Source organism: Ictalurus furcatus, chromosome 11 (assembly GCF_023375685.1).
Source record: "Ictalurus furcatus strain D&B chromosome 11, Billie_1.0, whole genome shotgun sequence".
NCBI lineage: Eukaryota > Metazoa > Chordata > Actinopteri > Siluriformes > Ictaluridae > Ictalurus > Ictalurus furcatus.
Genome location: NC_071265.1, coordinates 500,426 through 644,604, shown reverse-complemented (window position 1 = coordinate 644,604; position 144,179 = coordinate 500,426). Strand labels below are relative to the sequence as shown.

The following is a 144,179-nucleotide window of genomic DNA, read 5'->3' as shown; positions in this document are numbered from 1 at the left end:
GCTGGACCAGGGACTGGTAGATTCTTTGAAGATTCCATCCCACAACATCCGGTTGACTTCCTCCTCAATAGGTTGAGGATGAGCCTCTGGGACACCGTAGGGCTGCTGTCTGACCACCAGTGCATATTCTGCTGCCCCACCTCACAGCCATGTTTGCTCTTGCTGTCCAAAACAACCAAGGTGCTGGAATGGTGCTGTCCCTTTAGCCCCGCCGTCATATATTATTATTATTATTATTGTTATTATTATTATTATTATTATTATTATTATTATTATTATTATTATAATCAGGAAATGACTGTGACAGGAGTGAAATATCTCCAATATCTTTTTGACAGGATCATCACTAATAGTATTTAAGACATTTCCTTTTCTACCCTGGTGTTTACTGTGTGAGTACTCATGACCTGAAATCCCAGCAGATAATTACATAACATGTGTGTAGACTGGAAATGCGGTAACTGGTGCACACTAATGATGCGGTAATACAAAAGTTAAAAATTAAATGACTTTGCAGTGAGAGAACAGGTCTGAAAAAAATAGTTCCAGTAAACAAATAAATGTGATGGAATTGCTGATGGGTAATCAGGAAGTGGGTGAAATATTTTTGAGAATTGGTATCAGCAGAACTACACAAACCTGTCTGACTCCATTCAGTGCAACTCATCCAGATGAGGTCAGCATGTCAGTAATTTGGTCTGTAATGGGTTGGGCATGATGACTTAGTGGTTAGGTTGTTTGCCTCACACCTTGGGTTGGGGGTTCAAATCCTGCTTCTGCCCTGTGTGCACAGAGTATGCATGCTCTCCCCATGCTTCAGGGGTTTCCTCTGGGTACTCCGGTTTTCTCCCCCAGTCCAACGACATGTGCTGCAGGCTGACTGGCATTTCCAAATCGTCCGTAGTGTGTGATTGTGCCGTGAAATGGGTTTGCACTTAGTCCAGGGTACCCCGAGTTCCCTGCATTAGGTGCCAGGCTCCCCCGCGTGTAGGATAAGCAGTATGAAAAAATGGATGGATGGTCTATAATTCTGATAATACCAATATTGACTGTTGAGAGGCATATTTAAATAAAACATTAATTTTAATGCTTTTAAAAAAACTTTTTTTTGCCTGGACCGTAAAAAAAAAATCTCAAGCCAAAAAAGTCTGTAGCATAAGCTTTATCATGAATGCAGACTTGCTGGATGCAAGTTTATTAAAGTTTGTGAATGAAGAACTACACAAACTCTACAATTTTATATGCCAAGAGCCAAAACTGTTTATCATGAACTGCCATCAGTAACACACAGCTAACATCTACCACTAGGTGTCAGGATTCCCCTGCCCGAACACTTGATTGATGTAGAGACTGAATAACAAAACATGTTCAAAATGTATTGCTTGTAAGCAGTAGGAGCCTGCGAACCTCCACCTTAAAAATTGAACAGTTAATAAATAAAAATATAAAATCTTTGCATACTGCTGGTTTACAATAAAAGTAAAATCACAATTTGCTATTCTGAGTTCATGTTTACAGTTAAGCCACTGATCTCGTCAGCAAGATGAAATTTAAAGTAAGTCTCAATGCAAAATAATTCCTAAATTACTGAGAAATATGTAAGATATGTAAGATTGCTTTCTGGACCGGTCTGATCCATCCTGATGTTCTAATTCTGGTTGGAGTTCTCATCAGTTGGAAGTCACATGCTGCTGCTGAGGATGTCCCACATGGTGCAGCTTAAAGATCACTGAGATTACTGAGGATGCTTCCACTTAAACACCATAAAGATGCTTTGGACCTCAATTCATATGAACAGTTATGCTATAATAGCTTTAGGACTACAATTACCACAAACAGTTTTACACTCAAGTCTCCATCAGTGAACAGTGGAGAAGTTCAACAAAACAGACTTCCTGTAGAAACTGTAATGAATTTCCTGCTTACACAACTGCACTATTTCAGCATGTAGTCTTAGAACATTTATAGAAGGGGTGTATTTATTTATAATTGCACTATCCGGTGTCACCCAGATGAGGACGGGTTTCCTTTTGAGTCTGGTTCCTCTCAAGGTTTCTTCCTCATATCGTCTGAGGGAGTTTTTCCTCACCATCGTCACCTCTTGCTGCTCATTAAAGCTGCTTTGGGACAATGTCCACTGTTAAAAGCTCTATACAAATAAAACTGAATTAAGACATGATTTTTTCTGGTGCTGCTGAAATCAGACAGACTTTTAAAGGTTAAAGAAGCAGGTACAGTTGACAAGGCAATAAAGGTGAATGCACAGTTAATGGTTTATATAGAAGTGATTATTTGTTTGCAGGAGAGTGTGATCAGTCAAACTTGATCATGGATAGATGGATTGCGAGTCATGTTAGAAATGTTATTTGTTTGCTCTGTTGTTTCAGCAGTGGAGGACAACTATTGTGGTGAGAAGTCCATGCACTGAAATTTGTCAATTTGACCACTGCAAACAGTCTGCACAGTCCCCCAACACACACACACACACACACACACACACACACACTTCCTCTTGATAAACATTTGATTTTGCATCTAGAGATCCAAGAAATATTGTTATATGAAGGATATTATGGTCAGAACCACAGCAGTTACACAGACAGATAAACATGGCATAAATACACAGTTTGTCAAAAATTATTTACATTTTATTATTATTATTATTATTATTAGTAGTAGTAGTAGTAGTAGTAGTAGTTGTTGTTGTATTATAATAAACCTAAAATGTCCATGAAATGGAAATTCCAAGGAAATTATTTCTGATCACAACTATAAATATTAACCACTTATTTCCTTTTCTACCCTGGTGTTTACATTATGAGCGTGCATGACCTGAATTCCAGAAGATAATTACATAGCATGTACAGTGAGGGAAAAAAGTATTTGATCCCCTGCTGATTTTGTACGTTTGCCCACTGACAAAGAAATGATCAGTCTATAATTTTAATGGTAGTTGTATTTGAACAGTGAGAGACAGAATAACAACAAAAAAATCCAGAAAAACGCATGTCAAAAATTTTATAAATTAATTTGCATTTTAATGAGGGAAAAAAGTATTTGACCCCCTCTCAATCAGAAAGATTTCTGGCTCCCAGGTGTCTTTTATACAGGTAACGAGCTGAGATTAGGAGCACACTCTTAAAGGGGGTGCTCCTAATATCAGTTTGTTACCTGTATAAAAGACACCTGTCCACAGAAGCAATCAATCAGTCATATTCCAAACTCTCCACCATGGCCAAGACCAAAGAGCTCTCCAAGGATGTCAGGGACAAGACTGTAGACCTACACAAGTCTGGAATGGGCTACAAGACCATTGCCAAGCAGCTTGGTGAGAAGGGGACAACAGTTGGTGCGATTATTCGCAAATGGAAGAAGCACAAAAGAACTGTCAATCTCCCTCGGCCTGGGGCTCCATGCAAGATCTCACCTCGTGGAGTTGCATTGATCATGAGAACAGTGAGGAATCAGCCCAGAACTACACGGGAGGATCTTGTCAATGATCTCAAGGCAGCTGGGACCATAGTCACCAAGAAAACAATTGGTAACACACTACGCCGTGAAGGACTGAAATCCTGCAGCGCGCGCAAGGTCCGCTGCTCAAGAAAACACATATACATGCCCGTCTGAAGTTTGCCAATGAACATCTGAATGATTCTGAGGACAACTGGGTGAAAGCGTTGAGGTCAGATGAGACCAAAATGGAGCTCTTTGGCATCAACTCAACTCGCCGTGTTTGGAGGAGGAGGAATGCTGCCTATGACCCCTGGAACACCATCCCCACCGCCAAACATGGAGGTGGAAACATTATGCTTTGGGGTTTTTTTCTGCTAAGGGGACAGGACAACTTCACCGCATCAAAGGGACGATGGACGGGGCCATGTACCGTCAAATCTTGGGTGAAAACCTCCTTCCCTCAGACAGGGCATTGAAAATGGGTCGTGGATGGGTATTCCAGCATGACAATGACCCAAAACACACGGCCAAGGCAACAAAGGAGTGGCTCAAGAAGAAGCACATTAAGGTCCTGGAGTGGCCTAGCCAGTCTCCAGACCTTAATCCCATAGAAAATCTGTGGAGGGAGCTGAAGGTTCGAGTTGCCAAACGTCAGCCTCGAAACCTTAATGACTTGGAGAAGATCTGCAAAGAGGAGTGGGACAAAATCCCTCCTGAGATGTGTGCAAACCTGGTGGCCAACTACAAGAAACGTCTGACCTCTGTGATTGCCAACAAGGGTTTTTAAACCAAGTACTAAGTCATGTTTTGCAGAGGGGTCAAATACTTATTTCCCTCATTAAAATGCAAATCAATTTATAACATTTTTGATGTGCGTTTTTCTGGATTTTTTTGTTGTTATTCTGTCTCTCACTGTTCAAATAAATCTACCATTAAAGTTATAGACTGATCATTTCTTTGTCAGTGGGTAAACATACAAAATCAGCAGGGGATCAAATACTTTTTTCCCTCACTGTAATTAGACTGGAAATGCAGTAACTGGTGCAGTGCAGTAACGGGTGCAGTAAGTGATGCGGTAATACAAAAGTTATTTTCTAAAATAGTGAATAAAAATGTCCTCCCCAGGCCAAAGACATGCGTTGTAGACTGATTGGCATCTATAATTGTCCGTAGTGTGTGCGATTGTGCCCTGTGATGGGTTGGCACCCCGTCCAGAGTCCCCTGGGATAGGCTTCCCGTGACCAGAGGTCAGAGTTTGGGGCTCTCATGATTCAACTGAGGGGTGTAGGAGAAAAAAAGCAATTGCAAAATGAAAAGGCCATGCACAAGCTCTGCTGAGCAAGTGTGGAAGAGTGTTGATCTTCTGTACTCTAAACAGTCTACTGGGGAAATTGCTGAGTGATGGAAGGAGCATGTTGAGGAACTCCTTTACTCAGTAGACCAGAAATCTCTGGTGTACTACTTTTGTAGAACATCTTTGTGGTTGATGCCTTCATAGTGGCAAGGCTGTAAGGGTGGATAAGATTTGGACAGGGGTGGAATACAATGCACTGGACCTCTGCTGCCTGATGTGATGCTGAAGTCTGATCCTGACACTCTTATACTGCTCTGGGTCTTCTTGAATTCTGGACCTGCCTGATTTATCCTGATGCTCTACTTCCACTTGGAGCTTCTGCACTTAACTTTTCCTGCTCTGGATAGTCCCATATGAGTACTAAAGATTTGCAAAAAAGTTTATGTCCTAAAGTTCCCCTTGCTTCAGTGGAAATACCTCCACAGATACTGTACCAAAAACTGCTCCTGTAATCAGAAAGACTGTCTTCTGCTCTTCCCATGACTCATCATTCATCATTTACTCTTCTACACATGTATACTGTCATGTTATTCTGTGTCACCCAAAAGAGGACGTGTTCCCTTTTAAGGTCCTCTTAAGGTTCCTCTCAAAATTTCTTCCTTATGTTGTCTTATGGATGTTTTCTTCACTTCTGTCACCTCTGGCTTATTCATTATAGATCAAAATCTACATCTGGATTTCTGTAAAACTACTGTGTGACAATATCTGTTGTTAAAAACATTATACAAATAAAAATAGCTGTTACATTTTGCCCTCATTAAAGTTCAGGAAGTGCTTTTTTAACCTCATTACATAAATGTTCTGCTTGTTTGTTTTGTCAAGGACATGAAATTCTTGTGATGAAGATAATTGCATGCTATGTGCCTAAACTAGAAATATGATAGTAGGCTATTTACATACTTAAGGAGGACATTCCAGTGATGTAATAGATCTGACAAATAGCACCATGGGAAAACTGGGTAGATATAACAGTGTGCCAAGAGAGAACCAGAACACTTGCTGACTTGCACAGAGACAGAGACAGAGGGCTGAATGCAAATATGCTGAGATATCAGTGTGTAGTCATGGCCCTGGTCCTATATTTAAAAGGTAAAGTATTTGCTATTATCACTCTTAGCTGATAAATGTTTCAATATTTATTTTTCTTTGTTTGCTTGAATAAAGGAGATCAGAATATAAAAAAGATTTTGACTGCAAAATGTAATTCAACTGAATTTTAAACCGATTCAAAACATTTGTGTCCTACTAATAAGAATAGGCTTTGTGATCAACAGCTTACTAAATATTTGATGGATTTTATAGTGATATTGTATGTAAACATTGTATTTTACATTTCATAATGCGTATTCTATGTGATCTTTTCACACTACAGGCTCCCTTTCCCAACTCAGTGGTAGGTACTCATCTCAATATTAAGTCACGTTTATTTTGTCCTGTTCTGCTCAATCAGTGAAAAGAGAGAAATAAATAAACGTGTAATAGAGTTTCTCCTTTTCTCAGTATGTGGTCGTGCACATTTTAACAGCCGTATTATGGGTGGAGAGGATGCTTCAGAAGGGGCGTGGCCATGGCAGGTTAGTTTACAGAGCCATGGTAAACAGGGCAGCCATTTCTGTGGAGGATCCCTTGTCAACAAAGACTGGGTTCTAACAGCAGCCAGCTGTTTCTCCAGGTTAACATCACACACATTAATGCACATAACACTGTACTGACACTACTCAGAGAGGTAAATGAACAAATGACTGAACATCTTTCTTTCTTTCTTTCAGGGAAAGAAAGTCTGCTGTGACTGTGTATTTGGGGAAACAGACTTTCAACGGCTTCAATCCCAATCAGATGATCAGATATGTTAAGGAGGTGATCCTTCACCCCAACTACAACAGCACAACCAAAAACAATGACATTGCACTTCTGCGTCTGCACAGTTCTGTCACCTTCTCAGACTACGTCAGACCAGTGTGCCTGGCTGGACAAGGCAGCCTTTTCCCTGATGATGCCATGAGCTGGATCACAGGCTGGGGAAACATGAACTCTACAGGTAAAATGCTGACACAAATCCATGGCTCCATGCACAAGAAGTTCATTGACTGTGTTCTCTTTAGAGAAACGCTAAAACTCAAAGGCAACTGACCATGAGTGGTGTCTGAGAGGAAACATCCTGGATTTCTCCTGTTCGAGTGTTTGAATTAGGATGTGTTTAGAGAATACTCAGACAGCCTCCAGACCCTAACGAGCTGACCATTAAATCTTAATTTGAGCATGGCTGGGGCTGGAACAACTGTATATCAGAACATATTGCCAGGCATTTCTCTATCTGGCAAGTCGCCAGCTGAATATTAGTCCAGCTAAGCTATAACGTTGTTCAGTGTACTCATATGCAGATTAAGTTTTAACTGGGGGGCACAGTAATAGAAAAAGTAGCATTGCTGCCTCACAGCTCCGAGGTCCCTGTTTCAATCCTGAGCTCTGGTTGTTGTCCATGCAGAGTTCCTCATGTTCTTTCAGGGTTCATGTGGGTTTCTTCTGGGTCCTCCAGTGTCCTCCCAATCCAAAATCATGTAGTTAGGTGGCCTGGCTACTCTAAATTGCCCCTAGTCAGTAAATGACTGTGTGAATGTGTGTGCATGGTGTCCTGTGATGGACTGGTGTCCCATCTTGAGTGAATTCTCCAACCATGCACCCAGGATATAGATTAGATGGCCTTGACCAGAATAAAGCATTACTGAAGATGAACGAATTAATGAATTAACGAAAAAAGATGGACATTAGCACCTTCCTGTGTCTTGACATATCTCAATTGTGGATGCATGACAATGTTTCCTCTTTATGTGAGATTGTGTTAAAGTTTCAAAAACATTGAACGCATTGTCCTCTTTGATAACTTTATATACTACTGGTTGTGAAGTACCTTAAGTGTCTGGGGAGCAACCAGAGTTTAAACTAACTCCTCTCAAGGCATGGTTTAAGACCGACTTTAGTCCCAGACTTACAATCAAACAAATTCATACACACAAAGATATGAATATAAGCTGCTACCTTTTTAATAAATAGTGATGTTTATTTGTTATTGTTTGTGTGTAGTGCCTTTGCCTGGTGTGCTGCAGGAGGCAATGGTGCCCATTACTAATGCTTATCTTTGCGATTATCTACTGAATCCTGGATCCATTACCACAAACATGATCTGTGCTGGTTATATAAATGGAGGTCCAGGGATCTGCCAGGTACACTCAGCAAAATATCTGAACCTAGATCAACCTTCTAGTGTGAACGGATAATAGAACTGTTTGGCCCTTTACATCATGTCTACAAAACAGTGAGATTACAACAAAAGTTATTTTCTCTTCTGAAAGGGGGACTTTGGTGGTCCGTTGGTGACGAAGCTCGGTGCAGCCTGGATTCAGGCGGGTATCATGAGCTGGAGTAAGGGCTGTGCGCAGCACAACTCACCTGGTGTGTATACTCTGGTGTCCCAGTACCAGATCTGGATATCCAGCATCATCAAATCAGACCTTCCTGGATTTGTCAGGTATAACATTATTTGGTCATGAATTTACCTAACAAACTCAGGTCATGATTCAATGACTGGCTTTAAGTTTTGGCTAAAATGTGTTCTTGTGTCTTTCCAGGTACCAATACAGTGGGACGACCGGTGGCAGTACTGATGGATAACAATATTTATTGGTTTACATGAGATTGTTTTACTACACATGTCTATATTTATTTATTTTTTTTACTGGAGATGAAGAGAATAGTTTTGATATATAGCTTTTATAGTAAAGCAGTGCTGTAATTATGATATAATCCGTTTATTTTGCATAATTAAATTGTAGACACATGAATGAATGTCTCAGTTGCCAAGTCTTTATTTCAGTTGTGGACTATTTGTGAACAATTTGGGATAAATTACATTTTACCTCAAGCAGGTACATTAATAAAGCTTTTTACTGAAATAAACGGTTTTTTGAATTCCTTTGTGTATTGAGACCTTGTCATTGTGAAAGGGCATGTGTACCACAGAGCTATGTCACCAGGAGCCTAATGCTCCTAGTAGGGCCACCCTTGAACAGTGAACATATCTGGGGTGAGACATCAGACAAAGAGCAAATGGTGACATGGAGTTGGGGGTCAGGTGCAAAGTCAGGCAGCAGGCACGCGATTGTCAGTCTTAGGAAGAATAAAATATCTGCATACAGTAGGCTGGTGTGTGTGTATATATATATATATATATATATATATATATATATATATATATATGTAGGTATATATATATACCTATATATATATATATATATATATATATATGTAGGTATATATATTTGTAGGTACCAGATAGGGATGCCCACTCTCCATTTTAAATGAACTTAACTACAATTATTTGCTTATATATATATATATATATATATATATATATATATATATATATAAGCAAATAATTGTAGTTAAGTTCATTTAAAATGGAGAGTGGGCATCCCTATCTGGTACCTACAAATATGTATAATGAGTTAGTATTAATGCCATAGTCTATAGGTGAAGTAAAGAACCCTAATCTCTTGAATAAATGATTCTCCAAAGCCAAATATTCTAAATGACTTCGTCATATGTTTTCTCTGCACAAATTTGACTGTTGCTGGTTTTACTTTTGTCATGGAACAGCTTGAAAGCAGGGACATAGATTAGCTTTATAGTTATAATGCCTGATGAGGTTGGAGAATACATGGTGAGGGATCTGAGAACGTTCCTCCATTCAGAACCTCTCCAGATCCTTCACATTTCGAGGTCCACGCTGGTGGACTCTCCTCTTCAGTTCACCCCACAGGTTTTCTATGGGGTTCAGGTCAGGGGACTGGGATGGTCATGGCAGGACCTTGATTTTGTGGTCAGTAAACCATTTTTGTGTTGATTTTGATGTATGTTTTGGATCATTGTCCTGCTGGAAGATCCAACCACGGCCCATTTGAAGCTTTCTGGCAGAGGCTGTCAGGTTTTATTTAATATCTGTTGATGTTTGATAGACTCCAGGTATCCCAGACATGTTCATAAATCCCTGAGGTCCCAGTCAAGTCTCAATCTTTGTTCTATTTTTAGCAAAAGTTATTTCAGCTAGTTATTATAATTAACAGTGTATGAGGCTAAATTAATTTTGAAATAATAAAACTGATTACTTCTACACAAAGTCATGTTCATTTATTCAAAATTGTCTAATAAAGAACACAAGGTTTTACTTAAATCATTAATTTAATTTTTATACACAATCAAAAAACTATTACTTTAAAACTATTAATAATGGTCACTCGGAACTCAATTTTTAAGTGATTTTTATTGGAAATTCACTTTGAAGCAATCTTACAGCAAGACTAACTTGATTACTCTCCCTTCAAAGTGCCCTTCAAAGGGGGATTTATACCATTTGGAACAAAGAGACTGTCACCACAAAGGAAAAAAAACTGTGCTGTGTATTTTGAACTATTTCAGTTGCCATAGTTTGCTGTAGTTCTCAAGCAATGATGAGTAAGGTTGTCTTCTAGTAACCATCAGCGATAACAAAACAGCAAGGATGTATAGATGCAATTTAACTTGGTAAACTTGGATATTATATGCATATGTGCATGTCCATAATCATAAGGAATATGCTTTATAATTTCTTTATAGTATGTTCATGTACTTTATAGTTATTTGTTTCTTCATGCCTACTGCACTGAATCCATGGTGACTAAACAAATTACAGGCTGGATTCAGGGTGATATCCCTAACTGGGGTAGGGGCTGTGCAAATCCCAACACACCTGGTGTGTATTCTCTGGTATCCCAATAAAGAATCTGGATATCCGAAATAATCATTATTTGGTATTATCAAACATTATTTGGTCATAAATAGGCAGAATACAGTCCCCTCTGAAAGTACTGAAATGGCAAGGCCAGTTATTTAGTTTTGCTATACACTGAAGACATTTGGGTTTGAGATCAAAAGATGAATATGAGACAATAGAATTCAGAATTTCAGGCATTCATTTCTTGATGTTTATGTCTAGATGTGTTAAACAACATAAAACATGGCACCTTTGGTGGCAGATAACCCAATTTTTAGGCCAGCAAATCTATAGGAACAGATAGTCTTAAAGTAAATTAAAGTAAATACCACTTAATATTTCTGGATGGATGGATGAACCATAATCAAAAAAATCATAGATATCCAGAAAATGAGTCTTGAACATGAACGTGTAAGCAATGTTTCTGAAATTAAGGCTGCTGCATTTTCAACTAACTGGGGCTTGTTTATGAACCTATGGGAAATTCCAGACAGCAGGGCACTATATTTGTACACCTTCAAGGTGGCAAAAGCAAGAATTAATTTTGTATGCATCACTTTTTAGCAAGCCTGTGTCAACAATGAAAATCTCCCTGAGACGGAATGAGGAAGAAACCTTGTAAGGAACAAGCGTAAAAGAGAACCCATCCTATTTTGAGTGATGATAGTGAGATTTTGTTCATTACTTTAAATGATTGTCAGATCTATTTACTCTAATACTCTGTCAGATTAGTATTGGAGGCCTAGTCTACATCCTGATGTTCAGAAATGCATCAGGTCTTGTTCTGTTTGTGATCATGCCAAGACTCCCAAACAACTACATGATGGCAATCTAGAACTCTTACCAGCACCCCAAAGGCCTTAGAAACACCTTTCAGTGGACTTCCTTGAATCAGAAGGTAACAGTACCATACTGGATCTGGTGAATCATTTCTCTAAAGCTTGTCTGATACCTCTTCCAGGTCTGCCCTGAATGCGTTCCTCTGCGTTCATCTGATTCAGTTTGCTGGAATGCATTGGTTCCCATTGCAGGCTTACATTCACATTGTGAGTCTGGACTCTCCCCCACCCACTGATGGAAAGGTTAGGTGTCATCAACAGCCACACCTTGGACCAACAAACATAGTTCTTATATGTTTATTTAAAGACGTGTTGTGTCATGAGTTTGAGTACAACAACATACTGTAAGTTCTATCTACTTGGGTGAGAGGTCCTTACACTAAAGTGCCAGGCTGATCACCACTGCAGGAAGGGTCCAGAAAACAGGACAAGAGAGTGAGTGTGGTCCATAAAAGGCCTGCACCTGAGACTCCTGTACACGTTGTGTCAGACTTTTAAGATTCACCGATGCACGAATAGGGAGATAAATAGAATCCAGCTGCATCAACTATGCTATAGATCACCCTCAATCCATGTCCCTCTCCTTAACCCTGTAGTTCCAGGAGCCCTGCAGGATGCTGCAGAAATATCACTGTTTGGTCTCATGAAGAATAAAATATTAAAAGTGATAAGATAATAAAATATGAAAAGTTTGAAAGTACTTACCAAAAGCACAGTCAATAAGCCAAGCATGTTGGATTACACCCTGGATACCAGTTCATAGTTATAGCTAAGGAAGTACTAGTTGTTCTTGTTTGTTTTCTTCTGTCACATACTTAGAGTTCTTGTCACAAAGATAATTGCATGCTATTAGTGTAGACTGGAAATTCTGTAATTTATACAAATGTTATTTCCCTAGTAAAGGAGGACAGTACAGTGATGTCAGACCATTAACATTGTTAGTTGTGAGAAGACTGGGTATATATAAGATGTTGAGTGAGAACAAGGACAACTGCTGACAGAGACAGAGAGCCAAATACAAAGATGCTGAGATATCAGTGTGTGGTGCTGGCCCTGGTCTTGTATTTAAATGGTAAGGCTTTTGCAGTTATTACTGATGAATGTTTCTATATTTACTTTTAATATCATTTTTATACTATATAAATGTTTATATTTTACGAAGGGAAATTAAACACCAAACTGTTCAAGAGAAAAACAATGCTGCATGAATAGTTAGAGTTGAACTTGATTATATTATGCACTGACCATTGATTGTACACACAATTTAATGAAGCCAAAAGATACTAAATCAAAATCATGAAATCATAACATGTGTGCTGGTTGTAGGCTATATTATCACCCTTTTAATTTGTATTTTGAGACATCGAATTAATAAAATAATGCAATAAGATTATGCAATTAAATAATTTGATGCACACTTCTCTAAAAAAAAATGTGCACATAAATTTAAAGATGCACTGACTGATCGTTCCTCTGTTATAGTCCTTGAGATAATATGTCTGATTAAGATGTGTCTCTAATGTCCTCCATGTTAATAATAAAAAAAGCTTTTCATGAACATTAAAGGATGATAATTAAATTTTATAGCCAAAAACCTCAATTTCAGTAAAGAGATATTGTGGTTACATAAAACTGTCAGTGGCACTGGGTTCTGGTTCCTCTCATAGTTTCTTCCCATGTCATGTCCTTGTCTCTGTTGACTCAGGCTTGCTCATTAGGGATAAATCTAAATCAATAATCTTTATTCAGATTTCTGTAAAGCGACTTTCTGACAATGTCCATTGTTTAAAGTGCTATTTAAATCAAATGGAATGGAATTGAATTGATTGAATGCTGCTCCTCACTGAAGCTCGTACTCAGCAAGAAAACTGGATTTAAATTCCAAGTCAGAATGGTGTGCAGCTCTGGTGTAACTTCTGAAGTGCAATTTCGGTATAACATCCATACTATGTGTGCTTAACTCAACTCTTTCTCCATTTCAGGTTCCCTTTCCCAGCTCAATGGTAGGTAATCTTAATGACTTCCACTGTTTTCTGGAGGCATTAAATGTCCTCTGTTCTGCTCAGTCAGATTCTGATGACATTTGATTAAGCAGTGGGGTTGTATCTGATGTAAATCTCTTTTCAGAATGTGGTAGTGCACCTTTTAACACGCGTATTGTGGGTGGACAGAATGCCTCAGATGGGGTGTGGCCATGGCAGGTTAGTTTACAGAGCCCTGTTTACGGGGGCCATTTCTGCGGAGGATCGCTCATCAACAAAGACTGGGTTCTGACAGCAGCCCACTGTTTCTCCAGGTTAAATTCACACACATTTCTGCACATAACACTGTGCTGACACTACTCAGAAAGGTAACTGAAGAAACTAATAAACACTTGTATTTCTTTTTTTATCCCTTCAGCAAAAAAATCCTTTCTGGCCTGACTGTGTATTTGGGGAAACATACTCTAAATGGCTCTAATCCCAATCAAATTGCAAGAGGTGTTACACAGCTGATCCTTCACCCCAATTACAACACTGCAACCCAAAACAATGACATCGCCCTTCTACGTCTGAACTCCTCTGTTACCTTCACAAACTACATCAGACCAGTGTGCCTGGCAGGTCAAGGCAGTCGTTTTCCAGATCGCACCAATTGCTGGATCTCAGGCTGGGGAAGCATTGCCTCTGGAGGTAAATTATATATACACAGGCACGAACAAACTTAGGTTTCTTTGCAAATGTAAGCATACTAATTGTGCTTATTAAGTAAATTTCAACTGAAGAGGTTTTTTAATTTGCGATTCTGAAAATGCTTGGGGTGGCTACAACTACTCTAGAACAAGCTGCCCGAAATTCCTCTATCGGGCTGAGATTAAGGGTTGTGAACAGTTGTTGATAAACCTGAAACCTGGTGTTGGTCTAAAAAAAGCAGAGCAAATGGGTGCATAGGTGGGTTCTGGCAGACAATCTGGGCTATCATTTATTGCTTTTTAAAGATATGTTTGTATTTGTTTGTGTTTGTTTGTAGTGCAACTGCCATCTCCTGGTGTGCTGCAGGAGGCAATGGTGCCCACTGTTAATACAAAAGTTTGCGATTTTCTACTGGGATTTGGATCCATTACCACAAACATGATGTGTGCTGGTTATATCCAAGGAGGCACCGACACTTGTCAGGTACATAGATATACAATATGAACAAATATCTGAATTATACAACCTAGCTCAATCTTCTACTATCACATACTAACACATTATGAATTGTGTATGGCCCTTAACAATCAAAAACAACAAAAGTTATTTCTCTTTTAAAAGGGGGATTCTGGAGGTCCTCTTGTGACTAAGCAGGGTGCAGTCTGGATTCAGGCTGGTATCACTAGCTGGGGTAAGGGCTGTGCTCAGCGCTTCTCACCTGGTGTGTATACTCTGGTGTCCCAGTACCAGACCTGGATATCCAGCGTCGTCAACCAAAACTTGCCTGGCTTTGTCACGTAAGACATCATCTGCTCATAAGTATATTTAACAAACTCAGGCAAGGAGTCTTTAACTGGCTTTAGCAGCTATTCAGTAAATCTTGGTCATAATATGTACTTGTGTCTTGTCAGGTACTAATACAGAGGGAGGACTGGTGGCAGTACTGATGGACTAGGCAAAATGAAAACATTTTTTATTAAATGTATTATTTTACGTGAGATATCTACATATTTTACTATACATGTCTGTATTTATGTCTATATTTATTTGTGTATAAGTTTTATATACATGACCATTATACTTGAGTTTTTTGTAATTATGATGTTTGTGTTACATGTGCACAAGATAATTAACTACTTCTAAAATTAAATAATTTCCTGCATGAGCCTCTTGGTTGCTGAGTTTCCTTTCATCTGCCTAATTGTGAACAATTCATGCACAGGTATATTTTGCTTGAGCAGAAACATTTATAGAGCTTGACACATTGAAACAATCCTAGAAAGATTTGCTTTCAAACCAACTATAACCATAACCTGAAAGATACGGATCAGCAGCATCCCTGCTCAGACTGAGTGGTAGTCTAGGAAAGGGGCAATAAAGATGATAAGAAACGATGGATATGAATGTTGTTGTGAATCTTTTAATGCATTAGGTAATGCACTCGATGTTTTAGTATGCAAATGAAACACAATACATTTAGTAAACACTTTATTTCCATGTCAAAAACAAACTCAAATACTAACTATGAAATTAGCACAGAGAGCCGGACATTTTCTTACCTCAGCATCCAGTTCCAACAAATATTTTTCTCTGTCAGTTAATGCCACAATTATGAGTTTGCCATGAGTCCCATCTGTGAGTCTCAACTGCTGTACATGCAGCTGCCAATCATTGCTATACATAATTATATATCATTTAGGTAGACACTGCTATATGCACTAGGAAGGCAAAGGATTCTGTATATGAGATGTTGGTATGTGGCTGGGGTAAGAGTGACAATTTGCTATTACCATAATGAAATGGGTTTTTTTTTTTGTGGGATGCTGGGGATCTGCCTAGGGTTCCCATAGTTAAATCCTGTGCCAGGTAAAAGTGGCACAAGCAGTTTGTCAGTGTGAGGCAGTGAGCACACCTCAAATTTTGAGACCACATTCACTTTTCTAAAGTTCACACAGAACCAGACTGCCTTGTCTGCTGTGGGCACAAGGATCACAAAGCAGGACCAATCACATATCAAGCATGGCTCCTTCTGGAATACTTGCTTAGTAAGTTTGGGCAAATGATAGAAAAGGTTATGCACAACTATTTCTGGTCTCTATGAGCTTATTGTGACCAAGGGAATGTGGAAAAACATCGGAAAATTTTGCTTGTAACTTGACAAACAATAGCCTCTGGGATGTGGCGAGGTGCTCTCAACAGGGGACCAGGGTAATGCCACTTATTCCAGTTTCTAACTCTGTTGTATAAAAACTTAGAAATCATTGTGGTTTCAGGCCCACCCACTGGCATCAGTAGAAAATATCAGAGCTTTGCCAACATACCATGGAAGGGTGATTGGAAGGGTGGCGTCAAAATTCGGAAGGGTGGTCATGAGTGCACACACAGAAAATACCAGGGTAGGAAGGAAGTTAAGTGTTATGTACAGTAAGTAAATAATGATCCTGGAAAGATTTTGAGCCTGTCCTGATTGGTTTACAAAACAAACTGCTCCTTGATTTTTGTAAATAGGTTAAATCTTTTAGTACTTTTATATTTTATGGGGATCCTTCAATCATGAGAGCAAGTGGTGGCATTTCTGAAGGGTCCTGGAAAAACTGGCTTGAGGAAAGAGACATGGAAAAAATGGGTGAGACATGGTACTGTAGGCAACTTGATTATACACACCACCATGACATGATATGGAATCATGAAAGGCCAGAGAAGCGTGTGAGAGTTTCTTGAATGGGCACACTGCTTAAAAAACCATCACTTTGAATTTGAATTCGGAGTTAGATTGGAGTAGGATGCGAAGTTGGAGGCTCTGCTGATTTCGATTAAAATTGTAATTAATTAGCGCTTTTCGGTCATACAATAGATTTTGACTTATTCTGCTCCGTTTCCTTGTTTGCACTTTTAACTTTGTGGTACGTTGAAATGTCTGGAAAGAACATGAAAACCCGTGGTAGCATTCAGACTCGACTGAGGCCAAGTGTGCGCGCCACGAGCGAGTCTCCTTCTTCCCCTGAATCCACATCGCCGAGTGGTGACCCTGACTTCGCCACACTCAGGCTTGAGCTGTTGGCTTTACTGAGGAAGGACATCGCCGATATTTTTGAAAAGGAGCTCCAGGAGACTTTCAGGGTTGCGCTGTCTGCAGTTCAGTTTGACCTGCAGGCCGTGAAAACACAGCTGGCTAGTGATAAAGTTGCTACCGAGGCTAACATGTCAACACTGAAAGGTACTGTCGTGGAAATGGAGCATGCTCTCTCCGGTTGCACCGATGAGATTGCTCAAATGAAGATTACTATCGAGTCTCTCACTGCGACCATTACTCAATTAGAGAATAAATGTGAGGATTTGGAGTCGAGGTCACGGCGCAATAACGTTGGGATAGTCGGAGTTCCAGAGGGCGCTGACATATGTACAACTGCTGCTGTAGTGGCCTTGTTAAAAGAGGCGTTTAGTCTGGAGAAGGAGCCGGTTTTGGACCGGTCCCACCGGACCCTTCAGCCGAAGCCCAAACCTGGTGAACGACAACGAGCTATTGTGTGCAGATTCCACTATCACAGTGACTGTGTTGACATTTTATGCCATGCGAGAGAGCTCCAGCGGATTAAAGTGAGGGGTTTGACCATTTCCGTTTCCCCTGACTACACAGCCAAGATAGCCCGGGCCCGAGCCGCATTTAACGAGGTTCGGCGTCAACTTCGTTGTATTGAGGGCGCTCGCTATGGAATACTTCACCCAGCTCGGCTTCGCATTACATATAACGTGTTCAGAAGGACTATATTTCAGCGGAGGAAGCAGGAGACTATGTTAAATGCTTGATATCAGGGTGAACTGCATCACCTACACAGCTTCGTCTTTTCCGCTCTTCTTTTATTTTTATTTTTTGCACTTTGCCTTCCAGCTCTACAGAATTCGGATTTTTATTGAAGATATAGTCGTTGCATTACTTCACCTAGATTTTGTGGACTCACTCCTCTTAAATCTACTTCGGTATTAATGTGGTTCTCTGTTTTGAGCCTCTGACTGGGTTAGAGTTTCTGTTTATTTAATTGTATCAGTGTTTTTTCCTTGGCTTTACGTCCTACACTGTTATATTATTTGTTACAAGTCTTTAAAAGTTAAGGACATCATATTTGTTATTGTGCGCAGACTGTTTATCAGACTTGAAGTCAGTAGGGGTTTTTTCTCTTACCGGAACTTTTTGTCTTGGTAATTTTGTTGGTGAGTTCAGCTTACTCTCCGAGTTGTTTTCACATTGTGGACAACTTTTGGTTATTGTGGGAAACACTGCTGTCTCATTTTTTTTATGGAGACTTTGGGTGTGTGTGTGTTTGGGGGATTGTGAGAGTAAACAAAACATGCCAATGCTTTGAAGGATGTGAACTGGAATGGAGTAATGTTAGCCGATTGCGAATCTGTTTTTAGAGGATTTAAACCTAACATGGTGAACAAATTATATTACAGAATTCAGGCAATTTTATTGGGGTTATCTCATACAGTGTGGCAAGTAATAATCTGGAAAGACCTTTGTAATATCACAGTCTAAAACTGGATTTAAAGAGAAGCAAATCAGTAAATGAATCACATGAAAATGAATCACATGTAAATGAATCACATGAAAATGAATCGTATGAAAATGAATAAATGAATTAAAATAAAAAATAAAAAACCATCACTTAACCCTGTTGCGGTTGACAACTACAGACCTGTTTCCCTCCTCCCTTTTCTTTCCAAAACTCTTGAAAGACCCTTTTTTAATCAACTCTCCAATTTTCAAAAACAGAACAACCTCCTAGACACCAAGCAGTCTGGCTTCAAGAGCAATCACTCCTCAGAGACTGCTCTGCTTTCCATCACTGAAGCTTTACGACTAGCAAGAGCGACCTCTAGATCATCTGTCCTCATCCTACTCGACCTCTCTGCTGCGTTCGACACTGTGAACCATCAGACCCTCCTGTCAACTTTCTCCAGCATGGGCGTCACCGGAACGGTTCTGCACTGGGTGGAATTCTATCTCTCAGACAGATCCTTCAAGGTATCGTGGAGGGGAGGTATTTCTGAAACTCAGCAACTCACAACTGGCATTCTACAGGGGTCAGTTCTGGGTCCACTGCTCTTTTCTATCTACACTACATCTCTGGGGCAGGTGATTGAGTCTCATGGCTTCTCATAGCACTACTATGCTGACAACACCCAGCTCTATTTGTCCTTCCAGCCTGAAGATCCATCTGTCTCTGCACGTATCTCTGCTTGCCTGTCAGACATCTCGGTCTGGATGAGGGAACACCATCTTAAGCTCAACCTGGTAAAATCTGAGCTTCTTGTCATCCCAGTCTGTCCCGCAATCAATCACAACCTCACTGTACAGCTCGGCTCAACCACACTCAAGCCAACCAGGATGGCCAGGAACCTTGGGGTGATTCTCAATGACAGCTTGACCTTTACAGACCACATCTCAACAACTGCACGGTCCTGTAGGTTCATCCTGTATAACATCAAGAAAATCAGACCCTACCTCACCGTACAGGCTATACAGATACTAGTCCAGGCTCTTGTTATTTCAAAACTGGACTACTGCAACTCACTACTCTCGGGCCTCCATCAAACCCATTCAAATGATTCAGAATGCAAAATGCTCATCTTCAACCAGCTGAAGAGAACCCATGTCACATCCCTCTTCATCTCCCTCCACTGGCTTCCTGTAGCCGCCCACATCAAATTCAAGGCCTTGATGCTCACCTACAAGACCTTGTCTGGAACACCACCCTCCTACCTCAACTCTCCCCTGAAGGCTTACGTTCCCTCATGCAATCTGCCATCAATCAATGACCGACACTTAGTAGTACCTACTCAGTGTGGCTCAAGGTCCCTTTCAAGAACCTTCGAACTAACTGTTCCTCATTGGTGGAATGAACTTCCAGCCTAAATCCGGACAGCAGAATCTGTCACTATCTTCAAAAAACAACTAAAGGAGAAACCTGTTCCGTCAACACCTAACCAACCCATAAAAAAAAAATTACTCTTGCACTTTGCTTCTTCTGGAACTCAATTAATGGATCTTGTATGGTAGCACTAATTGTATTGTTCTCTGCTTGATATATCACTTTGCTTGTATTTTCTCAATTGTAAGACGCTTTGGATAAAAGCATCTGCTAAATGAATAAATGTAAAGTAAATGAGTTATAGATGCATGCAGGAGTTCCAGATGCAGGAATTTAATACACAGGCACACTCACTGTCCTGGGCTGTATCCTGGGGCCAGTGCAGTGGCACTCACCAAAGTACAAGTACTGCACATTAACAAATTTGACTTGCTGCTTCCTGCCACTGTAGTCCACGGTTCTGCTAAAAAAAAGGGGTTGATTTTCTCGCTAAAAGGTAAGGTCTGAGTGAGTTAATTTCACATTTTCTAATGTGTTTTGAATTTGAATTATATTTTCAATAGAGAATGGCAATATTCATTTCAGAGCAATTTGGTCAAAGACATGAATTGCACAGGTAGATTACACTTATATAGCACCTTTTAGCTTTAGTGGTTCTACAAAGCACTTTACACTGTTTCTGAAAGGCTGGTGAATCTGCTCCTGATGCTCCAACTAGACGATTCTGAAAAAGAAGAGGAAAATAGATTTAGAACAAACAAAACTGATTAGAGAAATAACAGAGAGATTTTGAGATAAAAGTGTGGATTGAACGTCATCAATCAGTGATAGCGGGTGAATGTTAGCATGAATGCTAAGGAGGAGAAAAAGTTTTAGCCAACATACTGTTTTCCCTTATAAAATACTTCTTCTTCTTCTGAGACCCAAAATTGAAATTGTATCTCCTCCTAGGGCTTTCAAACTACATGCACCAAGGTCAGCACCGACTTTCAGCCTGTTCTGACTCAAGTTGCTGTATCTTTTCAAAGTGATCGGAATTATGGAATTCACGGTACAGATGGCCAAAATGGCCAAAAATTCCCATTGACCTCCATAAAAAATTTCTCAATGTTATAACTCGAGCTTTCAAGCTCCTTCCACCAAACTCAGCACAGTCTCTCTGCCAAACTCATCACAGTCCTTCCACCAAACTCATCACAGTCCTTCCACCAAACTCAGCACAGTCCTTCCACCAAACTCAGCACAATCCCTCCACCAAACTCAGCACAGTCTCTCTGCCAAACTCATCACAGTCCTTCCACCAAACTCATCACAGTCCTTCCACCAAACTCAGCACAGTCCTTCCACCAAACTCAGCACAATCCCTCCACCAAACTCAGCACAGTCCCTCTGTCGAACTCATCACAGTTCCTTCCACCAAACTCAGCACAGTCTCTCTGCCAAACTCATCACAGTCCTTCCACCAAACTCATCACAGTCCTTCCACCAAACTCAGCACAGTCCTTCCACCAAACTCAGCACAATCCCTCCACCAAACTCAGCACAGTCCCTCTGTCGAACTCATCACAGTTCCTTCCACCAAACTCAGCACAGTCTTTCCACCAAACTCATCACAGTCCTTCCACCAAACTCAGCACAGTCCCTCCGCCAAACTCATCACAGTCCCTCCGCCAAACTCATCACAGTCCCTCCTCCAAACTCAGCACAGTCCATCCACCAAACTCAATACAGTCCCTCCGCCAAACTCATCACAGTCCTTCCACCAAACTCATCACAGTCCTTCCACCAAACTCAGCACAGTCCCTCCGCCAAACTCAGCACACTCCCTCTGTCAAACTCATCACAGTTTCTTCCACCAAACTCAGCACAGTCCATCCACCAAACTCAATATAGTCCCTCCGCCAAACTCATCACAGTCCTTCCACCAAACTCATCACAGTCCTTCCACCAAACTCAGCACAGTCCCTCCGCCAAACTCAGCACACTCCCTCTGTCAAACTCATCACAGTTTCTTCCACCAAACTCAGCACAGTCCATATACCAAACTCAATACAGTCCCTCCGCCAAACTCATCACAGTCCCTACACCAAACTCAACACAGTCCCTACACCAAACTCAGCACAGTCCCTCCACCAAACTCATCACAGTCCCTACACCAAACTCAACACAGTCCTTACACCAAACTCAGCACAGTCCCTCTGCCAAACTCATCACAGTCCCTCCACCAAACTCAGCACAGTCCCTTCGCCATACTCAGCACAGTCCTTCCACCAAACTCATCACAGTCCCTCCGCCAAACTCATCACAGTCCCTCCGCCAGACTCAGCACAGTCCCTCCGCCATCCTCAGCACAGTCCTTCCACCATCTTCACACTACTCCACATGCCTTGGGCAATATATGGCAGGCCAGCGCCTTGCATGGCGGCTCTGCTGTCATTGGGGCGTGTGAATGAGAAACAGTGTAAAGCTAAAGTTAAAAGGTGCTGTATAAGTGCAGACCATTTACCATTTACACCACATGCTGCATCTGCAAAGCCACCAGCATTGTGGATGACCCCACACACCCCTCACACACCCATCACACACCCCTCACACATCCCTCACACAACCCTCACACATCCCACACACACCATACACATCCCTCACACACCCCTCACACACCCCTCACACATCCCTCACACACCCCTCACACACCCCTCACACACACCATACACACCATACACAAATCCCTCACACACCCCTCACACATCCCTCACACACCCCTCACACACACCATACACACCCCTCACACATCCCTCACACACACCATACACACCCCTCACACATCCCTCACACACACCATACACACCATACACACATCCCTCACACACACCATACACACCCCTCACACATCCCTCACACACACCATACACACCCCTCACACATCCCTCACACACACCATACACACCATACACACATCCCTCACACACACCATACACACCCCTCACGCATCCCTCACACACCATACACACCCCTCACACATCCCTCACGCACACCATACACACCCCTCACACATCCCTCACACACACTATACACACCATACACACATCCCTCACACACCCCCACACATCCCTCACACACCCCTCACACACACCATACACACCCCTCACACATCCCTCACACACACCATACACACCCCTCACACATCCCTCACACACACCATACACACCATACACACATCCCTCACACACCCCTCACACATCCCTCACACACCCCTCACACACACCATACACACCCCTCACACATCCCTCACACACACCATACACACCATACACACATCCCTCACACACACACCATACACATCCTTCACACACCCCTCACACATCCCTCACACACACCATACACACCCCTCACACACCCTTCACACAAACTCTTCACCCTCCTGCTGTCTGAAAAGAAGCATTCGTGCCCTAACGGTCAGACTTGTGGCTTCCTCCAAGAGATCAGACTCTTCAATACTCAGAGACTGGACTGACAAGCACACACACACACACACACACACACACACACAAACACACACGCGCACACACACACACACACACTCTCTGAACTGAACACCATCCCACTGCCATTGCAATATTTGCACATTCTACTATATTCCATGTTTTTGCTGTCATAGCATGCTATGTTTACAATCCCAGCATTTTTTAAATTATATTGTTACTCTTTTGTATTACTTATTATATCGGACACTTCCACACTAGAACTGTGTACTGGTTGTCGCTACACTGTCACTTATTGTGCCTATTGTCCTGTTTTAGTAGTTACTATACTGTCTTGTGTTGAACTTGACTTGTACCCAGTCATACCCCAAATCTCATGCTGGTCCGTAGCTGGAAAGTCTATAATTGTAACTTCCAGTCTACAGAAATGGTATGTGATAATCTGCTAGACAGAAATTTAGGTCAAGTGCACACAGAGTAAATAAAGTAAAGGAACAAAGTTAAGTATTATATATAGTAAGCAAAGTATTGCTCTTGGAAAGATTTCAACCCTGTCATCATTTACTTTTTGAAGTAAAGTTACTGCATTTTTTTTTAATCTTCAGTCCTGAGAGCAAGTGGCGGCATTACTGAATGGACAGGGGTCCTACAGTATAACAACAGATATTGAATGTTGAAAGGCCAGACATGTGTATGTGAAAGTGTCTCAGCTGGAAGTTCCAGATGCAGAACTTTAGAGGACAGCTACACTCTCGCTCTCTCTCTCTCTCTCTCTCTCTCTCTCTCTCTATCCTTCTCGCTCTCTCGCTCTCTCTCTCTCTCCCCCTCTCTCTCTCTCTGTCTCTCTCGTGCGCTCTCTCTCTCCCCCTCCCTCTCTCTCTCTCTCCCTCCCTCTCTTGGCCGGTATCCTGGAGCCATTCTGCAGTGGTGATCCGACTGGATCTTCAGAGCAAAAACCTTCCACCACAATAGTTACAGCTTATAATGCACTATTCCGTTTCACAGCAGGGATGACAGCAGGGACTGCTGCAGTGTTTGAAGGGTCAGAGAATTTATTATGCACTGGATCTATTATTCCTAATGACAACTCTTGACCTTCCCAGTTGAGTCAATTGGCTTGAGTTCTGAGACTTTAAGTCCTGCGAGCTCTGTGTCCAAACTTGCACATGCCACAATTAGTATTGTTTTCTATTTTTTAAGTTAATCAAATATAAGAATCTATGCATTAACAGTACCTTCTTTTCACTTGAAAATATATAAGCAACAAAATATGTCATTTGGAAAGGTGTGCCTAAACTTTTGCATACACCTGTATGGTTCATACCAACATTCAAAACCCATGAGACCAGCCATCTGCAAGGTGCCTAAAGCAGAGGGATATTCACACAATTAGTGGTATAATACTCAGTGTCACTGGAATGTCCTACCTTACTTTTAGAAATCCCCCTTGCCTTACGGAAATGATTATAGCATTTACAGTCTACGTACTTGATATGAAATTAAAGTCATAACTCCACTTAGATGACAAAAGCAGGGATTTTAAATCTATTACTTCCTGAACTATAACAGGAAAAGTTCTACACCTAATGTTGTTGAATTAAGTACAATGTAATGCTATAGCACCGCTGGTTTTTAGAAAATTATATATATATATACTATAATTGAAACATACCTCAAAACAGATAAAATGGTAATCGATTTGTGGCAGGTGGGGGTGTGGTTTCGCAGGAGTCTGCTTCAGGAGTGCTGAGGAATAACCAAATGAATGTGGCATGTCTGTTTCTTCAGACATTCAAGTTCCTCTTACTGACTAGATTATTACACCAATATGTGACCCTTCCTTCCATATTTCTTGGTGCTGTGGACACCAACTCCCAGTTCACACGCTCAGGTTCACCTTATTACTGGTACCATTCACCTGGACTCAATCACCAAAACACTACATAAGCATGCTCATATCACAGACTCTTTGTGAAGTATTCATTCAGCTCTGTTTCTCATCTGACATTCCAAGCGTTTGTTTCATGATTGGTGTTTCTGTTATGTTTATTTTTTTTCATATTTACTATCTTTTCTATTTCCTCGATTCTTTTCATGTTTCGCGATTATTATCTTATCCTATGAATACCTGTTTGTACATTGCCCGACCCACTGCCTGACTTTGGATTCTGTGATTAAGATTGTGTTTTGGATTTGTTTGGATTTGTTTATTTTAAAGAAAAGCATTGACCGCAGCTCTGCCAGCTGACATAGTCTTGCTGGAAAAATCTTACACACTGATTTCATATTCTTTATATCATCAAACAAAACTTCCTAGTAGCTTAAACTGCAAAAAAGTATCTTTTTCTCTCGAACAGGTCTGTGCTCTATTTCCTATTATAATGTGGGGTGGCTGGGGCTCAGGTAGTAGAGCGGGTTGTCCACTAATTGTATTGTTGGAGGTTCGATTCCCGGCCCACGTGACTTCACATGCCGAAGTGTCCTTGGGCAAGACACTGAACCCCAAGTTGCTCCCGATGGCAAGTTAGCGCCTTGCATGGCAGCTCTGCTACCATTGGTGTGTGAGTGTGTGTGTGAATGGGTGAATGAAACACAGTGTAAAGCGCATTGTAGAACCACTAAGGTTAAAAAAAAACCAAGCGCTATATAAGTGCAGACCATTTATAGTCATTATTATTAAAACTGGTATTTATAAAGACATTCATCAGCTAAGACTGATAACTGCAAATGGTTTACCTTTTAAATATAAGATCAGGGCCATGACCACACCTTGAAATCTCCATATATTAGCACTCACCAGGTGCTCTTGTCCTCTCTGGACATTCATTTATGTCTAAACTTTTATATTTTCTAATATAACAATATATCAGTGGATTGTCTTCCTTTTACATTTTTACCAATTTTTTTGCGTTAGTCAAACTATATATAGTCTACATACTTGATGTGCAATTATCATGACGAGCGGGAAATCAAGATTAAGATGTTAAAAATACACTTCCTGAACGATGACAGGTTTCAATGTGGCCCCACCTTCATAGAGATCCTGGCAAAGGACTATGCCCTGTTGGTGGTAATAAGGATTTAGTAAGGTATGGTATGTATTGACCTGCTGCCAAGTGTCACTCTCCACTCTCAGATTTATGGAATTCAAACTATTTATTTGAACTGGATGTGTAATTGGTTAATTGATGGAACAGGTTTAACCAGTAACACTGTTAGTCGTGGCAATACTGGGTAGATATAAGAGAGTGCTGAGAGAGGACAAGGGTACTTGCTGACTTACAGAGACAGAGACAGAGCGCTGAATGCAAATATGCTGAGATATCAGTGTGTGGTCGTGGCCCTGGTCCTGTACTTAAAAGGTAAGGCATTTGCAATTATCACTCTTAGCTGATAAATGTTTTTATAATTATTTTTACATTTCCTGTGATGGAAATTGAACACAAAACTGTTCAAAAGAAAAACATTGCTGCATGAATAGTCATAGTTGTAATTATCACATTAATCACTGCAAATGTGGCCACTGTTTTAGGCTAATTCGATCCTGCATACACAGTTCTGATGTAACTTCTTAATAGGACTTTTGGCATAAATATGTAAATAATTGAACTCTGAATACAAACCATATATTCTATTACAACAGAGTCAACACCACATTTTGTGACACATATTCTTTTTCTCATTTCAGGTTCCCTTTCCCAGCTCAATGGTAGGTATTTTTCTTAATCTTAATCACTTCCACTGTTTGCATTTAGTTTCCTCTGTTCATGACAATGGATTGTATCTGATGTAAATCTCTTTTTCAGAATGTGGTAGTGCACCTTTTAACACGCGTATTGTGGGTGGACAGAATGCCTCAGATGGGGTGTGGCCATGGCAGGTTAGTTTACAGAGCCCTGTTTACGGGGGCCATTTCTGCGGAGGATCGCTCATCAACAAAGACTGGGTTCTGACAGCAGCCCACTGTTTCTCCAGGTTAAATTCACACACATTTCTACACTCACACTGTACTGACACTGGAGGTAACTGAACAAATGACTTAACACTTTTATTAATTTCTTTACCCCTTCAGCAATATGACTTCTGGCCTGACTGTGTATTTGGGGAAACATACTCTAAATGGCTCTAATCCCAATCAAATTGCAAGAGGTGTTACACAGGTGATCCTTCACCCCAGCTACAACACTGCAACCCAAAACAATGACATCGCTCTTCTACGTCTGAACTCCTCTGTTATCTTCACAAACTACATCAGACCAGTGTGCCTGGCAGGTCAAGGCAGCCGTTTTCCAGATGGCACCAATTGCTGGATCTCAGGCTGGGGAAGCATTGCCTCTGGAGGTAAATTATATATACACAGGCACGAACAAACTTAGGTTTCTTTGCAAATGTAAGCAAACTAATATTGTGCTTATTAAGTAAATTTCAACTGAAGAGGTTTTTTCATTTGCATCATCACGCAAGTGTTTCAGTAGTAGTAGAGGTGTTCAGGGTTTGGTTGCTGATCAGTGACACGAACGACAGGAAATTGTGTAAGGATTCTGAAAGTGCCTGGGGTGGCTACAACTACTCTAGAACAAGCTGCCCGAAATTCCTCTATCTGGCAACTCTGTACCTTACTGAGGCTGATTTTAAGGATTGTGAATAGTTGTTGATGAACCTGAAACCCGAAAGCAGAGCAAATGGGTGCATAGGTGGGTTCTGGCAGACAATCTGGGCTATCATTTATTGCTTTTTTAATATATGTTTGTATTTGTTTGTGTTTGTTTGTAGTGCGACTGCCATCTCCTGGTGTGCTGCAGGAGGCAATGGTGCCAACTTTCAGTACAAATCTTTGTAATTTTCTACTGGGATATGGATCCATTACCACAAACATGATGTGTGCTGGTTATATCCATGGAGGCACCGACACTTGTCAGGTACATAGATATATACGATATGAACAAATATCTGAATTATACAGGCGCACGGTGGCCTAGTGGTTAGCGCATTTGCTTCACACCTCCAGGGTTGAGGGTTAGATTCCCACCGTGGCCCTGTGTGTGTGGAGTTTGCATGTTCTCCCCGTGCTTTGGGGGTTTCCTCCGGGTACTCCGGTTTCCTCCCCCAGTCGAAAGATTAGCATTGCAGGCTAATTGGCATGTCCAAAAGTGTCTGTAGTGTGTGAATGTGTGTGTGATTGTGTCCTGCAGTGGATTAGCACCTATTCCAGGGTGTCCCCCACCTTGTGCCCCATGCCCCCAGGGATAGGCTCCAACCCAGTAAGGATAAGCAGTACAGAAAATGGGTGGATGGATCTTAATAATACAACCTAGCTCATCCTTGTAGTGTGAACACATAATAGAATTGTGTATGGTACTTAACAATAAAAAACAACAAAAGTTATTTCTCTTTTAAAAGGGGGATTCTGGAGGTCCTCTTGTGACTAAGCAGGGTGCCGTCTGGATTCAGGCTGGTATCACTAGCTGGGGTAATGGCTGTGCTCAGCCCTACTCACCTGGTGTGTATACTCTGGTGTCCCAGTACCAGACCTGGATATCCAGCGTTGTCAACCAAAACTTGCCTGGCTTTGTCACGTAAGACATTTTTTTATGAACATATACAGTGCCCTCCACTAATATTGGCACCCTTGGTAAATATGAGCAAAGAAGGCTGTGAAAAATTATCTTTATTGTTTAACCTATTGATTTTTTGTTACAAAAATTCACAAAAATACTCTGCTCTCATGGATAACAATTGCAAACAAAACACAGGTTTATCAAAAGAATCTTTGTTAAATATAGGTGTGCAACAGTTATTGGCCCCCTTTTAGTCAATACTTTGTGCTACCTCCCTTTGCCAAGATAACAGCTCTGAGTCTTCTCCTATAACGCCTGATGAGGTTGGAGAATACATGGCGAGGGATCTAAGACCGTTCCTCCATACAGAACCTCTCCAGATCCTTCACATTTCGAGGTCCACGCTGGTGGACTCTCCTCTTCAGTTCACCCCATAGGTTTGGCACCACCATATGAGAGGTACTTTTCCATATGGCTACCTCTCTGTGTGCACCAAAACCACCTCTGGTGTTTATTACCAAAAAGCTGTATTTTGGTTTCATCTGACCAAAGAACCCGATCCCATTTGAAGTTCCAGTAGTGTCTGGCAAACTGAAGACGCTCGAGTTTGTTTTTGGATGAGAGAAGAGGGATTTTTTTTCTTGAAACCCTTCCAAACAACTTGTGGTGATGTAGGTGACTTCGGATTGTAGTTTTGGAGACTTTCTGACCCCAAGACGCAACTAACATCTGCAATTCTCCAGCTGTGATCCTTGGAGATTTTTTATCCACTCGAACCGTCCTCTTCACAGTGTGTTGAGACGATATAGACACACGTCCAATTCCAGGTTCATTCACTGTATTTTCTCATTTGTAAGTCGCTTTGGATAAAAGCGTCTGCTAAATGAATAAATGTAAATGTAATAACATTTCCAGTTGACTGGAACTTCTTAATTATTGCCCTGATGGTGGAAATGGGCATTTTCAATGCTTGTGCTATTTTCTTATAGACACATCCCATTGTGTGAAGCTCAACAACCTTTTGCCGCACATCACAGCTACATTCCTCACTCTTACCCATTGTTATGAATGACTAAGGGAATTTGGCCTGTGTGTTACCTCATATTTATACCCCTGTGAAACAGGAAGTCATGGTTGAACAATCTCCTGTTCCTAGTGACCCAAGTGTACTCAAGAAAATGTAAAATGTCAATGGGAATATACTTCAAATATATTTTTGATAGAGGTGCCAGTAACTGTTGCACACCTACATTTAATGAAGATTTTTTTTATAAACCTGTATTTTGTTTGCAATTGTTTGAGATCCATGACAGCAAAGCATTTTTGTGATTTTTTTTTAACAAAAGCTCAAAGGTTAAACAACAAGGACAATTCTTCATAGCCTTCTTTGTTCATATTTATCAAGTGTGCCAATATTAGTGGAGGGCACAGCAAATATACACACACACACACACATATATATATATATATATATATATATATATATATATATATATATATATATATATATATATATATATATATAAACAATCTCAGGCCACGAGTCATTGACTTGGTCATAATGTGTTCTTGTGTCTTCCCAGGTACTAACACAGTGGGACGATCGGTGGCGGTACTGATGGATCCGGCAGAATTAACGCATTTTAATTTAACAGCAGCATTTATTATTTTACACAGGATGTCTATATGTTTTTCAATACAGGTCTATATTTATATATTTTTTTTTACTGAGATTATTCTAATAAATCCTCTATATATACAACCATTGTATTTAAGCTTTGTTGTAATAATGATGAATGTTGTGATAATCATCTTGTATGATACTACATGTACAGCTGATAGTTTATAATGTAATCACTTTAATTAACTACATAATTAAATACTAATTACCTACATAAACCTCTTGGCTGGTGAGTTATTATTTCATGTTGATTAAATATAGAAAACTTTCTATACAACATAAACATTCGAATATTCATACAGCTACTGCACATAATCAGCAATAATAAAGCTACAGCACGTCATTTGACCCCACAGTCAGATCAGGGTCTGTGACTCTTTGCATGTGTTGCTTGACCTTAGTGCAGCATTTTAAATCATTGATCATACTGTCCTCCTTGATAGACTAGGAAATCTTTCTGGAGTTAAGAAAACAGCCCTCTCCTGGCTCAAGTCTTATTTGACTAATCGTTATCATTTTGTAGATGTACAGTGGTGCTTGAAAGTTTGTGAACCCTTTAGAATTTTCTATATTTCTGCATAAATGTAACCCAAAACATCATCAGATTTAGAGATATCAGAGATATCTCTAAATCAGAGATATTTTAGCCTGTTCCTCAGTACAGAACAGCTTCACCTCTGGGATGTTGGTGGGTTTCCTCACATGAACTGCTTGCTTCAGGTTCTTCCACAACATTTCTATTGCATTAAGGTCAGGACTTTGACTTGGACGTTCCAAAACATTAACTTTATTCTTCTTTAACCGTTCTTTCGTAGAACGACTCGTGTGTTTAGACTCGTTGTCTTGCTGCATGAACCACTTTCTCTTCAGATTCAGTTCATGGACAGATGTCCTGACATTTTCCTTTAGAAATTGCTGGTATACTTCACAATTCATTGTTTCATCATTGATGGCAATCTGTCTGACTGTGGATTGGTGGAGTCAAAAGCTAATCCTGCTAATCCTAGAGGTTCACATACTTTTGCCGCTCACAGATATGTCATATTGGATCATTTTCCTCAATAAATAAATAACCAAGTATAATATTTTTGTCTCATTTGTTTAATTGGGTTCTCTTTATCTACTTTTTAAGGTTTGGTGTTCCACAAGGCCCTGTTTTAGGCCCACTGCTTTTTTCTTTATATATGCTACTTTAACTGGTTGTAGTCTGCGTTGTGTGTTTTATTTGATCCAGAAAAAAACGTAGGCGGACGGCAACTGGGTCGACTCTGTTTATTCTCTCTTCTCTCTCTCCCATTCAACCATAACACAAAAGGGCACATGTTGAAACAAAATACAAAAAAATCACTCAAAAAAGGGTAAAACAACAAAAATAATCACACAGATAAATAAAATAACACTATACACACAAACTAAAATGGGTATACAAGTATATAAATGATGATTTAAATAAAGATGAAACAAGATTACTGAAAACTCAAAATTAAACCTACCTCTCCCATTCAACCATAACACGAAAGGGAAGAGGAGAAGCCAAAACAGGAAATTACACAAACCAATGACATCATGACAATTAAAAGGAAAAATACTCAGACAAACAGACAGTCACACCAGGTACACATGCTTTTTGTGTAATTCTACACATTAAATTTATGGAGTATTTTCCATACCCGTTACACTACCTCTGGGTAGAATTATTCATAAACATGGAATTAGCTTCCACTGTTATGCTGATGATACACAGCTGTATGTTTCAACAAAGCCAGACGACAGACAGCAGCTTAGTAAAGTTGAGGAATGTGTAAAGGACATTAGACGTTGGATGCTTATTAACTTCCTCTTACTTAATTCTGATAAGACAGAAGAACTTGTATTAGGACCACGTGTAGCTAGAAGTAATCTTTCTGATCTCACAGTAACTCTGGATGTTCTTTCTGTTTCATCATGTGCAGCAGTAAAAGACCTTGGAGTGATTATTGACTCCAGTCTATCATTTGATGCTCATATAGATAATATTACTAGGATAGTCTTCTTTCATCTCTGAAATGTTGCTCAGATAAGAAATATATTGTCACTACATGATGCAGAAATATTAGTTCATGCACTGCAAAATCACCAGTGTTGATTTAACACCCACAGTGTTGAATTCATACCCTACAGTGTTTATATAAGTCCACTGGACTCAAATAAACACTCTGGGTGTTAATTCAACACTAGGGATTTTACTGTGTGCTTTTGTCACCTCTAGGTTGGATTACTGTAATGCCTTACTGTCTGGATGTTCCAGTAGAAACATAAACAAACTCCAGTTAGTCCAGAATGCAGCTGCTAGAGTCCTAACTAGAACCAGGAGATACGACCACATCACCCCGATCTTATGCACACTGCATTGGCTCCAAATCAAATTTAAGATTGACCTATAAAGCACTAAATGGTCTAGAACCTGGGGCCTGTACAATGAAGCTGGTTTAGGTGTCTAGCCAGGTATGTTTCAGTTTAGTTTGTGCCAACCCTGGGTATTATGTACCATGAAAGTGGCTCGGCTTTTGCCGGTGTTCATCGCCATAGTAACTTACGCTCCATGGCTAACCTGCTCCAGGGCGGGTTATGTTATGGGTAAGAGAACTCAAACCCAATCAGCTGTGAGCAAAGGGATATATAAGTGACGCATCTAATTCAACTCCCCAATGCAAACTGTCAGAAGAGCACTTTGGAGAGGAACATTTAATTAAAACAATTTACATTTATATTAAATGAAATTACATGAAAGATGTTGGGGTTATAAGTTTCAATCCATTTATTCTCATTGTAAGCCTTTAAAAGTAAACTTACGCATGTACACAATCAGCAACGTTCCTGAGCTTTGGCAGCCTCATCGGTGTTGCTGTCTGCGGTTAGTGTAGGTTTAAATTCCAAAATAATTACTTGCTTTTCAACCTGATGTATGCACACCTGTTTTTTTCCCCATGTTGAACTTGCTCGTGGACTAATCATAGCTTAAGGATCAAAACCTGAGTTGGCAGAGAAAGTTGATAACCAGCGTCATGGTACCAATAAAGCCCGATTGGATTGGTTTGGTTTGGTCAACTCGAAACTAATCCCGTAACCCTGAGTTTGTTCAACTGCCTTCATGGTACAGGCTCCTGGAGAGAAGTTGTTGTTCCCAGGTCTTCAGTGGGTTAATACATTTAATATTTAGCCATTGTATTTAAGTTTTGTTGAAATTATGATGAATATTTGAAATCTTGTATGTTACTACATGTACACCAGCCTACATACTGTAATCGACTTACTTTAATTACTTATAATGAGCCTCTTGATTGCTGAGTCATCTCATGTATTATCTAATCGTCAAAAGCAGATTCTTTTTCTAGAGCTTGAAATGTTGACATATATATATATATATATATATATATATATATATATATATATATATATATATATATATATAGTTTTGTTTTTTTACTGACTTATTGATAGGTATATGTATGATTATAACCATAAAACCAGAGCTATGGATCAGCCATATCTTTGCTGAGACAAATCATTCAAAAAAGTTGTGTTCAGAGAGGAAAGTTCACAAAACCAAATATAAACCAGTATACTGTATATTTGTTTATTCTTTGCATCAGAAACCTTTGGAACATTGGAGACTTTTGGAACCACTTCCAAACCCCATCTGCCAGAGTTGGGGGTTCGATTCCCGCCTGTGCCCTGTGTGTGCAGAGTTCGCATATTCTCCCCGTACTTTGGGGGTTTCCTCTGGGTACTCCAATTTCCTCCCCCGTCCAAAGACATGCATTATAGTATGTGAATGTGTGTGTGTGTGTGTGTGTGTGTGTGTGTCACTGTGTCAATATTTCAAGCTCTAGACAAGAATCTGCTGTTGACGATTAGGTCATACATGAGATGACTCAGCAAACAAGAGGTTCATTATAAGTAATTAAAGTAAGATGATTACAGTATGTAGGCTGGATTACATGTAGTAACATACAAGATTTCAAACATTCATCATAATTACAACAAAACTTAAATACATTGTGTGTGATTGTGCCCTGCAATGGGTTGGCACCTCATCCAGGGTGTTCCCCACCTCATGCCCCGACACCCTGGAAAAGGCTCCAGGATTCCTGTGACCCTGTGTAGAACAAGCGACATACAGAAAATGGATAAATGGATGCCTAGCCAATTACATTGGCTATTGGAATCAATACTAGTCTAATCTGGCATTAGCAAAGGAATCTGGCTGAGGCTTAAGTTAAATTTATCTTAGCAAATTAGAGAATCTTAACTCAACATGCCTTTTCAACTTGGAGTTCATTACTCCAATTTTAAGTTTAATTACTCCAGCTTATTGAAACACTTTGCTGAGGTAGGGCCGAGGGCGCTCATCCTCAACTTCCACACTGCAGTCTGGCTGGAGGATTATTCATATATGCTGTAGTACTAACCACACTGTGTAGCATGAGACGGTCTCAACAGATGACAAATAGACACAATTGTTGTTGTTTTTTTTACATTGACGAACACCACTGAATGCTTTAAACTGAAATGTAAATAAAATGCAACTGACGTATAGCATACAGTGATTAGCTGGATCAGAGAAGAAGAGACCTTTTTGTAATGAGTACTTTGAAGGTTTAAATAAAAACATAATGAATAAAAAGCGTTATTTTTTTCTTCTTAGAAATGCAAGAGTACTCAATAAGAGTAAGAGGTCCCCACCTGGATTAACACCTTCATATATAACTGCTCCCACTTATAACACCTTTCTACTAAAACCAATCACACACCCTGTGCTCCATGTGTGATGTATTCCATGTACATCCTGAACCCCTCTCCCATCGAGGGCTTTCACTGAAAGTTCACTGAGTATTTCTATTTAATACACTGTGCATGAACTGTATATGTATATATCACTTTGGTAACCATAAATATCTACATTGACCATAAATATGCTTCATGTACTGACAGGGTAAGCGTTTCTCTGCGTGTTTTCTTAAGGCATGTTTAAAAGACTGTGAAGAGAAAATGATTGCACCAGGACCATTTGTCAAAGACCATAGTACTATTAAAACACACACACACACACACACTTGTGTATTTGAAAATATAACAGACTAGCACAGGTACTAAAAATGAAAACAGGTACTAGTGGGAAATGTATTATAAATTTCATAAACCAAAATGCAAGCAAGTGCTGTTTTTCTTGCATGATTTTTGTGAGCTGTGTTATTAAGTTTTTTTCCGCTATGCCTTTATGTAAGATGTGATTATGCAATGCTGTTTTTCGTGTAGTGACTTCTCGAAATGATGTGTTGTTGTTTATTCTGTAGCATTTTACTGTAAGAGGTTTTACCCTTTCTATTCCTGTAATAATTAACTCTAAACATAGGAATGTCATGCCACTGGTTAAATGTCATTCCTGTAGGTATTGAGACATGCTATTATATCACTTGGATGGTGGCTTGCTGTAATACATCTGTGCCAACTAATTATGTCATTATAAACCTTGAGTCAGATTTGTTGACACACAAATATAAAATATACACTATTTGGTTTCCCACTGGAAATTAAGAAAAAAGCTACCAGGTCTGTCATGGTTCTGTGTGACAAATGTGTTTGTTGAATTCCAGATTTATTCCACCTGTTATAATAAGCTCCACCCTTCTGGGAAAGCTTTCCACTAAGTTTTGGGGTGTGGCTGTGGGGATTTGTGTTCATTCAGCTAGAAGAGCATTAATGCTCTAAGCCAAGGGTAACTCTGAAGGCGTTGTTGGAGAGATCCACAGCTCAGATGGGTGAAACTGATCACAGGACAACTCATAACCTTGACACTCCAAAAAGCTCGGCTTTATGGAGAAGTGGTGAGGAGAGAAAAATAAGTCATAAACTGTAGGCTTGCCAAACGCCATTTTGGATACATGTGGGAAAGGTTTCTCTGGTGTGAGGAGGGCAAAATTAAAAATTTTGTCCTTGGCACAAAGTTCTAGGTTTAGCAGAAACCATAACTTTGAGAACACCATCCCTGCCTTGAAGCATGGTTGTGGTAGCATCATGTTGTTGCATATGTTTCATCAGGAAGACCTGGGAAATTGGTCAGCATTAAGGACACGATAGATGAAGCAAAGTACAGGGCAACCCTAGAGGATAACCTGTTCCAGTCTGCAGGTGACTTGAGAATGGTCTGGAGCTTCACATTCCAACAGGATACTGACCCTAAGCACACGGCCAAAGCAACACTGGAGTGCTTCAATGTGTGAGAATTGCCCAGTCAGAGTCCAGACCTCAGTGTGATTGAGAATCTGTGACAAGCCAAAGATGTTTCTACCCCCTATGTGCGTGAATACCTGTGCAACCAAGAAATGTCTGCTTTTTTTTGTTTAATTAACCTTTGTGTCACAATAAAAAAAAAATGTTGCACTTCCAAATGTTAGTGTGAAAACTGTCTGTCAAATGAGGCATTCTACATAAATTATATAATTATATAATGAAGTAAGAATATGTTAATTGACTTCCTCTTGCCATAGACCAGTCTGGAGATTCCAATACAGTCCAGTGCTGTTTTATGACGATGATATTACTAGGGTAGATATTTTTTTCTGCTCCTGTCTCACTCACATTTCTTGTGTAAGAAGACACTCGTGTGGCGTAGTGGATACATGCATCAGAGTTGTAAGAGGAAGTCAGACAATATAAAGGGCAGACTTGAAATTTTAGGTGACCATGCACTGTGGTCAATAGATTTGGTTTGTTGTATTATCAGCAGGCAAGGGACAAGGCACAGATTTTCATTATATATATACAAAATTCTTCATGGAAGCCTGTCACATGCAACTTTTTACCAAAACAAACCTTGTGCGACCAGAAGTGACATCATTACACAAAGCATTTTATCACAAATTGCATAGATGTCAATAAGTACAGTTTAGCTGTAGCATTTAAGGATTTTGAATCCTACCACATCAGTCAGAACAAACACATTTACTCGTCAAAGTCTATATGATCCAACACAAAAAAGTCAGTTAACAGTAAATGTCTTTTGTAACTATCAGTTGTAGATTATTTATTATCATGAGCGAAACAAAAACGCCTAAATGTAGGCTTAGTATTAAGAGCTCCGGCTTTATGAATATGGAACCGCCCTAAAAGACAAAATAAAACTACCACATTATCAAGTTTGAAACATTTGTCTTTGTGTGTAAGACAAATATCATACAATCTGAAATCTGCAACATTTGTTTAAAACATAAACATATTCGATTGGTAAAATAAATGATTAAAAAGTATCATCCTGTTTACAAATTTTCAGAAAATGTTGTATTTTAAAAATCTGTTGAAAATGTGTTACATGGAGAGTAATTATGAAGAATCTTATTATAAACTTATATTATTTTAGAAGTACTTTGCGAGAAGCGATCCACATTTCACTTATCTTTGCACATATGACATATGACGTTTTCCATTTAGAGCATATACTAGACACAAGCCTGTTCACAGACATTAAAGATTTACCATTATTTATTATTATTATTATTATTATTAAAATGTACAGTATCACTACCACTGATTGAGAGTAATGGAATGCTATTGGCCGAGGACCTATAACAAAGGTGTGTCCTATAATAGAGCTCTAAAATGATCTGAAATGCTTTTTGTAATGTTGATGAAATCTTCCACAGAAACATTCATCTCTTTTTAATACCAAGAAGTTATCAAGAACTCAAGAAAGTCCCCATGTTCATTCATTTATTAAATATTCAGTTCACTATCTGATATTAAGTGTTGATTATTCCATATAAATAAATGTGTGCTGTGCAAAATTAAAGCTTAAAAGAAATTTCACAAGAACCATGCTTTATGAAAAATCACATGCTAGGTCTCAAAAGCTGGATTTTGTGCACTGACGCAGTCAGTCAACGTTTCTGACGCGCCTCTATGACGCGTGACGCTTTCATCCGGGTTCTGTGTGACGTGCACACTTTCCAACATGGCGGCGTCAGGTGAGCTGAATGTGCACTGCGGTCTGTGTGAATTTTGAAGGAAACTCGAAAAGCAATGTCTTCGACTGGAGCTTTGCTTTAGGGAGATGGATACTTACTGTCTATTCATGATAACCAGTGAGGCGTTTGGGGGGGAAAATTACCGAAAAAGAGTGTTGTACAAGCAAGCGGCGGGTTAGCCAGTCAGTTCGCTAGCTAGCTAGCAAGTCATGTGGTCTGTCTTGCTCGCGCGCTGTCGGTTGTTTTATTTAGTCTCGTCGTTGACTCGTATGCAAACGTGTGCCGTTCTTGAGTAGTTTTCTTATAAGAATCGGCGCTGAATTGTGCGGTTTTGTGCGCAGCGAAGTGGCGTGCTAATGACGAAGTGCGTTTTCTGCGCATGCGCACAACGCTTTCAGAGGAGGGCTTTTCCACGTGTAGTGCGCAGCAGTGTCGTCGCACACGGGTTGTCACCCGCAGACGTTTTTTTTATTATTTTTTTTTATTACGATTTGTACGCATCCTGTACAAAAAAAACACAACATCCCGGTGACGTTTTAATAAACTCTAAGTATTGAATTGATATAATGTTTACTTGGACAGTTATTAACCAGCAGAGGGGTCGAGGCTGTGTCCAAGATGGCTTACAGTGTATAGACTGAACACACGCACCACTGAATACTGCACTGTTCCTCATGGCAGTAGTGTCCAGGATGTGAGAATTAACGTGTCCGCGTGTACTGACCAGTTATGTGAACTCCACACGTCTTATCAGATCATTTGTGCACCCAGTTTTTCCATCATGATTAAAATGTCACGTAAACAAACTCACCAATAGATTAAGGGAATTAAAATGTCCATTAATCCTTTTCGAGAGTTATAGCCGTCTGATATCTGATTACTTTTCACTATCGGAGATTAAAACTGACCTGTACGTTTAATCCGTGTGTAAAAATGATGATTGTTAGTATTGACCTGCGTGCAAATTGCCCAATCATGAGCGCAGATTACAGAACGAGCTGTTTATACACTCCGTATATATAATCTCTGTGTACATGCTCACTACGCGTAATCCGATCCAACGTTATGCAAGCGTCTTGTAAAATAAGAACTATACATTAATCCCGTCTGAATAGGGCTTTATTTTGAGACTGTCTTCTTGTTAAAATGAACAACTAGTCAAACAGATCAATAATGCCTTTTACTCATTTACTAATACTACCGGTAATAAGCATAATTGTTCCAGGGATAACCTCACAATAAATAAAGTGTTTGTCATGTTGTTTTTTTGTGTACGTCCTCTAAATGTTATAGTTAATGTTATTTCCATGCCTGTCCACCCGCTCCCAGTTATTTTAGATTGATTAATATCTCTAACATGCACTGCTTTGTTCTTCCCGTGTTTTTGTTGCACTAGGAGCGAACGGAGACTCAAACACACGTGCGTAGACATTGAACTTTTATTTTATTTAACAGATTATTAAAATGATCAAATCAGTTTATTCAGTTTAAGGTGTTTGTTTTATATTCTGCCTGAGCTCTGGGTTATTAATGGATTATTAGGGTGTGTTAGGGGCGGGGTGATATGGCAAAAAAAACATCATGATAGTTGAAGACATTTTTGTGATGCACAAAACGTGTCACAATGTGTGGATTTACTATCAAACTGCTTGGCTAAACTGTAGTGTTGCATTTACAGTGAATGTTCTACATAAATATGATTGAAAACATCGTCAGAGTTTCACACAAGTCCTAAAAGTAGATAAAGAGAACCCAATTAAACAAATGATACTAAAATATTATACTTGGTCATTTATTTAGTGAGGAAAATATTACATATCTGTGAGAGGTAAAAGTATGTGCACCTTTGCATTCAGTATGTGCTGTGACCCCCTTGTGCAGTAATCACTGCAGATAAATTTTTGGGGTAACTGTTGATCAGTCCTGCACATCGGCTTGGAGGAGTTTTATCCTGTTCCTCAGTACAGAACAGCTTCAACTCTGGGATGTTGGTGGGTTTCCTCACATGAACAGCTTACTTCAGGTTCTTCCACAACATTTCTACTGGATTAAGGTCAGGACTTTGACTTGGACGTTCCAAAACATGAACTTTATTCTTCTTTAAGCGTTCTTTGGTAGAACGTCTCGTGTGTTTAGGATCGTTGTCTTGCTGCATGACCCACTTTCTCTTCAGATTCAGTTCATGGACAGATGTCCTGATATTTTCCTTTAGAATTCGCCGGTATAATGCACAATTCATTGTTCCATCAGTGATGGCGAGTCGTCCTGGTCCAGATGCAGCAAAACAGGTCCAAACCCTGACACTACTACCACCACCATGTTTCACAGATGGGATAAGGTTCTTCTGCTGGAATGCAGTGCTTTCCTTTCTCCAAACATAACACTTCTTATTTAAACCAAAAAGTTCTATTTTGGTCTATTCATACATCCACAAAACATTTTCCATTAGTCTTCTGACTCGTCCACGTGATCTTTATCAAACTGCAGAAGAGCAGCTATGTTCTTTATGGAGAGCAGAGGCTTTCTCCTTGTAACCCTGCCATGCACACCGTTGTTGTTCAGTGTTCTCCTGATGGTGGACTCATGAACATTAGCATTAGCCAATGTGAGAGAGGACTTCAGTTGGTTAGAAGTTCCCCTGGGTTCCTCTGTGTCCTCGTGGACTATTACACGTCTTGCTCTTGGAGTGATCTTTGTTGGTCTCCACTCCTGGGCAGGGGAACCATGGTGTTGAATTTCCTCCATTTGTACATAATCTGCCTGACTGTGGATTGGTGGAGTCCAAACATTTTGATGAGACATACTTCTTGTTGTCACGGTAACATTGAAACTAAACCTTGCTCCAGTCCAACACACAACTTTGGATCGGATTACATGCAGCCTATATATGTATGTGTATATATATATAATATAAGATGATATATTATTATTTGCTAGAATAAGAAGGAAGAAAGTGTGAGTATTTAGCCTTTGCTAACAGTCAGTTGAGTAGTACTTTAGCTAAGCGACAGTTTGCTCAGTTTAGTTAAACTTGAGTTAGGATATTGGTGAGCTTGTTTAACTGAGGAAGTTTAAAGAAATTGTGATCGTTACTACAGTTAATGGTGCAGCCTTGAATTTACCCGACCTTGTTTACTATCTTCCTAACGTCAGACATTTTCCCTTACGCTGTTAATTAGGTGTGAGACAGAACTCCGTGTTCTTGAATATCGCGATACAGAATAGCGGAGAGAGGAATTTGCTGCTCGTATCGTGATATTTCTGTGTAATATTCGTTAGGAGTGAGTTCGACGTCCTCGTGCACACTACGTGGTGGCGGCGGCGGTGTTTGAGGTAAGATACAGAGCAGGAAGTTTGCGAGTGGGAACCGAACAGCCTCGATGCGTGCTACTTAACAGGTAGCTCCTGAAGGAATTTACCGTAAACCTGCGAGTATTCGTGCAGCCGGGTTTCTATCACGGCCGGCCTGACCGCGCTCTGAAACACGAGTTAAAATCAGAGCTGTGCTCGATGTGAGGCGCGCTCACGTCTAAAACCATTCAGAAGCACATTGCGTGCTGTGACGTGACCAGAAACTCGTTTCAGAGCGATGAGGAAATGTACGAAATCCTACGGCGAGTGTTTTCCTGATCTGTACGGTGAAACAGGTCAGTGTGACGCGCTCCAGCGTTCAGGTGGAGGTCAGACAGCAGGAGGAGCAGGAGCTGATGTGAGGACAATAATTTGTTATTCATTTAGTCGTTTCAAGTCAAATCTATCACCAAACAAACAACCTTTCCATATTAATCGGGCTGCCACGGAGCAGATTACAATAACGTTAACAAAAGGGTGAAATTACACCTTAAATTATAAACCCTGATCCACTTGTCTTACGGTACAGTGCGCCGATATTGCAGCGGTTTGATTTGTTATCATTACAGAACACACGGATTCGAATTTAAAGGTTTATTTGTGTCAACGTCTGGTGAAGCCTGTACGTGGATTCGTCTTGTATCTCGGCTCCAGCGTATCGTCTCGGTCCTGATCTTATTGTATTTATTGAGAGAAATAAAGAACGTAAACTGTCCTTTCTTAAAAGTAAAGCCAAAAACACACAAAAATCAACGAGTTCTTGTCCATGTGCCATGGCTAGTATAAGGCATTTATTTATTTATTTATTTATTTATTTATTTGGGTGTCGCCCTCTAAAAAAAAAAAAAAAAAAGGCTGAAGTAAAATATCAGTCTGTTGTTTAGGCGTATTGGAGATATCGCGCTGCTTATCTCTATTCACCCCGGTGACTTGTGTTTATCTTCAAGTCCACCTGGTTTAGCGCGAGTATCGCTTTCAACGTCTAAACCCACTGACACTTACACACAGAAGAAACCACTCTGTGTCCTGCTGCTAATATAAAAGAATGAGCGATAAGCAGACTTCCTGATGTTAATAATTTCCCTACAGCAGCACGTCCTGAAGTGTTTTATTCCTCTCATACCACAGCCAGCAATTACATTAATATAATAGAGCATTAATATAAACCTGTGATTTGCAGCTGCGCTACTGTCAGAGAAGATTAATCAGCACCTTCTGATCAATCATGATCCAGAACTCGACAGCACTGTGATATATATAATAATAGGGCTTTGTTTCTGTTGAAATGGTGGTTTAAATCTTTAGAGATTGACTGTTTTGATAACTGATAATCCATCGCTGGAACTATCCGGGTTACTATCGCTGACAAATTTTGTCATTTTATTTGAAGGGGTTTTTTTTTTTTTATTCATTTTCTCTATTTTTATTTGTTATTCGGAGCGTTATTTTTTGGTTCAGTTAGGATGTATGTCTTTTATTTACTTTAACATTTATTAATGTTTAATATGTATATTGAGTGTTTGTTTTCATTCAGTATCGGTTTTAAAATCAGGTGATCAAGCGGTTATCGTAAAATCCTCTATCGCTAGACCTCTAGTGATCGATCGTGGTGTTTCTTTTTTCTTTCTGCAGCGAAGAAGACTAAGAAGAAGGGGAAGACTTTAACTCTGACGGACTTCCTGGCAGAGGACAGCAGTGGATCTGGAACGACTGTGTATCCCCCCGCGAAGGCCACCAGCTGGGCAGATGAGACTGAAGACCTAGAAGGAGAAGGTGAGTTAAAACAGGGGCTAAATGTTTTTAAAACTTCTGCAGAGGTGCTAGCACGGAGGGTTTAGCTGTAGCGTGTACGATTTGAGACCCATCGCTATGGCGATATCACTGAAAACTAAACGGTTGTTACGTGAATAAAACCTTCCTGCTGTCAAATCCAAGTCGCTGTAAGAAAAGGAAAGGATGCGGGATGTGGAAGCCGCTCTTGCACACGGTTTGAACCTTTTTACTTCATAGATTTGATCTATGTGAACTTTGAACTGTGAGTTCGTGAACTTCGTGGTCTAGTGAGCTGAAAACAGTGTCAGAAAACCTCTAACACACACCTCTCTGTCTCTCCGCAGTGTCCACTTCCTGGCACAACCCTGAAGATTCGTATCGTGCCCCGCCCATCGACCGCTCCATCCTGCCCACGGCTCCTCGTGCGGCCCGGGAGCCCAATGTCGACCGGTCACGTCTGCCCCGCAGCCCACCCTACACCGCCTTCCTGGGAAATCTGCCCTATGATGTCACTGAAGAGTCCATCAAACAGTTCTTCAGGGGCCTCGCGGTGAGACGGGTGTAGTCCGGTGTTGAGAATTAATATGCTTTCAGATGAATATTCATGAGCTTATAATGTCTCGTAAACCACACACACACAGTGAAAACTGACACTCGGTCTTTTCTCTTCAGCAACCAGGGATTCGCGTTTTTACCTTCGTCCTCCAGGACACAGCCGGGCCGATATTCTGAAGCGCTCTAAATAAATAATGGCACCCTACATAATGCCCAATAAACATTCCAGTCCAAAAACATGTTCTGTAGGCTGATTGTCTGATAGTTTTAACTTTCCTGTTACACCTTGACGTTACGTTTTCAGGTTTCACGTTACAGTCTGATGTTGCACCTTGAGGAAGCGAGTCAAACACAACATAAAAAAGGACGCACCTCACGTCATTTTAGGGAACGTTTGTGTCTGTTTTATGTTGTGTTGCAACACGCATGTAAGAGAGTAAGTGTGTAAATTTGTGGGGTGTGTGTGTTCTCAGATCAGTGCTGTGCGTTTGCCACGTGAACCCAGTAACCCTGAGAGACTGAAGGGCTTCGGTTACGCCGAGTTTGATGACGTCGACTCGATGCTCCGTGCGCTCACTCTCAATGAGGAGGTAGAGTTACACACCGCACACGTGACTGTTATATACGTCATCGTTCAGTGCTTTACATTCAGTGTTTACTGTGTGTGTGTGTGTGTGTGTGTGTGTGTGTGTGTGTGTGTGTAGAACCTGGGGAACAGACGCATTCGAGTAGATATCGCAGATCAGTCCAATGACAAAGGTAAGTGAATGTGGTGGAGATAAACTCTGAGAGATTCCTGTAGACTGGTGTGTGTGTGTGTGTGTGTATATATGTGTGTGTATATATATGTATATAGTATATACGGTATAGATGGTCGTCATGTTTATATATTTTCCTTAGAGAAATATCTTTAGATCTAATTTATATTGCCTTTAAAGGTGATAATAGTATACATCTACTTTATTATCTGAAAATGCAGTTGGAGAAGAAACCAAACCCCACGTCTTTATTCATGTGTTTTACAGATAAACGTGTTCTGCTATCGATTTGATCGTATTTGTAAATGTAAGAGAATATTAAACCCGTTGCTAGACTTTTTTAAAATTTTTTTAATTAATTATAGGATTATAGGACATCATCTTGAGCTAGTTTGTTATTCCACTAGCAGACAATTTGCCCCCAAAAAGGAATTAAAATGATCTGCCAATGCAGCACGACTTTCATTTATATAAGCAATAAAATATAAGGTAAATGATAAAAAATAAGTAAATAGTCTAAAGTTGTAAAAAGAAAGATTGAATAAAGAAGGAAATAATAATAATAATAATAATGTACATATTATTGTGTGATAATAAATATCGGTACATGCTTGTCATGAGTGCTTTTGTGTTCGTGTTTTCTTTCCTCCGCAGAGCGAGATGGAGGTTCGATGTCGGGGCGTGATCGTGGGCGTGGTGGTGGCGGTGGCGGCGATGGCGGTCCTGATAAGACGGATTCCGATTGGAGGGCTCGTCCCAGTGCGGAGCAGGATGACGGACCGCGTCGAGACAACGGTTTCGGAGAGAGTGTGTGATATATCACATGACCACAGTTTTATTCCACGTGTTTACATCTTTATCGTTTACAGACCTCTTTTCTTTCTCAGGGTCACGTGACCGGTACGAGCCCGATCGATTCAGGGATGGGCCGCGGCGCGACGATCGCTTCAGCGGCCGCGATCGCTATGACGACCGGGAGCGCTACGATGACCGAGGGGGCAGGGACTACGACCGTGGAGGTTAGTGGCTCAGCGGAAAATATTTATCATGTTTATTTGTCTCGGTGTGAGCTTTTGGTCAGCACGTGGTCATGTGATTCGCAGGTTACGACTCCCGTGGCGGAGGAAGGCGGGCGTTCGGCAGTGGCTACAGGCGCGATTTCGACGACAAGCGAGATGGAGATCGCTTCGGAGAGGACCGCTATGAAAGACGGGACGCCGGGCGTGAAGAGAGAGGTACAGGACTGTGTGTGTGTATATATGTGTGTGTGTGTGTGTGTATATGTATATATATATATATATATATATATATATATATATATATATATATATACACAAATTTTATATTCTTTTTATTTATAATATAGAAAATTTGATGATTTTGTGATAAATTGACACTTCGGAGAGATCATGGGTATCGTGATGGCTTTTTTGTAAACATTTATTTATTTATTTATTTATTTATTTATTTATTAATAATTATAGACTGAATGGAAGCTGATAATTTGATCAGTTTTTAAAATGTAATCTTTAAAATTAATTAAAATTTGTAAATCTGTACAATTGGGGGATTTTTCTTAATAGATATTTTTTCCCTCCTCATCAAACCGTAATATAGCGTTATAAAGATATTGTAAAGATGTAAACAAGGTTCCTACTGTAGCGTAAAATGTATTTAATTGACTTGTTAATGTAAATGGAGTCGTTTCAGATCTTTTATGCTTTTTTTTTCAAGAATCCAGTTAATGTGATTCCACTTATCCACTTATACGATCTTTTTTTAATCGACCCTCTCCCCCCCCCAGCTCCTCTTCAGAGACCCAAACTGAACCTGAAACCCCGCAGCGTTCCGAAAGAGGAGGAGCAGAGCGGAGGCTCGTCTCCTCAGGCCAACCCGAGCCGCTCTGCTTCCATATTCGGGGGTGCGAAACCCGTGGACACGGCGGCCAAGGAGCGGGAAGTGGAGGAGCGTCTGAAGAAGGAGCAGGAGCGACTGCAGAGACAGCTGGAGGAGGACAAGCCCAGACCTTCAGAGAGACGACCTCGAGACCGGTGAGGACGAGGAGGATGGAGTTAGCCATAAAGCCTCAGCATAAAGACGGAGAGAATCTAGATTGAGGGGAAAATGGGGGGAAAATACGGCACAGTGAATGTTTTATCGTATGTCCTATACTATAGTTCGTGACAGTTGTTTGGATTTGTCGCTTTACCGCGTCAGTGTTGTGCTCGGTGAGGTAACGTTAGCTAGCGTTTCCGTTCTGCTGTGTGCAGGGACCCGAGCTGGCGGAGCGAGGCGACGCCCGGTGAACACGAGCGCACAGCGAGTGAGTCCACACCCTATAGAGGTAAAGTAACACGTTAACACACGCATTTGTCCGACAGTGACACGCCTGACGGGTTTAAGTTCTTTTCGCAGTAGCCAAAAAATGGCATTTTTGCCTGTTTTGGGGGTACCTGTGTTCAGCATTGATTTGTTTTGTGATATCATACACCACAGTAGTGGTTAATGGCTCATATGTAAGTGGACACTTAAGACTTTAAGAATTAGCAGTTATTTCAAGTATTTCTTCTTTTACCTAGCCTACCTGGGGCAATATATTCAGAATAAAATGTAAAAAAAAAAAAAAAAAAAATTACAAATTGTTGTTTACTTTTAACACACGTTATATCTTCACAGCAAATGTTGATATCAACTCTATTTCTGGTCTCAAAGATGCCCCAAGTACTTGACCATGAACACCCAAAATATAAGGACGTTATCTCTAACCACTAAAATTGTGTGTAATGTTATCCAAACACAGGTAAAAACCTCTCCAAAATGGCACAAAACCTCTCCAAATTGTACCAAACGTCTCCAAATGACATAAAACCTCTCTAAATGGCACAAAGCTTATAAAAATGGCACAAAACCTTTATAAATTGCAGACTTCTAGAAATAGCAAACATTAAAAAAAAAAAAATGCATAAAATAACCTCTCTAAATGGCACAATATAAAAACAAATAGCAATAGCATGAAGTCTGTTACACAATGTGTAATTTCACACACACACAAAAAAGTCTGAAACATACTCATAAAATATAATGTTTATTAAAAATAGCACCAGAGCCCCATTAGCCAGCACTGTCACATAATATTCTAGTCACGTATAGGCATGCAGAAGGTGCTGTTTCCACCTCCGATGACATGGACGTGGGGTTGGATGTTAGGAGGCAAAAAAAACCATTTAAAAAAAGCAGAAAAATGTAAAAATTGGAACTAGAAGTTGAGAACATGAATAGGAGTACAAAACGTTTGAACAAGTAAAAAAAGACTGTTTGAAAATTGCTCTGAACGGTTGAGCTCACAGAGCTTGGCTGTCCTTGAGATCATGCCACTCAGTGAAACAAAGACGGTCCGGTATAATGCAGAGAGGGACATCACAAGACTGGCACTTATAAATTGTTTTGCTGTACTTCTTCCTTTGAAGGCAGAGTACACAGTGTCTCCTCCCAGCTGAGGCTTTGTCTTTCTTAGCAGAGGCAAAGACGTCCATGATGGTTACTGGGTAGCATGGCCTGCTCTCTGCAACCTGCAACACTTCGCCAACAGCTGCAGCTTCCACTGGCTCGGGGGCTCCATCTGAACTTGTGGCTTCAGCACTCCCAAAATCCACAAGCTGCTAGCACAGGACCTCTCTGAATTTCTTCTGCGTGAGAGGTTTCTGCTGTCTATCTTGCGTTTGCTCTTTATGAATAATATAAATAGTTTACCACAGCTATATCAATAAAATGCAGAAAGAGCTTCCTGTACCACTTCATTGTCTTTTTTGACACAGTCAAGTATTTAATGAGCGCATCGGAGAGGTCAACTCCCCCCATGTACTCATTGTACGCCTTCACTGCTTCAGGAACAGGGATGGCTTGTGAAGACCAAGTGCCATCTGGTTTCTTGACCCGACGCTGAACTGTGTCTCCACTATATACCTTGTGGACTGTTGAACAGACCGTGACCTCGTGTGCGTCCATGCACTTGACATACAGGAGTGGACCTTTTCTGTTCCATCTAATGTTCCCCCTGGTGGCTTTCTTAGGAAGAACATTGATTTTTGTCTTTGGAAAACGAATTCTGTTTTCCTGGATGGTACCACAAGCCCCATACCATTTCCTGTGAAGATCCTGAAAGAGAGTGGTACTAGTGTAAAATTTGTCTACATATATATGGTACCCTGTGCCAAGTGAGGAGGATGTCAACAGGTCCAGAACAGCATCATGGCTCAGGCCCTTTCCAGAATGGGACTGACCTCTTCCCTGGTCCATCCATCCATCCATCTTCTATACCGCTTTATCCTTTTCAGGGTCACGGGGAAGCCTGGAGCCTATCCCAGGGAGCATCGGGCACAAGGCGGGGTACACCGTGGACAGGGTGCCAATCCATCGCAGGGCACACGAACACATACACGTTCACACACCCCTACGGACACTTTGGACATGCCAATCAGCCTACCATGCATGTCTTTGGACTGGGGTAGGAAACCGGAGTACCTGGAGGAAACCCCCCGCAGCACGGGGAGAACATGCAAACTCCAACTCTTCCGTGGTAGATGCTGAAATTCGAGGTGTAGCCATTCCTCGAATGGGCCAGGACAAACAATTTGAAACCCCACTTTGTGGGTTTTTCCTTCATGTATTGTTTCAGGCCAATATGAGACTTTGTGGCTACCATCCTTTCATCAATGGCCAGGTTCTGGTGAGGCTGGTAATATGCCCTGCATGCCACTAAGAGCTGCTCCATAAGGGGCTTCACACGAAAGAGACGATCGTGGCCAGTGGAGCCTTTCAGCCGGTCATTATGCTCGTTGTCTTTAACATTGCTCATATGCAGGTTCCAGAATATTGCTTCAAATCTGCAGCCTGACATGACCAAGGTGGGGAATGGGAAATTGTGGAGCTGATCCTTTCTCCATAAATCTCCAGCTCTTGTTGGCCTGATTAGACCACCATAAATAACTAGGCCCAGGAATTTGTGCATTTCCAGGCTAGTTGTTGGACGCCATGGTGTCTTCATGCCCTTCTGCTGCTTGTACTCTGCATACAGGTTTGTGTTGTTGCAGAGACTCATAATTGCAGCTTTATCAAAAAATAACTGGAACAGCTCAAGAGGGGTATGTGGCTGATGCCCGTCAAGCTGTACCCCAGGAGTGCGGGAAGGAGAAAAGGGATGTTGTATGGGAGACACATCATCTTCGTCAATACTGGGCCACCTGTCCTGTTCCGGTTGTGTTGCAAGTGCAGGAGCACTAGCTCTCCTAATGGTAGAAATGGGTGACATATGAGTGCTGCCTCTTCTGTCTTCTGACAGGTCTGGCTGGGGGAGGGGGGGGTTGTTGCTATGGAAAGCTCTAGGTGAGTGCTGGGGGAGTAGGACTCAGAAGAAGTGATTGGAGGATCAGGAGCATTTTCTTCTTCCCTGCAATAATAATTAATCACGAAAAATACCCAACATAATTATTACATAATATTTAGTATAAAAGACAACATTTATTGTATAATTTTTGCACAAGTTGCTTATTACTACATGAAGTGCAAGACAAAACATTTTTATGCTACATGCCAAAAACCACCCCGCAGTCATGTGCCATGCCAAAAAAACCTGCCGTCGTGCGCCATGCAAAAAATCAGTGCCATTCTACACGTAAACGGGAATTTTGACAATGCAAGAAAAAAACATAGCAAAATAGCTTACATGTCAAGAAGCGGGTCCAATCCTTGCTGGAATGCTTGCTCCTCATCTGTATCCACGCTATCTTCCTCCGAAAAACCCTCGAATTCTTCGCTAGTGTCACTCCTAAATATTCCTCCAAAACCTCTGGCAAAGCCAGGCTTTTTTTGGGAATGCGCCATCATTATAAACCGCGCGCTGAGTGAAAAGCAAAGGAAACTGCTGAGAAAACTATCTGAGACCGCAAATGTAACAAAGACCAAAACACACCAAAACTCACTATCAGCTTTTGGGGGAAGTCAACTAGGTGTAAATAGCCATCAAGGGTGGTTGCATAACAAACCCGTCTGGCCCTACAAGCTGATTCGCCTGTCCGCGCTGACTGCCAGCATATAGACAGCTCTAGACCAATAAGTGGCACGTAAACTGGCAAGTGCCGACGTTTACGCATTGCTATAACTCTGTCTCTGAATGGTCAATTTTAGCAATTGAGGTGTCGTTTGAAAGCTCGAAGTGTCTACAATTGGTCCAGGTTTTGATTAGGTTTTTTAGAATGTATCTCAGTTCAGTTTATGGCTAATTACTAAATTCCAGAGGAGTGGGATACCAAGACACTTAATGCATTTTGAAGAGGACATTTTTGACTAAATATGGAACTTTGCATTTGTTTTCTTCAATAAAGCTGTTGGACTATATACCAATGGAAATGTGCATGATTTATAAAACCGCGAGCGAACTGGATTTTCATTACTATGTAGGTAATGTAAGGTAGTAAACGTTTATACAAGTCCGATCTTGGGTTTAAATGTTAATTTCTTGGGATTAAATGTTAATTTTATTGTGGCAGTTGTATACGGTGTTTTACTATCAAAAAAGCTTTAGTCGTGCTCTCCGATTTATCTCTGTCCCAGTGTTTTTGTGGAGAGGTGTGAATTGCTTGCCCAGCAGGGGGCTCAAACTCCGCCCCCTTTCCCATCCCCCCGCTCACCAGCAGTTAAGCACACAGTCATGAAACTGCACACACAGAAAGCCAACAGTGTCCTGACTAATCTTATACCAGAACTGCTGTGATAAAATAATTCATTTGCTTATACTAATTGAAAATGTCCGATAAGTAATTGGAATGGAACACCATGTGTCAAGGTTTATGGGTTTAAACAGTGACGCACCTGACGGGTTTAAACAGTGGCGTGCCTCACGGGTGTGCTAAAGGATGGAAATCAGCAGATTTGGGTCGGATGTCCTAGAATAAGAGTGCATAACGTTGGGGGGGGGGGGGGGGTAGCGAAAGGTTATTTTACTGTAAAATACATTTATTTATTTGCTTAATGTAGATGTTTTAAAGCTGCAGTTTTTAACATTTATGTGATTATTACAAGCCTAAAAATTTTCAGATATATTGCCAGAAATTATCTCCGCCCCATAATCACTGCTCAATTCTGCTACTTTTATTTAAACTGATATTTATGTATTTTTTATTGATTTAGTAATTAGGCTGTTTGTTTGCTTGTGTATTTACTTATGTTTATTATTTAGTTATTTATTTATTTATTTGCTTGTATGCATGTTTGGATATTTACTTCTCTTTTTTTCTGGGTTTCTTTGATTTCTTGCTTTTTTATTAAATTATTTACTTATTTAGTCAGTTTTGGGGCTTTTTGCTTATTTACCTGTTTGATTGCATGTTTAGTTAATTAGTTTATTTATTTGCTTGTTTATTTTTTTTATTTTATTGATTTGGTTATTTACTTCAAAAGAAACGTTATAAGTTGTTTATATTTTGTTGCAGATCATCTCGCGGACAGTAGGAGGCGCTAAACATTACCTTACGCACTGCGTTATTCATTAGTGCTTATAATTAATGAGACGTTTAATGCCATCCAACATTTATTTTGTAGTAAAATCTGCAGGGTTTATTGTTGGTCTGTTTTCACTTTTGTTAACAGTTTAATACATTACCCATAATGCTGTTCAAGTAGCTGCAAATAGTGACGCTTCATCAGCTTTGACATTTCAACAAATAACATCAACCAACAAATTAACAACAGCGGACATTTTTAGGGGGCCATGCACCAAGTGCTATCATTACATTTGGACCATTTAGCTCCGCCCACTCACATTTACAGTATAATCATTTGCATAATATACTAAATTAATTTAGAGTCCTAGGACCAATCCTTGGGATTTTTTTCCCCAAATATTGTGACAAACTTGGTTGTAAAATGACCTGTCTGTATCGGAATCATTTTCAGAAACGTGTGTGTAAACAACATGGCCGCCAGGTGCCGCAGCTATCAATGCTCGGAGAGCTTTATTTACTCAAGGAGCTGTAACTCATGGTTGGTCGTGTGGATTTGCAAAAAGTCGAAAAGCACGTTCAGGAGAAGATTCTGATGACGTGTGGGGCTTGGTCATTTAAAGGAGGCGGGGTTAAATTTCAATCGATGCTTGAGAACCGTAAGCCATTTTGAGCTGAAATTTGGTGTACGTCATATTTGTGGTAATCTTTTTTTTTTTTTTTTTGCAAATCTAATAGTCGGCATTATTTATATTAAAAAAAAAATTACATAGCCGCTATCACCCAATCAGATTTCAGCAGGCTTTTCACATGGTTAGCATTGACTGACTGTCATGAGACTTGAACAGTATGTTTATCTGTGGCCTCTTTAGTGTTTTATCTAACTTGGAATGAACTGGCCACTGGGGGCACTGTTTGTGAAAGGTGCTTGGACCCCACTGATCATTGCTTTCTGCTATATTTTAATTCAATTCAGTTTTATTTGTGTAGCGCTTTTAACAAAGGACACTGTCCCAAAGCAGCTTTACAGAAATGTATGAATATTTTAGGGTTTGTTTTGGACATCGCTGATTAAATCTGATGTGTGTGTGTGTGTAGGTTCTAAGCATCATGAAAGTGAGCATTCAGAAAATGAAGTGGAGGAACCCACCTCTCCTGGGTCCCGCCCACCAGCCTCCCCCAGTCAAGGAGCTCTGCAACTGAAGGTGATGCCGGCTCCTCCGCCAAAGGAGAATGCCTGGGCAAAACGGGGCACAGGGGGCGGGCCTAACACTGCACCTTCATCCGCGCGTGGAAGCGCGGCTCCGAAGTCAAGCAGGTGAGAAATTGCAGTGACTGTATTTTCGCACCATTTGCTTGTTGCGTTTAACCTTTTGTTCTTTTTCTCTTTGCAGCTCCTCAAATTCAGATGAACCTATATCTGAAAAAGGTTCGAGTGCCACACCCACTTAGTGCACATAAACAGAAATGCAGCTTAAATAGCAAATGCATGCATCATTATTATATTTATGTGTGTGTGTGTGTTTAGATGAGAATCAGTTGGATGGTGTACGACCGGAGAAAGGCGTGTCTCAGGGAAGAGGGGGCGGGGCAGTGAAAGGAGGAGGAGGATGGGGTCGAGGAGTTGATCGAGCAGGAGATGGGCCTGACCAAGACAGACAACGAGAACCAACAGACAAGTGAGAACATTCACAAATCTAATGTTTGGAAAATTGCATAGTGTGTCATAAATTCCTAATGTTTTAGTTTGGGGTGTTTTTTTTTCTCCGCATATACATTTGTTTAGTTGCTTACATGCTTGCATATTTACTTTGTTTATTTATTTAATTAGGTATTTGCTTGTGTATTTACTTTTTTGTTCTTTATTTGCTTGCATTTATTTGTTGTTGTTTTTCAGTTTGAATATGTAAATATTAGGAAATTCCACATAAATTTATGTATTTCTGATCATTAGGAAAGAGAGCAGGCGAGAGCCCAGACCCGCACCAGAGCCAAAGCCGTTCGAGGAGACTGCCGTTCCGGTGAGTCCTTTACATCCACCACCGTCTGTCCTCTAAATCCACCACATCCGCCACCGTCTGTCCTCTATATCCACCACATCCGACACAGTCTGTCCTCTACATCTGCCACCGTCTGTCCTGTACGTCCACCACCGTCTGTCCTGCACATCCGCCACCGTCTGTCCCGCACATCCACCACATCCGCCACCGTCTGTCCCGCACATCCACCTCATCCGCCACCGTCTGTCCTGCACATCCACCACATCCGCCACATCCGCCACCGTCTGTCCTGCACGTCCGCCACCGTCTGTCCTGCACGTCCGCCACCGTCTGTCCTGCACGTCCGCCACCGTCTGTCCTGCACGTCCGCCACCGTCTGTCCTGCACGTCCGCCACCGTCTGTCCTGCACGTCCGCCACCGTCTGTCCTGCACGTCCGCCACCGTCTGTCCTGCGCATCCACCGCGTCCGCCACCGTCTGTCCTGCGCATCCACCGCGTCCGCCACCGTCTGTCCTGCGCATCCACCGCGTCCGCCACCGTCTGTCCTGCGCATCCACCGCGTCCGCCACCGTCTGTCCTGCGCATCCACCGCGTCCGCCACCGTCTGTCCTGCGCATCCACCGCGTCCGCCACCGTCTGTCCTGCGCATCCACCGCGTCCGCCACCGTCTGTCCTGCGCATCCACCGCGTCCGCCACCGTCTGTCCTGCGCATCCACCGCGTCCGCCACCGTCTGTCCTGCGCATCCACCGCGTCCGCCACCGTCTGTCCTGCGCATCCACCGCGTCCGCCACCGTCTGTCCTGCGCATCCACCGCGTCCGCCACCGTCTGTCCTGCGCATCCACCGCGTCCGCCACCGTCTGTCCTGCGCATCCACCGCGTCCGCCACCGTCTGTCCTGCGCATCCACCGCGTCCGCCACCGTCTGTCCTGCGCATCCACCGCGTCCGCCACCGTCTGTCCTGCGCATCCACCGCGTCCGCCACCGTCTGTCCTGCGCATCCACCGCGTCCGCCACCGTCTGTCCTGCGCATCCACCGCGTCCGCCACCGTCTGTCCTGCGCATCCACCACATCCGCCACCCTCTGTCCTGCGTATCCACCACATCCGCCACCGTCTGTCCTGCGCATCCACCACATCCGCCACCGTCTGTTCTGCGCATCCACCACATCTGCCACAGTCTGTCCTGCACATCCACCACATCTGCCTCCGTCTGTCCTGTAGAGCCACCACGTCCGCCACTGTCTGTCCTCTACATCCGCCACCGTCTGTCCTGCGCATCCGCCACCGTCTGTCCTGCGCATCTGCCACCGTCTGTCCTGCGCATCCGCCACCGTCTGTCCTGCGCATCCGCCGCATCCGTCACCGTCTGTCCTGCGCATCCGCCACCGTCTGTCCTGCACATCCACCGCATCCGCCACCGTCTGTCCTGCGCATCCACCGCATCCGCCACCGTCTGTCCTGCACATCCACCACATCCGCCACCGTCTGTCCTCTACATCCACCACATCCGCCACCGTCTACATTTAAAAAATGGATTTAAGAAATTATTCCTGTTGTATATTATATACTCATTAGTTCTTGTTTTTTCTTAGTTGCTTGAATGTGTTTTCTTTTTTTTTTTTAAATAATTTTCCCCTCAGAAATTCAGCTCAGCCAGTAAATATGCTGCGCTGCTGATGGATGGTGAGCAGGTAGAGGACGAAGGTGCTGAGGATTAAACAAGAAGAAAGAAAAGAAGAGTAAACACACAAATGTGGATAATACTGAATAATAAAAAAAAATCAAATACTTGCTGAGACTTTGGATCTACCGGTTTCTGCAGTGAAGGTGGTGATAGACTGAGGAGAACCGTCGCATGGGTTCTCAGAGCTGTTCTTTAATGTTTAATGAAATTTTCTAAAAGGTAATCCAAAATTTGACTAGTTTTAATTAGTAACAGTAAAGAACAGCGTATAAACGTATATAAGCTCGTACATGCATTTAGGGATTTAAAAATGAGTAATTTGCAAGTTGTTGTTGTTATAAATAAATTCGAAAAGTATGTATAAAAAAAAAAAAAGAGGAGTCGTTTGTGCATTTATTCATTGTTCTGTGTTGTGTTCTGGACTTGCGTCGTTCATTTCATACGTTTTGTGTCCAGTTGCATTCACGCTTGAGATCGGTTAGCATTAGATCCAGGTGATCGGATCGTAAGTACAGATCTGCCCTAAGTACAGATCTGAACCGGATCCAATGTGTGATCCAATCAATCAAAACACCTTCGGACGTGGTCTGGGACCAGATAACCTTTGTACTGTCAAAGCAAACGAGTCCTGGTGCATCCAGGACGGCAACAAAGTAACAACTAATCGACTGCAGAAGGGAAGAAGCGTAGTGGTTGCCAGACCGTTTGTAAACATGGTGTCGTCATTCGTCGTCTCATCTCTCGTTCATTTAAAAGTTTTGTTAGCAGACAAAGGAAATCAGGACCGTCTTCTCGTCCCTGACGTCTAATCAACATGTCGTCTCGCAGCATGAACTATATATTAGCTTTAGATCAATCAACATACAGACGTATTGTCCTGATAAATTTATAATGCTGACTAACACTGTTTGTTCTCTGTTTTAAGTAGGAAAATATGCATATATTCCAGTTAAGCCACGCCCACTGGGTTTTAAAATTGTAAACAGCTTGCTCAGAGACTCAACAGTGGCAGCCTGCTTATATCGTGATTCAAACCATCAACCTTCCCATCCGCAGGCCAGAGCTCTACCCACTGAGCCTCCAGTCTCCACGTAGCAGTGTTCTACATACTACTATGAAGGTTTTGCTCAGAGAGAGCTGAAGAGCACTCGAGAGAGAGTGTAGCATGGACAGAGTGCTAGTCCGGTGTAGTTGTTCCTCTGAGTGTTTTTGGTGTTCTGATGGACCAGAAGAAAACCCTTTCTGCCTTCCTGCAGCTCCTGGACAGTGTTCTTCTCACTGTGTGTTTAGATGGCGCGACGGTGGAATGTAAATCCGGCTATAAAGAGATCCTCGGTTAAAAATAATTAAACAAACACCTCGAGCCGGTTCTTCACTATGTCCTGCGCTGGCGGCTCTCTCAGACGTTCCACCCTCGTGTTTATAATAACGGCTTCTGCTTTTACAAACACAGCCTGCGGTCTAATCCAAACTAGGTCATGTGACCAACCCAGTGGCTTATGGAGATTATTTCTGATGCAAAAAATTTTTTACTGAGGTGGAAAAAAAGTTTTTTTCTCTTTAATTTGTGCAGTAGTTGTATAAAAGGAATTTTTGTTGAAGCTTTGAAAAACGTACCCAGAACGTTTAATATTAATACTAAACCATTCAAAATAGTCAGTGTAAAATCCAGAGCATCTCAAGTGTACACACATTTAATTACAGGTGCATCTCAAAAAATTTGAATATCGTGGAAAAGTTTGGGGGTTTTCTCTGTAGTTTTATTCAAAAAGTGAAACTTTCATATATTCTAGAATCATTACACATAAAGTGAAATATTTCGAGCTGGGTGGCTGTAACTCAGGTGGTAGAGCGGGTTGTCCACTAATCGTAGGGCTGGCTGTTCGATTCCTGGCCCGCGTGACTCCACATCCCGAAGTGTCCTTGGGCAAGACACTGAACCCCAAGTTGCTCCCGATGGCAAGTTAGCGCCTTGCATGGCAGCTCTGCTACCACTGGTGTGTGAGTGTGAATGGTTGAATGAGACACAGTGTAAAGCACTTTGGATAAAAGCGCTATATAAGTGCGCCGTTTACCATTTACTAATCTGGATGATTACGGCTTACAGCCCACGGAAATCAAAAATCCAGAATCTCAAAATATTAGAATGAAAGATTTATTCAGGTTCAGTACACACACACAATCACGGGGAAGATGAAAGTTAACGTTGCATTTCATTCGGAAATCAAGGTTCCAGAGTCTGGAGGAAGAGTGGAGAGGAACAGAATCCAAGCTGCGTGAAGTCCAGTGTGAAGTTTCCACAGTCAGTGATGATTTGAGGAGTCATGTCATCTGCTGGTGTTGGTCCACTGTGTTTCCTCAAGTCGAGAGTCGATGCAGCGTCTACCAGGAGATTTTAGAGAACGCCATGTTTCCATCTGCTGACGAGCTTTATAGAGACCCTGATTTCCTTTTCCAGCAGGACTCTGCACCTGCCCACAGTGCCAAAACTTCTAGTAACTGGTTTGTGACCGTGGTATTTCTGTGCTTGATTGTCCAGCCAACTCGCCTGACCCGAACCCCATAGAGAATCTACGAGAGACACCAGACCCGACAATACAGACGAGCTGAAGGCCGCTATCAAAGCAACCTGGACTTCCAGAACACCTCAGCAGTGCCACAGGCTGATCGCCTCCATGCCACGCCGCACTGATGCAGTCATTCCTGCAAAAGGGTTAAAGCCCCGACCGAGTATCGAGTTAATAAATAAACATACTGTTCAGAAGGTCCACATTTCTGTATTATAAATTCTTTATTCTAATAATTTGAGATACTGGATTTTTGATTTCCATGAGCTGTAATCATCAAGATTAAAATAAAACAAGGCTCAAAATATTTCACTTTACGTGTAAGGAATCTATAATGTATGAATGTTCCACTTTTTGTGTTACATTATGAGGAAAATGAAATTTTCCACGATATTCAAATTTTTTGAGATGCACCTGTAGATGAAACCTTGTTTCCATAAATAAATGTGCATTTTTTTAAAAAGTTCCACTGCAGAAATTCCTGTATCAATATCAACAATTCATTGTTAAATACAGTATATTGTTTTAATAATAATTATTATCTTAATTTAAGTGTAAAATTCTAAGGGAAAAAAGAAAACTGATTGTATTTTAAAAGTTAGTAACACTAACACTTGAATTTTTTATTTTTTTGTCCTTTGTCCAATTTGCACAAATTGTGGTTTCTTTTTGATTAAAGGACACATGCAAATGCACATAATATTTCTCTCTCATTTCGATTTTGAAAAGATTTAGATTTTTTTATATAATTTTTTTCCCGTTTCTTTTCTTTCCTTCACTTTGTCCTCTCCCTCTCTTCGGAATGGCTTTAAAAGTCAGTTTTAAAATAAACCATTAGCTTCATATATTGCTAACAAAGTCCATTTCTTGTAGTTCCATAGAGTGGGGTGGTGAGAAAGAAAGAAAGAGAGAAAGAAATGAACATGTAGTTATATAATGTGTGTATTTACTCTGAAACCTTTAGGAAATCGGCCGTGTCGAGATGCTGATCTCGAGTTTTAGGGCTAATGATATTTTCTGGTTCTATCTCCGGCTGCGTTCTGAGTGAAGGTGACAGAAACGAGTGTTTTGTGTTTTCAGGCTCGTGACAGATGTATACGGTGTGTTTTACACTTCTCTCCTGCTGTGCTCGCCGCACAGAGCTGCAGTTGGTGTTCAGTGGAGGTTCGAGGGACCTCACACAACTTTTCAGAAATATCCCAGAGATTTGAACCTGTAAATAATTTCTAAATCCATTTTATAATCAACTCTTCTTTATTACAGCGTTGTGTTAGACAGTTTAAATCACCTGAAATGGACTTAAGGAATGATTTACATGATAAATAACACATCAAGTCGTATTGTTTTGCTCGATCGTAGAGTGTGACAATCACAGACATGAATCTCTATAGTGTTTATAAACGTTTCAGATTTTCAGAATAAATTGCATCTACGTGGTGTTTTATTTTACACTAATAATAAAATGATCGTTTCACAGTGTTTGGACACAGATGACCAACACATGATCTGAAACTTTCAGCTTTAAGGCTTTAAGCTCCGCCCACTTCATGGTTGTGTGTCATTATGACGTGTCAATCACGGTGTTGGATATTTTTACACTGTATGTTTATTAAGTGGTAAAATACTTCATTTCACTTTATTAATGATTAATACTGTATATTTTAATCATATTTACACAAAACTCCAAATGACACCTGCTCAAAATATCTGAATATTTTCACTCGTAACCCTGTTGAAAAATGAGGAAAATCTCTAATGGTTTAGATCACACAGTGGGAATTTGCATATTGGTTTCCATTAGAGAATTTCTGATCACCATTAAATACCACCAGAACCTAATCGAGCCATCAGAATAAACTCAGATAAATTATCGAAAACCTTTAAGAACATTACATTCCTTTAAACTACCATTACAAACGTGTGTGTGTGTGTGTGTGTGTTACAATAAAATACTGAGAGACGGTGTGGTGTGATGAAGCAGACTTCCAGTTCCCACCCTGAAGTTGATTATTTTCCTCTAACAGCACGTCCCTGAGTGTTTTATTCCTCCTACACCACAGCGACCTGCCAACTAGTACAATATTTCATTAATTACAGAACCACTTGATGACTTTTTAATTCATTTATAGTTGCGTTCATAGCGCATTAATACAAACCTGCGCTACTCTCAGAGCTGCTGTTACAGAAAATTAATTAACAATCAATTAATCTTCTGACCAATCACAATCCAGAACTTTTTAATGGTTTCTAATTTACTGACGCACTGAACGTGAGAAATAAACAACAGTAGCATACATCATGTTGTATCTGTAGGTTAAATGAAGGACATTCTTACAAACCAGCGTTCTAGAAAACCAAGAGAAAGAGAGCGGAAAGTCAAATCTGGAGAATTTATCATCTAACAGTGCAAACAGGTGAATAATCTCTAATTCCAGATAAGATCCAGACGATACTTTCTCTTTTAAGAGCAGATATTATTGATGTAATAATCTATAGAATGTTAACTTTTAATCTGATGATACTACTGAATAAAAAATATCTCAAATAAATCAACAAAATTAGGTGTAGAGAATAAAGCACGTGGTGAATTTTTTTTTCACTTTAAATGTGCACGAAATGAAAGCAGAGACGTAAACAGAACAGGAAGCGCAAATGATTTAGTTGTATAGTCTTCAGCACTTCGAGCACATGGTCCACGAGAGACTTTTAAAATAGGAGACAAAAAACCCCATCAGAGACAGCTGAGACACATTACTGTGTCTCATTCAGGACGGCGCATAATCTCCTTTTTACTTTAAAAACACAGTGAAGGTAACTCAGTTTAGTGAGATTAGTTTATTCGCTTACATTCAGATGAAAACTGACGAGTAAATAAACTCGTAAAAACAACAAAATCAAAAGAAATGAGTTATAAACACAGTGCTGTTAAATACTGCACTCTGATTGGTCAGAATTGTTGATTCATTCTCTATAACAGCAGCTCAGGTTTATATTAACACGCTCGTTCTGATACGTTATTGTTTCTATAGTAACCACTCGTTCACAGGGGCGTGGCCGATGACCGCTCCGCGTAAGTTTCCTGTAAGGAGAAATGTGTTTATGTAACATTTATGGAAGGAGTCTCCAGTGTCAGAGCTTCGTAAGTAGTAAGTTTACACTTCTTTGCAGTTTTTAAAAAAATTATTATTAAACTAAAAAGTGAATTATTATTGAAATAACCTTGTTTTGTTGGAAGACATTTTTTTTCTCATTTTAAGCATTTATTTCTAGACTGAAGCAAAGTTATCTGTCAATAGGAGAAGTAAAGATGAAGCCTGAAATGTGTTAAAGCATCTAAAGAACAAAATATATTTTCACTTGTTTACAGTGGATGTAAAATGTTTACACACCCCTGCTAAAATGGCAGGTTTTTGTGATAAGATTCATTTTAGGTGACAAAATTAAAAATGTACAATAACCTGGTTGTATAAGTTTGCACACCCCTAAACTAATATGGAGTTGAAGCAGCGTTCAGTCTTTTTGGATGAGAGTGGGTCAGTGTGGAGCGTCTTGTCTGGACTTGGCGATATTTTGCCGTTGTTCCTTGTAAAAGCGTTCTAACTCCGTCGGGCGGAGGCGTCTCCTGCACACTGCCCTCTTCAGGTCAGCACACAGATCTCTGATTGGATTTAGGTCTGGACTCTGGCTGGGACGTTCCACATGCTTGAGCTGGTTTTGGTGAAGCTGTTCCTCTGTTGATCTGGAGGTTTTCTTCGGGTCGTCGTCGTGCTGAAGGTGAAATTCCTCTTCATCTGAAGTGTTGAAGGTTTTGCGCCAGAATTGACGGGTATTTGGAGTTATTCATTATTCCCTCCACCCTGATGAAAGCCCCAGTTCCAGCTGGAGAAAAACAGACCCAAACTCTGATGCTGCCCCCACCGTGCTTCCCCGTGGAGACCGAGTTCTTCTGGTGATGTGCTGTGGGTTTGTGCCGAACATATCTTTTGGTATTTTGGCCAAAAAGTTCAACTTTGCTCTCCTCGGACCAGAACACTTTATTCCACATGGTTTTGGGAGATCGGATGTGTTGTTTGTTTATTTTTTTGGTTAAAAAGGCTTCCGTCTTGCCCCCCTACCCCATCACCCAGAGATATGAAGAATTCAGGAGATTGTCCTCACATGTCGGGAGCAACCAGTACTGGCCAGTAATTGCTGCAGATCTTTTCATGTTTCTGTAGGCCTCTCTGCAGCCTCCCTGACCAGTTCCTCCTGATCTTCTCATCAGTTTTAGAGGGACGTCCTGCTCTTAGTGTCACCGTCGTGTCATATTTTCTCCACGTGTTGATGATCGTCTTTACAGTGTTCCATGGTATATCCGATGCCTCGGAAATATTCTTGTATCCCTCTCCTGAGTGATATTTTCCAACAATGAGATCCCGGACCTGCTCTGTAAGATCTTTGCGTATCAAGAAGATGTCAGGAGAATCCTATAGGAACAGCTGGACTTTATTTGGGGTTAATCAGTCACTTTAATTGATGGCAGGTGTACACTAATTATATTTAAATGAGCTTTCATGTGATTGGTTGATTCTGAACACTGCCACATTCCCAAATATAAAAGGGTGTGCAGACTTACGCAAACTGGAGACTGGAAGTTCTTTTGTTTTTATTATATTTTCCTCCTAAAAATGAATTTTATTGTTTTTCACTTTAATTAACAGGTTAAAATTTCACAATAAACCTAGAAAAGGTTCTGACATGATTTATCTTGGTTTCTTTCTTTTTTCTTTTTTTTCTTTTTTTTTACACCATTTTAACAGGGGTGTGTACACTTTTTCGATCCACTTTATATATATATATATATATATATATATATATATATATATATATATATATATATATATATATATATATAATATTTCTTTTTGCAGTCTGGATATTTTGGAAAATCTTGAGGCAATGGCTACTTAGATATTTTTATTATTACACACTATTACAATATGCAGGGCAGAGATGAGGCTGAAAAACACCAGAGTTGTTCTTTAAGACCAGTTTTGGACGTAGAGCAGAAATGGGAAATGGGCAAGAAGGCGAGAACAGAAAGAGTCTTTGTGCTCCGACTGAGAGTGATGTGTGATCTGATAAATAAAAAAAAGAAAAGTCTGAAACATGGACATAAGGATTCTTGTTGTACACTTGGAGATTTTGGCCTGAGGATAGAAAGTGTGTGTGTGTCCAAGAGAGAGGGGAAGATTGTGACGTAAGGCTTCCAAAAACAGCTGAGGGAGTGAGAGGTGAGGGTCTGATGGAGGGGGGGAAGGGGGGAAGAGGGGGTGGAGATTCGGACAGAGAGAGAGATGGTAAGAATGCATGTGGGAGACGGCAGGAGACGAGCAGAAGGGAAACACCTCGAGCAGGGGAGAGAGAGAGAGAGAGAGAGAGAGAGAGAATGTGTGTGAGCAGCAGTACACAGTGTTTACAGTGAAGGAAAGAAAGGACTAACGCAGGAGTTAGAAAAGAAAGTTGGATGAGAGTGTGAGAGGAAGAGAAGAGAAGAGAGGAAGAGAGATCATGGGCTGCTTCTTCAGCAAACGGAGTAAAGTCGAGGAACGAGTTCTCCATTTCACTGACGGGCCTCAAACACGGGACTGTGCTGAGGATGCGGAGATCCTCAGCCTCACTGAGGTGTGTGTGTGTGTGTGTGTGTACATGTTTATAGATCAGTGCAGGTGGTTCACATCTGTGTATAGATTAACGGATAATTTTAATTTATCTTTTATTTTATTATTTATTATTATTATTTTTTAATCATTTTATTTTTGTTTTTTTCAAGTAATGTATTAGATTTTTGTACATTTATTTTCAATTTTATTAATTGTATTTTTCTTAAAATATACTTTTATTTATATTTTATTTTACTATACCTTTGCTTCTTTTCATTTTACTTCACTTCACTTCACTTCACTTGCAGAAGGCCACACAGGAGCACTGAAACCACACAGACTCACAGACTCAAGTGTTTATGAAAAATATCTACATTATTAATAAAAACTACTACTACTACTAATAATAATAATAAAAACTTTTTAATGGAATGGAGCATCTAAAACAATCCATAGATTCTTTGGCTAAATGTGATAAGAAACTGGGGTGTGTGTGTGTGTGTGTGTGTGTGTGTGTGTGTGTGTGTGTGTGAGTGAATGAAGTGTAGATCTGACCAACAAGGTTTGAAGAATCTCCCATGCTCTGTATCCTAATGGATCAAAACATTTCCTATCTATATTTGGCAGTTATTCCGATATTTGAGCCCACACACACAGTCACACACACACACACACACACACACACACACACACACACATGTGTTAGCCCGGGTCACACGGGCAGGATAAAAATACACAGTGGAATTCTGGGACGGTGGAAGCAGACCAACCTGGAGTCATGGCATGCGTTTCCCACCTGCTGCCGTCTACTGCTGCTTTGAATATTTACTTACCGTGTGTGTGTGTGTGTGTGTGTGTGCGCACGCATCTGTTACTGTGAGTGGTCTGAGAGTTCCAATTTCAAGGACCTTTGTGGCTGCACACATCGGAATGTTAGCGGTCTACATTCATTTCAATAAAATCTGAAAAACTGCAACATAAAATCTGATTTTATTGATTTACATTCAGTAATCTCCAGGGATTTTACTCCCTAATCTGATTTCTTTCTGACAAATGCATTGAAATTTATTTAACATTTTTTATTTGACTTTAGGGCTGTTTCTAATTAGAAGTAGTGTTTTTATATTCATAATATATATACAGCTGCAATCAAAATGATTCAACCCCCAGTGCAAATCAGGTTTGTTCAAATTTTCAGACTTTTGTCTGTTTACGATGAACAAATCAAACAAACACAACGAATGCTTCAAGTGGTTTCCCCAAATTCAACTGAAAATGCAACTTATAATGACTTCTCCAGTCTCTAAATTATTCACCCCCCTGAATAGAATCCCTCACAACAGCACACATATGCAGAACAGGTGTTGTCTCAAGCACACCTGATGCTAAACTAATCAAGGGCTTCACTGATTGATGAAATACCTGAACTGGCTAGGGGTAGAAAATATATGAAATACCTGGACGGGGCAGAAAAAGGAGACTATCGACGGCTGCAAGCAGATTTGTGAGACGGCAGGTTGTGAAAAACCCTCGAGTGACAGTAAAAGACCTGCAGTAAGACTTGATGTAACAGGCGCTGAGGTTTCATTGAGCACAGTAAGGAGCGTACTAAATGCAGAAGGTCTCCATGCCAGAACTCCAAGACGTTCAGCCACAGAAGTTTTGGGATTCTGTTCTGTGGAGTGATGAAACTAAACTGGAACTTTTCAGCACGATGGATCAGCGGTATGTCTGGAGGAAGAAGAATGAAGAAGGAACACTCTGTCCACAGTCGAGCATGGTGGGGGCTCGGTGATGCTCCGGGGCTGCTTTACATCCTCTGGCACTGGAAACCTGCAGCGTGTGGAAGGCGAGATGGATTCATTGAAGTATCAGGAAATCCTAGGAGAAAACCTCATGCTGTCTGTGAGGAAGCTGAAGCTTGGGCGTCATTGGACTTTCCAACAGGACAATGATCCCAAATACCTCAAATTCCACCGAGGCTTGGTTGCAGAAAAAGTTCTGGAAGATTCTACAGGGCCATCACAGTCACCTGACTTGAACCCCATAGAAAATCTCTGGTGGGATTTGAAGAAGGCAGTTGCAGCACGCAAACCCAAGAATATTACTGAAATGGAGGACATTGCTCATGTGGAATGGGAGAAGATTCCTCAGGAACGCTGCAGAAGCTCTGCATCTCGTTTGCAGCAGGTCATAACAGCAAAAGGTGCTCTCCTAAGTACTAAAGATGCTCACCATGAAGGGGGTGAATAATTTTGAGACTGGAGAAATCATTATAATTTGCAACCTGATTTGCGGGGGGGGGGGGGGGGTTGATAATTGATCATTTTGATAGCAACTGTAAGTTGGATGTTGTTTGGGTTTCTCTGTGTGGTGTTCCTGGGATTATACACACAGCACTTCTTTCTCCAAACATGATGAACTGAGTTCTGTTTTTATTTAGGGTTAGGGTTAGGGTTAAATACGTTTACTCAGTGGAGTTTAGTGTGAGGTGTAAGAACGGAGGTGACTGTGGTGCAGTTCATTGCTTTTTGTTCTCTGTGTAACTACTGCTGCTGCTGCTTTCAGGTCGTCCTGCAACTCTGTTCAGGTGACTGTGGGCTTTCCTCATACCTTACCTATCATTCATCCGAGTGTGTAGTGTGAGATCTATGTACCTGTCCAGTGATGATTAGTTGTGATTGTAGTTCCAAGAACTTTCCACCTGCGTATTACCAAACCAGCTGCACTGACAGGGATGTTTAAGGTCTTTGCTACAGCTCTGCTGCTTTTTCCATTTGAGTATTGTCCCTGAGAACTCTAGGAAGCTCCTTCACCTTGATTTATACTTGTGTGATCTCTTTCCAACCAATACAACATCTTTTATAATGACAATGACACGTGCAATTTGCATGAGAACTTTTTTGTAGCATATATATCAAGAAATTGATTTATTATTGTAATTATGTTTAATATTAATTAATATATATATTTATATATGCAGTTATCTAATCATCCAATCATGTGGTAGCAGCACAATGCATAAAATCATGTAGATACAGGTCAAGTGCTTCAGTTCTCATCAAATATAAGAATGAAGAACGTGTGATCTCTGTGACTTTAACCGTGCCGTGGTTGTTGGTACCAGATCAGCTGGTCTGAGTATTTAAGAAACTGCTGATCTTCTGTGATTTCCACACACACACCAGTCTGTAGAGTTTACACAGAATGGTGCAAAAAACAAAAAACAAAAGTGTCACAATACTTATTTTTCCTTTATCTATCCATCTGTCTGCATCTAAGCTTCTTTCTCTAATAGTCTATCTGTCTATCTATCTATCTATGTGTGGTTCGGAAGAAATGAGCTTCTTTCTCTGTTGGATTAAAAAGGAAAATGAAAGATATCAGATTAAAAGTGCCCATGAACATTGAAGAGAATAAGATTACAGGGATAAAATGTAGCTTTGCCAAACTTTGCTGAAATTTAATAATAGGATTAATCTGATGATACTTAGATTAAGATAATATGCTGTCTACATCGTTACACTTTTGTGAGAATAATCTGGGAGTTTAAACGGGGGTGAGAGAAAGAGTGAGAGAGAGGGAGAAAGAGAGAGAGTGTGAGAGAGAGAGAGAGAAAGAGAGAGAGAATGAGAGAGAGAATGAGAGAGAGAATGAGAGCGAGTGAGAGAGAGAGTGTGAGAGCAAGAGAGAAAGAGAGAGAGAGAGAGTGAAAGAGAGAATGTGAGAGAGAAAGAGAGAGAGAATGAGAGAGGGAGAGAGAGAGAGCGCGCACTGCCCCGTGTGTATTGGAGGGAAATACTTTAGTCATGAGCGGGGATTTGGCTGAAGACAGAGAAGAGGGTGGAGGCGAGGATTAAACCGAGGAAACATTTCTATCCTAAATTTCTCTCCTCCGTTAATTTCCCCTGAATTCAGTAAAGTTTTCTCAGCGCACTCAAACGTGTGTCTTGGCGTGTTACAGTGTGAATTGTGTTACAGTGTGAACTGTGTTACAGTGTGTGTTACAATGTGTGTTACAGTGTGAATTGTGTTACAGTGTGTGTTACAGTGTGAATTGTGTTACAGTGTGAACTGTGTTACAGTGTGTGTTACAATGTGTGTTACAGTGTGAATTGTGTTACAGTGTGAATTGTGTTACAGTGTGTTACAGTGTGAATTGTGTTACAGTGTGAATTGTGTTACAGTGTGAACTGTGTTACAGTGTGTGTTACAATGTGTGTTACAGTGTGAATTGTGTTACAGTGTGAATTGTGTTACAGTGTGTTACAGTGTGAATTGTGTTACAGTGTGAATTGTGTTACAGCGTGTTACAGTGTGAATTGTGTTACAGTGTGAACTGTGTTACAGTGTGTGTTACAATGTGTGTTACAGTGTGAATTGTGTTACAGTGTGTTACAGTGTGAATTGTGTTACAGTGTGTTACAGTGTGAATTGTGTTACAGTGTGAATTGTGTTACAGTGTGAACTGTGTTACAGTGTGTGTTACAATGTGTGTTACAGTGTGAATTGTGTTACAGTGTGAGTTACAATGTGTGTTACAGTGTGAATTGTGTTACAGTGTGAACTGTGTTACAGCGTGTTACAGTGTGAATTGTGTTACAGTGTGAATTGTGTTACAGTGTGTTAGTGTGAATTGTGTTACAGTGTGAATTGTGTTACAGTGTGTGTTACAATGTGTGTTACAGTGTGAATTGTGTTACAGTGTGAACTGTGTTACAGCGTGTTACAGTGTGAATTGTGTTACAGTGTGAATTGTGTTACAGTGTGTTACAGTGTGAATTGTGTTACAGTGTGAATTGTGTTACAGTGTGAACTGTGTTACAGTGTGTGTTACAATGTGTGTTACAGTGTGAATTGTGTTACAGTGTGAATTGTGTTACAGCGTGTTACAGTGTGAATTGTGTTACAGTGTGAACTGTGTTACAGTGTGTTACAGTGTGAATTGTGTTACAGTGTGAACTGTGTTACAGTGTGTGTTACAATGTGTGTTACAGTGTGAATTGTGTTACAGTGTGAACTGTGTTACAGTGTGTTACAGTGTGAATTGTGTTACAGTGTGAATTGTGTTACAGTGTGTTACAGTGTGAATTGTGTTACAGTGTGAATTGTGTTACAGTGTGTTACAGTGTGAATTGTGTTACAGTGTGAATTGTGTTACAGTGTGTTACAGTGTGAATTGTGTTACAGTGTGAACTGTGTTACAGTGTGTTACAGTGTGAATTGTGTTACAGTGTGAACTGTGTTACAGTGTGTGTTACAATGTGTGTTACAGTGTGAATTGTGTTACAGTGTGAACTGTGTTACAGTGTGTTACAGTGTGAATTGTGTTACAGTGTGAATTGTGTTACAGTGTGTTACAGTGTGAATTGTGTTACAGTGTGAATTGTGTTACAGTGTGAACTGTGTTACAGCGTGTTACAGTGTGAATTGTGTTACAGTGTGAACTGTGTTACAGCGTGTGTTACAATGTGTGTTACAGTGTGAATTGTGTTACAGTGTGTGTTACAGTGTGAATTGTGTTACAGTGTGAATTGTGTTACAGTGTCAGAATCAGAAAACGCACCCGAGCAGCGTGTTCATGTTCCAGAGAAACACAACACGTCATAATCACGTCACGTTTCATTTATTTCTCACTCAAGCCAACACAAGTGCAGTGTTTAGATTCCACAGAGACAGAGTTCATCGACACGTGCACACGTTCTTAACGACAACGATCCCGTCACGTGTAATCATTCACATGCAGACTTTCTATAAAGAGATGTTTGTTTATTGAACATTTACGGAAGGAGTCTCCAGCGTCAGCTCTTCGTGATAGTCAGAAAGTAGTTTACGCTTCTTTGCGGTTTCTCGGTAACACGACACGCTGCGGGGATTTTTTGTGTCTTATTGACTTCAAGAGAGAGGAAAAAGAAAGAGAGGGATGGAGAAGGAACGAGTGTTTATAGCTGCTCTAACGTACGCGAGAACAGGAACTGACCTGCTTCACCAATAATAAATGTAACTATAAACGGATAAAAGTACGATGTGAAGAAAAGTTTATTCATTGGCAAATTACTGTGGTAGAGAGGAATACCCTAACCCTCTCCTCTTCTTTTCTGTAAACTTCCATCTGTTCTTTTTTCTTCTTTTCTTTTTCTCTGTTATTCTGTTTTTTCATTTCGTTTCTTCCCTTCTTCCCTTTTCCCTTTTCCACTCTTCTTTTTTTTTCTCTTCTCATATTCCCCCCTTCTCTTCTCTTTTTTTCCTGGAGAAGTAACAGTGAAATAATTAATACCTTTTAAAGTTAATAATTTTCTGTAAAACAAAAGGCTTTAATAATGTCTGTGTGTGTGTGTGTGTGTGTGTGTGTGTGTGTGTGTGTGTGTAGGTTGGAGCACAGTCTTTAAAAGGGGGAAAGATTGAGAAGAAAAAACACTGTGTTGTGTGTAGACAGATTTTAGACAGTGATGGAGCCTGTTATAGAGGTGAGACACACACACTCACACACACTCACACACACACACTCACACACACACACCCACACACACACACACACACACACACACACAATAAAGACAAAGGTTCATTCTAACATGATGTTCTTTTCTCTTACAGAATGTAAAAGTGCAGTTAATAGTAACAGTGAAATGAAGGTATGTCTCTGATCAGCGTCTGTGTAAGATATTGAGTATATTGAGAAGTTTGCAGTGTTTTCCATGGCTGTTCGCTTTGTCAGGAACACCTAGCTATAAGTACAGATGCTACTAGCCGAACCACACTTTCAGTAATGTGGCAGTAGCAGACGGTTTTGTTTCACCAAATCACGTAGCTTTTCCTGTAACAAGCAGGAAGTGGACGTGTAGTGCTGTTGTGATACACAGCTACTTTCCCCCTTTTCACATAAAAATTCAACATTATTTCTGAAACAAACCAATCAAACTGTGATATCTGTCCAGAACCAAGTCCAGTACTTCCAATTAGTGTCTGGAAAGTAACAGGATTAGCACTGCGGCTACAAAGGATTAATGAAACCCTGATTATATTTATCAAGAAAAACACCAAACAAGTTCTTGAGCAGAATGTACGTCAATACATTAAAAAAAAGAAAGCGTTACGTATACTCAGTAGTACATCCTGAAAGAAAACGTGCCATTCTGCACTTTGTACCCTGTACTTGTGTAAGCGAATGACCGATATATCAACACGGAAATGCAAAATATATCATATCATCCTCACTAATTTGTTCATGAGGTTCACAAGGTCAAAGTTCACCTAGGTAAATTGACTGCAAATGCACTTTTCACATCCTGCGTCCTTTCCCCTTCAGTGGATCGGGTTTTCCGCAGGTCAATTTTATTCTCACCTGGTCCTAAATCATAAACGATAAAGGCTGAACCATGGATGTTTCCACAGAAACCCAGAAAATGTAGCTCCTGAACTTTACCAAGTCTCACTGGAGCTCCAGACACTGAAAAATGAAGACTAAAATCCGGTGATGCTTTTGAGTTGATTTGAGGCTGATAAACTTGGCTAACCTGGTTGCCTCTGCCATGAGATTAAGATTAGATGAACCCAAGCTGCTTTGCAATAACCATGTCAGTCTCAGGATTCTCACAACGGAGAGCTGAAATCTGTTCAAGATCCGCTAAAGTGTCGCCGCCGGTGTGCCAATACTTTTTACACTAGCATTTCCAAAGGTAAAATTTTGGTTTGAAAAATAAAGAATAAAATGAATAAAAAAGAGAGACATTGTCCCCATACGCTTAAGCTCAAAATATCACATATTGCTGTTTCATTTTATATACAGTATTCATTTTAATGGAGGGTGCCAATATTTCTGGAGCTGATCCAAACCACAGAGCGCAGCTGTTCGGCTGTAATCTCAGAGTTCTCCGATTTCTCTCACGCTGTGTTACGTGGGTGGGACAGAGGGTGGGACAGAGGGTGGGACAGGGGGTGGGCGGGGGTGGGCAGGGGGTTGTAGTGACACTGAGAGGGAGAACAGGATCGGAGACTGTTGTAAATGCTGTTAGAACCCGTGTCATGAGAAGGAACCAGAGCGGAGAACCAGTCATCTGAAAGGTAAAAACACCTTCCTGATTATCGGACCTGAAAGTCACATGTGCTTGGTGCGAGTAATTTCAGCTGAAGGTGAAGTGACGGTTTAACGGGGTAGTCACACGTACGAAATTATCTCTGTGTGCTTTTAATCTCGCTTTGTTGATAGAACCACAGTGTTCCAAACAGATTAGACCATTAGAACTTTATTTAATCCGTTAGTATTTCAATTCTCTTCTCTCCTCTTCTTTTCTGTAAACTTCCATCTGTTCTTTTTTTCTTCTTATCTTTTTCTCTGTTATTTACTTTTTTTTCATTTTGTCTCTTCCCTTCTTACCTTTTCCCGTTTCCACTCTTCTTTTCTTTTTTTCTCTTCTCATATTTCCTTTTCTCTTCTCTTCTCTTTTTTCCTGGAGATGTAATAGTGAAATAATTAATACTTTTTAAAGTGAATAATTTTCTGTAAAACAAATGGCTTGAATAATGTCTGTGTTTGTGTGTGTGTGTGTGCGCGCGTGTGTGTGCGTGTGTGTTCGATGGTGGCATTAATGTGGAAAGTCAGTAAGTCATTCAGTAAATCGGTCAGTGATTCAGTCAGTCAGTCTGAGGGGTTTGTTTATCAACCTGCTGTCAGTCAGTCAGTCATTCAGTCAGTCAGAGAGTCAGTCAGTCAGTCATTCAGTCAGTCAGAGAGTCAGTCAATCAGTCATTTGGTCAGTCAGAGAGTCAGTCAGTCAGTCAGTCAGTCAGAGAGTCAGTCAGTCAGTCAGTCAGTCAGAGAGTCAATCAGTCATTTGGTCTGTCAGAGAGTCAGTCAGTCAGTCAGTCATTCAGTCAGTCAGTGAGTCAGTCATTCATTCAATCAGTAAGTCAGTCAGTCAGTCATTGTTCAATCAGTCAGTCAGTCATTCAGTCTGTAAGTCAGTCAGTGAGTCAGTCATTCATTCAATCAGTCAGTCAGAGAGTCAGTCATTCAGTGTCATTCATTTGGTCAGTCAGTCAGTGAGTTGTTCAGTCAGTCAGAGAGTCAGTCAGTCATTCAGTCAGTCAGAGAGTCAGTCAGTCATTCAGTCAGTCAGAGAGTCAGTCAGCCATTTGGTCAGTCAGTCAGTGAGTCAGTCAGTCAGTCATTCAGTCAGACAGTCAGTCAGTTATTTGGTCAGTCAGAGAGTCAGTCAGTGAGTCAGTCAGTCAGTCATTTGGTCAGTCAGTCAGTGAGTCAGTCAGTCAGTCATTCAGTCAGAGAGTCAGTCAGTCATTTGGTCAGTCAGAGAGTCAGTCAGTGAGTCAGTCAGTCAGTCATTTGGTCAGTCAGTCAGAGAGTTAGTCATTCGGTCAGTCAGTCAGAGAGTTAGTCATTCGGTCAGTCAGTCAGAGAGTCAGTCATTCATTCAGTCAGTCAGTCAGAGAGTCAGTCATTCAGTTGGTCAGAGAGTCATTCAGTCAGTTGGTCAGTAAATCTGTTAGTCACTCGGAGGGGTTTGTTTATCACCCTGCTGAGACAGGATGCAGTAAAGTCTCTCTCATGTCTCTCATTATTACACTCTCTGGACCTGTTTCCTGTCTGCTCTGAACTTTGTGTCCAGACTGCACTAATGCAGATATTAAACTCATTAGTATTTAGTGTGTGCAGTGTGTGTGTGTGTGCGTGTGTGTAGTGTTTGTTAGACAAGTGTTAAATGTCCACACACAGTGTGTCAGTGAGACCAGCTGATCCTCTGAAATAGAGTTATAGAAATAGTTCCTTAAATCCAGTAAGCATTTCACTCATCCTCCATTCTCTCTCCATCAGCTGTTCTCCGGTTCTCTTTTCATCTCCCTCTGTGTCACTCAACTCGCTATTTTAACCAAGCTCTCTAACTTTACTTCTTTCTCTGTGTTTTGCATGTCAACATTTGGGACATAAATGAAATTCCTAAATGCCTAGGGTTGGTCATATGACCTATAATCTATAAAACACTCTCCTGGAAAACACTTCCTCGTGATGTTTGTATCGTCTGCAGTGTTTCAGTATTTAATGAGTAATAACAGAGCTGTAAGTCTGAGATGGAGTGTTTCTGCCATTTGGATGGTAAAAAAAAACACACAGTCATACTGTGTGTAAATAGGGGGAAACTCACTTTCAATCATATTGTTATATTTGTTTATATTAGGTTAAACAGTGATAAACACACACACACACACACACACACACACATGCTGGTGTTAAGCATTAGCAGATGTCTCCCATCGTGTCACTAAATTAATGAACTAAGAGGATGTCTTTAAAACCACCGGGACACTCCGCAGTGTTCATGCACATCTGTTTGTGTTACTATGGCAACAATAATAAATAAACACAAGCACTTGTCATTGACAATCACGCTGTTTTAAACAAACGCATTATACACATTTATATCAGGTTTTTTGTGCATGTTTTATGAACAGTTTGTATTGTACACCAGTGTGTTACTTTCAACTTAATAATGCTTTGATTAATCTTTTTTTTTTAAACTCTTTACAGAAAATTTCACAATATCAACACTTACACGTGTTTTTTAATCCGTGTGTATGGAGTGTGTTCTGTACAAGTCCCTGTGAACGAGCTGCGACAGTAGCATATTAGAAGGAGAGCATTCGTATAAATGTGCGGTTTGAAGTTATCCTGCTCTCTTTCATCCTCCACTCGCTTCCTGTTTTCTCTCGGGGAGTTGAAGTCGCCTAACATTTAACCCGAGGGCTTTGAAAGTCTTTCAGCGTAGCCTGTGTACATGTATTTGTACGTGTGAGTCTAAGTGTGTGTTTATGGCGGTTTATGAGCTTTGCACCCCAGCGAGCTCCAGCTCCGTGTATCACACAGCCGGAACACAATTCTCTTCCTCCAGACAGAACAGATACGTACTTTCTTTCATATAAAAGAAAGAAAGTCCAAAAGATATATCGACATGTATGTGGGGAAAGTTTTGTGTATTCAGAGCGGGGTTATGCACATGCTTAAGTCGATCTTCTGGACGCGGAGTATTAAAAATCGCCAGTGTGTAGATCACGAGGTTTCGAGAGTAGCGTCTGAGACGACACTCACCTTTAAACTGAGGAAGAAGATCAAGAATGACACAATTGAACAATGAATAATACAAATGAAGTTGAATACATTTGCCATTTAATTGCTGTTAAATCCCCAGGTAAAAGTAGATGCATGAAGGGATTTGGTTGAAATTGGTGCCATGAAGTTCTCTTCACTGGGCCACTATTTCACGAGGACCTATCGTAGAAACACTCCAGGATGGAGGGATCTCAGCGTCCAGCGTTATATACAAAGATTCGATTTTTAATCGTAGCTGGAGCATCAAGTATTCAGCAATCATTATTTCAAACGTACTCATCTCTGTAGTTTCGTCTCTTTCTCTTCGTTCTGGTTTTATTGTCTTATCCACGGCTTGTCACATAAACTATGTGATAGAAATAGGATGTCGTGGTGTTTTCTCTCATGCGGTAGCTGTTTAGATCCTCAAAATGTTCAGGAACATGGAAAGATCTCTGAAAGATGTCTGGACATAACTGGCCTCTCAGATCTCCATCTCTGGTCTTCCTCGTATGAATACTGTGAAGATAACATGGGCTATGGGATAAAACAGGATTCAACGGTCTCAGAAGTCTGGCATGTTTACAGTTTTAAGTGTTGAAATGTACGAGATCTATTTGGCAACCCTGTCTCCTTTTTCTCTCTCTTTTAGTCATCTAAAAGTCAAAGCACCGCTCCTCCCAGGTATGAAGAATCATGCCAATGTAATAATGATGTCAGGATATTTGTTCTTTGATGATTGCAGCTATTTTCTCCTTTTTAAAGGAGTGACAGCGTGGATTGCGTGATGGAGAACGTCATGGAGAGCCGTTATGATTTCGACCTGATCTACATCACCGAGAGGATCATCTCTGTCTTCTTCCTGCCTGACCTGGATGAACACCGCTATCGCAGAAACCTGAAGGAAGTGGCGGCCATGTTGAAATCGAGACATCAGGAGAAGTTTCTGGTCAGTTATTTTCATCAACATCAGCAGCAGCAGCTCGTAATCTGTATCACGGTGAATCAGAACCGATGGTTAAATTGCATCCTTTCCTCTTTCAGGTCATAAATCTGTCTGAGAAACGTCATGACATCTGCAGATTAAACCCCAAGGTACAATTTATAGACGACATCTCAATACTCTAAAAAGTGACTATGCTTGGAAATCCGAGTCTGAATCATGGTGAAATTGATTCTTTGGTTTATTTGCTAAATAATCATTAGATTACTATATACAGTAAATAACAGTTTAAATGACTGTATCACATCCATTTATTTTCTCTTTCAGTTGGTCAGTCCAAATTTCTGGCATTTCTGACACTCTACAGGTCTCTCCTTGGCTCAGTTTGTACCTCGCGACTCTTTCAGCAGCAATGAATCAAGTGTTGACTCACTTCTTGCAGTTGGGTTGATTCACGATGCTTTCCACATGGAACCCTTTTGTGTTCTGCCCCTTGGTGTGGTTCTTTAGGCAGGCGAGAACACGACAATTACACTCGGGTCTGAAAGTGTCTGAGCGAGGTGGTCTCAGTCCACTTTCACGTAAACCCTAGTGAGGACGTCATTAGACTCTGAATCGACCCGAGTGCAGGAAGTGAATCAAACCTGCCAGCATTATTAATTAATTTTATTTTTTTTTGTAAATGTGACCTGCTAAGCAAAGCCAAAACACAGAGCTGTAGCACTGCAGAAATACCATGTATTCTGGAGAGTCAGACCAAGAAACACTGCATGCGACACATAAAACGTCCTAAATGTATTATTTATATCATTATAAAATCATTTATTTAGCACTTTTTCCATGCTCAACCGACTTTTGAGGTTTTCTACTCACACTTGGTGAAGGTTTGTTTAACTTTTCACTCACCGTTTCAGTAGTTATTGAACACCATAAATAATGACCTACAATGCCGGATATACCTTCCCCTCGCTCTCATTGGCAGAACAGCATCCATAGAACTGACGATACTACCCACAATTAATTACTTATTTTCAATGATCCCTGCTCGACCTCCACTTTCCTAGTATAAATCTCTCAACTCCAGTAACTTTTATTTATATCAGGGAGGACTTTCAACATTACCTCACTACCCAACTCCTATATATAATCAAATGGATAAAACCCAGTCAGATAAGTGAGATTTGGATAGATGCAGAACAGGCACTACCATTCATTAGTCCTGCTATCAAACACCACCCCTGCTTCAAAAGTCCAACAGTGGCAGCAACTTTAACAGCTTGGTGGAAATGTAATAAAACTATAAATTCAGCACTTCGACTAACCGAACACACTCCCATATGGAACGACCCCAGACACAGCGCAGATAACAAACAGCTCCACATGGGTAGAAAAGGGCATTACGCACCTCATCAAAACAACACCTTTACATCATCCCCCTCATTGGAAGACGACTTACCAGTCTCTCCTAGAGAAGATTTTTGGCCACAATTCTTATAGAACATGTCCCTCATAGCTAATAATCAGGTCTGCACCTGATACAATGCAAAATAATCCATAGAACTCACTACACCTGTCATAGGATGTATAGAATGGGCTTCAGGGAATCTGACGTCTGCACGCAGTGCACACAAAATAAACCATACATGCCATATGGGACCACACAACAGTTAATCACTTCTGGAAACAAATCCCTTTCTGAATAGACCGTCCCACTCTCCTCTTCACTCTGCTTACCTGGAGATACATCTGGGATCAACATCACAAAGGAAAACACAATAATCCTTCTTACAGTGCTGACCATCACCAACGTCTCAGATTTGATTAAAATTATTAGTAAAGTCACAATGAGCTGAACATGTTCTGCACCTGTCAGGTCGAAGAGTTTGGTTGGCCGGACCTACATGCCCCGCCCCTGGATAAGATCTGCACCATGTGTAAGACTATGGAAGGCTGGTTGAACTCTGACCCCCGCAATGTCGTCGTGCTTCACTGCAAGGTCAGGGGTTAAAGTTCATCCTAAATGTCATGTTGTTTAAAGCATTACACCTGCAGAACTGAGTAACTTTAGAACTGAGCATCTTGTGGGAGGAGCTAATTTCAGGGCCAGAAAATTTCAAACAGAAGCCAGAAATGAAGACTCTAATCAGATCTGTTAGATGGAATTATTACAAAGGACAGTTTAATACCGGGATTTGAAAAGACGTGGTTATTACTGGACTATGAACTGCACCTTTAACGACGACTTAATAATAACTGTTAATGACACAATTTTCTCAGGGTAACCGTGGCAAGACTGGAGTAATAATATCAGCGTACATGCACTTCAGCAAGATATCAGCCGGGTAAGCATTTACACACACATTCATACAGTCGTGTCGTGTTACGCACTTTACACAGTTTCATGATCCGTGGATGGTTGTGTCTCAGGGCAGATCACGCTCTCACCACCGTCGCCATGAGGAAGTTTTGTGAGGATAAAATCTCCTCCTCTCTACAGCCGTCTCAGAACAGGTTCCTCACCAGCCTGAAGCCTGATTACTGACATCTGACATCATAATAATGAAGCATTTAATCTAAAGAATACTTTTCCTCATTCACGCTGAATCTTATTCCTCTCCCACACAGATATATTTATTATTTTTCCGGGCTTCTGTCTGGTGCAATCAAGATAAACAGCTCATCCCTGCTCCTGCACCAGGTTCACATTCCAGCTATAACCAACTATGAGCCCGGTGAAGGTACTCACACTTTATACAGTCTTGATAAAAAGCCTTCAAATAGCAGTTTATAATGTTTAGCGCCCTCTTCTGCCTGAAATTGCAATTACAGAAAAAAATATTCTAACCAGCCCCACACAAACAATCCTGAACTTTTTACCTTGTTCGTAATGTTGAAGATTTATCAATTTTACTTTTTATTTATTTATTTATCAATCACTTAATACTATAATTATTAATAAATTATTAAATACTATTTAAATATAAGCCTAAAAGGTTCAAATTGTATTATTATTCCTGCTGACCTGCTAAAAATATATATCCATAATTATATACAGTATCTCACAAAAGTGAGTACACCCCTCACATTTTTGTAAATATTTGATTATATCTTTTAATGTGACAACACTGAAGAAATGACACTTTGCTACAATGTAAAGTAGTGAGTGTACAGCTTGTGTAACAGTGTAAATTTGCTGTCCCCTCAAAATAACTCAACACACAGCCATTAATGTCTAAACCGCTGGCAACAAAAGTGAGTACACCCCTAAGTGAAAATGTCCAAATTGGCCCCAGTTAGCCATTTTCCCTCCCCGGTGTCATGTGACTTGTTAGTGTTACAAGGTCTCAGGTGTGAATGGGGAGCAGGTGTGTTAAATTTGGTGTCATCGCTCTCACACTCCCTCATACTGGTCACTGGAAGTTCAACATGGCACCTCATGGCAAAGAACTCTCTGAGGATCTGAAAAAAAGAACTGTTGCTCTACATAAAGATGGCCTAGGCTATAAGAAAATTGCCAAGACCCTGACACTGAGCTGTAGCACGGTGGCCAAGACCATACAGCGGTTTAACAGGACAGGTTCCACTCAGAACAGGCCTCGCCATGGTCCACCAAAGAAGTCGAGTGCACGTGCTCAGCGTCATATCCAGAGGTTATCTTTGGGAAATAGACGTATGAGTGCTGCCAGCATTGCTGCAGAGGTTGAAGGGGTGGGGGGTCAGCCTGTCAGTGCTCAGACCATACGCCGCACACTGCATCAAACTGGTCTGCATGGCTGTCGTCCCAGAAGGAAGCCTCTTCTAAAGATGATGCACAAGAAAGCCCGCAAACAGTTTGCTGAAGACAAGCAGACTAAGGACATGGATTACTGGAACCATGTCCTGTGGTCTGATGAAACCAAGATAAACTTATTTGGTTCAGATGGTGTCAAGCATGTGTTGGCAATCAGGTGAGGAATACAAAGACAAATGTGTCTTGCCTACAGTCAAGCATGGTGGTGGGAGTGTCATGGTCTGGGGCTGTATGAGTGCTGGGGAGCTACAGTTCATTGAGGGAACCATGAATGCCAACATGTACTGTGACATACTGAAGCAGAGCATGATCCCCTCCCTTCGGAGACTGGGCCGCAGGGCAGTATTCCAGCATGATACCGACCCCAAACACACCTCCAAGATGACCACTGCCCTGCTAAAGAAGCTGAGGGTGAAGGTGATGGACTGGCCAAGCATGTCTCCAGACCTAAACCCTATTCAGCATCTGTGGGGCATCCTCAAACGGAAGGTGGAGGAGCACAAGGTCTCTAACATCCACCAGCTCCGTGATGTGGTCATGGAGGAGTGGAAGAGGACTCCAGTGGCAACCTGTGACGCTCTGGTGAACTCCATGCCCAAGAGGGTTAAGGCAGCGCTGGAAAATAATGGTGGCCACACAAAATATTGACACTTTGGGCCCAATTTGGACATTTTCACTTAGGGGTGTACTCACTTTTGTTGCCAGCGGTTTAGACATTAATGGCTGTGTGTTCAGTTATTTTGAGGGGACAGCAAATTTACACTGTTACACAAGCTGTACACTCACTACTTTACACTGTAGCAAAGTGTCATTTCTTCAGTGTTGTCACAAGATATCATCAAATATTTACAAAAATGTGAGGGGTGTACTCACTTTTGTGAGATACTGTGTATATATATATATATATATATATATATATATATATATATATATATATATATATATATAAGGATAACTATTACATATTTATCTTTAAAATGTTAAGTATAATTTTTATAATTTTAATTTTAATTATAAATGTTTATTACTTAATCTTGTTTCGTAGATTAATTTATTCATTTCTAAAATATTTCTTACATTTCTTGAACCTTATTTTTTAAATGATTTTTTTTCTTACTTATTTCCTAAATTAATTATTAATTTCTAAAAAAAAATACATATTTTAAATTTCTTTAAAGAAATATTAATAGTGTCATGTCTGCCACCTACAGGATAATATATGAATGTATATTGTTTTGTACTTTGTTTAAATGTATTAGGATAAAACATTAATATTGACGGGAGGCACAGTGACTTTTGCTTCTGGGTTGGAGGTTTCCTGCTTCCACCCTGTGCTTTGCGGGTTTCCTCTGGGTACTCCGGTTTCCTCCCCGAGTCCAAAGACATGCGTTGTAGGCTGATTGGCATCTCTAAATTGTCTGAAGTGTGTGAATGGGTGTGTGAGTGTGTGTGTGTGATTGTACCCTGTGATGGGTTTGCACCCGTCCAGGATGTCCCCTGCCTTATGCCCCAAGTTCCGTGGGATCGGCTCCAGGCTCCCTGCGACCCTGTGTAGGATAAGCGATACAGAAAATGGATGGATCAATATTGCCATAGCATTGTGTAAAATATGTTATGTATTGATGTTTTGAGCATGGTTGTAAATTTCTCTCTCTCAGCTTATGCACCATTTCTGAAGATCTATCAGTCTCTGAAACTGGTCTACGCCACAGGAATATAGTAAGTCAAGTCTCAAGCTTCATTATTGCAAATTAATGATCATTAATATCTACTGCAGGACTAAACTCTTTTGTATTTGTTGCAGTGAAACCAACAGCTCCAGGAAGCGAATGTTGTGCATCAAAATAGAACCGGCTCTACTGTTGAAGGGGGACATCATGGTACGATATGATGAACCGTACTGCCATGCAGTGTATAACCTGTCATAATAAGTCAGAAAATGAAAACGCTGTAAGTTCTATCTTCTCATCTCTAGGTGAAGTGTTATCATCGGCGCTCAAATGTGTGTGAAAGAGAGTGTGTGTTCAGAGTGCAGTTTCATACATGTACCGTTCACGGATCACAGCTTTGGTTCGGAAAAAAAGAGCTGGATCGTGCATGCTCAGGTGTGTATTTACACACACGGCAAGTATGGAAGTTTAAAATAAACAGAAAACCAACCCCCACACACACATATGCACACATTGCATTTGTCTGATGTTATATGTGATATTATTTATTCTTTTAGATAAACGCTATCCAGCTGATGCTACAGTGGAGCTTGTGTTCTCCACTAGTCCAGACCAAAAGAGAGGTGCTGATTTTGTCATTTCATCACCCACATCATCCATCATACCTGTCAACAGTTATACCCAATCTCCTTTAACTGCAGTGTGTGTGTGTGTGTGTGTGTGTGTGTGTGTGTGTGTTTTCAGGAGAGGAGATTCAGAGGAAGGATCCTGGGGGGAGTCCAGTTATCAGCTGCACGGATCCTGTAGTGCGCTGGGACTCATATGAAAACTTTAATCTTCACCATGAGGACAGTATAGAGGGTATGTACACACACACACACACACAAACACAATATACACTCACTTTATACGCACACTAGAGGTGTGAATCAGCATTGGGATAGAGTATATGGGAGCAGGGAGGATTGGTTAGGGTAAATGCAAAAGTAGGAGGGAGTGGTCAGAGTATCTGTGGAAGTGGTCTGAACATCTGAAGTAACAGGCCGAAGTGGTAAGAGAATCCAAAATAATAGGAAGTAGCTGTCTAGACAAAGCATCTGAGATAATGGATGGTAGCAGTCAGAAAAGCTAAAGTAATGGACAGGAGTGGTATACCCTGATGTATATGAGGCAATAGAGGGGTGTGGTCAGAGTATCTGAGGTAATGTACAGGAGTGGTCAGAGTAAATGAGGCAATAGATGGAAGTGGTCAGAATATCTGAGGCAATAGATGGGAGTGGTCAATATATCTGAGGCAATAGATGGGGGTGGTCAGAGAATCTGAGGTAATGGGTGGTAGCGGTAAGAATATCTAAAGTAATGGACAGGAGTGGTCAGAGTACTTTAATTATTCAATTAGTTATTAATTAGTCAGAGTATCTGAGACAATGGATTGGAATGGTCAGAGTCTCTGCAGGAGGAGGCAGGAGTGTTTGTGGGAGTGGTCTAAGCAGTTATGAAATATAGCAGGAATCATCATAGAACTTGCAGGAATAGGAGGGAAGTGTTAGAGTATCTGGGCATGGTGAGCATGGCCAAGTTAACAGCAAAAGCAGGCATGAGTGGTCACAGAATCTGCAGGAGTGGTCTAAGTATGTGTACAAATGATTGGGACTGGTCTAAGTGTCTCTGAAAGTGAATGGTAGTCTGCAGTATCTCGAGAAGTTGGTGGGTCCAATGTACATCTCTAGTCCATGACTTGTCCTCTTATAGCAGAGTGGAATACACACATCACACCAATCATTCTACCTAGGTAAATTTAACTCCATTCTACATAAACATCCATAAAGTAACCTTACTGTGTCTCTGTTTGTTGTGTAGATATCTGTCACACTCGCGGCCCACTAGATGGCAGTTTGTACGCCCAGGTGAAGAAGCGCCGCGTACCTGGATCCACTACCAATAACCCACAAGTCATCAACTGCTCCACTCCCAGTCAGTTACCCTGTCTTAGCTCTGACTCAGGTCACCGTTCCACTCACTCAGAGCTTGAGGGACCACCACGACTTTCTTCATCCCATTATCCTCACCAAAGGGAGGACAAAGAGAGGGACAGGGAAAGGGATAAACCAAATGTGAGACAGAAGGATCGAGAGACAGCTATACTTGATGATGGGGATTGCTCTCATGTCCGGGTGGAGCGCTCTTGCTGTGGTCGTCCCTATTCCCACCCTCATTCCTACTTGGGCCCTGATTTGTCCAAAACACCCCCTCAAAAACTCCATCCCAAACACTACACGCTGCCTTGTACTCGTACTTCCACTCTGCCTGTCTGTGAGCCGTGTGGGTCTCAGCCTGACTTTCTGTGGGAGAGAGGGCACTGTCAGAATCACGTCTGCACTCGGTCCTGTTACCCTTACTCTTCGCCAGAAACACACACTCATACCTGTACTCGTCCGTCCCATGCACACACACTTCCTGTACAAGCTCGCTTATTCTGTTCAGGGGATACATGCCCTCTGTTCCATTACTCTGCTCTAGCCCACAACCACACCCACATTCCACCATCTCAGTCTTCCCACCAATCCCTGCCTTCCAGTTCTTATCATGAGTTACGCTTCAGCTCAACTTCACCTACTTCCTGTTCCTGCAGGGACTGCTCACACCTGCGGGAGGATCTGTCCCACTCTCTCAGAGTGAGCCAACTCGAAAGCCTCCCTTGGCACCGAGAGCCAGGGTTTGGATATAGGCGGGAGGGGGCTGTGCACTGGACAAGAGATGGAGATATGGAGTCTCAGGACCCAGACTGCTGGCAGCACAGAGCTGTTATGCCACCCATGATGGCATCCTTTGGACATGGACATAGACATTGCCATTCCATCTCTAAACAAGACCGTACAGTCTATGGAGCAGATCCCCGACCAGACCCTTCATCAAGTCCATATCCAAGCCCCCACAGCAGTGGATACCACAGCCCCCATCTACCCTGGCCCTGCTCCCCCCCACATGTTAGAGACAGCCCTGGCTATGCTTCCATGGCTCAGTCTCCAAACTCATCTCCACTAACTCACACCCCTTCCCCAAAAAGGACCAGTCTTACCCAACATCACATTCGGATCCCCATGTCTGGAAAAGATATCCAATTCAACCACGCAGGTATGACCTATTGCATTTTATATAAACAGTTCTAAACAGAATATTGCATATCAAACAACATATCAAGTTTTAATTCATTTTCTCCATTTTTAGTCATTTGCCAATTCCTACACACTAGCTAGCTCGCACCTATCACACAAGAGCTACCAAACAGGGAATGTGAGGGCTAAGACATGAAGCCAGACACTGCATGTTTTTTTGATCTGTTGCTCATGCTATGTCACAGGGCAGATGATCACACTTGGAGGAAAGCGCTTATTGCCCTCTTCTACCCATGACTGCTTAGTGTCACTTTAATTGACAGGGGACAGAGTAATGTAATCCCTCCCATCCAGAGAGTACAACCAATTTTGCTCCCAGCAATGGATGACTGTTGCATTACCAGCATTTAAACTGATGGGGCAACTTTACTGTTGCACCATTTGGGAGCCAAGCAAGTGCCATTCTGATGTTCGATGTTCTCCATGAAACACAGGCTCCATCAACCTCCCAAGTGAGACAACTGTCTAAATTCTTAGGTCCTCCTGGATGTGATGAGGGTATATGTAATGAGTGGTAATAGCCTGATGAGCGCTGATCTATAATGGACATTTGGTAGCGTAGGTTTGGTCCATTTTGCCATTCTCATTCAAGTGTCAGCTTGGGCTACAGGTTCCCAACTCTGGTCCAGGACAATCCCCTATCCTGCACATTTGACTGTTTTAACATTAAAACATTTTTATTAGATTTTTATTGTTGGCTTTGGTCTTGGTATCATTTCAAGTTTGGAGTTACATGACAAGGACTTGAAATTTAGAGTCAGAAAGTTACTGACTATTTAAACATTTCAAGCCCCGAACCTGACCTATATAACACTATTATCATCAAATAAGATCATATGTTTCAAATATATAAACAGATTTTCTTGTTTTGCAGAAGTCTCAGATGAACATTCAAAGCTGAAAAATCCCCATGAGGTTTCTACAAAAGAGGATTGTAATAATGCTCTTTCTCTGCAAGTCCAAAACAAGTACATACAAGATTAATATTTTCTTTCATATTCTTCTGTTTGTGCCTCCATTTCTGCCATGAATTTTAGGAATTGTGTTCTAATATTTATGTCAATGGTTGGTATTTTCTAAATCTCCTCTGAATTTCACAGTGTAGGACCACCAATAGACCCAGAAGAGTCGGGCAATAATGACATTAGAGATTCTCCACCTAACAGCAGTACCTCAACTGAGCTCACCGAAGAGCTACAACAGTCCGAGGCAAAAAATGCAGATGTCACAGAGTCCACATCCACCACAGTCCTTGCGAGTGAGCCTAGCCAAACTGCTGAACAGCCAGTCACAGCTTTGGGAGCAGAGCCTCTTGTGTATGTCACTCAGGTACAAGGGAATCCCTCTTTACCTACTGAGATGGAAAAGAACTCTGCATGCCCATCAGAAAGAAGCTCCACCTGTGAACTTCTTTTGTTGGGCCCCAGTTCTGAGGGACAAAGCCTGACCTCTTTGACTGATAAGGCTTCGTCCAATGAGGATGGAAGTAATAGTGATTTGAGAGCTCCCTCCCCAGTGCCTGATGGCTACATCACACCTTTGTTCCCTTTGTCATCATCCAACTACCCTCTCTTGACTGTGCCTCATCTTCCGTACACTGGCTACACTGCAATTACCATTCCTTCTTACCCTCCTCAACCCCCTCTCCCTGAAAAACAGCGTGTTAGTTCTCTCCAGGATTCTTCCACAAGTGCATCCTCAGTCAGATCATCCACAGCATCTTCCACCTCTTCCTTCCAGGCTCAAATCACATTCTTACCCACTGCAGACACCAGACAAAAAGTAACTCCAGAGCCGGAAAATAGTGTCAGTGCCAAGTTTGTGCAGGATACCTCCAAGTTCTGGTACAAGCCTGGAATCTCCAGAGATCAATGTAAGATATAGAACAGACTTTTCTATATTATACCCAAAGATCTTTTTAGAAAAGAATGTAATTTAAATAATTTGTTGGTTTTTTTTGCTCTCTAGCAATTGCTGTTTTGAAGGATAAGGAGCCTGGCTATTTTCTAATAAGGGACAGCAGCTCATTCCAGGATGCATATGGACTGGCTCTTAAAGTGGCCACACCCCCTGCTCATGTCAGCAACCATGGCCACAACTCTCACTCACAGGAGCAGCTGGTCAGACACTTTCTGATCGAGAGCGGAGCAAAAGGAGTGAAAATAAAAGGCTGTCAGAACGAAACGTACTTTGGTGAGAAAACATGTTGGTCCTGGTGCCCTCTGCTGGTCTGGGGCCAGTCGCACCTACATGATTTACACAACTTTAACATAGTAAAATTTAAGCAACATAAAAAAGGCATAAAGACTTCCTCATGTCGGAATCCTTGAAGTTCATTCATATTTGAATTCCCCCAACTGCAGGAAGTGAACCAAACATGCCATGGGTTTTGGGATGCATCTTTTTTTTTGTAGATACATGCTCTTAAACTGAACTAGGAAGCCCAAACTAAGCCAAAAGACAGAGTTATAGTGCTGCAGAAATGCCACGTGCTCTGGGATACGCAATCCCTGGTTCCATGTTCTGCATGCTTAAATTAGATTATTGTGACGTCTGTGCGCCGGCTTTGTTTACCTTTTTTCTGTAATAATGAACGAATAATAAATCTGTGTGTTTTACAAGTGTGCTTTCAGCTCTACGCACCCATCAGAAAATGTCTTTTATGTTTTTTTTAACTCTGTGCAATGTGAAGCCAAACGAACCAAATAGCAAACGAACCGAAGTAGTAATGTTGCTCTGATTCAGACTTGGATAACAAACTAATAATAATAAGTGTGAACGCACCTTACAACTGCTTTAGGTACGAAGTGTTGTTGCAGCTGACCGCTGTTTCTGATCCACATTTTCTTCACGTTTGCAGGATCTCTGTCTGCTCTGGTATACCAGCACTCCATCACACCTGTCTCTCTGCCCTGCAAACTACACATCCCAGACCAAGGTATCTCACTCACATACATCTCACAACCACTTCTCATAACTCGTTATAGTTATAGTGTCGTTGCTAGTGTGGGTGAATATGTGCTCAGGCGTGTTGGTGTGTTTCAGATCTTGTAGGAGAGTTGCAGGAGAAGCAGACTGGCACCAACACCAGCACGGCTGCAGAACTGCTCAAACAGGGAGCTGGTGAGCATCCATCCATCCAACCAAACAACTAATGGAGTTCTTCTTACGTTTTCTTACTGTCTCGGTCTTTGTGTCTCTCCCAGCCTGCAATGTTCTCTATATAAACTCTGTGGACACTGAGTCTCTGACTGGCCCACAAGCCATCTCCAGAGCAGTGAAGTGCACTCTGACTCAGGAACCCTGCTCTTCAGGAACCGTAGTTCACTTCAAAGTGTCTACTCAGGGCATCACCCTTACAGACAATCAACGCAGGTACACAACACACACAGCCAAACCCTGAGAGCTGTTGGCAAACATACAACAATAAATCATTTATATCTCCACACATGCTAGCTAGAGAAAGGATTACGCTAGTCTGTTCACTCGTGGAGCAAATGTCATTAAATACATCCTGGTTCATTCAGATCGCTGCATCCAATCATAGGTCACTTTTCTTTACTATTGACTATGTTAAATAATGGTTTTCTTTCAAAGCTAATGAACCAACAACAACAACAACAAAATAATGTATTGTCTGTTTCTATGTCTCATTCCCCATTTAGACTGTTCTTCAGGAGACATTATCCAATCCATAGTGTTATATTCAGCTGCGTGGATCCAGAGGATCAAAGGTAACTGTTGTGATAATTAATACCAAATAAAAAGCTATTCGATCGTGTATATGTTTCATGACGTCTGCAAACAGCAGAAACGTGTCCGTCCTTTTGCGCCAGACTTCGACTTTTACATACATAGAATAGATGAGTAAGGAGTAAACTAGAATAGAGCTGTGTGTGTGTGTGTGTGTGTTCAGATATGGATGGCTGAATCTTCTTGTATCCTACTTGCTTTATGTTTCTTTCTTTCTCTCTCAGTCACATTTCTCCGCTTGCTCACCAACTACATGTTGCTTTCTGCATATATATATATATATATATATATATATATATATATATATATATATATATATATATATATATATGTCTGTGTGTGTGTGTGTGTGTGTGTGTCAGGTGGACTGCTGCTGAAAATTCCTCCAACAGGTAAGTGCTACATGTCTGCTTGGCTTTGTGTGTGTGCAGTGTGTGCGAGTGTGTGCGAGTGTGTGCGCGAGTGTGTGTGCAGTGTGTGTGCAGTGTGTGTGCAGTGTGTGTGCAGTGTGTGTGCAGTGTGTGTGCAGTGTGTATAAAACAGAGGTGTGGATTACAATTTGTATTCATTAAATACGACGTCGTACTTTTTGTCCGTTCAGAGTTACATTTGAATGTTGTGGAACATCTGTTGAACATTACTTCCTGTTTTCACTTCATGTTATAGCAGCTGTAAACATCCATCCCCTCACCAGTCACTCTTTTTTCTGTCTGTCTGTCTGTCTGTCTCTCACTCTCTTCTTCTTCTTCCTCTCCCTCTCTCTCTCCGCAGGATGTTTGGATTTGTAGCGAGGCGCAGTGGGAGCAGTTTGGGAAACGTGTGTCACCTGTTTGCAGAACTCGATCCGGAGCAGCCGGCCACGGCTATCGTCAACTTCATCAATAAAGTCATGCTGGGACCACATCACATCCGCAAGTGAGGGAAGAGAAGAGAAGAGAACAGAAGAGAAAAGATTTTTAAAAGTTTTTATTTTTATCCTTGATTTAAATATTACTATATAATAGTATCTTTATAAATAATAATATATTGAAAAATATTGACTACATCATCCAGTTCTTTATAAACTGCACTGTGCATTGAGTACTGAAATAAATTTATAATGTCTAATATAAATTTCAAGAATGATTGTAATACTGTTTTACTAGTTATTTTCCCTTTCTGATATTCCTGTTCATTAATAATCATTGGGTTGTGTTTTTTCCCCCAGAAATTAAATTGTAGCAGCGTTACCATGCCTGAGTTTTATTTTTTATTTTATTATATATATATATATATATATATATATTATATATTTTATTTTATATATATATATATATATATATATATATATATATATATATATATATATATATATATTCCTTTGGCTTGTGTTTGGGTATTTTGCTTTTTTCTTTCATTCTTCATAGATAATTATATCTGTGTAAAATGAAGCGTATATTAAATGATTTTCTCACACTCCAGTCCTATTCCATGATCTACATTTCCCAGCATGCATAGCAGAGATCTCGTTTTCATCCTGTTTTGAACATCAGTGTGTTTCTCTAAACATCAGCCTCCTGGTTCTCATAACTATTCTTTATTTATGACAAAATCTATAATAATATAAGATTGTTTAAGAGAAATTGTGTTCTCTTTATACTGCTTTATTAAAACACATTTATCCCACAGCGCTGCTGAGTTCTGGATCCCGATTGGTCAGAAGGTGTGGATTAATGTTCTATAACAGCGACTCTGACAGTCGTGCAGGTTTATATTAATGCGCTCGTTTCTAAAATGTTATCGTTTCTATAGTAACCGCTCAATCATAGGGATGTAAACAGCAGACACACGCGCCACTGATATGATCTGTTGATCATAAAATTTGTTGTTATGGTGAGGTTTTCTATAAAGAGAGGTTTATGTAACATTTATGGAAGGAGTCTCCAGTGTCAGAAGAGATGCTGGTGAAGGATGACTCTTTATAGCTGCTATAACATAAGTGAGAACAGAAATGAACTCGTTTCAGGGACGTTCTACAACATTAAATGTAACAATAAAAGGATAAAAAAAAAAGGACCATATATTTTTAATACTTAAAAAATATTATCATTGGCAGATTGCTGTGATGTAAGAGGAATAAAACGTTTCAGGATGTGCTTTAAAGGAAAATAATCTCCTTGTGGGTGGTCACAGTAACTCTGCTTCATCTCAGCAAAAGATTATTTTACCAAAACAGCACAACATGGAGTGTTTTATTCTGTACATTATATGCTCACTAGCGAAGGGAATGAAATAAAAAAGCAGTGCAGAGGGTGGTTTTGTGAAGCAGACCTGGCAACCCTGTGTTATAAACAATGGTGGATGAAACTGGAGCCTTATTGTTTTTAAAGAAGTGAAATTTGAGTCAGTTTTTGGTGGACAGATTCTGCATTAACATTAAAGTTATTTCATAATCAGGATTTCTTGTTTTCTCTTTTACTGATGAATATGTGTTTATTAACCATTAATACATTTAAAAAGTGAAATGTAAATCTTTTTTATTCTTAAACCAAACTTGACTTCATCGTCCAACTATCTATAAATTGCTCCATAAATCCACTACAGACTTTAACCACCAAAGTTATGATGCTCACTTTTAATTTGCATTAAAAAATATTATTATTACTATTATTGTTGTAATGTATTGATTTTTTATTTTTATTTTATGAAAACAGGTGTATTGGATTCCGGAGCAGGTGAAAGTTAGACACTTGGTGTTGTTTAGGCGTCGTTTTTTGCAGTATGACACAAGAAAGAAACAACACAATGAATAAACGGAGCTATTTTGATTTTTAGGTGAATAAATATTGATGAAAAATTAAAAATAAAAAAAAGGACGAGGTCCCACCGAGATTTGAACTCGGATCGCTGGATTCAAAGTCCAGAGTGCTAACCATTACACCATGGGACCAGGCGCGTGCAAATCCTTATAAAGCTACTCTTATAAAGCTAACCTAGTTTGGAATTTGCTTAATAAAACTTAAGCAAAAATTTAAAAAATTGAAATCTCTGTGAAATCAACCGTTTTTAGACAACAGTTACAATACGCAGATGCGTTCAATAAATAAGTTTGAATTACAAAACCTAACTAGGTAACGTTAGCTAGCTAGCTTGTTAATCCTGTCCTCGATTTACGCCATTTCCGGTACATTTTCTGGTGCACTAATGATTAATTTATATACTACATTTGTCATATTTTTTATTTATAATTACAATTTGTACGTCGTTTACATAGTCATAACACGCTATGGTGAATTGTCTGGTTAGTAGCGAAGGATAGATAACAACAAGTCGTTTCACGGAATAACCGCGAGATGGCGCTTCTCACAAGCCTTTATAGACTATCGCTAGCATGTGTTCTGCTAGTTACTCCAATACGTCAACATGTCCGCCATTTTGAAAGGGGCGAGATTCAAGCGGAAGCCTACGCAGGTCTATGGAGACATGCCGCTCTATACGGTGATAAAACCCGTTTGTAACTGTAACTCGCTTTGTTTAAACCATTTCCCCCCCAAAAAAATTGTCGTTGGTACAGACGTCATAGTTTTCTGCATATCCTTCTGCAGGTAATTCACATTAAATTTATATTTTATATTATAAAATACAATTTTGATTAAGCTATTTACTAATGTAAAGTTCACACACTTGTAGTTTTCCTTTCTAGTTGTGTAATATAGTAAATGAGAATATCGATAAGATTTCATTAAACAATTTCAACAACAGCTCGCAAAAGAGAAAGATTAGGGGTCAAAATTGTCCGGGTTAGTGAGGGAAGAGTCATTTGGGAGCTGAAAGAGTCGACTCTTATTTATAAGCTGATTGGACTCACTAAAAAGAGCCGGAATTCCCTAACGTGTGCCATCCGTGACGTTATTCTGTACCAAAACAAATCAGATGCTAATAAGATTCGATCATGATTGCACTGTGTTTGATTAATTAGCATTAGCGAATCCGAAAAAAAAAACCATGAAAACATGTATTAGATATGTGAGTCTCTAACATTCACCTAAAAGAGCCGATTCAAAGAGTCGATTCCTGAGTGAACGACTCATCATTGGTGTGTTGGGCGTGTTATACAAATTTATACCACACCTCTGTTGAGTTCTGGATTGTGATTGGTCAGAAGGTGTTGATTCATTGTCTATAGCAGGAGCTCTGACAGTAGTGCAGGTTCATCTCAACGCTCTTGCTCTAATACTTTATCGTTTCCGTAGTGACATCTCATTCACGTAAACGGGTTTCTCTAAGGAGACATTTATTTAACGTGCACGGAAGGAGTCTCCAGTGTCAGCCCTTCGTAACAGTCAGCGGTAAAGCTGTAACTGTAAGTTGTTTGACAGTTTATGTTGTGCGGTTTCTTGGTTTCTGCGTTTTCGTTTTTTTTTTGTCTTATTAACGTCAAGAGAGAGGATAAAGAGAGGGTTGGTGAGGGAACGGACATTTGTTATAACGTAAGCGACAGTGGGAACTAACTTCACGACGTTAAAAGTAACTATAAATGGATTTTATTAATAAAGATGGTAGTCGCTGAAATGCCGCGGTGCTACAAGACAAATAAAATGCCTGAGGATGAAAATAATAAACTTCGGAGCCCATATTTGTTGTGGGGTTTTTTCCCCTCCATTTCTGAGTGATCATGTGACCAGCTCTGTGTTTGTAGTTGTGACCCACAAAGGATGTTTTCTTTTGCTATTTCTGTTCAAAGACTTCAAACGAACAATCAAACTCCACAAGCAACATTCTTTCCTGTTTTCCTGGACATTTGTTGTTCATGTACAGCTGTGACTTTAGTTCCAGAGGCTATAAATCCAATACAATTCAGCTATGAAATAATAATAATAATAATAATAATAATAATAATAATAATAATAAAGCACATTCACGTTCCACTCCGCTCTCTTCCATGCCGCATGATGATTGGCTACCCAGCCTTGACCTTTGACCCAAAGTGATGCAATCCTATTGTAAAGCTGTTTTCCCTGCACATTCCAGCGTGGTGTTTGTGTTCTCTGCAGAGTTCACGGCCTGTTGCATCACGTAGGCTACACACACCGAACACGCACACAGGAGATGGACAGAGGCAGAAAAAAAGGGTTTGTTTATTCACAAACAGATCTACCTTCTGATCAGGAGACGCGAGAGAACAGGGTTTTAAAAACAAAACCGTCAGAATGCTTTGTTTAACCATCACAAGATCAGAGTTTTTGCTGCGAGCGCCTTCATGTGATCTTTACTGATGTTTTTTGTTTACATAACACTTTAATGAATTACGTTATTAGATTGTCTATTGTAGGAAAACTCCCACGTAGGCCTGGGTTATTATGATTTTCGTCTCTTTTTGCTGCTTTTTTGGCAGCTTTCAGAAGTCGAAACTATCGACCGTGAAAATATTTTCACATTTACACCACTAACAGATATTTGAGGTTTTTAACAAAGAAAATGTTGCAAAAAAAAAATCTGTTAATTATAAAACGAGTTACAGTTGGATTTATCACATCGAAATACATACGCACCCGATCTGGACCTTCCAATATGGCCGACGTGTTCATGTAGTATAGTAGCTAGCAAACGCGACACCCAGTGCGTGTGTTTAGCTATACCACGTGACGTTTAGAGTTAGCAAAAATGTCAAAAATAGGCTAATGCCGATCAATCGCTAACAACCTGACCACGTGCATGAACTAAACATAAAAAAGACCTGTTTTAGTATCAGGTTGTCGATTAAAAATGCTTGTTAACGTTTTCATTGCAATTGCAATTCACCTCCGAGGCATGGGAGGGCGCTAAATATTATAGACAGCTCCTTTAAGACGACGGAGGTGATTTTTAATGAATTTATTTAAAGCTGCAGTCTGTGATGTTGACATCGGTACACTCATGCCTTAATTGCTGCGTGTTAGAGGAATGTGCAGTGTGTGTACGCGTTTCTAAATAAATACATACATGTGGAATCCCTTCATGCACCACACAGTGATTATGCCGTTACAAATCGCCGCTTTAAAATGATTCTATGCCACGCGTGAGTCTGATTAAAGGCTGATAACGTTCTCAACATCACCACACCCTGAACCACCAAAAGACACAAAATACAGTCTGTCGTTCAAGTCACCCGGACCCGAAAAACAGGAAGTGGACATAATGTTTATATTAAAGGTGAAGTTTGTAATATTACCTGGTTATTTAATAATTCTATAGTTTTAAAGATAGATTTTAAAACTGTGGTTCACAATGTCTGGCCTGCAGAGCATGTGCTTCAGGCTTGTTTACTTTTTTCTGGCCCTGAATTTAGCTCCTCCCCTTAGCTGATTCACTTCACAGGATGAATATTGCGTACCGTATCTTTAAAGACAATCTGCTAAAGTTCCGTTTTCCACTTTCTGAACCTGAACAGATATCTAGGACAATTATCCCACACAAAAAAACCTGTTTAAATAGTTGAAATTACGGTTCCCATCCCGATTCTGCACGTAACGGATTTTCCACAATTATTCTTTGTAACTCGCAACACGTCCTCTAACACTCGTCAGTTAACATGCGGGTGTTCTGATGTCAACATCACAGACAGCAGCTTTAAATAAACTCATTAAAAATCACCTCCGTCGATTTAAACGAGCTGTCTGTAATAATTAGCGCCCTCTCGTGCCTCAGAGGTGAATTGCAATCGCAATGAAAACGTTAACAAGCGTTCACCGTTAAGCACTTCTGTTCAAGCTGGGGGCGGAGCTCATTTACGGGCTGGAAAAAAATATACAGAAATAAGTAGAAGCCTAAAATGAAGAAACCAGTGCGCTTCATTGTATTAGCATCAGTATGGCAGGTTTTTTTTTTTGGTTACTGTGTCTTTAAATATAAAGGATAATTACAGGACTTTTATACATTTCAAACCGCACCTTTAATCAGAAACGTTACGGAGTGTGCAACTTTTGTACAGGAATCGCTTCAACAGGCCGCTGTGCATCAATACATCGCCATTAAACACAAAACGATTTGGTTTGGTCTTTTCTCTTAACACAGAGTTTACAAACATTCCCTGAAATAAAAAAAATAAAAAAAAAGGTTGCAGAAATAGCTGAGTCACAGTGCTGTATTCTAACTCAAGGATACACACACACACACACACACACACACACACACACACACACACACACATATTTAATTTACTGAAAGAAAATGCCATTGAATTGAAACTATCACTTCCCTGAGGAAGAGAAAAACACGTCATAAAAACAGGAAATAAAATCCTCACACACGGTTTGTCTAAGCAACACTGATATAAAATATAATGAACATAAATCATTTAATAAAGCAGATTCGGTTTGGATTTATGTATAAATGAGCTGTAATGATTTATAAAGATTTTTAAATGGCTGCCAGTATAGAGGTGTTTATGTGGCATTTACACTGTCGTGCTTTTATGTGAACTATTTCCTTAAGCCATGTTTGTGTAATAATAATAATAAGAATAATAATAATAATAATAATAATCTCCATTTGTATAGCGCATTTCTAACACTCCCTTAATAAAACTACAGCTATTTATTTTTAAATCATTATAATTATTTCTTTCTTAAAATGAATTTGATTGTGTAATTAAATGATTTAAATCTAAACGTTATATGCACAGACGATGTGCAAGTCGATTTTATGGTCTCTGCTTTGGGGGGGCGGAGCTAGCTAATATCCATCAACTTGTGATGTCACTAAATCACATACTCAAAGGGGTTTTGGACCGATCACGTCCAACATGCAAATGATTAGAAAGTGACTAACGGGAAACATTTCCCCGCGGAACGTGAACGCTAAGATAATGTTAGTGATGAGTAGACGGTGGTTGTAATGGTAACGTTGAAATTTTTGCCGCACAATATCGGAAGAAATGATGTGTATAACGGCGGTTTTGTTTTACCCGGTCGTACAGGACCTCTCATTACACACGTACAGAGACCTCTGGGAAGGACGTAGCAGAGATCGCTGGTACACAGGGACTTTTCTCCTGCTAGCATGAATGAAGCGATGTTTCTAGCGCGTCTTTGAGTATGTATAAGGATTAATAACACACAATAGCCCACTTATTATCATATATAAAGTTTTTACATGTTTAAAATTACATGTTAAAGTAATACGTGTCCCGGGATCATTATAGCATACACATACATACGCACGCACACACACACACACACACATACACACACACACACACACACACACACACACATGTACACTGGTGAGTGGTGGACAGATGGAAACAGGATAACGGAAAGCCGACTCCCCTCCCCCCTCACGCACAATACCGACTCGTAGCTCGCTGCACGCCTCAGCGTGGCCTCTTCCTCTCATTCCAGCACATCAGCTCTTTCTGTTTTTTTTCCTTTTCCCTTCACCTCGTGCTCTGACATTCACGCCAAACTGAACAGCTCTGCCCTTGGTGTAACCCCACCCCACGCACACACACACACACAGACACGTGTGCGCACACAAACATACAAACACACACAAACATACATACATGGATGCATTAAAGCAATTTTCTTCTCTGATTCACATCATGGGCCTCATGCAAGGGTGAATAAATACATACATACATACACACACACACTAGGCCCCCCAAATGGACGCATACCTCCAGGACTGCATTATTGCACAAGGCATGGACACACCCATGTGAAAGAGAAGCCCATCGGTGCACTGACCCACATCAGCACACATTCAAAGCATCCCTCAGGGTTGCCAGATCTGCATTAAAAAACAAAAATTACACAATATTCAACCACGTTAACACCAAAACTCAAAACATAAAGTTCACATCTTCAACGCACTGACACCGGCGACTCCTTCCATAAACCTTCCATAACATCTCCTTACAGAAAACGTCACCGTAGCGACGATTTTTAATCTGTTTATTATTAGTGGAGCACCTGGTGTAGGAGTCCCTGTGAATGAGATGTTACTATGGAAACGATAACGTATTAGAACAAACCTGTTAATATAAACCTGCGCTACTGTCAGAGCTGCTGTTATAGAGAATTAAATACCACACACACACACACACACTGTGTTTTATTCCTTATTTAATACATATTGTGGTGATACGAATGATGTTAAACCTAACATTTCAGTGTATAGAGGTTGTTTTTGTGACGCACATCTGGCAACCCTGTGTTTAATCTATATTAATGGTGCATTAAAGGGCGGATTTATTATTTCACAGAAGAGTTCAGTAGTACAGCTGGGTCAGGTGGACGAGTCTCTGGTGGGACTTTCAGGAATTCTAATGGGTTCCACTACAAATACCATTACACACCACCAAATAACCATTAAAATCATTACCATTATTGGTCCTTAATGGTATCCACTAGACATAACATTCCATCAATAGAAGGCAACAAATTACCAGTAGAGAGACCATTACAGTTTCCATATAACCATTACAAATTAAATGAGGATTTCTATTGGGGTTTTTCCCCAGCAGGGTGTACTGGTACACATATGTTTGAGGTGTCAATCGGGATTTGTTTAATAATGTTTTTAATGTTATTGTTGGTATTTTGCTGTGGTATAAGAGGAATAAAACCGGCAGGGAATATCAACTTTGATAAATAATCAGCTTCAGGGAGGTAACAGTAACTCTGCTTCATCACACCGCCCCAGCATGGGGTTTAAATAAAATGCTTTAATTCGGAATAGAGCAGGACGCCAGAACTCTGGATTACATCATTTTCCACTTCGGTGGGTTCGAGCTACAACGTGGGGAAAAAACATGGACATGTTTGTCTTTCATGAGCAACAAACTATCAGAAATGAAGCGGGATTTTATTTACCATTGATGCTTTGAGTGGCCATGTTGGTTTGATGTCACTTACAGCACTCAGGGTTGTTGTTGTTGTTGTTGTTATTATTATTATTATTATTATTGTTGCCCTGTCTGTATGGAGTTTGCGTGTTCTCCCCGTGCTGCGGGGGTTTCCTCCGGGTACTCCGGTTTCCTCCCCAGTCCAAACACATGCATGGTAGTCTGATTGGCGTGTCTAAAGTGTGTAGGCTATAAAAAAAACAACTACAATTCTGCTGCTGTTTCAGAAATGAGGGGAATCCGTGGATCTGGCAACTCCGCACATCCCGTGACTCCCACATGTTTATTAAACCTGCTTATTTTGTAATATTTATTACACCGAATCATGAGCAGAAACCTTGTTTGTTTGTTTGTTTGTTTGTTTGTTTGTTTTCCCTCATAGCACGTGCACGCAAAACCACGCGCGTTTGTTATATTCGTGTGTTTTTTTCGGTTTCTCACGCGGACAGACCGAGTTGTTTACCTCTTCGCTCCGTGACGTCACGACACACCCCTTGTGCGCGTACGTGTGTGTGTGTGTGTGTGTGTGTGTGTGTGTGTGTGAGAGAGAGAGAGAGTCGTCCCAAACGTCGGAACGGTGCGCGTGTGGCGTGGCAATGGGGTCTCGCGCATAAACCCCTAAAAAAAACAAAAAACAACCATACCAGGCAGGAGCGCGCGCGGCGTGTCCGTGGGTTACTGCGCGAGGAGCTGAGGCGGGGCGTTATTACAACCGACCCCCTTTTTCCCTCTCTCTCTCTCTATCTCTACTGGGGTCCAAGTTCAAAGTTTGTACGTGTTTTCTTTTTTTCTTCCTCCGCTGTACGTACCGGAAAGCAGGCGCGCGCTCTGTTTTATTTGATCGCACGCGGATAAGATCGGTCTGACGCGTCTCCGCGTTTCTTCTCCTCCACGCCTCGGTGTGTGCTCGCGCTGGCGCCAACTTCTCGCCATAGGAATGAGATAAACGCACGCGCACATCCATACATACACATGAACACACGCGTTTGCGAAAAAAATAGAAAAGAGGAAAGTTCCGGGGAAGCGGAGTGGAGAGAGTAACGAGCAAGCGCGAGGACGAGACAGAAGAAGAAAAACACACACACACACGGGATAAAGAGAAAGTTGCACGGTCCGGAACTGAAGTGGATTAAAGTGGAGCCACGAGACATGAACAACAACAACGAGACCGCAAACAAAAGCGCTGCACAAGACTGCTAACGATAAATAAACAACAACAACAATAATAATAATAATAATAATAACCCCGCTCGAGCGTGCGCGCGCGTCCCTACTGCGCTTTCCGTCTTCGTTTTATTACCTGGCACGCGCTGAATAGTATCCTAACTTTACTGTCCTAAACACGAGGAACTTTTACATTGTCTCACAGTACCGTGTGTGTTACATTAATGCACGTGCACGCGGGAAAGAAAGAAAGAGAGGAAACAAAACGCTTGACGGAAACGAGAGGAGGAAAAAAACACGGTCACGGAACCTCGGTGAGGAAGAGGAGCACACACTGATGTGAAGAAGGAATGCAAAAGAACTCTGGTAAGAAAGCAAGCAAGCGCGTGCACGTGTGTGTGTCTGTCCTGTTAGCACTGCAGCTTGCTGCAGCCATTTGCAGCTGCGACATCATATAGGATATATACATATGCACGCGCGCGCACACACACACTCTTTCAACTTCCCTTCTGACATATTTATATTCAGTGTTTAATCCTAATAAAGTACAGCTCTCTCTTACTGAGATGAAAATGTGCTTTTGTAATTCACATTTAAAAATTTTTTTCAGATTTAAAATCACGACAGTTATTCTGGGGAGAAAGAAAAGATTCTTCCTATTTCCAGTAAAGAGCAGTAATCATATTCTAATTCTAATAATCATTCTAATAATCATATTCTAATTCTAATAATCATTCTAATAATCATATTCTAATTCTAATAATCATTTATATTCTAATAATCATATTCTAATTCTAAATCATTATATTCCAGTAATTCTACAGATTCCCTGAGCTGCAGGTGAATTATAATGATCTAAAACTTAATCTAAGACCCAGTTTAATATTCAGATATTTCCCTCATTAGCTACAGAAATCTGTTTATTGACTATTAGTTTCAGTGATTTTTTTTTATGATTTATGTTTATTTCTACAAACAGAGCACAAAGTGTTCACAGTGTGATTACATCTGAATCCGAAACGGCTTTTACGTGGAAACTTGTCCTTACATTTCCACTCACACAGTACAGATTCCTTTCTAATATGAATATTCAAATATTCAGAAAATTATGCAAATATGCACGTACCATCTTAGTGATTGATTGGTTGATTGATTAGGAGAGTATTTTTATTTCCACAAACACAAATCAGGAACGTACACTGTGTGAAATTGTGAAGCGTATAAGCATGGTTGACTTTTTTAATATTTACGCTTTGTATTTGATCGAAAGCGCTCGTCGTTATTTTTGATCAGACCTGCAGGGTAAATCAGTCAATGATAACTGGAATAAATAAACTGTTATGAGCGCACGATCAGGAAGCTGATAAACATCTGAACAGTCGTTAAAGACGGCCGTTACGTTTAACTCAACTCTTGTTTGTTATTGTGATTTATTATTAAACTTATAAACATAGAAATGAATCACTAAAATGTAAACAGTAGCACAAATACTTAATAATAAACCGTTAATAGCTGAACGGATCTATAATCATCGTATCAGGTAAAGACGTGCGGGTTACGTGTTACACCGCGGCGCTGCTGAGTTCTGGACTCTGATTGGTCAGAAGGTGGTGATTAATTCTCTATAACAGCAGCTCTGATGGTAGCGCGGGTTTATATTAACGCACTCCTTATCGTTTCCATTGTAACGGCTCGTTCACAGGGACGTGTTCGCTCTACATGAACAGATTCTTAACGGTTGTGGATAGGGTGAAGTTTTCTGTAAGGGGCAACGTGTTTATGTGACGTTTACGGAAGGAGTCTCCAGTGTCGGCGCTGTAACAGTAACAGACAGAGGAGTTCAAACGTAACTATAAACGGATAAAAAGCACGATGTGGGTTTTTTTAATGAGAATTGTAATCGTTGACAGGTTGCTGTGGTGTAAGAGGAGTTAAACACTTCAGGGGGTACTGTTATAGGAACTCGCGCACACACACACACACACACACACGCGCACACACACACTTTTATTCCTCACCTCTATTTGTGTCTCTGCATGTAGTTAAATGTGTAATGATTAATATACCTAGTGTGTGTTTAATATCTGACACCTGTGTTAGTGGAGGCTAAACAGCTTTTATAGCTGGTAAAATTAGACCATATATACACACACACACACTCTCTCTCACTCACACTCACACACACACACACTCTCTCTCACTCACACTCACACACACACACACTCTCTCTCTCTCACTCACACACACACACACAACTATTGAGTCGCATTAGCTCAGTGTTGATCGCAGTGGATGCTGCCGTGTTGAAACCTTAAAGCCGAAGTGTGTGAGTGCGAGTGTGTGAGAGTGCGAGTGTGTGAGAGTGTGAGTGTGAGTGTGTGAGTGTGTGTGAGAGAGAGAGGGGTTACCATACAATCACTCCTGTATGCGTCTCTGTTGAGGACTGTGATGTGATTATTGGTTGTGAATGAGCACAAGATTAACTTTGCTCTTTGTACAATGTGTAAATGTTTTGGCACCTGAACACTGGTACTGGCCACCGATCAAGTACCAAAAGTCCCAGATGCATCCACACCGGCAATGTTTACCCTGCAACAGTGCGGCCAAACATCGTTCGGTTTTCAGCGAGAGTGGCTGTTTATAACGGCAGGAGGCGGAGCAAGTGTTCGTGAAGAAAAGTGGGCGGGGCACGCGGTGGAGGGGAGGGGGGGATGGTAGCGGTGTTTATTGGTTCCTGAAGCAGTTAGCGAGTCTCGCTGTGCTACTGCGAGCTTAAAGTGTTTAATCAACGTAAATCTATCCAGCAGCAATGTTTTTCCCACAAATAAACAGCACTGACCCTGAAAAGCAAACCAGCATCCATCCAGTTTCTCCAGAGCTTTAACTTTCAGTGGAAGGACGTCTGATTTGTGACTTTTACAGCCTGATGTGCTAGTGCATTAGAGCATCAGTGAGCTACAGCGGATAGTTCGGAAGGAGAAAAGCTGGCTGTCTTGTAGAAGAGCCGTGAGATCTTCTCTCGCCCGGCGTCACCTGGAGACGTTTGATCTCGTCTAGCGGGTAGGGCTGGGCGATGTTATAAAAATACCATATGACCACACTTGAAGACGTCTCTATGATACGCGATGCGCTTCACATGAAATAACTTGGCTAACAAACCGTCCACAAAACTGGCTTTGACGATACTTTTCTTTAAAGACAATTTAAGTTCCTGTTTCACGTGTAATTATTAAAAACGTGTAACATTTACATGACCCTACCGACGATATCTCAGAAAAGTGTCATCGTTTATCACGATATCGGTATTATATCGATATATCGGCCAGCCCTACTGCCTAGTGCTGAGATTTACGTTTAAGATGTTCTGTCCTGTGCCTGTTGGAAGATGCTGGAGATATTTGTTTTCACTTTGCTTTGATTGGTAATCTGGGAACACGTCCAGATCGCCATCATGTCCTCGTCATCTGTTTATTAGTGCTGCATTACACTACGCAGCTAGGGTTACATTACACGCTATCACCTGCTATCGATTTCGGAGTTGGAGCATTTTTCTACACTCGGTACTGTTACCCTAGTGATGAGGAGGAGGAGGAGGATGAGGAGGATGATGATGATGAGGAGGAGGATGATGATGAGGAGGATGATGATGATGCACTCTCTTTAATGCTGCATTCAACTTAACTGGTAAACGTAAAGTCACAACTCGGGAATTACATCCTTTTCTACCTCTTCTAGCTTTGATACCTGAGTATATTTTCCTCAGAACAGAGAGCTGTAGAGTCAGTGTAATAGATTTAACAGGGGAATATGCCTGTATGTTTATTGAGCTAAAGCTAATGCTTGTGTATATACGATGTAACTCGTTTAGAGGTACGGCGTGATGCTGTGTTTACTGCTGATGTTGTGAGCGGCCATTTTGATTTGACGTCACTTGCTGAGCTTGGAGTTGAGGAAACCGCTCCCGAGTTCCCAAGTAGGAATTCCGACTTAAGAGTGCTAGAGGTCGACCGATAGTGGATTCTACCGATGCCGATAACAAGTAAGTCGGGCGGTACCTGCCTACCTACCCACCGATCCTCAATTAATCCCCCGATAGTTTTTTAAATCGTTACTGAATGAAACCATAACACTCAAAGTAACATTAGTAAAACATTCTGAAATTTATTACAAAAGTAAACATTACTGACTGTACCGTGAAAATGTGCTGTATTTATTTTAAATGAAGTAATATTAATACATGTTAACTGTTAATAAACGTTAAAGTAAATACCAGATAAACATCCAAACGGAACACAAAAGTAACAAAACAGATAAAAATAGAGGCGTCCAAAGTGAATTGGGGGAAAAAACTTCAAATAACACAACAAAGTTGGTCAGTGGTAGTTTTTATTTCGCCTCCAGAGGCCGCTCTCGTGCAGCAGTGGATTTTTACCGATGACCAATAGTTCTAGCGATCGATTATCGCTGCTGATTAATCGGCAGAACCGATCCGTTGGGTGCGTTTTCTTTGTGTTTATTTCCTAGTCCAGATTACGACCTTGACTGTCGTCATGGTAATCGTATCATGTACAGCAGGTTTTCGCACGCTGATGGAAAACAAAGTCCTGTTAGTTCCTGTTCTAGTTCTTGGGGTTTTTTTGTTTTGTTTTGTTTTTTAACCGCGCAGTTAAACATTCCTTGATACTCCGCAGATGTCCGGGCGTTCCGAGACGTTCTCATGGGAAAAAAATGTTTTGAAATAAAATATAAGTCTATTAAATAACCACAATGTGGAGGGCTGGAAATGTTTCATCGTCATGGTTACAACCCTATGTAGCTCGTTTAATGATGTAATTGAAACGCAGCCTCGTGTTTGGGTCGTTATTGTGGTCGTGTTCGCTTCGGGAGTAGGAATGCGTGTGGGCGTGTGTGTGTGTGTGTGTGTGTGCGTGTGTGTGCGTGTGTGTGCGTGCCGTTTATGTAACTGTAGAAAGAAGCTGTGAGGCCTTGACTGGAGCGCTGTATGGAGGCCCGTCTAAGGGGAGGCTGTGTGTGTGTGTGTGTGTGTGTGTGTGTGTGTGTGTGTGTGTGTGTGTGTGTTCACTGGATAGAGGGACCCTGTACGGAAGTAAGGGAAAGAGAGGAAGGAGGAGTCACTCATGCTCTCTGGTCATATGTATGTATGTATGTATGTGTGTACGCATGTACGTGTGTGTGTGTGTGTGTGTGTGCTTGAGTTACAGCAGAAGATGGGAGTAAACACACGAGGGGAATAACGTCCTCTCTCTAACACACACTGAGGCTCCGAGTGACGCTGAGTACAGTGTGTGTTTCTCCTTCACCTCTTTAACTGTTAACGCCCCTCTGCCTCTGCGTGTAGCTCGGGGAGATTAGGGCGGGGCGGTTATGTAAGAACACGTAACACATGACGGGGCGTGCTGTTGTCGGAAAATAATCCACACGCGAGTGGTGAGAGGAAGCGGAGTTACTGTTCCCACACCGGAGTGGATTACTGTAACGGCACGTCCCCCAGAGTTTTATTCCTCTTACACCACAGCAACCTGCTCACAGCCTCCTCTTTATTACAAAAGAAATAATAAACCACACATCATAGTTTTTATCCGTTTATAGTTACATCTCATGTCTGCATATAGTCATTCCCTCACTAGCCTCTCTCTCTCTATCTCTCTCTCTATCTCTCTCTCTTTCTTGAAGTTCTTGAATAAGACAAAAAAAAAGAGAAACCACAAAGAAGTGTAAACTTCTGGATCTCGTTGCTGTTCTGTGATTGGCCCATGGATCTCGGTGCTGTTCTGTGATTGGCCCATGGATCTCGGTGCTGTTCTGTGATTGGCTGGTGGAGTGTTGTGCTGTTTTCCAGAATTCAGACACATCCAGTGGGTTTCCCAGCACATAACACATTTTGTCAAACTTTAGTTATGAATTTATTCAACAAGAACAGGAATATTTAAGATTGTAAATAGTCGCTGTGTTTAAACCTGCTTTAGACATTTTCTACAAATTCTATGCCATTTGTATAAAAAAAATGTAATAACATTTCCTGAAATACAACTCATGAAAATATCATTTTTGTATCACAGATAATGAATAATTATTCATTAGTTTTATTTTATTTTATTAGCCTTTTACATTTGGATATTTTAGCTACAGCTTCTGCTAAGTTTATTCAGATAAATATTCTAGTTTATTCTCTGTTGTTTTCTTTACCCTTTTATATATACATATAATATATATAATATATAATTGAGCCAAACGTTTTTATTTTATTATGAACTTTTTTAAGTAATATAAGTAAAAACAGTTGCTGTAATGCTGGAAAATGTGTTTGTTTATTTATTAATAAAAACATTGTTTAGTTTTATAACATTTTTACAGCATAAAAAGTTCACAGCTGTGCAGTGGTTGTGCGTGATTATTATTATTAGTAGTAGTAGTAGTAGTAGTAGTATTGTTGTTATTATTGTTATTTATTTATGATAAATAAATCAGGAGCAAAAAAACACAAATTTTTACTTTTTATTTTTTAAATATTTTATTAAAAAATTTTTTAATTGAAAGTAAAACTGTACAATTATATAATTGCGTTTTTTGCTTGTTTTATTGTTTTCTTTTTCCTAAATTGTAAAGTGACATTTTGTTTGAGAAAGGTGCTGTATTATTATTATTATTATTATTATTATTATTATTATTATTATTTTATTATTATTATTATTATCATTATTATTATTATTATTATTATTATTATTATTATTATTATTATTATTATTTTATTATTATTATTATTATCATTATTATTATTATTATTATTATTATTATTTTTATTATTATTATTATTTTTATTATTATTATTATTATTATCACGTTGCAGTTTGTTGTCGGTTCTGTGCAGTTCTACTCTGTAAAAAATAAAAAATAACAGAGATAGTGTTACGTAAATATGGTGTGCGTGTGTGTGTGTGTGTGTGGTGAAGGACGAGGTCAGCGTTTCACTAAAGCTGTGATTGATGTGTGTGACGTGAAGCGTTCAATCGTCTACACGTGTTCTAGGAAAAACCAAGACGTTTGGTGGAAAACATCTTTTCTGAGTGTATCTAAGTGGAGGCCTGTGTGTGTGTGTGTGTGTGTGTGTGTGTTTCGAAAGAGAAGAGACAGAGACTGTAGTGCAGCCTGGCGAGGTCTCTGCTGAAGGGTTCGTTTAAGGACGCCAGAAATTAATGTGTGTTCTGGACCTGAACTGACCCACACACACACACACACACACACACACACACACACACACACACAGACTGGAACTGGTATAACTGTAATTGAAGTGTGGAGGGTTGTTTGTGTAGTGTGTTTTCTGTGTTGTGTGTGTGTGTGTGTGTGTGTAAGTGCCAGCACTGGTATTTGTGTATCAGTAAATCTGTTAAACTCTGTGTTTTTTTGTTTGTTTGTTTGTTAAAAACTGAATTGGGGGCGGGGCTCCCTATGAGCTCAGAGTATGATGTCGCATACATACAGTGAACATGAACCAGTCGTGTCTGATGTGCAAATTACTAGAAGATACATTGTATCTAGAAACGTTTAGCCAAGTTAGTCGTTTATTTAGCTAATGTTAGCAGTGAACAGAATTGCGGTCGTCATGGTAACGCTGCGGTTAAATAAATCGGTGAGATGAGACCGTAGATCGCGACTCTCCTGAGCTAGATTACTAGTGGTTCGCTCAGCTAGTTCACCGAGTTAGATCGTGTTAATTACAGAATAATTACGCTGTATAAGATTTGCATATTCATGCATATTCATGCATATTCATAGATTCTTTGAATTTGAATGAATGCTAATGAAATGTTAATCATGAAGGCTAATTTAAAAGTTTAGTTTAGTTTGAACGATTATTTAAAAAGAGTCTATGATAAGCGGCTAGTTAAAATTTCTCCTGTAACCCCGACCTCATCTCAGACGGACCCGACAGCCATATATGGTCATTTCCTTTTGGAAGAAGAGAGGGATGTTTTAAATGGTTTAAAGTGACGTTAGCGGAACACGGCGGCCGGTCATGACAAATCCTCAACAGCACATAAACACGAACGGATTTGATTTTCATTTCACTTTAACTCTCGTGTCTTTGTTCAGCAGTAGACGTACAGTCTTTCAGAACGTTTTCGATAGATTTCCGGGTCGTTGCTGCAGTTTGACGCTCATTCTGACCTGGGGTCAAAGGTCACTCGGATTAATATAAACGATCAGCGACGACTCTCTCACTCTGACGTCTACGTTTATATCACTCCACACAACCGTCCTACAGTAACCGTCATTTAATACACAAACACTCCTGTTTAAACGGGTGACATAGCTGAGTGCAAAAGTTTGTGCCCCCAATGTTTTTCTAATGGAAGAAGATAAAAATAGAACATGAATGCATAAAATAAAAATAATTTGAAGAAGATAAAAGTGATTTGTTGGTGTGTTCTGAAAGGGGATGAGTGTGTAGATATGTACACACTTTCAAAAGTGCAAACGTTTGTTTTAAATTAAAAAATGTACTATGTAACCCAATTTTAAAAAAGTAAAACAAAATCCGTGAAATGAAATTTTTATCATGAATGTATTGGATCTTGATGGGAGATTACTTTTAATACTCTTTTTGTTGTTGTTGTTGTTGTTGTTGTTGTTGTTGTTGTTCTCCCTCTGTTATTACGTTTATCTACAGTATTGTGACCATTTCTGTTGGCCACAATGAAGGATGTCCTGTTGTTTCATCCCTAGGGTGCACAAACTTTCGCACCCGACCCAACTGTACATATGGAATCTATAGAAGCAGGTGGCTCAAGGCCAAGCATTTCGCTCGGACTCGCGTTAACTTTGTCCTGTTTTCCAGAAGAGGGTGATTATAGATTTCAGTTAGAAGTGGTGAGTCATTCTGTCCTCACGTGTCCTGAAACGTTAGCACGTGTCCCTCCATATCTCACAGGACCTCAGCAGGACTTAGACTGGAGTGTGAAAGCACGTTAATGTCACGTTCGCGCCTCGATCAACACTCGCAGCTGCCCAGAACTCGGGTCAGAGCTCGGTTCTGATCCACATCCATCACCTCCTCCTGATTTATTATTTATAAGGTGTCGCAAAACTTAAAATTACAGCTTTACCTCTGACCTTTACAAACCGCTGACACTGGAGACTCCTTCTTCTATAAATGTTAATTAACATCTCTTTACAGAAACAGTTTTATAAAGCAAAGTCCCTGTGAACGAGCCGTTACTACGGAAACGTTAACGTATCAGAACGGGCGCGTTAATATAAACCTGCGCTGCTGTCAGAGTCGCTGTTCTAGAGAATTAATCAACACCTTCCGACCAATCAGAGTCCAGGATTCAGCAGCGTATCGATCTGATAGACAGGCTTCGTACCCGTCTCCTCCTCCTCCTCTTTATCTTCACGTTTATCTTAAGGCTAAAGGTTCGTACTTCATCCAAACCTGCTGTCCATCTTGTTTGGTGAACAGTTGTTACTACAGTGATGTTATTTTGTGATGAGTGTTTAATCCTATAGAAAAGCATGAGTAGTGTCTGTCTTGTGCTAATACATCACTAGCTAGACAGAACTAGCGTCGTTAATGATAATGTTAATGTAAGGTAATGAACTTTTATTAAGTGTGTATCGTAAGAATGCAGCGTAATGAGCAATACTCACCAGCGTGACGTTAATGAAATGCCCAGTCGCTGAAGATTTCACAAGTGAAAGGAAGATTTTAGTCAAAGGAAGTAAAGTTGGGAATTTATTGCATTGTTTTGGAAGCTTAAGGATGTATTGAGGAGTTTCGAGGGGAAAAAAGGCTACAGGGTGAAATTTTAGAGACTCGAATTGCTGTCATCAACTTAATCTAAAAACATGCTTTAACCAAACAACTGAAGTGTTTTTATTATTCTTTATCATTTATAGCCAAATTCTGTGTGCAGTTAGGCTTTAAACATTAAATAAATAAAGACCAATAAAATGTAAAAAGAAAAGAATAAAACACGCTCATAAATGTATTTGAGATATACGTTTATGTTTATATATCGCTCAGTCAGACCAAATGGCGGCGCATCAGACCCTGCGGCTTTCCGCTGCTTATTTTCACTAAAATGATTTCGTTTCGTTAAAATAAACAAATAAACTCAACAAGACGGAGTGAGCTTTAATTTTATTTTTTTTATTTTTATCTTTGTCTGAATTGTAGCTAAACACTTTTATTTATTTGGAACTTGAGAAATTTGACGGGGGAAAAATGAAAACCTTCGGCTTTAGTGCCTAAAATTACTGTAGAGTTTTATCGACCGAATCTAAAAACAAAACGAAGGTGTATTTTTAAACTAAACCCAAATGATCTGTTCAAATGAACGCTGTAACGAATGCAGCTTTTCTACTCCCGTAGAAGGGGCAAAAGTTAATAGATTTATTAAAATTTTCTATCTGGTAATAATCTTCTTTGGTACGAAGTATTTTCCGACTATTTTTGCGGTTTAATTTTGCTTCTTGTCCCGCGTTGTTCTCTCATTTCACTACGCACAAACGTTACCTTTTTAACTTTTTGGAATTATTTTTATTTGTGGCTAAATTGTTCATTTTTATCAATTAAAAAAAAAATAGGGCAATTTTTTTATTTCTCTATTAAAACACAATGGAGGCTGTTACCGTTTGCGAAAGCTGTACATATCTCACACACACGTTCAAATGGCTCTGTCTGATGTATTTAAACACGTCCTGGAGCGAAAGAGTAAAGACGTCGTTTAACTTTAAAACTTGTTTTTATCCGAACTCCTGGTGCGGGAACGTGCCGCTGCTCTGGTTACGTCACCCGTCTGGTTTATGAAACTCTGCACTGGTTTAGCTTCGAAAACGATGCTAGCTAACTAACATAGCAGGAAAATCCCAAACAGATCAGTTCTCTCTCGTCAAAACCATCAGACGTTAAAACGTGTTGTCTTCCGTGAGCGTTCTGATCACTCAGAGCTGTTCCTGATGAGCGTTCTGATCACTCAGAGCTGTTCCTGATGAGCGTTCTGATCACTCAGAGCTGTTCCTGATGAGCGTTCTGATCACTCAGAGCTGTTCCTGATGAGCGTTCTGATCACTCAGAGCTGTTCCTGATGAGTGTTCTGATCACTCAGAGCTGTTCCTGATGAGTGTTCTGATCACTCGCAACTGTTCCCGATGAGTGTTCTGATCACTCAGAGCTGTTCCTGATGAGTGTTCTGATCACTCAGAGCTGTTCCTGATGAGTGTTCTGATCACTCGCAACTGTTCCTGATGAGTGTTCTGATCACTCAGAGCTGTTCCTGATGAGTGTTCTGATCACTCAGAGCTGTTCCTGATGAGTGTTCTGATCACTCAGAGCTGTTCCTGATGAGCGTTCTGATCACTCAGAGCTGTTCCTGATGAGCGTTCTGATCACTCAGAGCTGTTCCTGATGAGTGTTCTGATCACTCGCAACTGTTCCTGATGAGTGTTCTGATCACTCAGAGCTGTTCCTGATGAGCGTTCTGATCACTCAGAGCTGTTCCTGATGAGTGTTCTGATCACTCAGAGCTGTTCCTGATGAGCGTTCTGATCACTCAGAGCTGTTCCTGATGAGCGTTCTGATCACTCAGAGCTGTTCCTGATGAGTGTTCTGATCACTCAGAGCTGTTCCTGATGAGTGTTCTGATCACTCGCAACTGTTCCTGATGAGTGTTCTGATCACTCAGAGCTGTTCCTGATGAGCGTTCTGATCACTCAGAGCTGTTCCTGATGAGCGTTCTGATCACTCAGAGCTGTTCCTGATGAGCGTTCTGATCACTCAGAGCTGTTCCTGATGAGCGTTCTGATCACTCAGAGCTGTTCCTGATGAGTGTTCTGATCACTCAGAGCTGTTCCTGATGAGTGTTCTGATCACTCGCAACTGTTCCTGATGAGTGTTCTGATCACTCAGAGCTGTTCCTGATGAGTGTTCTGATCACTCAGAGCTGTTCCTGATGAGTGTTCTGATCACTCGCAACTGTTCCTGATGAGTGTTCTGATCACTCAGAGCTGTTCCTGATGAGTGTTCTGATCACTCAGAGCTGTTCCTGATGAGTGTTCTGATCACTCGCAACTGTTCCTGATGAGTGTTCTGATCACTCGCAACTGTTCCTGATGAGTGTTCTGATCACTCAGAGCTGTTCCTGATGAGCGTTCTGATCACTCAGAGCTGTTCCTGATGAGCGTTCTGATCACTCAGAGCTGTTCCTGATGAGCGTTCTGATCACTCAGAGCTGTTCCTGATGAGCGTTCTGATCACTCAGAGCTGTTCCTGATGAGTGTTCTGATCACTCAGAGCTGTTCCTGATGAGCGTTCTGATCACTCAGAGCTGTTCCTGATGAGCGTTCTGATCACTCAGAGCTGTTCCTGATGAGTGTTCTGATCACTCAGAGCTGTTCCTGATGAGTGTTCTGATCACTCGCAACTGTTCCTGATGAGTGTTCTGATCACTCAGAGCTGTTCCTGATGAGCGTTCTGATCACTCAGAGCTGTTCCTGATGAGCGTTCTGATCACTCAGAGCTGTTCCTGATGAGCGTTCTGATCACTCAGAGCTGTTCCTGATGAGCGTTCTGATCACTCAGAGCTGTTCCTGATGAGTGTTCTGATCACTCAGAGCTGTTCCTGATGAGTGTTCTGATCACTCGCAACTGTTCCTGATGAGTGTTCTGATCACTCAGAGCTGTTCCTGATGAGTGTTCTGATCACTCAGAGCTGTTCCTGATGAGTGTTCTGATCACTCGCAACTGTTCCTGATGAGTGTTCTGATCACTCAGAGCTGTTCCTGATGAGTGTTCTGATCACTCAGAGCTGTTCCTGATGAGTGTTCTGATCACTCGCAACTGTTCCTGATGAGTGTTCTGATCACTCGCAACTGTTCCTGATGAGTGTTCTGATCACTCAGAGCTGTTCCTGATGAGCGTTCTGATCACTCAGAGCTGTTCCTGATGAGCGTTCTGATCACTCAGAGCTGTTCCTGATGAGCGTTCTGATCACTCAGAGCTGTTCCTGATGAGCGTTCTGATCACTCAGAGCTGTTCCTGATGAGTGTTCTGATCACTCAGAGCTGTTCCTGATGAGCGTTCTGATCACTCAGAGCTGTTCCTGATGAGTGTTCTGATCATTTACAGGCCAATCATTAACCGCGTCAGTGTAATCTCACTCACTCTGTGTTTAACGTATACACTACAGTCCATATTGCGCAACGTGTTTTTCTATATTCCCCTCGACTCGCAGTGACAGACCGGGTCAGGTGATCACATGACCTCCACCCTTTAGAGTTTAAACATTAAAGTGAAGAAGACGAAGTGTTTGGATGAAGTCACTGCGTGTTTCAACATCGGCGCTAAAAACAGGAGTCGGTACGGGGAACTCCAGAAATCAATAGAACTGATCAGAGGTGAAGATTAGCGAGAGAACAACATGGTCATCTACACAAGTCACACAGAGCCACGCCCCAAACTTTCATTTACGACGTGTCGGCGTTTACGTGCGCGGGTGACACGCTGCTGCGCTCGTGAAATCCTAACTAGCTCTGATCAGATACAGAAACGTAAACAGCTTCAGCCGGGAATGCTAGTTACGTTTCACTGCTCTGTTTTCATTTCAGAATCCAGCCGTTAACCGCGTCGTCGAGACCTGCATCCTCACGTGAGCTCACGTGACCGTGGTACAAGTATGTCTTATTTCTCACACACACTGCACGCTAGCACGTGGAATAGCGTGTAGTTTGCTAGCACTGCGTATCCCTAGGGGTCTGGATTTAAAATGATTAATAACCTATGAACGTCTTTTGAGTTTCATCCATGTCACGTTAAGTCATTTTAAAATTCTCCGGAGTATTTCATAAATGTCCTTTATTTTGCTGATTTGTTTTTTGTGTGTTTTTTTGCTGATTGTTTTGAATTTTACGAGCTAGAGGGAAGATTTTAAAACCGTCAGGGAGACCGGTTGCGCTTCTGAGATTGAAACCAAAATCAGAACCTTTTAATACAAATCTAAAAAGTAAAAATAAATAAATCAATAAAATCCCAGAAATTCAGATTTTATTTAAATTTGGTTAAAGGTGATGTACTCAGGATTTTCAGGGAGAATAATGACGCTTTCAGAACAGTTCAACAATTAAAAGGGTTTTCATGTTCTGTTTAATTCCTGGGTGAGTTTTCTACAGAGATTCATCTCCTGACGCGGATCGTAACAATTTAGGTAAAATTCTAGCCACTTAGTCTACGCTAACGTTAGCTTCCTGGCAGTCTTTAGCAGCCAGAGTCAGCGGTTTCGTAAGACTCTGGCTGTTTGGGTATGAGCTAAGCATTTTTGATGCTCTCACCTCATTACGATTCGTGTCGTCCATTTTGGATCAGCTCCAGAGAGACGGCGGTGATCGGCAAAGTGTGAACGAGTTCCGGCGTTCCAAAAGCGTCCACCGAAGCTTCACCTTTAGCCTAATTCACAAAAATTTGTATTTTTGAGATTTTTAGATGTTTTTTTTTTGGATTTCTGTCCAGTTTTGAAGTGGAATTTTTTTTTTTTTTAACCAAAACAAAGAAAAACCCAACATGGCAAATTGTCCATTTATTAAATCCTTCATAGAAAAAACACCTTTTTTTATCTAATCTTGGGTTTCTAATGGTTTCTGTCCACCCTTCCCTCCGGCTGTTTACAGGAATTAGACTCGATGGTGTATAAATACACCGCGCGTGACCTGCGGATGCACCACACTTTAACAGAGTAAATGTTGTGAAATGGGCTGACCGTCACATTATCACCGTATTTACTGTAGAGTTAATAAACACTGGGGATTAAACAGCACTGTTCCGGACTGCAGGTCCAGTAAAGGAAGAACAATAGCTGGTCCACGCAGAAGTTCTTTTTCTGCAGGAAAACTACTCGAATTGGCGAAATTGCAAGCACGAGATTCTTCTTTTAAGCTACTACCAGTGAAGACACGTATGTAATCGCTTACCGTGATTTAAAAAGTATACCTCCGACAACAATCAGCTCACATTATTATTACTTTTCTGACCTCAGGAACCATCGGGCTCTCTAATATATAAAACGAGAATACTGAAAATAACTGAAAAATTCCATTTCAACAAGTTTAATTCAATTTAGCACCGAATAAAAATCTGTGAAATTCATTGACATGAAATGTAAAAGCATTAGTTTTCATTTTAAAGTGTCCGTTGTTTGTTTTATGTAGTTTTGTGCTAATCTGTAGTCTTTTGCAATTTTCTTTTACGTTATACAACATTCAGTACGTTTACACAGACACCGGTAATCCGATATGAACCCGATTAAGACGATGCTCTGATTAAGAAACTAGCATGTAAACAGTGATTATTGAGGACCTTAATCCTCGAGGTCATACTCGAAGTAAACACTAATAGAATTAAGACAGGTGGAGTACTCCTGTTTTAGTCGCATTATGGACGTGTATTACAGACATGTACACACCTGAATCACACCATGAACGTCGTGTGGGAGTTTTCACCGCACTGTGCGACAGGACACGTACACACACGGCAGCGCTCAACTGTTTGATGGCAAACAAGAGAGCACGGCTGCGTCCCAAACCGTGTTTGGGAAACCTATATATAGCTTATAATAGGAGATGTACACGTATTCTGGCTACTATACAGTAGGTAAGTACGCGGTTTGGGACGCAGCCCACGGCTTCAAGCAGTCGTCTCTTTGCACGTACAGCACGACAAATAATTAACCGCACTTGAAGCTTTCGTAAAAATTTAATAAAAACACCCCAAACTGTATACGGTCCCATAACGAAGACCAACTGTATGTAGATACGTGAAATTCTGGAGGGACGTCGGACGGCGTGGCGCGGTGACGTAATGGCGTGTGACGTTACGTTGATTAATCGCTCCATGTTCTATAACATGTAAAACGGGAACATGACAGGAGTATTCTAAAAGCGACTCATGTAAACACCTTAATCACATTATTATCTTACTCAGAGTAACGTCAATCATTAGATTACTGCTGTCCGTGTAAACGCAGACACTGTTGCGTGGTGTGTCAATCAGTTTCCTCCACTTTTGTGTAAAACATCCGGATTTTGGTCTTTCGCGGTGATGCTTGTAGCTGTACTCGTGTTCGACGCGCACGGCGCGTCTCGGCCCAAATCTGCGATCGTTTGGAAAAACTGCAAGCTCCTTCGAATATTTCGGAGTTTGCTTGATTGATTTTGCGTTCATTTCTGCGATTGTAAAATCCTGGAGGGACAGAATAGCGGGCCTAAAGCAGAACCTTGTGGAACACCGTGCTCCTTTCCACATTAATAAACTGCACCTGTAACTGTTGTGTTATTTAGTTCATTAGTTGTGTAAATAACGTTATAGTAATACCGTAGTTTATAGTTTATAATACATTTTTAAGAATAATAATGCAGTTTTGTGATTTGATGTTTGAAATCTTTAAATGGTAGAATGTTCATTTTTACAGATTTTTATTTTTATTTACTTTTTATTGTATTTTTATTTTATTTTGAAATGTCAGATTGTTTCCTTGTTTTTTCTCTCTATTTTTTCCACTTCTTTCCAGTAGGTAGTTTTGTTAGAAACCTACTGCTGATGTTTTTGCATTATTATTTTCTTTTATATGCTTTTCTCTTTTTTTTGCTTCCTTTCGTTTCTCTTCAATGTTCCCAGTTTTTTTGGGTTTTATAAAAATCTTTTCCTAGTTTCTCACTTTTCTCCTTTCCTTTCTGTTTTTCTTCCACTATTTTCATCATTTTGTGAAAAAAAAAAGAATTAAAATGAGCAAAAACAATTTGTGCGCTAGCTGCTAGTTATTTTTTAAAAAAAACAACCTGTTTATTGAGGAACTGTAATTTCTGATTTATTTTAAGTGTTGGTGTCATGATGAAATGCCAAAACGACATCCCGGTGAACCATAAAGTTCTATTTATTATGCGCTCGACTCCGTGTCCTTGCACTCCCAAGTAACTTTGACTGTGGAATCAGTTTCCAGTTTTTCCCCGCAGCCTTTTTCAGAAAGTTCCACGTTCCACACTGGTCCAAGATCAACATAAACATAAACACTGTAACGCCGTAATACTGTAATTAGGGAGAATTGAACCAAAGAGGAGCTTATTTAGGACCCAAGAACACTCCTTCAGGAAATCAAGCACTTCCGCCGAGTTTCCACCAGAGAAACCATTAAATATTTTACTTGCAGGAACTCTTTTAGTTCCTGTCCCAGAGTCAGTACTGTATTAAGGGGAGGAGCTTGCTGACTGCTGATAGGTGCGGGTTCATTTTCTACAAACGTGTGCGACACGGAGCCGCGATTTCCGAGACTTTTGAATCGAGATTTTCCGAATTCTTTGCAGTTTAACTCGGACACGACAAAGCAACAAATCCATGATCCAATTTTTCCTAATTAAAGTATCCATGTTTACATTTACAAGTTCAGTGGAAACAGATGAATGCTGTAATTCGGAGATATTACCTAAACGACTACCTAAAACCTGCCTACTGAGGGAACTGGCTTCTGATTGGAACGCGATAAAATTATATTAAAAATACAAAAAAAGATAAATTCAAATATAAAAAAACAGAAGCGAACAGAACGATGCAAATATATTATAAAACAACCAAAAAAATTTTTTTTTTTTACGATGTGTGATTATTTCTTTTCTCCTGCTACAGCGACTTTAGGCCGAACATCTTACGGCGTAAAGCCGACTTTATTACGAGCGGTATTTAACACCAGCGTTATTTCTGTACAGACGCAGTGTTTTGGCAGGTGTACAGCTTTCCAGACTTTCCCTGTCGACTCGTTACTAAAACGAACACCGGACAAGCTGCGACGCGCCTTACAGCCGCCCCCACACATGAAAAACGGATCCAGATGTTCTGACTCGGCTTCGTGCTTACCAGATATTTTGACTCGCATGTGTGACCCGGTGTGAGACTAGTTTCAGCGCTTCAGTCCGTGTTCTTAACGGACAGCGCGTGAACGTCGGACTCGGACTCGGCTTTGTGTCGCGAGCGCGGTTCGCTTTTCCACCGTAATAGCTTGGTTTATTATTTAAGAGTTTTCTCCACCGGCTGGTGAAAGTGTGGGTCAGTCATCCCGGAGCGCGGATAATCAAAGCAAATGAGTTTTCCTCGCTCACTGCCATACTGATGGATGTGTGTGTGTGTGTGTGTGTGTGTGTGTGTGTGTGTTTTTAAATCATTTAAAAACAAAATGTGTGTGTGTGTGTGTACCTTTTTGTGAATATCTGTAGCCGTGTTTCCGGGAATACGTGCCACTTGAGAACCCCCCCCAGTCCCCACCACCCTGACAACAGGAATGTTGTGACATCACTCTCTCCCTGCGCCCCGGGAGTGTTTATTTAGCCAGAGTCGCTGGTGTTTGCACGTGGCCGCAGAGTGTTCACAGAGCTGTTCTGTGACATGTTCCCGGGTTTTATAGCGACGATTATGTAAAAGGTCTCTCTCTCTCTCTCTCTCTCTCTCTCCCTCTCTCTCTCTCTCTCCCTCTTCACCTGATGGTTTCTCGGCGTACAGGCCGCTGTCACGGGTGTTTGCGTATCTCAGTTCAAGTGATTTACAGTTCTATTAAAGTAGTTTTAATTATTCAGCGCCGTGCAAAAGCCACGTCGCTTATGATTTGTGGTTCTGTTTTGATTTTGGTTGATGTTGAAGGACGGGGAGATTTCCAGCTGCTTGGCCCATTATATACAGTCGATTTCTCCGTCGGCTCCGCCCCCTCAGTCTACTTCTGTAAATCAGTAAACGCACTGCTCTCTCTCTCTCTCTCTCTCTCTCTCTCTCTCTCTCTCTCTCCATCTGTCTGTTTCTGCAGTGATGGAGTCCACAGTAAGCACGTCCACGCAGGTGCCCGATGAATACGACCGGAACGTTCCGCGGATCTGCGGTGTGTGTGGAGACAAAGCTACCGGCTTCCACTTTAATGCCATGACCTGTGAGGGCTGCAAGGGCTTCTTCAGGTACACACCAAACCACACACACACACACACATTTACATTTACTCATAATTTAAGACACAGCTCAAAAGTTTCACTCTGCAGCCAGGTTCCATTTCACTGCCTCAGTGATCACATCCGTCATATTAGCGAGAATTTCACCCAAAAGGAACTTTGGCAGTCGGCGTGTTCTGTGTTTCCACCACAGGAACTTGCTGAGGAACCTGTTCAGGAACCAAGAAACCTCCTTCAGAAACCTAATCAGGAAATCAAGCTTTAGCCAAGTTTCCAGCGAAGAAATCGAGAACGGTTTTAATTTCAGGAACTCTTTTAGTTCCTGTTCCAGAGTTGGTTCTTTATTCATGGGTGGAGCTTGCTGAATTTGGATTACTGAGCGCCGCTGATTGGTCATGTGCACGTTTGACCTCTTTCTCTGTGTGAACATTAGCAAGCGACAAGGAGCCGCGATTTCAGCAACAAACAACATTTGAACTGAAGTTTTCGCAATTCTGTACAAATTCGGTGTAAAGCTGCGAATCCGAGTCCAGCGATTCTTCGGTTCCTCGCTTACAAAGAAAACTTTAGTTCCTACCTGCAGTTAGATCCTGTTCTCTGTTTGAGGAAATGGAAATAAAAACCGGAAGAAAAACGTAGTCGTGGTTTCATCTGATCTCGTCTCCTACGACTTCACATTAAATGTGTATTACGATTCTCGAGCTTAGTGATTTCTACACAGCACTATAACATTATTTATGATGTGATTTAATGCATTACACTCTTAAATCACTTTATACAGTGGTGCTTGAAAGATTTTTGAACCCTTTAGAATTGTCTATATATATATATATATATATATATGCGCATAAACGTGACCTAAAACATCATCAGATTTTCACACAAGTCCTAAAAGTAGATAAAGAGAACCCGATTAAAATATTATACTTTTAGAGGAAAAGGATTCGATATTACAGATCTGTGAGGGGTAAAAGTATGTGCACCTCTAGGATTAGCAGTTAATCTGAAGGTGAGATTAGAGTCAGGTGTTTTTAATCAGTGGGATGATGATCAGATGTGAGTGAGTGAGCGTCCTGTTTTATTTAAAGAACAGGGATCTATCAGAGTCTGATCTTCACAACACGTGTTTGTGGAAGTGTATCATGGCATAAACAAAGGAGATTCCGAAGGACTTCAGAAAAAGAGTTGTTGAAGCTCATCAGGCTGGAAAAGGTCACAAAACATCTGTAAAGAGTTTGGACTCCACCAATCCACAGTCAGACAGATTGTGTACAAATGGAGGAAATTCAACACCATGGTTCCCCTGCCCAGGAGTGGAGACCAACAAAGATCACTCCAAGAGCAAGACGTGTAATAGTCCACGAGGACACAGAGGAACCCAGGGGAACTTCTAACCAACTGAAGTCCTCTCTCACATTGGCTAATGCTAATGTTCATGAGTCCACCATCAGGAGAACACTGAACAACAACGGTGTGCATGGCAGGGTTACAAGGAGAAAGCCTCTGCTCTCCAAAAAGAACATAGCTGCTCTTCTGCAGTTTGATAAAGATCACGTGCACGAGTCAGAAGACTAATGGAAAATGTTTTGTGGATGTATGAATAGACCAAAATAGAACTTTTTGGTTTAAATAAGAAGTGTTATGTTTGGAGAAAGGAAAGCACTGCATTCCAGCAGAAGAACCTTATCCCATCTGTGAAACATGGTGGTGGTAGTAGTGTCAGGGTTTGGACCTGTTTTGCTGCATCTGGACCAGGACGACTCGCCATCACTGATGGAACAATGAATTGTGCATTATACCGGCGAATTCTAAAGGAAAATATCAGGACATCTGTCCATGAACTGAATCTGAAGAGAAAGTGGGTCATGCAGCAAGACAATGACACACGAGACGTTCTACCAAAGAACGCTTAAAGAAGAATAAAGTTCATGTTTTGGAACGTCCAAGTCAAAGTCCTGACCTTAATCCAGTAGAAATGTTGTGGAAGAACCTGAAGCGAGCAGTTCATGTGAGGAAACCCACCAACATCCCAGAGTTGAAGCTGTTCTGTACTGAGGAACAGGATAAAACTCCTCCGAGCCGATGTGCAGGACTGATCAACAGTTACCCCAAAAATTTATCTGCAGTGATTACTGCACAAGGGGGTCACAGCACATACTGAATGCAAAGGTGCACATACTTTTACCCCTCACAGATATGTAATACTGGATCATTTCCCTCAAGAAATAAATGACCGAGTATAATATTTTAGTCTCATGTGTTTAATCGGGTTCTTTATCTACTTTTAGGACTCGTGTGAAACTCTGATGATGTTTTAGGTCATATTTATGCAGAAATCTATAAGCAGCTGATGTTTATTTGGTCAGAGCTTTCAGAAAATTCCAGTTTCGGCGTTCCGTTTTATATATGTATATAACTAGTATAACATAAATAACACATTTAGCATGTCTTGCAGTATAGTAAGATATATATATTTGTGTGTGTGTGTGTGTGTGTCAGACGCAGTATGAAGCGCAAGGCCAGTTTTACGTGCCCTTTCAGCGGGAGCTGCAGCATCACTAAAGACAACCGGCGTCACTGCCAGGCCTGCAGACTCAAACGCTGTCTGGATATTGGCATGATGAAGGAGTGTGAGTAATAACTCAGCCGGCGTTTCACACCTTCCACCGCTGTAGACTCCCATACACGCTACACTCGACATGTGGGTCAGGACTAGAATCCCGCAGGACTCGATGCAGAAAAGCTGTTGGACATTTTTCCTCTCGGGCTGAGAGGGGGAGGGGCTTCAGAAATGAGGACAGATCTAGTGCAGAGCTGTTGTTAATAAATACCTCTGCCTCCATTTACATTTTTCCGTAAGACGTATTCTGTTTTCTAATGGCTCACGCTTGCAAGGTTAGCAATTTCAGGTGGCTAAAGTGGATGAAATTAACCACTAGCGAAAGCAAATCTTTTTGACCTTTACCATTCTGTCCTAACTTTTTATAGCCGAAAAGAGATTATTATTAACGTTGGTTTGTTTCTTGGGGAAAAAAATGGCAATAGTAAGTTTAAATAGCTGATTATATTGATTATATTACGAGGACGTAAGTCAAAATAGGACCTGTGGGATTGGGTGTGTGGGGTTGGAGAATCTGCAGGAGTGCGTGGGTCTGGTTAGAGCATGTGGGAGAAGTTGAGCATGATCAGGGTGTTGGACATGGGAACAGGTTTGTGTTTGTGTCCAGGGTGTGTGGGAGTGGTTGGGCGTGGTCAAGTTTTTGGGAGTGGTTGGGTGTGGTCAGGGTGTACGGTGGTGGATGGGTGTGCTCAGAGTATGTGGGAGTGGTTGGATGTGGTCAGAGTATGTGGGAGTGGTTGGATGTGGTCAGAGTATGTGGGAGTGGTTGGGTGTGGTCAGGGTGTACGGTGGTGGATGGGTGTGGTCAGAGTATGTGGGAGTGGTTGGATGTGGTCAGAGTATGTGGGAGTGGTTGGGTGTGGTCAGGGTGTACGGTTTTGGATGGATGTGGTCAGAGTATGTGGGAGTGGTTGGATGTGGTCAGAGTATGTGGGAGTGGTTGGATGTGGTCAGAGTGTGTGGGAGTGGTTGGATGTGGTCAGAGTGTGTGGGAGTGGTTGGATGTGGTCAGAGTGTGTGGGAGTGGTTGGATGTGGTCAGAGTATGTGGGAGTGGTTGGATGTGGTCAGGGTGTATGGTGGTGGATGGGTGTGGTCAGAGTATGTGGGAGTGGTTGGGTGTGGTCAGGGTGTACGGTGGTGGATGGATGTGGTCAGAGTGTGTGGGAGTGGTTGGATGTGGTCAGAGTGTGTGGGAGTGGTTGGATGTGGTCAGAGTGTGTGGGAGTGGTTGGATGTGGTCAGGGTGTACGGTGGTGGATGGGTGTGGTCAGAGTATGTGGGAGTGGTTGGATGTGGTCAGAGTATGTGGGAGTGGTTGGATGTGGTCAGAGTGTGTGGGAGTGGTTGGGTGTGGTCAGGGTGTACGGTGGTGGATGGATGTGGTCAGAGTGTGTGGGAGTGGTTGGATGTGGTCAGAGTGTGTGGGAGTGGTTGGATGTGGTCAGAGTGTGTGGGAGTGGTTGGATGTGGTCAGAGTGTGTGGGAGTGGTTGGATGTGGTCAGGGTGTACGGTGGTGGATGGGTGTGGTCAGAGTATGTGGGAGTGGTTGGATGTGGTCAGAGTATGTGGGAGTGGTTGGGTGTGGTCAGGGTGTACGGTTTTGGATGGGTGTGGTCAGAGTATGTGGGAGTGGTTGGATGTGGTCAGAGTATGTGGGAGTGGTTGGGTGTGGTCAGGGTGTACGGTTTTGGATGGATGTGGTCAGAGTATGTGGGAGTGGTTGGATGTGGTCAGAGTATGTGGGAGTGGTTGGATGTGTTCAGGGTGTTTGGGAGTTATTGGATGTGGTCAGAGTATGTGGGAGTGGTTGGATGTGGTCAGAGTATGTGGGAGTGGTTGGATGTGGTCAGAGTGTGTGGGAGTGGTTGGATGTGGTCAGAGTATGTGGGAGTGGTTGGATGTGGTCAGAGTATGTGGGAGTGGTTGGATGTGGTCAGAGTGTGTGGGAGTGGTTGGATGTGGTCAGAGTGTGTGGGAGTGGTTGGATGTGGTCAGAGTGTGTGGGAGTGGTTGGATGTGGTCAGAGTGTGTGGGAGTGGTTGGATGTGGTCAGAGTGTGTGGGAGTGGTTGGATGTGGTCAGAGTGTGTGGGAGTGGTTGGATGTGGTCAGAGTATGTGGGAGTGGTTGGATGTGGTCAGAGTGTGTGGGAGTGGTTGGATGTGGTCAGAGTGTGTGGGAGTGGTTGGATGTGGTCAGAGTGTGTGGGAGTGGTTGGATGTGGTCAGAGTGTGTGGGAGTGGTTGGATGTGGTCAGAGTGTGTGGGAGTGGTTGGATGTGGTCAGAGTATGTGGGATTGGTTGGATGTGGTCAGAGTATGTGGGAGTGGTTGGATGTTTTCAGGGTGTTTGGGAGTTATTGGGTGTGAAAGTGATTGGGTGTGGTAGGTTATGTAGGAGTGATTAGACTTAGTCAGGGTGTGGCCGGGCGTGGTCAGGGTGTGGCCGGGCATGGTCAGGGTGTTCACTGATTGGTTTGTCTGGACTGTGTTTAGAGCTTTGTCTCCGTTTCCCTGTTCTAATCTGGCGTTCCGTGTGACAGTTATCCTGACCGACGAGGAGGTGCGGAGGAAGAAAGATCTGATCCAGAAGAGGAAGGACGAGGAGGCGCAGAAAGAAGCTCAGAAGCCCCGTCTCTCTGAGGAGCAGAGCGCCATCATCTCCATGCTGGTGGAGGCACATCACAAAACCTACGACGACTCGTACTCCGACTTCTCCCGCTTCCGAGTAAATCCTCCACATTCACCAGCCACCATTCTCCTGCTGCTCTGTCTGATATCCGTCACTGCTTCACTTAGTCCTTCTGAGTGTGTGTGTGTGTGTGTGTGTGTGTGTGTGTGTGTGTGTGTGTTGCAGCCTCCAGTGAGACAGGGTCCTGTTACACGCAGTGCCAGTCGTGCTGCTTCTCTACACTCACTGTCCGACACTTCCTCCGACTCCTTCCGCCACTCTCCTGGTAACACACACACACACACACACACACACACACACACACACACACACACACATGTACTTTGTTTGTCTGTTTCACTTGATTAGGTAAAGTAACTCTAATGTAGTGAGTGATCTTTACTCTAAACAGGCCACACACACACACACTGCTGTTTGTTTTCACCTCTCCGGTCAGTCCACAGCACTGATAGGTTGTTGGAGCTGAACTTTATTATTATTATTATTATTATTATTATTATTATTATTATTATCTTTTGTTTGGTATTTTTGGGCCTTGACTCAGAAGTGGGAAAGTTGGAACTCAGACATTGCCATTTTCAGCCTCGTAACATTCAAGCTACTAAGTGGGCACGAAACGTTAACGAGCTAGCAACAAGCTAGCAAGCTAATTATGACAGCCTATTGAATTCGGAGATCTCCAGGACACCTTCCTGACGGGGTGTTTTCTTTGCTTGTAGATTGTTGATTATGAACACTGTGTGTCGTTACCTGGATGATCCACGACTGTGTTTATGTTCTGTGAGAGTTCTTCACGAGTCCTCCAGCTCCTGCACATTCTTTACTTTTTGATTTCCAACAGCAGCTATATGATGTTCATATCCGTCTTCTCACACCGAGGAGGACTGAGGGACTCGTACACGACTATTACAAACGCTGCAAACGTTCACTGACACTCATGCAGGCAACACGAGACATTACGAGCCAGGGGGGTGTAAACTTTTGAACAGGATGAGCGGTGTAAATTGTTATTATTTTGTTGTCTGGGAAACATCTTATGTTGCGTCTGAAGGGCGGGACGAGATGGAAAAATAAGATCTTTAAACAAAATAATAAAAATGTACACTGATCATTTGTTCTCTCTCTCTCTCTGCTCTCTTTTCTTTCTCTTTGACTGTCTCTCTTTCTATTTGTCTCTGTCTGTTTTCATCTCTCTCTCTCTCTCTCTCTGCAGATTCGGCGGATGGGAAGCTCAACCTGAGCAGTATGTTGATGATGTATCAGGGGCAGGGTTCTAGTCCTGACTCTAAGGAGGGAGATAGTTCTCGCTTGTCCATGCTGCCTCACCTGGCCGATCTGGTCAGCTACAGCATCCAGAAGGTCATCGGATTTGCCAAGATGATCCCCGGATTCAGGTAGAGCAAAAAGAAAGCTTACAGATTTAACTCGGAGCAAAGAACTTCCAGTCTCCAGTTTGCGTAAGTCTGCACACCCTTTTATATTTGGGAATGTGGCAGTGTTCAGAATCAACCAATCACATGAAAGCTCATTTAAATACTAATTAGTGTACACCTGCCATCAATTAAAGTGACTGATTAACCTCAAATAAAGTCCAGCTGTTCCTATAGGATTCTCCTGACATCATCTTGATACGCAAAGATCTTACAGAGCAGGTCCGGGATCTCATTGTTGGAAAATATCACTCAGGAGAGGGATACAAGAATATTTCCGAGGCATCGGATATACCATGGAACACTGTAAAGACGATCATCAACATGTGGAGAAAATATGACACGACGGTGACACTAAGAGCAGGATGTCCCTCTAAAACTGATGAGAAGATCAGGAGGAACTGGTCAGGGAGGCTGCAGAGAGGCCTACAGAAACATGAAAAGATCCGCAGCAATTACTGGCCAGTACTGGTTGCTCCCGACATGTGAGGACAATCTCCTGAATTCTTCATATCTCTGGGTGATGGGGTAGGGGGGCAAGACGGAAGCCTTTTTAACCAAAAAAATAAACTAACAACACATCCGATCTCCCAAAACCATGTGGAATAAAGTGTTCTGGTCCGAGGAGAGCAAAGTTGAACTTTTTGGCCAAAATACCAAAAGATATGTTCGGCACAAACCCACAGCACATCACCAGAAGAACTCGGTCTCCACGGGGAAGCACGGTGGGGGCAGCAGCAGAGTTTGGGTCTGTTTTTCTCCAGCTGGAACTGGGGCTTTAATCAGGGTGGAGGGAATAATGAATAATTCCAAATACCCGTCAATTCTGGTGCAAAACCTTCAACACTTCAGATGAAGAGGAATTTCACCTTCAGCACGACGACGACCCGAAGCAAACCTCCAGATGAACAGAGGAACAGCTTCACCAAAACCAGCTCAAGCATGTGGAACGTCCCAGCCAGAGTCCAGACCTAAATCCAATCAGAGATCTGTGTGCTGACCTGAAGAGGGCAGTGTGCAGGAGACGCCCCGCCCATCTGACGGAGTTAGAACGCTTTTACAAGGAACAACGGCAAAATATCGCCAAGTCCAGACAAGACGCTCCACACTGACCCACTCTCATCCAAAAAGACTGAACGCTGCTTCAACTCAGTATTAGTTTAGGGGTGTGCAAACTTATACAGCCAGGTTCTTATTCTTATTGAAGGTTCTGAATCTTATTGTTTTTCACTTTAATTAACAGGTTCATATTTCACAATAAAGGTGAAAAGGTTCTGACATGATTTATCTTAGTTTCATTTTTTTACATCACAAAAACCTGCCATTTTAACAGGGGTGTGTAAACTTTTTATATCCACTGTATTAGAACGAGCGCGTTAATATAAACCTGCGTTACTGTCAGAGCTGCTGTTATAGAGAATTAATCACCACCTTCTGACCAATCAGAATCCAGAACTCAGCAGCGCCGTGGGATAAGTAAGGAATAAAACACAGTGGGATCGAGGTGTAGATAGAAACTGTATACATATAAAATACTGTTACAGTAATGTTGATGATATTAAGCTAGGCGTGTGTGTGTGTGTGTGTGTGTGTGTGTGTGTGTGTGTAACAGAGAGTTAACAGCGGAGGATCAGATTGCTCTGCTGAAGTCTAGTGCCATTGAGGTGATCATGCTGAGGTCCAATCAGTCCTTCAGTCTGGAGGATATGAGCTGGTGCTGCGGGGGGCCCGAGTTCAAGTACTGCATCAATGATGTCACTAAAGGTATGCACGCGCACACACACACACACACACACACACACACACACAGTGGTACCAGGATACCATTATGTTTCCATTATCATCATAAACTTTCTCTGTGCTTTTGTGTAAAACTGATTAGGGGGCGGAGCTACGCATGAGCTCAGTTTGTGATGTCAAAAAAAAAATAATTTTATGCTTTTATATTTAATCATATTCATTGAAATATTTCCTGAACAGTTTTCTTCAAGAATACTGTTAAAAATACTTGTGAAATTATTAAGAATAATTATTTAAAGTGTACTTGAACACCGTGTGTAAGATCAGACTGTACCATCACACCACAACACCACATCACACCACACCACCACACAACACCACACCACCACATCACACCACACCACCACACAACACAACACCACCACACACCACCACCACACCACCACATCACACCACACCACCACACAACACCACACCACCACACACCACCACAACACCACCACACACCACCACAACACCACCACATCACCACCACACAACACCACACCACACCACCACACAACACCACACCACCACACACCACCACACCACCACACCACATCACAACACACCACCACACAACACACAACACCACACCACCACATCACCACACCACCACACACCACCACATCACCATAACACCACCACCACACCACCACATCACACCACACCACCACACAACACCACACCACCACACACCACCACATCACCACACCACACCACCACACACCACCACCACACCACCACACACCACACCACCACACAACACCACACCACCACCACACAACACCACCACACACCACCACATCACCACACACCACCACACACCACACAACACCACACCACCACACACCACACCACCACACTACACCACACACCACCACATCACCACACCACCACAGTGTGTGTGTGTGTGTGTGTGCGGAGTTTGCATGTTCTCCCCGTGCTGTGGGGGTTTCCTCCGGGTACTCCGGTTTCCTCCCCCAGTCCAAACACATGAATGGTAGGCTGATTGGCGTGTCTAAAGTGTCCGTAGTGTATGAATGGGTGTGTGAGTGTGTATGTGATTGTGCCCTGCGATGGATTGACACCAGGATAGACTCCAGGTTCCCCTGTGACCCTGAAAAAGATGAGCGGTATAGAAGATGGATGGACGTTTTATTTTATTTAGTGAACAGCAAGCCATTTTATTGATTTATTACATTAATTTTGTTTACATTTTTATTTTATTTGTCTTCATGAGGACGTGAATTTACTTTGAAATACCTTTTGGGCTTGTTTTACACTTATTCGTGTTCATACTGCTGCTATATTGGAGTCAATTAAATTCTATGATTTTATTTTTTATAAGATTATATTTATTGTGTAAATTAATGAGAGATTGTTTTTATTTCCTGTTATCTGAGTGATGAGTGTCTCAGCCACAGTTTTATTAATAATCATGTTGAATTAAACGTGTGTGTGTGTGTGTGTGTGTGTGTGTGTGTGTGTGTTTAGCTGGCCACACTCTGGAGCTGCTGGAGCCGCTGGTGAAGTTCCAGGTGGGGTTGAAAAATCTGAATCTGCACGAGGAGGAACACGTGCTGCTGATGGCCATCTGCCTGCTGTCCCCCGGTGCGTCTGTGCTGCTGCGCGACAGCCGTCTAATCTAATCCAAATCCAATTATATTCCACCCAATACACTTTATTCACTTTATTTACCCCCCAAGGGGGCGGTGTGTGTGTGTGTGTGTGTGTGTGTGTGTGTGTGTGTGTGAGTGTGAGAGACCGGGCGTGGTGAGGATCAGGATTAGGATCAGTGTAAGAGAAAAGACAGATGTAGATCAGATATAAAGCAGTGTAGCGCTGCGTCAGGCGGCCATTTTGTTTTCTGTTATCATATATAAATCTAATCATGAAATTAGCACAACAGCTGCTAAAACAGCCCGAATACACCACTACCCCACACCGTGTGTACAGCGCGGTCATCATGGTAACCTGTATCTCATTTTTAAAAATACATCACAAAATTGTATGTAATTATATTAAAAAAAAAAGATTTTGTATGTATTTTAGGGCTTAAAGATTTCTACATATACTGATGAGTCGTCATTTTTTTTATTTATATAAAAGTATTTATTTATAAAATTTGCGATCATTAGATTTGAGTCAATATATAGTTTATATATATATATATATGTGTGTGTGTGTGTGTGTGTATATATATAATATAGTGTGTGTGTGTGTGTGTGTGTGTGTATATATAATATAGTGTGTGTGTGTGTATATATATACACACACACACACACACACACAGTATCTGACAAAAGTGGGTACACCCCTCACATTTTTGTAAATATTTGATGATATCTTTTCATGTGACAACACTGAAGAAATGACACTTTGCTACAATGTAAAGTAGTGAGTGTACAGCTTGTGTAACAGTGTAAATTTGCTGTCCCCTCAAAATAACTCAACACACAGCCATTAATGTCTAAACCACTGGCAACAAAAGTGAGTACACCCCTAAGTGAAAATGTCCAAATTGAGCCCAAAGTGTCAATATTTTGTGTGGCCACCATTATTTTCCAGCACTGCCTTAACCCTCTTGGGCATGGAGTTCACCAGAGCGTCACAGGTTCCACTGGAGTCCTCTTCCACTCCTCCATGACGACATCACGGAGCTGGTGGATCTTAGAGACCTTGTGCTCCTCCACCTTCCGTTTGAGGATACCCCACAGATGCTCAATAGGGGTCAGGTCTGGAGACATGCTTGGCCAGTCCATCACCTACACCCTCAGCTTCTTTAGCAAGGCAGTGGTCGTCTTGGAGGTGTGTTTGGGGTCGTTATCATGCTGGAATACTGTATACTGATCATGCTCTGCTTCAGTATGTCACAGTACATGTTGGCGTTCATGGTTCCCTCAATGAACTGTAGCTCCCCAGTGCCGGCAGCACTCATGCAGCCCCAGACCATGACACTCCCACCACCATGCTTGACTGTAGAAGACACACTTGTCTTTGTACTCCTCACCTGGTTGCCCCACACATGCTTGACACCATCTAAACCAAATAAGTTTATCTTGGTTTCATCAGACCACAGGACATGGTTCCAGTAATCCATGTCCTTAGTCTGCTTGTCTTCAGCAAACTGTTTGTGGGCTTTCTTGTGCATCATCTTTAGAAGAGGCTTCCTTCTGGGACGACAGCCATGCAGACCAATTTGATGCAGTGTGCGGCGTATGGTCTGAGCACTGACAGGCTGACCCCCCACCCCTTCAACCTCTGCAGCAATGGCAGCACTCATACGTCTATTTCCCAAAGATAACCTCTGGATATGACGCTGAGCACGTGCACTCAACTTCTTTGGTGGACCATGGCGAGGCCTGTTCTGAGTGGAACCTGTCCTGTTAAACCGCTGTATGGTCTTGGCCACCGTGCTACAGCTCAGTGTCAGGGTCTTGGCAATCTTCTTATAGCCTAGGCCATCTTTATGTAGAGCAACAATTCTTTTTTTCAGATCCTCAGAGAGTTCTTTACCATGAGGTGCCATGTTGAACTTCCAGTGACCAGTATGAGGGAGTGTGAGAGCGATGACACCAAATTTAACACACCTGCTCCCCATTCACACCTGAGACCTTGTAACACTAACAGGTCACATGACACCGGGGAGGGAAAATGGCTAATTGGGCCCAATTTGGACATTTTCACTTAGGGGTGTACTCACTTTTGTTGCCAGCGGTTTAGACATTAATGGCTGTGTGTTGAGTTATTTTGAGGGGACTTAAGAATTAAACCACAGAAATGTTGAACTTCGGGTCAGGGTTAGAAGCGTTACGCTCAATACAAGATGACATTTTAAGCTAATTAAGCAATAGGCTACCACATATCTAACAGTTATTACACGTTTATTAGACGCAGTCACGGATATTAATCTGATTGTGATAGACCTTAAATGATAGAATCAAATAAATGAATAAAACAACACGTTTGTTTTTATATGTAGGTGTGGTGTTGTATTTGACTTTCCAGGAGACTGACGTCTGTTTGATACACATCTATATAGTACACTTAATACACAACAATATAGTTATAGTTGTGTATTAAGAGTCAGGGACAGTAAAGTGTGTGTGTGTGTGTGTTGCAGACCGCCCCGGCGTGCAGGATCACGAGCGTGTGGAGACTCTACAGGAGCGTGTCTCCGAGGTCCTCCAGGCATACATCCGAGTCCACCACCGCGGACGTCTGCATTACGCCAAGATGATCCAGAAGCTGGCGGAGCTGCGCAGCCTGAGCGAGGAACACTCGAAGCAGTACCGCACGTTGTCCTTCCAGCCCGAGCACAGCATGCAGCTCACACCACTCGTCCTCGAGGTGTTTGGCGGACAGGTCACCTAGAGGTCAGAGGGAGCGTGTAGGGCGTGGATGCATGGACAATCACCCTGAGACACACACACAGAGCCTGGGGAGTGACGTGTGTGTGTGTGTGTGTGCGCTTGTGGGTTCTAGATCAGAAGGGTGTTTTTAGCACCATCACAGTGTGCAGCGCAAAGCTTTTATTCCATTAACGTTAACATACAGTACTACACTACAGGTGTAGCTGTGTGTGTGTGTGTGTGTGTGTGTGTGTGTGTGTGTGTGTGTGTGTGTTTTCTAGCTCTGCTTGGTCCACTACTGCTGTCTCTTTTCACCTCCTACCTTTAAAGTCCACACAGTCCAGCCACTCGACCAATCACCAGCTCTGATTGGCTGCTGGAAGGAAAAAGCACAAAATCAGGTTTGTGCATAATGCATAAATTATTATTTATTTTTAAAAAAAAAAGAAAAGGAAAAAAAAAGTAAACATCTATAGTATCGATAACGGTGTCCAGTTTATGTTTTAGAAATTGCAGAAAAAAATGTCATTTACCTCACTGAAATATTTAGAACTCATTTGAATATTTGCATTTGAATATTAATGAGTCTGTAATTATACTACATTACTCTAACACTGCAGATTCGTTTTCTATAAGAATCCACCTTTATACTGGAATAATATTAAACTAGTGATAGCATAGATTCGTGTTCACTATGTGTGCCCACTACATAGCGTATTATAATCAGGTGATATACGTCACGTAGAACATCATAAAGATACAAAAAACATTTAAATATGCAAATTATATTGTAATAATGGACACGTTTATTTAGATTAAACAACACACGAGTCATTTAGTCAAATTTAGTAAATGACTCCGAGTCATTTAGTCAGATTTACCGTCAGATATCTACACGTTATGAAAGTTTGTGTTGTTGGTTTTTTTTAATGATGGATATTAATATTTTCAAACATTTTTTAAAACAAGCTACTCACGATGCCTAAAGAATTGATTTCTGATCACACTTTTGACTCGCTGAATCAAATGCAATAGGATCAAGAAGTCTTCCGGTTTTCTTTGTTTGTTTTTCACCTCACAGTATTTACGTTAGCTAGCGTAGTATAGTCTCTACTACGTTACTCTCGCATTTCAGGGTTTTTTTTGTTTTGTTGTTTTATTCATTAAAATCCAAAATGACTTCTTGTTCACTGTGTGTCTACTACATAGAGTATAACCGGGTGGTGTACCATCTAGAGCATACCAAATTCATTCATAAATACATATGGTCATAAATCTTGTAATGATTTAGCGCCTCTCCTGTATCAAACAACACACGAGTCGTTTAGTCGAATTGAGTAAATGATTCAGAGTCATTTAATCAGATTTATTTTCAGATATTTGCATAATATAAACATTTGGGATTTTTTTAATGAGCAAAATGTTTTAAAATCAGTAAGTCATAAATTATAAAAAAAAAAAAAAGTATAAAAACATAATGCATAATCAAGATGCTTGAGGAATCGATTTGTAATAAAGTGAACCAAATCTGAGTAAATGACTCTGAGTCGTTTAGTCATGTTCACCTTTCTAGGTATGTGGGTGTTTTTTGTTTTGTTTTTTTTGTTTTTTATGATTGATAAATTTGTGTTTTAAAAGCAGTAATTGATCGTGGACAAACCATCATTCATAATCAGGATGCCTGAGGAATTGATTTCTAATCACTTTATGACTCACTGAATCAAATCTCACTAAATGACTCGGTCATTTAGTCAGATTTAGCTTCAAACGTTCAAATATATTATGGGAATTTCTATTTCTGTGATGTATATACACGGTAGTGCATTTTAAAAGCAGAAAGCCATAGTGGAAAAACGCAGTCTATAGTTCAGATGCCTGAAGAATCGATTTCTGATTGCGTTATAACTCACTGAATCAAATCAGGAATCGGGTCTCTAGAAAATTTCCGATTTCTTTGCTCCGTTTTTTGCGGTGTGTAGAGAGTGAGTGATGTAATGAGATCTGTGTGGACTGCTATGTGCTTCGTCAGCGTTTATCGCTGAGCTTAAAAGCGTGTAAATATGACTATATATCCTTTAAAGCAGTATTCTTAGAACCTACACGTATAATCTTTACCTCTGACCTGCGATGTGTATGTAGAACCAAGTTCCTCTTTAAGCTGAATTTAAGGTCTGATCGGCGTCTGACCTCTCGGGGGTTTTACGGTCTAATTGTCGTTTCATTAATAACGCTGTTGTAGCTAACAGTGACGTGTTCAAGCTTTGGAACGATGATGTAGCGTCATGCTTCAGAACGCATGCTTCGTTCCCCTGATCACCGCCGTTGATTCGCTCGTTGTTGCTGTAGAATCTCCTGATAAACGTGGAGAAAATCGCCTTGAGGCTGCTTGGGAAAATTCTTCTCCAGAGTTAAATCTCTCGCCAGTGGATCCGCCGTGTGTGTGTGTGTGTGTGAGTGAGTATGATACGTAAGAATGTAGAGGTATTTATCTCATTTAGATTGGAAGTCTAAGGGCAGATGTAGGCAAAAAAAGCTTTCAAATAATCTATGAAAAACAACTTTTGCTAAAAACAAAACATTGCAACTATAAATTAATTTTGGTTTTATTGATTGATTTTTTTGTTTTACTTTTTTTTATATCATTTTGAGTAAAAGAGTTAGCTAGATACAGCTAACTAGCCACAGGAGCAACTTCTGATCAGTTCGTGTTGTTAGTTAAATCTTACCATGGCAACGACTTTTGACAAAATTTGTCAAAATCATGATAGCTAGCTAAGTGTTACCATGCGAACTGTATTCAGCAACCTACAAACCTGTCAAATAGCAATTTGGCTAACATTGGCTAGTTAAATATTACCATGGTGACATCATCTGATAATCTAGAAACGTGTCAAATAATGATACGTTAGCTAGCTAGCTAAATGTTACCATGGGAACGACTTCTGTCAAATGTGTCAGATTTAGTTTGTTATTTGATAAACCTTTGCCAAAATTTTTGCTTTATTTTTCCCCCATGATCTTATTTGGTTAAAATACTAGCTAGCTAACTCTAAATAACCTCAACGACATTTATTGCCAACTGGCATTCTGACCTGTCAGATCATTTAGCATGAGCTGGCTAAATGTAACCATGGGAACGGTGTATGATACCATCAGACTCCTGTACTTCGGCTGTCTGAATATAACCACGGGAACGACTTGTTGTAAATAACAAACCTGTAAGGCCATGTTATGCGTTATAGCTAGCTCAATGTAAACATGGGAACGGATTTTGTTAATCTGAAAAATGCATTTTAACTGTTATGTTAGCTCGTTAAATGTAACTATTTAAGGAACGACATTTATTAATCCATGAACTATACCAGTTGTGCTGCATTAGCTAGCTAAATGTAATGTAGCTAAATGGAAACGACTTTCGCTAGTCCATCAAATACTCCGATTTCGACTGAAACCATGGGAACTATCTACGCCGATATACGATCCTGTCAGATGGCGGTATAATATTAGTTAGCTAGCTATATGTAACCATGGAAATACTTTACGCTAGTTTACAAACCTGTCAGGTCGCATTATACTCTTATCTTAGCTAGTTCAGCATAACCATGGCAACACTTCTGGCTCATTTAACCTCCGCCAGCAAGACGTACAAAAATGCTTTATCAATATTTCAATTTACAGATTAAACATGACGAAATGTGAAACGTAAAAAGAGCCACACTGTTAACACGAGATTATGGTAATGTTTTATGTTTTAAAAATAGCATCTGCCCCTTGACTTGTATTATAAGTCTTTAAATTCCTGTCCATATTTTACACACACACACACACACACACACACCCCCACACACGTGAGACACAGTGGAGTGAGATTAGAGTGATGAGTGAAAACGCAAGAGTTTGCCTTTAACAGGCTTTTAAAGGATTTGCTGCTCTCCGATTGGTTAAATGAAGCTGTGTAACGTTATTGCGTCTCGTATCGCCATTTCTATCCTGTTTTTGTTCTAGAATGTTATAAAGCTGTTATAATAAGCTGCTTCCTGGGTTAACGTGTACGCCTGTTGTTTCTAAGTCGGGTCGCTAGTAAATGAGGTGGTTAACGAGGACGGCCTCGGACGAGGCGCTCGAGGATCTGTGACGCGTTCAGAGGCGGAGTTTATTCTCCAGTTCGTCTGTTTATGGCTCGCAGACTTGTTCGTGTTCCGTCGCCCGCTTCCGGAGGACGTCTTGTGGTTCCGTAGGGGTGTGTGGGTGAGATGGAAAGAGGGTGTGGTCGGGTCACCGTGGTGATGGCAGGCTGAAGCTGCTCGGCCGTCTAGGCTCAGGGTCGATGGCAGAATGTTTCATTGCTTTTTTATTAAAAACATATATTAAGATGGTTCAACGCATAAGGAAAACTAAGACTACCTGGAGACTGTGTGTGGGTGGGTGAGTGTGTGTGTGTGTGTGTGTGTGTGTGTGTGTGTGTGTGTGTGGGGCGGGGGGGGTGGGTATAGCAAGACTTTTAAGCACTTATGTATTCACTATGTATATTGATATTTCTATTTGGGCGTGACAGACTAGGGGGTGTGTGTGTGTTAATGATAAAGAATGGAGTTTTAAAACCCAGTCCAGAGTTATTTGCAAAATATAATTTAGTCCAGGCACTTACAAAATTGAACGTTCAAATTCTGATCCATGAATGTCGGTTTAAATTAATGAGCTTTTACTTGTATTATTATTATTATTATTATTATTAATATTATTTAAAAAAAAAAATACTCCTCATTTATTCATATTTCAGTCATATTTAAATGTAGGGCTGCACAGATCGTTATATTGTAAGATTTATTAAAGATAATTGACGGTGATGTCAGTGAGAGAACTGTCTAATCTGTTCATAAGGACTCTGGTGCATTAATGCTACGTTCACTGGCTCCTCAATTCTTTGTGATTCGATAAAGTTTTTTTTGCGTTCGGAAAGCCGGATCTGTTTTCTGTTTTAGTATCTTTCTACAAAAAAAAAACCTAACAAAAAAGAAGTAGCAAAAAAAGTAAAAAATGTCTGTATAATGATCTGTTCTAGAAGTCTAATCGTATCTGTAGCCTAATCGGTGAAGATTTAAGGACAGTTTTCTTTAAAAAATGAAAGAATTATCGACTGTTAAACAGTGAAACCATTTTTTTTCTCCACCAATTTGAAAACTTGTAGAAGTGACACGCTCATGATTGTTTTTGATGTTTTTGTTTGTAATTAAAATCTACACTGACGTTCCAGCTCGATCGTTAACTCAGAAACTTTACGATAATTCTTGAACGCAGCATTAATCACAAGTCCCCCAGTTTATTTTAACATGTTTAACGTATTTATCATATTGGCCAATCACAGCGCGCTCTGCAGACACCAGGCACTTTCATTGGTCTACATGGACGATACTAAAGATCTGATCAGAGTTGGAAACTTGTAAGTCGGAATTGTTTATGCGTGATTTTGCTTTGAAGTTGAACGAAGATACATTTGTGTCTAAGGCTTTAAAAGCGCGCAACTTATCTTTTTAAAACAGCATTTTATATTAAATGAATGCATTTGAGAACGTAAACAGGGTCACACGGCTGGAGCACCGCAGCACAGATTTGATTGGTCCCCGTTTCAGCCAATCAGCAGTCAGGAAAAGGGTTTGTTCCTAAATCGAATCTGAACCGTGTCTGGGACGGCACTACGTAGAACCTTTTAATGGTTCACATGCGACAAGGTGAAGAATCCTTTAGGAAATCTTTATGGAAGAGTTTATATATTTTTAATTCTTTTTTTTTTTTTTAATCGAATGCTACATTAGACAGTTTTTTGCAGAAATGAAATGTGATGCAATAATCATAAGAACTGAATGGGTCAGGACCGTGTTCTCCACCTGAGGGTGGGGTGCTGATACTTTTAGGAAAGAAAAAAAATGAACAGGTTCCTCCACCGGGTTCCAGCTTTCTGATAAGGTTCTATTCAGAACGCACTTTTTTTTTCCTAAGAGCATAGAATGTGAGTAAAAAAGGCAAATTATCTGTCCGTTTAAAATTATTATTTTAAATTAAATGTGCAGTAGAATTGTGGTCAAATTGGCGGAATAATTATTGATCAGTAATCAGAGTTGAGCCTTTACTGTGCAGCCCTTGCTATAGCCCAGGTGTGTGTGTGTGTGTCTGTGTGTGTGTGTTTAGGGGACTAGTATATTAATAATCGCTCCCTTTTATCTAACAGACATTAAAGGAAAAGTCCAGTGTTTTTTTATGATCATGTTTGTAGTGAAATGTGTAGAAATTATGTCTAATCTCTCTCTCTCACAGCAACTCACACACACAACAGATATGGCAGAGAGAGAGGGAGATTAGGATTAAAAGAAAAAATCTCTGGAACGTTCCTTTAACTCATATTTTCTTTATTGTCCAAAAGCTGCTCGTTTCTCTGTGTGTGGTTTTGTTTTTCACTTCAACTGGAAAACTTTCAGTCAAACATCAGCAGGAATCTTTTCTTCTTTCTTTTTTTTTTTTTTGTTTTTTTACAGTGAATGTTCAATTTTTATTATTTTTAACATTCCCTTGTTTTGGGTTTTTCAATGAAAAAACCCCACAAACAAACACTACACCAGCATTCGCTCATAAACAACAGGCTACTACGCAAAATGTATAATGATGATGATGGAAATGAGGATGGTTTTTGATATTGCTGTTGGTCTATTTTTTTCTCTTTTTTTTTTTCTTTTTTTGGGAGTCCAAAGTGTAACCATGACAAACTACCTCACTCGGCTACAGACGCATGTGATTTTCTTTGTATTTTTTTACGATTGGTGTTTGTATTTATTGCCGTGCCGTGGCTGTCACACAGGCGACTCGAGTACCTCAGTACCTCTTTAATGTGTTTCCCACAGCGCAGCAGACTCACCTTATCACAACATTACAGCTTTTATTGTATTATTGTTATATTTCTCTACCTGTTTTTTCTTTTTCCTTTTTTTTTTTTTAAATCTTAAGCGTTCTCTCCAGTCACATGTTAGAACTACAAACATGTGGGTCAAAGATGAAAATATGGGCTGTTTTTTGTTTTGATTTTTAAATTGAATGCTTTTTATTTTAAATATATATATATATATCTTAGTGTTAATCAGGACAATAATAAATAAAAATTAAAGCTGAAAGCAGCATTTTCGGGGGCCAAGTACCCAGACTCGGTGAGCCATGCTACACTTGTTGCATAAGCTATCACAGGAAAGCAGAGCTGTAACTAGAGGCAAAAGGATTCAAGAGTGATTTGCAGTTCGATGCATTTTCCACTTGGTTATGGTTGTAGCAAAGATAGTACTTAGATAGAAGCATTTTAGCATGTTATTGTAACTTTTGACCAGTACGTGGTGCTGTTATGAAGTTTCTTGCATAGACTCAGTGTATGGTCCTGAAATTGCCTACCAAGTTTGGTGTTCGTGCGCAAAGTGGTTGCTGAGATACAGCCTCACTTCCTGTTCGTTGGCCCATTACGGGCAAACCGTTCGGACTATTAACAATTCTTTTGATAGCTTTTGTGAGGATTACTCTGAAGATGATGTGCGCCAAATTTGGTGATGATTGGACAAAATTTGTAGGCGGTGTAGCAAAAAAAAACATTTTGGACCGAATCCAAGATGGCAGAAAATGTAATTAGGCATGAATTGAGGTCATGGGGTGCGTTGAACTCGTCTCGACCCAGAGAATCCAGGGCTTTTTAATTTTGGACACATGGTTCAAAAGTTATGACCATAAATGTACTTCCAAGGTAGGCCTTAATTTGACCCGATGGTGGCGCTAGAGCTTTGTCATTTTGCCCAAATTTGGTCAATATGTTCCTTAGACCCTCCCCAATCAGTGTGCCAAATTTCACAACTTTTTACCAGATGGTTCTATGGGCTACCGTAGACAAACTAGTCAGAAGAAGAAGAAAAGGTCGAATTACAATAGGGTTATATTCGGTGCTTGGCCCCCTAATAATACATTTTAAATATCACAAATTAATCTTGGTGAATGTTTAATTTTTCATTATTTGTGGCTGGTTGTTAAAATTGATGTTTATTATTCTTTAATTGTTGAATTTCTTTTACATATATGTGTATTTGTGTGTACAAAGTACAAATGTATTTTAGTTAAAAAATTTTTGTTTGTTTTGTTTTTTGTCTTTGACCCACATACACACACACACACACACACAGACACACACACACACACACACACACACACACACACACAGACACACAGAGAAAGCTGTAGTGGGTGTGGTCACTCCTGTGACTGACAGTGTTCAGTAGCTGCTGGGATTGGTTGGCCCCTCCTCAGGCCCCGCCCCCTCTCAATTCTGACTGTAAGTTGGATGTATTGCTGCTTTACAGAAACATTTACAAGAAAACAAACACACACTCACACACATGAACCCGATCACCTCACGAGTCGCACTCATTTCCCCTTTTTAGCCGTGATTCTGTCGTCGATCGTTCACTGAGAAACTCATCCAATATCAACATAAACACCTCAGTCTGTCCTGTCTTTACATTTATACTGGACACACACACACACACACACACACATTCATACACACAGCTGCTAACGTGTCAGTGCCTCAGATCAGATCAGGTTATAACGACAGTTTCACTCTTAAAAGGGGAAAACAGACTCACTCTTTGTTTTCTGGTGGATTTAATTTTTATTTTTTTTAATCCTTACGGGACTCCGTAGGGAAGCTGTCTGTATTCGCAGGTTAAACAGTCGCATGCCTTCACACCCGGACCTCAGTTTATTGTAATAAAGAAATAAATAAATAAATCAAACTGTAAATCATAAATTGAAAGGTTGTTATTTCCTTCTTTTTTTTCCTTCATTAGATATCGATTTCATGTAATGTTTTGTCTAATGTTTTACAAATCAAACAATAAATAACAACATATAAGATTTAAAAATGTCTGTGGGGGTTTTTATTGTTTGTAAATTAAAGGTGCAGTCAGTGATTTTTTTTATTATTTATTTGCAGAATTATTAATGTTGATCCTGATAATGAGATGAGTATTAATCAACCTTAGACGTTAACAAACTGTTTATTTTGCTCTGTTTATGGTTTAAACGGTGCACTTCAGCCGAATTGCCTCGTTCTTTTCAGATTAAAGGTGCAGTCAGTGATTTTGAAGGTTCAAAAACGTTGGTGTTTTGATACTACAGTATTTATTATGTATTTTCATATTTTTCATACTCATCAGTACGGTTCTGCTGCCAAAATATTCAGTGCTGTATTACAGAAGCTCTTTATGTTTAAATAGCAGTCAGCGTGCATACACTCCTGCTAGAAGACTTGTTCTTTAGAACGTCAGTGTGTTGACTAATAAAAAATAAAGTGTTTAGCTGGCTACATTAGTTAGCTTGGATCGTGTATCAGTTGATCTGCAGCAAAGTCTTTTATGTTTTTGTTTTCGTTGCTTCAGAATGTTTTGTCGTCGATGACCGATAGCAGCTAATCATCATTTCACTCACCTAGCGTCGTCTCTAGTTATTTTTTCTCATCCGGCTCGCGAGGAAGATCTCCTCTTGCTGAGATTTATGTTTAAGATGCTGTTTTAATGTTCTGCTTTGATCGGTGTCATGTCATTAAACTACAACATGGCTCCATACCTTCCCAGATAATGCACTATATCCCTACAGACAGGTGGGCGTGTCCTTATACCTCATATTTCACACCCTTTAAACATTTCAGAATGGCTGAACAACAGGTTCTCAGAGATAATTAGCGTGTTCCCCTGTCACGTTAGGTCATGTCTTTAGCAGTAATATTAGTTCAAGCTCACCAAATCTTTTACACGCATATAAAGGACTGCACGATATGACAAAAATATCATATCACGATGCTTGAGGACATTTACACGACGATATATGATGTGTGTCGCACATATCTATCTATCTATCTATCTATCTATCTATCTATCTATCTATCTATATATATATATATATATATATATATATATATATATATATATGACGTCGAATCAATGCCATCCGTTCAGTCCCATTTAATTTGTAATTATTACAAATGTAAATAAAAAATATATCACCAACGATATCTCAGAAAAGTGTATCACATAATCATTGATCAAGTTATCGATATATCGCCCAGCTCTACACATACATATGTATATTTAACTTTTTATATTGTTACTATTTCTACTGATCATATTTCTGTTACATGTTGTGTACCTTCCATTGTTGCACGTTTCAGGTAGGTTTGTCTTATTAATGCCACACACACACACACACACACACACACACACACACACAAACACACACTAACCAAGTACATGACAAAAGGACTGTCTTTTATTTCTACTTTTCGTCCACTAGGGGGTGATATATGACTGACACTGGGTCATGTACCATCAGAGAGAGAGAGAGTGTGTGTATGTGTGTGTGTGTGTGTGTGTGTGGCTACCAATGTGTATGATTTGTGTAATCCTTCGGTCAAGAAATGAATTTTGTTCTCTTTTACTGAAATAAAGACCAAAACCATCGGTGTTATTCATTGTGGAGACTGAAGTGACAATATGTCTGAAGAAAATGAAAAATATGTATTACATAGCCTACCTTCTAAACAGGGTACTTAAGGGGTGAAAAAACCTTTTTAAAAGATGTTTTAAAAGAATCGTGCGTTTTGTTTAAACTATAAACAAGTTTTTGGAAAATGGTTCACCAACGAGGATACTTACACAGAACTGTCGCTAAATACATAAGACTTTGTCTATGGTTTGACGTCCCATGTCCCCACTGGCTGACAGTTGAGTCGTGTACATTTATGACCTCTGTAACATTGTTAGATCTGAATGTGTGATCTTTCCTGGCAGTTGTCTGTCTGTGTGAGAGAGATGTGTGAGTTCTGGGGGTTTTTGCTGACCAGAATGTTTACAAATGTGTGTACAGTATGTTAATGAATTAAGGAGAGAGTCGTGCGTCTCAGTGTTTAAATAATGATTAAGACGTTGTAGTTAAAACACAGAAGAAACTCTGCAGCTATCTGTTACAATGTCTGCTCGGAGAAATCCTAATACCCCTAGAGGAACGCTGTGTATTCACCAACAAGAGGACCTGCTGAAATGAGGGAGGACCTGACTTCTGCTCCAAGAAAAAAAAAAAAACGTTAGTTTGACAATTTCTTCATGAAGATATAGTAAAGATGTTGTTGACATTTATGTTGAGAAAATTCAGCTTGCTCTTTGTTCCCAAATAACATTGGACCAGATCCATAGTTTACATCATCTGCTCACACGTATTTAATCTGTATTACGAGTACTGAACAGGTTAGAGGAAGAGAACATATAGTTTTACTGTTCATTGGAACTTTATTGTTTATTTGGATCTGTCTTGATTCGTTTTCATATTCAGGTTTTTTTATTCATGTCATTATTATTTTTTATGAAGTACCTTCAGCCTAGGAGAGTCTGGCATCTAACATAACGTATGAATGTAGGAACATGGACTTTCACCACGCGCTCCACCGGCACACTCGTTGAAAAGAAAGTCAAACATGTTAAATGTTCAAAGGTCAGGCAGTGCAGGAGTAAGGAAAATAAAAACACATCACCTGTTTAGATTATATCTATGATTAAGTTCACATTCAATTAAGAAATGAAGCTCATGTTAAGGCTATATCTTCCACAGATGTCTTCAGAAGAAATTGATGACCGATTCCCTAGGTAATCTGATGCTGTAGTTTTGGGAGGTGATCAGTGTAGTAACCGGTGACTATAATACCGGTGTGGTTTTGTAATCTGATGCTGTTGTAGTTTTGGGAGGTGATCAGTGTAGTAACCGGTGACTATAATACCGGTGTGGTTTTGTAATCTGATGCTGTTGTAGTTTTGGGAGGTGATCAGTGTAGTAACCGGTGACTATAATACCGGTGTGGTTTTGTAATCTGATGCTGTTGTAGTTTTGGGAGGTGATCAGTGTAGTAACCGGTGACTATAATACCGGTGTGGTTTTGTAATCTGATGCTGTTGTAGTTTTGGGAGGTGATCAGTGTAGTAACCGGTGACTATAATACCGGTGTGGTTTTGTAATCTGATGCTGTTGTAGTTTTGGGAGGTGATCAGTGTAGTAACCGGTGACTATAATACCGGTGTGGTTTTGTAATCTGATGCTGTTGTAGTTTTGGGAGGTGATCAGTGTAGTAACCGGTGACTATAATACCGGTGTGGTTTTGTAATCTGATGCTGTTGTAGTTTTGGGAGGTGATCAGTGTAGTAACCGGTGACTATAATACCGGTGTGGTTTTGTAAT

General features: G+C 40.9%; 6 protein-coding genes, 1 long non-coding RNA gene and 1 other non-coding gene across 9 annotated transcripts; 6 read left to right on the top strand and 2 right to left on the bottom strand.

The window, feature by feature from the left end:
• The first annotated feature begins 5,765 nt into the window (after positions 1 to 5,765).
• LOC128614803 (serine protease 27-like) lies at positions 5,766 to 8,899 on the top strand. Its single transcript, XM_053636419.1, has 7 exons — positions 5,766 to 5,896; positions 6,180 to 6,200; positions 6,308 to 6,479; positions 6,577 to 6,845; positions 7,889 to 8,028; positions 8,158 to 8,333; positions 8,434 to 8,899. Exons 1-7 carry the CDS (start codon positions 5,848 to 5,850, stop codon positions 8,474 to 8,476), a joined length of 870 nt encoding a protein of 289 aa, XP_053492394.1. The 5' UTR covers positions 5,766 to 5,847; the 3' UTR covers positions 8,477 to 8,899.
• Positions 8,900 to 12,363: 3,464 nt separating this feature from the next.
• On the top strand, positions 12,364 to 15,283 carry LOC128614807 (serine protease 27-like). The gene is made up of 7 exons (XM_053636425.1): positions 12,364 to 12,524; positions 13,435 to 13,455; positions 13,580 to 13,748; positions 13,853 to 14,124; positions 14,462 to 14,607; positions 14,746 to 14,921; positions 15,036 to 15,283. The coding sequence occupies exons 1-7, from the start codon at positions 12,476 to 12,478 to the stop codon at positions 15,040 to 15,042; spliced, it is 840 nt and encodes a 279-aa protein (XP_053492400.1). The 5' UTR covers positions 12,364 to 12,475; the 3' UTR covers positions 15,043 to 15,283.
• Positions 15,284 to 26,402: 11,119 nt separating this feature from the next.
• Positions 26,403 to 30,804, top strand: LOC128614808 (serine protease 27-like). Its single transcript, XM_053636426.1, has 7 exons — positions 26,403 to 26,838; positions 27,165 to 27,185; positions 27,283 to 27,451; positions 27,549 to 27,817; positions 28,250 to 28,395; positions 28,877 to 29,052; positions 30,618 to 30,804. The coding sequence occupies exons 1-7, from the start codon at positions 26,790 to 26,792 to the stop codon at positions 30,622 to 30,624; spliced, it is 837 nt and encodes a 278-aa protein (XP_053492401.1). The 5' UTR covers positions 26,403 to 26,789; the 3' UTR covers positions 30,625 to 30,804.
• A 7,885-nt stretch (positions 30,805 to 38,689) lies between these two features.
• eif4bb (eukaryotic translation initiation factor 4Bb) lies at positions 38,690 to 56,713 on the top strand. The gene is made up of 15 exons (XM_053636385.1): positions 38,690 to 38,718; positions 43,702 to 43,842; positions 44,187 to 44,392; positions 44,871 to 44,987; positions 45,102 to 45,156; positions 45,810 to 45,962; positions 46,043 to 46,174; positions 46,259 to 46,390; positions 46,960 to 47,206; positions 47,426 to 47,499; positions 53,750 to 53,969; positions 54,046 to 54,080; positions 54,180 to 54,330; positions 54,606 to 54,672; positions 56,295 to 56,713. The coding sequence occupies exons 1-15, from the start codon at positions 38,706 to 38,708 to the stop codon at positions 56,370 to 56,372; spliced, it is 1,821 nt and encodes a 606-aa protein (XP_053492360.1). The 5' UTR covers positions 38,690 to 38,705; the 3' UTR covers positions 56,373 to 56,713.
• Positions 56,714 to 63,792: 7,079 nt separating this feature from the next.
• On the top strand, positions 63,793 to 90,048 carry tns2b (tensin 2b). Of its 2 annotated transcripts, XM_053636370.1 has the most exons (25): positions 63,793 to 64,569; positions 70,918 to 71,014; positions 71,145 to 71,182; positions 76,301 to 76,332; positions 76,414 to 76,597; positions 76,693 to 76,743; positions 78,465 to 78,587; positions 78,869 to 78,933; positions 79,019 to 79,102; positions 79,217 to 79,329; positions 82,040 to 82,100; positions 82,186 to 82,261; positions 82,357 to 82,486; positions 82,609 to 82,674; positions 82,796 to 82,912; positions 83,912 to 85,186; positions 86,102 to 86,195; positions 86,328 to 87,100; positions 87,196 to 87,420; positions 88,088 to 88,165; positions 88,273 to 88,350; positions 88,434 to 88,602; positions 88,893 to 88,961; positions 89,343 to 89,372; positions 89,752 to 90,048. In XM_053636370.1, exons 1-25 carry the CDS (start codon positions 64,456 to 64,458, stop codon positions 89,897 to 89,899), a joined length of 4,290 nt encoding a protein of 1,429 aa, XP_053492345.1. In that variant the 5' UTR covers positions 63,793 to 64,455; the 3' UTR covers positions 89,900 to 90,048. The 2 variants fall into 2 exon arrangements, with proteins under 2 accessions (XP_053492345.1, XP_053492346.1); XM_053636371.1 differs by lacking the exon at positions 89,343 to 89,372.
• On the bottom strand, positions 88,082 to 114,776 carry LOC128614821 (uncharacterized). The gene is made up of 3 exons (XR_008387103.1): positions 114,362 to 114,776; positions 89,807 to 89,872; positions 88,082 to 88,146 (listed from the first exon to the last, which is right to left on the bottom strand). It is a non-coding gene; the product is annotated as an uncharacterized LOC128614821 (long non-coding RNA).
• Positions 91,838 to 91,909, bottom strand: trnaq-uug (transfer RNA glutamine (anticodon UUG)). The gene has a single exon. It is a non-coding gene; the product is annotated as a tRNA-Gln (tRNA).
• Positions 99,411 to 140,813, top strand: vdrb (vitamin D receptor b). The gene is made up of 9 exons (XM_053636397.1): positions 99,411 to 100,378; positions 118,867 to 119,011; positions 121,502 to 121,632; positions 124,167 to 124,351; positions 124,481 to 124,580; positions 125,529 to 125,709; positions 127,358 to 127,509; positions 129,022 to 129,138; positions 131,651 to 140,813. The coding sequence occupies exons 1-9, from the start codon at positions 100,363 to 100,365 to the stop codon at positions 131,899 to 131,901; spliced, it is 1,278 nt and encodes a 425-aa protein (XP_053492372.1). The 5' UTR covers positions 99,411 to 100,362; the 3' UTR covers positions 131,902 to 140,813.
• Positions 140,814 to 144,179: the final 3,366 nt, after the last annotated feature.

What these genes read in the sequence shown, in the direction of transcription:
- LOC128614803 (XM_053636419.1), top strand. Translation starts at nt 5,848, where the DNA reads ATGCTGAGATATCAGTGTGTAGTCATGGCCCTGGTCCTATATTTAAAA. An exon ending in CCTGGTCCTATATTTAAAAG is followed by an intron (nt 5,897 to 6,179) that starts GTAAAGTATTTG and finishes TTCACACTACAG; the next exon opens with GCTCCCTTTCCCAACTCAGT. An exon ending in CTCCCTTTCCCAACTCAGTG is followed by an intron (nt 6,201 to 6,307) that starts GTAGGTACTCAT and finishes TCCTTTTCTCAG; the next exon opens with TATGTGGTCGTGCACATTTT.
- LOC128614807 (XM_053636425.1), top strand. Translation starts at nt 12,476, where the DNA reads ATGCTGAGATATCAGTGTGTGGTGCTGGCCCTGGTCTTGTATTTAAAT. An exon ending in TTCCCTTTCCCAGCTCAATG is followed by an intron (nt 13,456 to 13,579) that starts GTAGGTAATCTT and finishes ATCTCTTTTCAG; the next exon opens with AATGTGGTAGTGCACCTTTT. An exon ending in GGGAAGCATTGCCTCTGGAG is followed by an intron (nt 14,125 to 14,461) that starts GTAAATTATATA and finishes GTTTGTTTGTAG; the next exon opens with TGCAACTGCCATCTCCTGGT.
- LOC128614808 (XM_053636426.1), top strand. Translation starts at nt 26,790, where the DNA reads ATGCTGAGATATCAGTGTGTGGTCGTGGCCCTGGTCCTGTACTTAAAA. An exon ending in TTCCCTTTCCCAGCTCAATG is followed by an intron (nt 27,186 to 27,282) that starts GTAGGTATTTTT and finishes TCTCTTTTTCAG; the next exon opens with AATGTGGTAGTGCACCTTTT. An exon ending in GAGGCACCGACACTTGTCAG is followed by an intron (nt 28,396 to 28,876) that starts GTACATAGATAT and finishes CTCTTTTAAAAG; the next exon opens with GGGGATTCTGGAGGTCCTCT.
- eif4bb (XM_053636385.1), top strand. An exon ending in CGCCGGGCGTGAAGAGAGAG is followed by an intron (nt 46,391 to 46,959) that starts GTACAGGACTGT and finishes TCCCCCCCCCAG; the next exon opens with CTCCTCTTCAGAGACCCAAA. An exon ending in GAGAGACGACCTCGAGACCG is followed by an intron (nt 47,207 to 47,425) that starts GTGAGGACGAGG and finishes TGCTGTGTGCAG; the next exon opens with GGACCCGAGCTGGCGGAGCG.
- tns2b (XM_053636370.1), top strand. Translation starts at nt 64,456, where the DNA reads ATGGGCTGCTTCTTCAGCAAACGGAGTAAAGTCGAGGAACGAGTTCTC. An exon ending in CCATGAGGACAGTATAGAGG is followed by an intron (nt 82,913 to 83,911) that starts GTATGTACACAC and finishes TTTGTTGTGTAG; the next exon opens with ATATCTGTCACACTCGCGGC. An exon ending in TCTCTGCAAGTCCAAAACAA is followed by an intron (nt 86,196 to 86,327) that starts GTACATACAAGA and finishes TGAATTTCACAG; the next exon opens with TGTAGGACCACCAATAGACC.
- vdrb (XM_053636397.1), top strand. An exon ending in CCGACTTCTCCCGCTTCCGA is followed by an intron (nt 124,352 to 124,480) that starts GTAAATCCTCCA and finishes TGTGTGTTGCAG; the next exon opens with CCTCCAGTGAGACAGGGTCC. An exon ending in CTCCTTCCGCCACTCTCCTG is followed by an intron (nt 124,581 to 125,528) that starts GTAACACACACA and finishes CTCTCTCTGCAG; the next exon opens with ATTCGGCGGATGGGAAGCTC.